General features: G+C 43.5%; 8 protein-coding genes and 1 long non-coding RNA gene across 15 annotated transcripts; 5 read left to right on the forward strand and 4 right to left on the reverse strand.

The window, feature by feature from the left end:
- Positions 1–6,297: 6,297 nt before the first annotated feature.
- On the reverse strand, positions 6,298–9,901 carry phf23b (PHD finger protein 23b). The gene is made up of 5 exons (XM_056300449.1): positions 9,354–9,901; positions 7,670–7,701; positions 7,432–7,524; positions 6,687–7,311; positions 6,298–6,491 (listed from the first exon to the last, which is right to left on the reverse strand). The coding sequence occupies exons 1-5, from the start codon at positions 9,379–9,381 to the stop codon at positions 6,298–6,300; spliced, it is 972 nt and encodes a 323-aa protein (XP_056156424.1). The 5' UTR covers positions 9,382–9,901.
- A 194-nt stretch (positions 9,902–10,095) lies between these two features.
- Positions 10,096–13,260, forward strand: elp5 (elongator acetyltransferase complex subunit 5). Its single transcript, XM_056300632.1, has 8 exons — positions 10,096–10,386; positions 10,494–10,554; positions 11,073–11,153; positions 11,258–11,469; positions 11,680–11,855; positions 11,947–12,042; positions 12,156–12,256; positions 12,804–13,260. Exons 1-8 carry the CDS (start codon positions 10,332–10,334, stop codon positions 12,910–12,912), a joined length of 891 nt encoding a protein of 296 aa, XP_056156607.1. The 5' UTR covers positions 10,096–10,331; the 3' UTR covers positions 12,913–13,260.
- A 698-nt stretch (positions 13,261–13,958) lies between these two features.
- LOC130130753 (CTD nuclear envelope phosphatase 1A) lies at positions 13,959–27,254 on the forward strand. The gene is made up of 8 exons (XM_056300564.1): positions 13,959–14,642; positions 17,459–17,525; positions 21,609–21,727; positions 21,823–21,894; positions 22,186–22,302; positions 22,554–22,665; positions 23,893–23,977; positions 26,012–27,254. Exons 1-8 carry the CDS (start codon positions 14,538–14,540, stop codon positions 26,070–26,072), a joined length of 738 nt encoding a protein of 245 aa, XP_056156539.1. The 5' UTR covers positions 13,959–14,537; the 3' UTR covers positions 26,073–27,254.
- A 10,648-nt stretch (positions 27,255–37,902) lies between these two features.
- gabarapa (GABA(A) receptor-associated protein a) lies at positions 37,903–42,178 on the forward strand. The gene is made up of 4 exons (XM_056300017.1): positions 37,903–38,126; positions 40,628–40,706; positions 40,812–40,930; positions 41,134–42,178. The coding sequence occupies exons 1-4, from the start codon at positions 38,037–38,039 to the stop codon at positions 41,212–41,214; spliced, it is 369 nt and encodes a 122-aa protein (XP_056155992.1). The 5' UTR covers positions 37,903–38,036; the 3' UTR covers positions 41,215–42,178.
- A 685-nt stretch (positions 42,179–42,863) lies between these two features.
- gps2 (G protein pathway suppressor 2) lies at positions 42,864–54,456 on the forward strand. 3 transcript variants are annotated; one of them, XM_056299959.1, is made up of 12 exons: positions 42,864–43,014; positions 44,525–44,642; positions 44,729–44,838; positions 45,233–45,345; positions 45,470–45,549; positions 46,110–46,189; positions 48,003–48,177; positions 49,238–49,321; positions 49,549–49,625; positions 51,295–51,390; positions 51,566–51,650; positions 53,415–54,456. In XM_056299959.1, exons 2-12 carry the CDS (start codon positions 44,549–44,551, stop codon positions 53,438–53,440), a joined length of 1,020 nt encoding a protein of 339 aa, XP_056155934.1. In that variant the 5' UTR covers positions 42,864–43,014; positions 44,525–44,548; the 3' UTR covers positions 53,441–54,456. The 3 variants fall into 3 exon arrangements, with proteins under 3 accessions (XP_056155934.1, XP_056155935.1, XP_056155936.1); XM_056299961.1 differs by lacking the exon at positions 42,864–43,014 and adding an exon at positions 43,301–43,456; XM_056299960.1 differs by lacking the exon at positions 53,415–54,456 and having other exon boundaries at positions 42,867–43,014; positions 51,566–52,320.
- On the reverse strand, positions 53,001–64,389 carry LOC130130301 (eukaryotic translation initiation factor 5A-1). 2 transcript variants are annotated; one of them, XM_056299963.1, is made up of 6 exons: positions 63,982–64,389; positions 61,825–61,997; positions 61,230–61,334; positions 56,077–56,208; positions 54,464–54,536; positions 53,001–53,436 (listed from the first exon to the last, which is right to left on the reverse strand). In XM_056299963.1, the coding sequence occupies exons 2-5, from the start codon at positions 61,990–61,992 to the stop codon at positions 54,474–54,476; spliced, it is 468 nt and encodes a 155-aa protein (XP_056155938.1). In that variant the 5' UTR covers positions 61,993–61,997; positions 63,982–64,389; the 3' UTR covers positions 53,001–53,436; positions 54,464–54,473. The 2 variants fall into 2 exon arrangements, with proteins under 2 accessions (XP_056155938.1, XP_056155937.1); XM_056299962.1 differs by lacking the exon at positions 63,982–64,389 and adding an exon at positions 62,833–63,743.
- An 11,348-nt stretch (positions 64,390–75,737) lies between these two features.
- Positions 75,738–76,663, reverse strand: LOC130130304 (uncharacterized). Its single transcript, XR_008812148.1, has 2 exons — positions 76,531–76,663; positions 75,738–76,184 (listed from the first exon to the last, which is right to left on the reverse strand). It is a non-coding gene; the product is annotated as an uncharacterized LOC130130304 (long non-coding RNA).
- A 4-nt stretch (positions 76,664–76,667) lies between these two features.
- Positions 76,668–83,005, forward strand: LOC130130302 (Y-box-binding protein 2-B-like). Of its 4 annotated transcripts, none has more exons than XM_056299965.1 (10): positions 76,674–76,842; positions 77,903–77,966; positions 78,126–78,159; positions 78,238–78,327; positions 78,427–78,660; positions 79,943–80,025; positions 80,558–80,888; positions 81,453–81,584; positions 81,770–81,843; positions 82,591–83,005. In XM_056299965.1, the coding sequence occupies exons 1-9, from the start codon at positions 76,764–76,766 to the stop codon at positions 81,806–81,808; spliced, it is 1,086 nt and encodes a 361-aa protein (XP_056155940.1). In that variant the 5' UTR covers positions 76,674–76,763; the 3' UTR covers positions 81,809–81,843; positions 82,591–83,005. The 4 variants fall into 4 exon arrangements, with proteins under 4 accessions (XP_056155941.1, XP_056155940.1, XP_056155939.1 ...); XM_056299964.1 differs by having other exon boundaries at positions 76,675–76,842; positions 81,767–81,843; XM_056299967.1 differs by having other exon boundaries at positions 76,769–76,842; positions 78,279–78,327; positions 81,767–81,843.
- Positions 83,006–83,226: 221 nt separating this feature from the next.
- Positions 83,227–117,934, reverse strand: LOC130130485 (solute carrier family 2, facilitated glucose transporter member 1-like). The gene is made up of 12 exons (XM_056300194.1): positions 117,891–117,934; positions 114,362–114,599; positions 110,282–110,377; positions 97,326–97,486; positions 95,551–95,675; positions 93,569–93,684; positions 89,703–89,865; positions 88,844–89,031; positions 88,597–88,701; positions 86,448–86,549; positions 85,559–85,762; positions 83,227–84,457 (listed from the first exon to the last, which is right to left on the reverse strand). The coding sequence occupies exons 1-12, from the start codon at positions 117,932–117,934 to the stop codon at positions 84,233–84,235; spliced, it is 1,767 nt and encodes a 588-aa protein (XP_056156169.1). The 3' UTR covers positions 83,227–84,232.
- Positions 117,935–121,139: the final 3,205 nt, after the last annotated feature.

Below are 121,139 nucleotides of genomic sequence, written 5' to 3' on the forward strand. Positions count from 1 at the left end.
TGAGTGCTGATGGGCAGTGGTTGGTACAAACTCGGGGCCCAATGTGTTTGTATAAAAAGATAAAATGTCGGAAAAGAAATGTCATAGCGAGGATCAACCATAATAGATAATGTCAAATAAAAGAGAAAGAGAAGAAAAACTTTTGATGAAAATATCACCGAATGTTGCTTCAGTTCAATACACAATTTTACTGCAGTTTAGCCTCAGATGAATGGCATTAAGTGTTCAAAGTGAAAGTGTGCAGAGCACCTTACGTCCAAATGCAGATGAAACCAAACAGGCTCTAGCCAGCGGGAGAATCAACATGCAACAACAGACACAAGCGTATTAACGACTGACCTCACCATCCACCCTGATGATTTTATCATGTTGTCATCTCTCATACGTACTGATAAAGCCACACAGGAGGAGAGGGCGCGTGTGCGCACATAACGTGCACTGGTATGAAGAGAAAATGTGAGCTTGATCTTAGATCTTCATCACTGACCATGCCAGGGAACAGTTATAATTGGCTTGGCTGAAGACACACAGTCTCCAACTATGTGTCTTCAGGGTGTGTGTGTGTGTGTGTGTGTGTGTGTGTGTGTGTGTGTGACACACACACACACACACACACACACACACACACACACACACACACACACACTCTTAGCCTAAACAGCCCCTGATCGCATAATATAAACCCACCCTAAAGCCCATGACTACAAATAGCCTCTACAGCGTCCACGGACACAGGGCAAGACGCAAGAACCCAAGTCGTCAACTTCCAGGATCCATCAACTCAACAGACTTCACTGAAAAGCGAAGCAGATTTGAAGGTGAGAGATTGGCTCGCGGGCAGCTTTTAAACCAGCTTTTAAACCCCCCGCTCAGGCTGGGATTTCCTTAATTACGGTGTGATTTTTGCTGGAATGTTTGTTTGGTTTAAACTCTGACCCGTCTGACCTTCGACCCTGCCCCGTCTGTTCTTCCAGATGTTTTTCTCCAGGTGTGTGCTGCCAGTGTTGGCTCTTCATCTGCTGCGGGAGGAGATGTCCGCCTTCGTCCTCCCCAACAGGCCCAGAGAGAAAAGGGTAGGGAGTTTGTGAGCAATCATTTTCAACTGCCAATTTAAGTGAATTAGGTTTCCCCACTTTGCATACCTTCAAAGCGTGGTGGGCATCTCAGGATATCCATCTCAGAATCAACACGTCTGATTAACGCAGTCAGTTATTTATTGATTTATGGTTTCATTATGTTAATTTCTTGGGGAAAATACAAGTAGGCGTTGTTACAGGTTATAAAAATGAACCATGGTCCGCGGTGGTGTAGCGGTCTAAGCATCGGCTTTGTGTCAGTGCAGTTGTCCACTGGGGACCGGGGTTCGCGCCCCGGTCTCGTCAGATCCGACTATGGCCGGACTCGATGAAGCAGCAATAATTGGCAGTGCTGTCTTCGGGAGGGGGCAGAGTCGGCTTGTGTTTGTCACATGAATGCGTCTCTGTGTGTGTGGGGAAAAAGCAGTGGTTCGGCCTGGATTCGCCTTGTCACGAAAGTGGCGAGGCGTCTCCTTCGAGACTGCCGGCCGGAGAAATGCAGTTGGCGAACGCATGCAGTACAAGGGTGGGTGTTTGAACTAAAATAGGGATCGATTGGCCACTAAATTGGGAGAAATTAAAAATCAAAAATTAAAGAAAAAAAATGAACCATGCATTGGTTATGTATTGCTTCTAGAGCTAATTTGCATCCCTGGTTTGGCTTTTTGACTTCCAAAAAACAAACATTACAAAGCAAATAAATACACTCAAGAGTAAAAGAGCAAAGAAAAAATATACAGTAATTTAGATAGATTTACATTATAAACATGTATGACAGTATTTCTAGCATTTGTGATCTGTGATACAGATGTCATTCTGTTTAACTTGCATCGTATCGGGATGAAATTCAGATATTGTAATATCGTGACACACAATTTTGTGGTGTAAATTAATAATAACAAGAATCTGCTACATAACATTTCTCCCAAAATGAGGTCTGAAATATCTGAGGGAGTGTTGTTTGGAAATTAGTTTTGGTTTGATGTCATACTTATCATTAGCAAACAGTTCACCATGATGAGCCTCAGGTGGTTTCTTAAACATGGTGTTTTTGCATGTGTAAGCCGATATACTAGCCGATATATAGCCGATATGATATTATATCTAAATATCAATATCGTGTAAAATCCCCAGTGATTATCATGATAGTAATTGTTTTACATAGACTGTCATTCAAAACCTTGGGCTCTGTTTGCATTGGCAGAGATGTGGCCAGCCCACTGCCTCTCTGTTTAATCACTACCTGACTGATTGTTGTTTCTTTTTTTAACATCTAAAAAACAATTTTGAGGAGAAATCAATGTAACCATCTGACCTGTGGTTTTGTTTGTTTGTTTGTTTATGTAATCTTAGGATGTGAGCTGGCTGGACCAAGAATTCTTCCCCCATCTGCCGGACCGCTCGGATCAAGGAGATCTCTCTCTGGGGGATGCGGGGGAGATACGCCGGGATCTGGAGGGCTCCCAGCGTTCCCAGTCTGCTTCTTTCCTCACCCCACTGGAGCACCTGTCTGCCTCCCGCCACCACCACCACAGAGACAATGAGAAGAGGTGAGGAAAACGAGAAAACGGCCTGAATAATGAACTAATGTAATGAACTCATCAGAGCGTATAAATCTTTCGCCTTTTACTAACGAACGGCCTGAATGACCTCAAGCCACTGTAAGATACTCTAGTATTTAGTACTTTATTGCCATTCTCCAACATGGGCACACACTGAAACAGATAGATTCCCTCATTATAGAGTCCCCCCCCCGTAATTTCTCCCCAATTGTACCCGCCCCATTACCCGACTCAACTCTTCCGAGCCGTCTTGGTCGCTGCCCCACCCCCTCTGCCGATCCGGGGAGGGCTGCAGACTACCGCATGCCTCCTCCGAAACATGTGGAGTCGCCAACCGTTTCCTTTCACCTGACAGTGACGAGTTTCGCCAAGGGGTTGTAGCGCGTGGGAGGATTACGCTATTTTCCCCAGTTCCCCCTCCCCCCCGAACAGGCACCCCAACCGACCAGAGGAGGCGCTAGTGCAGCGACAAGGACACATACCCACATCCGGCTTCCCACCCGCAGACACGGCCAATTCACCCTTTTCTAAGGCCCGCCCCCTTTAGTTACTGTTGCTAAGTCCGTCAAGCTTTAACATTATGTTACGGTTAATAAAAGTAATTTCTTACCTTGGAGCAGACAAAGCTGTGCTTGCTGATCTTTGGGGGTTCAGCTGGATTTGAGGACGTCCACAGCTTTATCCACAGCCTACACTTTTCAGGGTTTGAGTTTGGTTTTGGAAAGGGGGAAAAACGTACATCTCCTTCAAACCTCTCCGGGTAACGAGTGTCACTGTTACAAGTACCCCGAGCACAACGTTTAACCATAACTAGCTAAAAGTCCACAAAACCCGCTCGAAAACGAAGAAAATCTGAAACTTTTGCATCGGAGTCAACGGTGCGCCGCCATGAAAGTGTCGGACCTCTGTCGGCGCCTGTCCTATGAGGCGCTGTGACTGGCCAGTCTGCGTTTCCGGGGCGTGGCTTAGTGAAGGGTCGGTTGTGTTCTGTAGGGAAGCCCGACCAAGCCTGAGGTTACGCGGGGATTCGAACCGGCGATCCCCGTGTTGGTAGGCAGCGGACTAGACCGCCACGCTACCCGGACGCCCGTTAAAGAGATTTAAACGCCTGTACGCCATAATGAGTGGGGTAGATAGAGAGTTTAGCATGGATTACTGATCGCTGAGTCACAAAACGGCAAGTTACGGCAACTTAGTTTAGCATTAAATCCTATTTATTCTGAGAGGAAAGAGGGTCCTGGCCTGGGTTCACCCTTAGCGTCTCTTTTCGAGGAGTTTGCATGCTTTCGTGTCTTTCCTCTGGATGCACTGGTCCTGGTCCCCCCACACCCACACCCACACCCCCCCACACACACACACACACACAGAGCCCAAAGACAAATGTGTCAGCTGAACTGGAGATTATCCATAAATCCTTGTGAGCATGAATCGACCCTTTTCTTTTCCTTTATCTCTCTGTAGGAGGAAGATGGCTCCTTTGGACCGCATTGGCAGCTCTCTTATGTCCAGCCACCGTATGAGGAAGGTGGGGAGCTATCACAACATGACATGAAATATTTTGATTTGTCATGTCTTTCAAACTACACACTGTACGTGCTGACAAGCTTGATGTTTGATATCTAATTAGAGAAAATTCCGTTAAAAAAAACAAAACTTCCAAAACCTTTGGAGAGTGTAAGATCCGTTTCTAGTTACAATAATCTTTTCCTATTCTACACAAACATACAGGAATATTGACGTCTCAACAATGTCACTTTGTCGCTGTAATGTTGCCATAGATTTTAATGTCCCACGTGACGCTTCTTGCGCCTTTGTGTTGCAGGACGAGCCCGATGATGACTAGGAAGACTACAGTAAATAAGAAGTGTCCTCAACCACGAGTCAACTTTGCAGATTACATAGCTTCAAATCCTACACGAGTTAGGTTTTGTTCAATTTTATGTGCACCTGATATGAGAACAGTATTTATTCCTATTTAATTAACTGCCCAACCAACCGATAGTTGTACACCACCGCCCTCTAGTGGCAGTAAACCTGAAATGACAAACACTCAACTGTGTGCCTACATCAAATAAAACTTTATTTCAAATGGTGGTCGAGTTCAGCTCATCTTGCTTTGTTTAGAAGAGAATGAAATTGAAAACACAACACATGTTCCCCAAAGACTTTATTTTCAAGCTACAATTAAAGAAAACAGACTGCAGAAAATATAGTATTTGCTTGACTATTTTCTCTCTTCACTTACACATATGTACAGTTGTCAAATAACAGAGTTATGTACATAGGACTGAAGGAGTGGTGGAGAGCGTGCAAATGCTATTGGGGACTAACCAAGACTCCCCCACCAACAGAAGAAAAGAAAGTGTAAAACCAACCAACATAAAGACAGCCACAACTCACGTGGTGTCGATGCCTTTTTCTGTACACTACAGTTATCTTCTTTCTTGCTGTGAGACAATCGTATGTTCATTCTCTGGTTTGGGACTCTCTCTCATCCCACTTTCCAGGAAAAAAAAAAAAACTTTTTACAACCATTCTCGCAACAGTTTCAGAGCCACTTCTACACAGTAAAGCATTGGCCCACCTGACAAAGCACCTCCAAAGTAAGATGACTCAATGTTTCAAACGAAAATAAAATTAAAGGTGAACTTAAAAAAAAAAGGGTTTTAATATTCCAATTTAAAATTATGTTCATGGTAAATATGTTTTATGGTAAACCTTGATAAGCCAGACAAGGAGAGAAACATTAAGCACTAGATCGCAAATGTACAAAAACAGCTAGTTGCAGATTACATCAGTTGCATTTAATCATATTTCCAGTAACTCCTAAATATGCAGAGGAACTGACATTTAGGGACCATGTTTAAAAAGTGCACTGTTGAAACACAATATTCTGTAATTTTGAAATTCAAAAGCAGTTGGGAAAAAAAATAAAGCAGATTCAATCTGGCATTTGTTTGAATCCAAAAATCACTTCTAGAAGTGTTGGATCTCCAGGACCTCATACTCAGTGATAATCACCGAGTTGTTAAATAACAAATTTCAAATAAGGAAAACAAGTTTTAAAAGTACAATCAAAAATGAAACCAAGCTGCCCATCTAGCACTAATAGCAATACTTTAACAAATACAATAGGAGTGACTTTTCCTTGTCTGTAGCTACGTTTTGTGAAGGTAAGAAAAATTCATTTTCATGATTACAAGCTGAGAATACTTCTAAATTTTACAATATACTCAATTTTCTTTGGAGCATCAAAAGATAAAAATCGTCTCAATATCTTGAGGAGACAATTCTCAGACAAATTGAGACGCACCTTCTGCGGTGAAAATTCATGAAAATTAAGGTGAAGGCCATTCATTTCTGTGCACATATCTGGCATAGAACATTAACCTAAACCCAATCAACACAGAAAATAACCTTAAATAAATGATTATCCATGGCAATGCCATTTTCTGTCCAGTTTTCTCAGGGGCATAAAAAATAAACAATGAATTTAAAAAATAAAGTAGAATGGTTGCGATTGTCAAAAGAAAACCAACAAACTGACAATACAGTTGCCACCCAGGTGAGAGTTTAGGCTCTTTTGGCTGTAGGCAAAAAAAGAGGTGTCGGAGAACAGCAAAAGAGGAGGAGGGGGTTATGACATTCCAACCCCTCGTCTAAGTGTCTTTCTTATGCCCTGACCGCCGCAAGTCTCTGCACTTGTGACAGTAAAAGATGTCAGGAACGTTGGACTTCTTAATCTTGGCACATGACAAGTGCACCCATATGCTGCACTGGTTACACTCAATCATTGGCCGCCCTGCAAATGGCTTCCCACAGTAACAGGTGATCAAGTCCCATGAATCATCACCTGTAATTTAAAATATGGGGGGGGGGGAGAAAGTTATACACTATTACATATAAATTCTCATTGGGTACATATCACTCAAGGAAAAGGCAAATCAGCATGATGGAGACCAGAGATTGAGCATTGAGTGTATTCAGAGGTGGTGACAATTCATAAAGACATACATTATTTACAAAGATTAACGACAACAGGACATACCTGACTCCACCATAATGTCTTCATCTGCAATCCAGGTCTCACCCTCACTTGAGCTCATCTCTGCCTCCCGTGTGGACTCCTCTGTCTGTGTCTTCCCCAGCCCCTGCACGCTTGGGCTGGAGGCCCCATGCACCGTCAGCTCCTCCTTTACAGGTTGTACCTCCAGGTGTGTGTTGCGTACGTGACCTGCCTCTGAGTCTGTCTCACTTTGAGTGGCCGAGCTCTTGAGCTTCTTGGGTGCTTTTGGCTGTTTGGGGTTTTTGCTGCGTTTGATGCGCGCTCTCTTTTCACCTTCACTGCTACCACTATCTCCCACTGTCATGGCTGAACCAACTGACAGTTTCTTAAATTTTTTATCCTTCTTTCGCTCTACCTTAGTGCTGACCTGGCTCTCGTACAGGGAGTCCTTAAGTCGCATCTTGTCCAGCAGTGTACTATCTGAGTGCATGCGTCGAATGTTTTTGCCCTTATTAGCACGAGCCTTGCGTACAAATGTGTGGATAGTGTGAATGTCAGAGCTCCCATCTCCCCAAGTAGTACCCATGGAGCTGCTGCCTCCACCACCGTCTGCAGACAGCCCCGCACTGTGTGCAGAACTGGAAGATGTGGGGGACCATGAATTCTCCTAAACAAGAAAGAAAGAATGGTTACTGGTAGTTTCTCTCAGCTTGAGCACAGAAGAAAACTTGGTCTTTAAGTAACTGCTGATAAATATGGCACTTCATAGCAAGAACAAAAACCTTACCTCTTTTGGGCTGGGGATATAACCAGCATATGCCAGGACAAAGTTGCAGAACTTATTAAAATCCTCAACAGTCCTCTTCTTTCTCTCTGGAGGCTATAGGGTGAAAATGCCTTTGTATCAATGACAAGTCCACATACACCCACAAACACATCTCATCCAAACAAGCACAGTTCACCAATCTGGTGAGGAAGAGCTATTTACTTCAATTAATCATTGATGGGAGTCGAAACATACTTACCAAAGGCTCCGTTTTGCACGCCAATAATGAATCTGGTGGGAAGAGAAAACAAATAGCCGTGAGTCAGAAAAAAAACCTCGATGTTGGATTTGTGCACGACGGCAAGACGTTTACCACCACACAAGTATCCCCGATCAGTTAAACTTTATATAGCACAATTCGTATATTAAAACCCATTGTGTTTTACATGAGGTGAAAATGCACAGATGAAGAGGGGGGTAATGAGAATTCAAGAAAATAACCTCGTGCACGTTTGCTTTGCGGTATGCCTAGAAAGAAATGTAAACCCAAGCTAACGCAGCTTAGCTTGCTAGGAAATGTGGCTAAATAAGCAATGGGGGGGGGGGCTACGAGTGAAGTGCACGCCAACTTTGGCGGAATACTTCCAAAATCAGTTGGTTGAAGTACAGCTGCTTTTAAATCGTAACAAAAGGTAGTCGTATCGACTGCGTTAACTTAATGTGGCCAACACATCGCATCTGGCCCACTATTTAGCAAGCTAACGTGAACCCTACGGATGGCCCGATCCGTCCATCGCCTTCAACCAACAGCCAATTCACATCACACATTTACATTTCCAAGTTTACACTTCCGACGTATACAGTTGCGTTAGCAGGGGGAGGTTTCATTTTAGGGAAATTACTCGCAAACGGTAATGTATAGCGACTTAGCTTGCTAACGTTAGCCGTCCAACAGGCGAGACTGCCCCACTTCATCTAACATAACGAGCATGTTTATTTTACGAAAGGTGTTATCCAACTTAAGCGTAATTATGTTATAACGTGGATTAGTGAATTTAAGTTAATGGAGCCTTGAATGTTGATTTAGCGCGGTGCAAGACAGACGTTAGCCCAACTGCAGTCGACGCGCTTCATCTCCCAAGTAACGAGTAGCTAAACTTGGGAGTTGACATTGACGACTTTTGACATTAACGACTTTTAACAAAACGTGCGCCAACTGGAGTTAAGTCCAAATGTCTTCCGCTAATGTCAAAACTCTGACCACTAGTAGACTGCAAACGGCTAATGTGGGTTGCACGTTAACCAAGCCTTAACCGTTGATTCAGCGCTCTGTTGGGCGGATACATTAGCTTAGCCGCGGGCGGGTGAAGCGCTTCATCTGTCACAGTAACGAGTAACGAGAGTAAACTTGGGAGCGTTGGATAAACCGCTCATGTCACCACCGCCGCCTCTTAAATCTCGCTAAAAAAACGGTATAAACCACCGACTGGGGTTTGAACGACAACCAGCTGGCTTTGACTGTTTTACTTGGTCCGTGGCCAAATAATTCCCGTCACCTAGCGATAGCGAACGTTAGCCGGTCGGCGAGCCATTGTAAGTTAAATGCCATGGTGTGGCGCCTTGGCTAACAAGCTAATCTAACTAAGCTTTATTCCCTAACGTTCGCCGTGAGCATCAGTTCGCACGACTGATGATTCAAAATCGGATCCACCATGATGTGATTTGAACGCGGTTACATAAAACGGTGCAGCGCTGGGGCTCCCAGATCTGTTTAAACACAAGACAACGTTTTAAGTTACAACAACGCTAGCATACAGAGCCTTTCGCGGTGCACACAAAACACAAGGGGGAAGCCAGGTAAACCGTCAAACGACAACAACCAATGCTTCCCTTGACGCGAAGTGTAGCCTTGGGGCTTGTTGTTGAGACTCGGCGGGACATACCTTGGTGGTCGGACATTATTTCGAGCATTGTCGCCCGTCGACAGCGAGGCCTCGGTCCTAGCCGTCGGTGGCAGCGGGCGGGCTGGCCACAGAGGAGCGACCCTCCGCGCCGCGCTTCAATCCCGGCGTGGCTGTCCTGCAACCGTCCGGGGAACTTTGCCAAAGACGAAGGGGCGCGGAATCCACGAATCAACTCTCCTCAAAGCCCCTCCGAAACCACCTCAGGGCTCAAGTCGGAGTGTCCCCTTCGTCGTGGACCCGTAACGAATAGTCCGATGCGAGTATCTTCAGAAGAGACGCCACACTATCTGTCCAACTACGTCTGGTTAATTCGCTCGTCGGTGGTTGTACTTATCTCGCTTTTCTCCGTCACGGCTAACGTTATTTCACACATAATCCTCGTAAATTAAACCAGGAGCTCTGTGGAGTACGGGAAGCACGTCAGATTCGACGACAACTGCTGTAATAAGAGTACATACACGCAAAGTGCATCCTGATGAAGACAGTTTTTCACACAGATTCGCTGTCTCTTGAGTTTCACCGAAAATAATGATTCCGCGCACCTAAGGGCAGCAGCCTCTCGCCTTTCTGTCGTTGGCACCTCGGTGCATGATGGGTATCGTAGTTTACCATGCCGGCGTCGTTTAAGGTAACGCCAGCTAACGAGAAATACATTACACTACATTTCCCATATGTAATCCGGAATCGACCGATCTGTGGGATATGAAGTTCATACTCGAGAGCAGACATGTTGCCTACCTCGAGAGTTTGATCCGAAACAGAAGAGGAAACCGCCTTTGGAATTAAAAACTGCCCCCCCTAGATTTTCGTCGTCCCCACTTTAACAAGCCTTCGATATGAGTTAGAATCAAAATGCGGCGTTCATCGTAACGTTTACGGATGTTACCTAAGTGGTGACTATGGAGCGCGCGAGCTAATTCCAGTATTTCGGTCTTTTTGATTCATTCAGCTTCTGTGATGTTGTTAGAGCTAGTACAAGGAGCTGAGGCGGGGGGGTTTATTGTAATTCAAGGTATAATGCTGTTAATACCGTGTCGTATTACCTGGCCGCCGCATTCTTGCTAAAAGCACTAGGATCAAGCAAAGTGGTAGTTACGTATTTTATACTTGAATTCGCAGATTGCACAAGTTATTCTGGGCGACACCTCCTGAAGAGCTTTATCAGTGCTGCACTGAACAGGTTGGCAACAGTAATACTTTTGGGGTCCATTGTGTTTTGGTTGTATGACTCAATAACTTGAATTGCCGGATTTCAGTGACGAAAACTACCCTATACGTTGATTTGGTTGGTAAAACTGCTTTCTCCTTTTAATGCACCTTGGGCATGGAATGAGCTACAAACTAGCGTTACCTTAGAAGCGCTCCCATCTTTGGTTAATACTTTTAAAGGTCTTTTGCAAACTGCCCTGAAGGAAACACGTTGCTGTTTTACGTAATCCTTGACTTGAGGTGGACTCTGTGTTTTGGATATCGCTGATATGGCCTTTATGCCTCTCTTCTTTTACAGTTTCTCATGTGTGGTTTGTTTATTCATTTATTTTTAATGTATTGCATGTGTTCTATCTTGTGAAAAAAAATGTATGTATAACCGCTTGTGCTTTCACTCCCTGGAAGACAAGCTCTTGTAACTCAATGGGTCCTTCCTGGCAAAATAAAGGATAAATCAAATGAAAATAAAATAAATACATTTGTGTCTAGGGAAGAAGATGTCCATGTGCTGGGCTTTGAGGTTAGTGAAGAGGAGCTCAAGGATGGTCTGATTGGATCTTGCCTTCAAAGGTAAATAAGGTCACATGCTCTCTGGACTTGGGGAGACTTCATTTAACCCATAGCCAACCCCCCCTCCTCCCCTTATTTATTTACTTCTTCCGGTATGATTTTAGGCTACACTTTCATGATGCTTATGTTGACCCCCTTGGTTGGATGGGACACTCGCCTTTCACGGTTCACCAGTTCAATGCGGAGGAGCTCACCAATCTACTCAAGAAATTACCGCAACCCAAACCAGTGACTCTAGTGATTGACTCCCTCTCATGGATACTACGACATGTCAGTCCTCCTGCCGTCTGCAAGAGTCTGCAGCAGCTAAAAAAAGGTATGCTATTACTGTGTTAATGTAAGCATATCATTGTCATATTTACAACTAAATCATTGGTTGGTTTTTCATCTGTGTATTGCCTGTGCTATTTTCACAGTTTCACTGCATATTGGCAGTTGGGCTCTTTCCTTAATTAAGTGAAATTGCAGGATCAAACTATGCATTTCCCAATTTAGGATCTCTCCCCCCCCTCCCTGTTCTTATTAGGGGTAGCTGTGAGGACCATGATTGGTCTGCTGCACTCAGACTTGCATCAGCATGGCATAGTGGGAAGTATATGCCACTTAGCATCTTCAGTTATTACCTTGACACCAGGGGACCGCGGACTTGAAGCAGTGGCAAAGATGACAAGGCGCTCAAAATCAGGGAAGATTGTGCAAGATGTAAGAAGTTGTTCCTGTGGCATGACCATTTTCTGCTCCCGCATTGATATCATAGATGACTGAGAATAGTTATGTCTTTTTATGTCCATAGGAAGAGATTTTCAGTTTGAAAGAGGACCTGACAATCACAATACAGGGCAAGCCCAGTCATCCTAGAACCACACAGCCTGACCCTGATGAACTAGAGGTCTAGTAGCATACTTACTCATTTTCTATGCATCATAATTAGTCAATTAAACTATAAAATGGGAAGAGACACAGAAGGACTAACCAATTGTACACTGTCCTTTGTTGCTTTAGGTGGACCCAGCAGCCAACCTGACCTTCAACCTTCGTTTATCCAACACAGAGCGAGAAGCCAAGGAAAAACTGGCACTTCCCTTTGTTTTTAGTCAAGAAAAGTAAGTAACATTCTTACCATTGCTACAGGTCTTTTTGATCACAGATCATTGACCGTACATATATGTCTATGATTATTGTCACAAACTAACACCAGAAAGTTGAATCAGTTCATCTGGACATGACATTTATTAAAAGAAATGTTTCATCACTCATCCAAGTGACCTCTTCAGTCTCATATGTGATTGCAGATATCCCCACCTTTATAAACTGTACAGTTAGATAACGACCACAACCAACAATTGGTTTCATATACAAATTGCTGTGACCATTAAATAGCTCTAGTTAATTGGGGAGGAATGCTGGTTTGAATGGGGAGTCGAAGAGGCCATCTGTCAGTTGAGACTGAAGAGGTCACTTAGATGAGTGCTGAAATGTTTCTCTCAATGAATGTGTCCAGATGAACTGATTCAACTTTCTGTGATTTCCTTGGCTGGATTATTGAGCATGCGTAAAGAGACGTTCTGGTATTTCCTTACCTGGATTATTGAGCATGCATCAAGACATCACAAACTAACCAAAATAACTACCATCTTCACACTCTAACAGGAAATCAGCTCTCCTTCAATCAGGCCCAGGTTCAGGAAGGATTATGTATGAGCCTGATGCCAATGACGACTACGACCAAGAGGATCCAGATGATGATCTTGATGTCTAGGTTAAAGGGCATGAAAAGTCACTGTGGCCATAAAAAGTGTCCTACTCTCTGCGGTCCTTACCATTCCAAAATCTAATGAAAGTTTAAGAAGTGCAGAATCATCATTCAGATTACATCCTGACGAAGTTCTAAATCCTTAGCAAATGCTCTCATAATTCCTCTGGTAACTTTTGATTCTGTTAAAACATAAGTGCTTGAGTTTTGTGACCCATTTAGCATAGAAAATGTTTACTTTGTAGAAAATGAGTTGAAAAATGCCCAACTTGTCCAACACTCCAGTGGATAAATGTACAGTCGCTGTTGCTAACCACTGTGCTGAAATTGATCCTGTGTATTAAAATTCCTAATCTTAAAGTGAAGTGTGGTTCTCTTCGTTAAATCACAGTCAATCCACAACTGACTTAAGAAAGGGGACGTAAAGATGGTCATCTTTTCCCCTTCTTAGTGTATACAAATCTTGTAAATCAAATCTAACTCCGTCTGTAGGGTTAGTGGTTGTGTCCGGAAGGGTAAATACTGCCAAATCAGTATGCAGATTGACAAGACCATACCGGATCGGACGAGGCCCGCATTAACGACGGCCAGCATTGGTGCTGTGCCCTCACTGGGTCCTGATGGAAACTGTAAACTCTGCTGTGGCGACCCCTGAAAAATAGGGGGAAAGCTGAAAGTGTATTCAGATCTTTATTCACCACAACTGTGAGTATGTGGTCGTCGTTCATGAACTCACAACACTGATTATACATCACACTGGCATAAAATATGGGACATTTTTTGATACCACAAAGGAGCATATCGGGAACCTTCTTTTTAACGGCCCGTGTCAATTGTCTGTTTGTTCCACCGTTTGATAACCAGATCTCACCCAAAATCCAGCCTGTTATATACGAGAAATTATAGTTGAAAGTTTGAAGTGGAAGAATCTGCACAATAAGGGCCCGGCAACATTTCACCTGCGCGTCCACGTATGTTTATTTTCTTTCCACGTGGACGTGCTGCGCGCGACCACTCGGGTTCCTCGCGGAAGTGACGGCGAGGCGATGGCGGCTCGCAGTTTCATACCGGATTCGCAGTGAACTACAAAAATGATTTTATGCTGAGCGGTTCGGCTTGGAGGACTTTTCCGACGTTTCCCACTCGTTGAACGTCGCAGAGAGCAAAGACGCACTCGGCGGATACTTGACGACGAGCGGCGCTGGAGTTTTAGGTTATTTTCTTTCTCCGAGGTTCAAGGTGGTTACCCGAACGAGCTAGCGTTAGCTTGCTGGCTATCGGCTAACTGAACTAGCCTGTCAACGAGCTGCGTGGTAAGACGGCGGCAGCAGCAGCAGCCGTCGTGCGGCATACTTGTGACCACGTCTACGATTTTTTACAAAGTTTATTCCATCGCCGTTACAATGCAGCCGTATTCTATTCAATGAAAGTTGCACTGCAAGTGTGCAGAGCGAGATACTCACACGTTTGCTTGGCCTCTTGTTGAATTTTAACGCGCTAGATTGCTTGCAGCGGCTCAGGGGACTGAATTAAAATAGTTCATTGAAATCGCCGTGACAGCTTTGCACAACTGTAACGTCGACAACGCGCCTAGGTTTTTGTTCCTGTGGGGTCTTTGCGTGCCTATCAACATGCTGAAGACCCGACAATGTTTACTTGGCATCCGCACTTTTCTCGGTGTAACGTCCAGAATATGGGGCTTCATCTTGTATATTCTCAGGAAGCACCTACGAACGGTGAGCATGGCTTTAAGAACCTATCCAGTACGTCTTGTTGGTGTTACTATGAATAAAAGCAGTTCTATTGCCGCGGCTCATATGCATATAGATGCAACCCAGAACCGCCAACAGGTTTTCTGAATTTCCTTTTACATTGCTTGAGGGATTGTGTTCCTTAACGACTGAGGTTGGAGAAACAGAAAGAGAAATTGCTACGGTGGTTTGATGAGTTACATCATGATCTGCATTAGTATTAACAAGCTCTACTATCTTAAAATTAGTACACCTCCAATTCGAGTCATTAACTTTAATAGCCCCCTCGGCCACATAAACTTACTGTAAATGAAATGCCTATATTAAATCAAATATTTCGACAGCCTGTGCTGTAAAGAAGTGCAGCCGACTGAACCATCTTCACACTCAAAATCGACAACACAGGCTGCCCAAATATTGGATTTAAAAATTTGTTCCATCCCAGCTAAACCTTTTACCTCACCAGTGAGGCTGCGGTGATGTTGGGGATCATGATTATGCCTTCAAAGATGCTATAGCTGATTGAAAACAGGTAAACAAAAATTGCCTTTGGTTTAATAGCTATGGTAAGTTAAGTTTATGTGACGAAATCTTAGAGTAATGGAAGGTTACAAAGACTTTAAGTCACATATGGGGCTATAACTTTTTAAGTGATTTGAGGGGGTTATTGAATGGCTCAAGCAGCTACAGTGCAGAATAAACTTCCTTTAACTTTCATCTTGACGGATGAAATGGCTGGACCGAACATGACTGCAGTCACTCAAGCGTCTATAATATACGTGGCATTTAAGGTGACAGAGGCCCTCTGTGTTTAACCGAGCTATACATACACACAGGCATTAAAGTTGTTATAGATACGCATATGTGTTGTATATGAGTGGACTTCGACTGTAACTTTGTATCAAGGCAACAGAGTTGGGAGTGCCCTGTATGTTGGTCTGCAGTTTGTTGTGCTGGCTTACACTCACGTGCTGTCAACAGGCCCTGAGAATGAACAGTTCAGTCTAGGTTATGGGTAAAGCAAGAGGGATTATATTAGCACAGAGACCGTACTGTTCTCTGCCTGGCTCTCTCTCTCTCTCTCTCTCTCTCTCTCTCTCTCTCTCTCTCTCTCTCTCTCTCTCTCTCTCTCTCTCTCTCTCTCTCTCTATCTGTCTCACTGACTTATTCTCTCTCACACACATACTAGTTTAACTCCATTGTTTTCAATGTGTGATACACTGGAGTGCTTATACAGTGAGGTATATCCTGTCATTCATTCTAATACAGTCTAGCCAATAAGTCTTTATGCTATATGCATAATCCCTCTTTTTTCAGATTTTTGGAATAGCCTAGACTGTCAGTACTGTCAAACTGTTAACCAAAGTCATGTTTCTAAGCTTATTCTCGATGTAAGCGAGTGCCTCGCCATAAACCTTCTCCAATTCTTCTCTGACAATGCAAGAGATTGAATGAGATTATCCTGTGTTTGATTTTTGTTGGCGTTTTTTAAGGAGAAATCAAATGCAATTAAATTATGATGGCCTTCAACAACTGCTTAAAAAAATTAAATAAAATTGGAACAAGCAGTTGGAAAACCTTAGGGCAAACCACACATTTCAGAGTAGACTGACTTCCACAAAATGTATTATCAAGAGCTCAGTTTTATTCTGAATAACAGGGTCACATGCTGACAATTTACGATCCTTTGCTTGCAGTCGAATGGAAACATAAGCTTTTTATTGATCTTCTATACTACAATGCCACATCATGCATGTAATCGCCAACATGATATATAATGGGCACCTCCAGAGTGTAACTCAGTCTTCAGGAAGAAGGCCATGTCTAGGTTTGCAGGGCTGGGGGCCAGATGGACACTCTTAGAGCTGAAGAGGGCTAGGTCCCCCCATGGTGCCCAGCAGCTGCTGCCACCACCAATAGGCTTCCCCAGAGCTCTGCCAGGACTAGGCAGTAGTGGGAGGGGGGCCTGGAGGGAGGCCCTCTCCAGGGTTTTGGTACCAAGCAGCCCAGGCTCAGTCAAAGTCACCCTGCAAGTCTCGCTCTCCGCCTGTGTCCCCTGCTCCACTGACACCCATGGACAGCTGGAGGGGATAAAAATAGTCCTCACAGAGAAAAGTGCAGAGCCCCGGTGGTTGGCACGACTCTGGAGTAGATTCTCACTGTAGTCCTCCACGAGTGGAGAGTTGGCGAGAAGGAGCCATGGGGAGGACACAACTGAGTGCATGCCAGTACCTCAATATGTCATCTTTTTGTTCTTTTAATGGGTTGTGTTAACGAAAAGAACAGAGTATGCCTATATTGTCAAAAAGGTGCCAATGCATTAGAAATTTAGCCAAGCCTAAGCTTCAGTCAAGATAATGTCTTAGGATATTGCTATCGCATTCAGTGTGCACCACACAGCATCGCTCAGCCCTTGGGTCAAGTGAATTTCAATTTCAACCATGGTCGTTTAATTTTTCACATAGATTAAGAGTTTAAGGGATTTAGCTATTGAAAGAGAGCCACTTTGGAAAATATCCCCAGGATTTCTCCAACAGTAATCTAAATCTGTCTAAATCTATTAGGAAATGTCAGGATTTGGGGCTTCATTGCATTCTGGATCAGCACTGTAGGTTAATTCAGTATCCATAAAATGTGTGGGGTTTCAGAATATATTGTCTACCTCTTGTTGGTCTGTGTTGTCACTCACTTTGCTTTATCCAGAAAATACATTTTTGTTAAGAAAAATGTTAGTAATATGACCTTGTCATCTGAACGTTAATACTTTAAATAACTGTTTCTTCAACCTGATTTATTTGCAGATAATCCAGTACCAGACAGTGCGGTATGACACTTTGTCTCTGTCACATATCTCCAGAAACAGACTAAGTGAGTATACCTTACCCTTTTTGTACAGTGTTTTTACAGTATGTGCTTTATGTTCAGTCAGGGTTTGTACACTGGTCTGGAAACCTGACAGTGGGTGGAACATGCATTTGATAATTTCCATGTTATTAAGGTTTAATGTACAGAAAGTAATGCATATAAATACACATTTATGTATTCATCATTGACTTATATATTCGGTATTTCTTATTGTGATGTGAGGGGCTGCACCGAAAGACTATTCCGATCAGTTATTTCAATTATTTCTTCAATTGATATAATTGAAATTTTTTTTAAAAATGCAATGCCATTTTGAGTTTTGAATAATTGTTTTGTTGTTAAAATGCATATTGCTCAGCCTGTACAATGCGCTTTCTGACAACTTGAAAGATCGTACAGTCAATATGTGTACAAACTAGAATCTAAAAATATTTTGCCTCAAATAGAAATATTTCCAATCAGCACTCATAGAGGCTCCCCTGAAAAACTGTTGTGTTGATACAAAAGGTGGCTCGGTATCAAGGAGCCGAGAGGGAGAGGAAAGAGTCGGTGAGAGTCGCCGGCCGACAGTCGGAGCTGCTGGCCTTTCCCTCCCCTTCTCTCCGTGTATGTGTGCCGGCCCATTATCACTGTACGATGAGTATTAAGTGTCAAAAAACAACTTTTTATAGCTTGTTCATTTAATCCCTAGTTTTGACTGAATAATTTGTGTTTTGTACGGTAGCTGAAAAATAGCTTATTTTTGGAAGTGTAAGAAATAAAGCTTATTACTACGACTTCTAAATCAACAACAAACCTCTATGTACACACCCAATTTGTATGTAAACATTCCTCTGTCACCAAAACTACATGCCACTGTTGGGTAAAGGTGCAAGGGGGATTCCTGTTGAAGCTTTTGTTGGGCTCCTGCATGCATCCTAGACACATTTCAAACACTTCAGAGTGCTTGTTCGTGATGTGACTTATATTCGGATGCATCGGCACCTTTTGCTGAAGCATATGTGGGTATTACAAGTTCAGAGCACAGCAGATCAGGTTCACTGGCAAGCAAGGTGACATGTATGCTGCAGAGATGCTAAAATACTAAGACAGTAACGACAGCGTGATGAAAATAAAGTTTCAGTATTCAAACTTAAGTCAGAATACTAGGGTGTCTGGGTAGCGTGGCGGTCTATTCCGTTGCCTACCAACACGGGGATCGCCGGTTACCTCCGGCTTGGTCGGCGTCCCTACAGACACAATTGGCAGTGTCTGCGGGTTGGAAGCCAGATGTGGGTATGTGTCCTGGTGTTCTGGTCGCTGCATTAGCGCCTCCTGTGGTCGGTCGGGGCACCTGTTCGGAACTGGGGGGGAATAGCGTGATCGTCCCACACGCTACGTCCCCCTGGCGAGACTCCTCATTTTCAGGTGAAAAGAAGCGGCTGGCGACTCCACGTGTATCGGAGGAGGCATGTGGTAGTCTACAGCCCTCCCCGGATCAGCAGAGGAGGTGGAGCAGTGACCGGGACGGCTGGGAAGAGTGGGGTAATCGACTCTGTGCATAACTGTGATCCACTAACTTTGGGTTTCAACTGCAGTGGTCATGCCAGTTTCCCGTTTGTTGGCATGCGCTATCGACAATGGCATATTTTTCGTGATGTCTGCAAGATTTACCACGGATAAATGTCAACGACATGCACGGAATTGTCGACAGATTTTCACCTGCACCTACCAGCAAACGGGTGAAAAGTTTCAAGTTGTACATATCAAGTTACGTCCACAAGTCCGTCCGTCCGCTCACCCTCATAATTGTGGACGTAAGTATGTACAACTTGAAACTTCTCACCCGTTTGCTGGTAGGTGCAGGTGAAAGTTTGTCGACAATTCTGTGCATGTCGTTGACATTTATCCATGGTAAATCTTGCAGGCATCACGAAAAATATGCCATTGTCAATAGCACACGCCAACAAACAGGAAACGGGTACGACCACTGCAGTAGAAACCTGAAGTCAGTGGATCACAGTTATGCACAGATCCGATTGGCCGGATGAAATGGGGGAGAAAAAGGGGCACAAAAAAAAAACTAAACTAAAAAAATACTACACCACCCACCCACCATCTGCTCTTAATGCCAGAAAGTGTAGACTATAGACTGGGAAATTAAAGTTATGTTTATTTAAACACATGTCGATATTTAAACAAGCATTCTTCAGGGGAGCTGTTTTACTTTACAATTCATATTTTGGCAAGTAGACTACAGAGGGTGCCCAAAAACATATCTAAGCCCATCTGCCCCCGTTAGCAGGAGACAAAAATTTTTTCCTGTCTTGCTGTAAAATGTGGGCAAAACTCTTGTCTGTGGTCTAGAAGTGAGGGGGGAAAAAACATGCATCTACTCGAGATGAGCTGGCCTCTGGTCAGTGTCGCGCCAATTCACAACCATGCTCTTGAATCAGATAAAGGATTGTATTTCCACCAATGGAGGGACTGTAATAGATCTCCTTGGCGCATTTCCACTCACCCTTCCAAATTCACTCACCACATCAGAGCACAGACCCCCGTCAGCAAGCTAGGCTCGCTATATAATCAGGATTAGTCTTACCAGTAGCAGTGAAGTTACACACCGTTTTTACTACACAATTTGAGCTCTGTCCCGGCCTCAAGCCCGAGACTGATGTGCTTGTTAGTGTGATGGGCTGCAGTGTCATCAGTGGAAACGGATCCTAAAGCACAGCATTGTAAATCAGATGAATAAGTACAGGGTTTTTGTTTTCCTTTCAGAAGCAGTTTTTTTTTCTCCAGGTTTTGAAAAGTTATGGGAGTAGTCTGGATTTTTTTAATTTGGGTCCAGTTTAACCATTTCCTATACGCATGTTCTCTGTAAAAATGTCAGTTAAAGCTACCGCGCCAAAACCAGCTTTTCTCACAAAATATATTCCAGCTGCTGTGAAGACGAGCTCAGATTTTAAGATTCCCTGCCCAGAGACAATGTCTGTTTACCGATTGTTTATTGTTGACAGGGTTGAATAGTGAGTCACGTGTCTCAAAGTGACAAAAATGAATGCTGAATGTGGACAATGTGGTATTAAAGTTGTTTTCTTGCAAAGGCTAGAAAGGAAGGACTGGTCCCATTTTTTTATTTTATCTCGGTAACCTAATCCGTTTCTGTTCTTCATAGACACATTTTAAACATACTAGGCTACAAGTGGCCTCGTGATGAATAGTATTGACAGTCGTCCAAAGTTTAGTACTTATTTGTGCAGTCGATTATGTAGTTTGGTCTTGAGGAAGATTGTGTAAATTTTTGTAAGGCCTCGTGCAAAGGTCAAGGAAAGAAAGTAGGAACCATGAGAATAATAAGATCCCCTAAATGTTTTATTTTGTCCTCTCAGTTCCGTTTTTATAAGACAACAGCGGGTAGGGCTGGGCGATATATTGATATTATATCAATATTGTGATATGAAACTGGATATAATTTGGGATGGGATGGGCTCCAGCGTCCCCGCGACCCTGAGAGCAGGATAAGCGGTTCGGGTAATGGATGGATATCATAATACTGTGATGTGGCATAAGTATTGTCCGTTCCTGGTTTTAAAGGTTGGATTACAGTAAAGTGATGTGCTTTTCTGAACTTACGAGACTGTTCTAGCTGTTGTGTTATTTGCCTTACCCACGTAGTTAGTATATAGGCATTACAGATGGTTATTTATCACAAATCTGATTGATTAAATTGTTTTATGAAAGCATTCCTACAATATTGTCACAATATCGATATGGAGGTATTTGGTCCAAAAATGTCGTGATATTTGATTTTGTCCATATCACCCAGCCGTAGCGGCAGGGTGGCTAGTTGGTTTAAGAGAGCAGCCTCCTACTGGGTGAGGAAGATAGTAAATCACTAACAGCTTCAAGGGTGCTATTCTGTAGCCTAGCAGGTTTGGGGTATCTGTATCATATCGCTATGCTAGATTGGCACCCAACCGTGATGTGTTGTTCCAACTGTGTGTGTGTGTGTGTGTGTGTGTGTGTGTGTGTGTCTGTGTGTGTGTGTGTGTGTGTGTGTGTGTGTGTGTGTGTGTGTGTGTGTGTGTGTGTGCGCGCGCACAGATGCAGTGAAGAGGAAGATTCTGGTTCTGGACCTGGATGAGACTCTCATCCATTCTCACCATGATGGGGTCCTCAGACCCACAGTCAGACCCGGCACGCCACCAGACTTCATCTTAAAGGTTTATTTGTGCACTGCGCCGCATATGCGCGTATACACAAGCCCTCTTAGCTGACTACATAAAATCAATTGGTCCCTCTTTCTGTTCCAATGCAGGTCGTCATTGATAAGCACCCAGTCAGATTTTTCGTACACAAAAGGCCACATGTGGACTTCTTTTTAGAAGTGGTGAGTCGGTTTCTACATTTCCCTATGATCAAGCTGGCTTTCTCCATGTGCTTTCTGTTATCCTAGCTCGATCGCACTCAGCAATATGCACCTGAAACGTAATCAGCTTGGTCTTGCTTTTGGCTTTTCATTGTGTTCCTCACCCTCTCGTCCTTTTAACTCTGCACTGTTCTGCGTTTTCTCAGTGTCAGATGACACAGAAATTACATTGAAAATGTGTTTATGTTTACAGCTCAGAAACATAAGCTAATGCTAATATGTGTGTATATGTTTGTGACTGTATGTTCACAGGTGAGCCAGTGGTATGAGCTGGTAGTGTTTACAGCCAGTATGGAGATCTATGGCTCGGCAGTGGCAGACAAGTTGGACAACAACAGGAACATCTTGAAACGTAGATACTACAGACAGGTACTACTCATAACTGCTGCACAACCTACCGATTGGTGTATACAATTGTTGACCTCATAGTCATTCAGCAGTTGTGCTGCTGTGATGGGGAGTAACTGCTATTGATTTAACTCTTTGTTCCTATAGCGTATCTAAAGTTTGTTGCCTTATTTTGGTGCCTTTTATAATTGTTGTTATTGTTTGGAAACTTTTCCATGTGCAAAGCCCTTTGTGACACCATCAACGCTCTTGTGTGTTTTGTCTTTTGGCAGCATTGTACATTGGATTTAGGAAGTTATATTAAAGACCTTTCCGTAGTACATGATGACCTGTCCAGTATTGTTATCCTGGACAATTCGCCTGGTGCTTATCGCAGCCATCCAGGTAAGGCTTCCGTTGTGCGTGTGTGTACACAGACACGCACACGCACGCACGCACGCTCACACAAACCACTTAAAAGGAAGGGCAGCGTTGGTATAAAATCACTCATACGTTTACGTTGACTCACTGTTTCACTATCCACTGTCTGATGCTTTGTCATGATCAAGGATATAGCAGTTAGGTGTTTTTACTTCTCACCATAGAACTATGGTATTTAATGGTATATCGTATGATGTAAATCCCGGTCAATTTCTCATTTATATCTTGAATTAAGGATGATGATGTGCACTTCATCATGGTTAAATATCTTAGACCTTTATTGAAATCTAATTTTGTTGAGGTCTGTCTCCACCTGATCCTTTCTCTGCTTTACTCTTGCGCTCCCCCACTGTTTGCCCGGTGTTTGTTTCTCTCTCACGCTTTCTCTCTCACTCGCTCTCTCTCTGGCTCTCTCTCTCTCTCATTCACAGACTCACCCCATAACCCAATACTTACACAGTTATGGTTGTGTTTGAGCTGTTTGATGCCTTTATACTGTGATTTCTCTTTTCCTACCCTCCTGGATGAGCTCACACAGTTGTTAATGATGTTTTACAGCAAACGGTTACAAAGCATCATCCCAACACTGACTTTCACAGTTCAGATAATGTGTCCCACCGTTACATATGGCGACTCCTACAGGTGATGGGGTGCCTGTACAGCTCCAGGGGGGATCTGGAGGAAATGGCATGAGCCTCCACTAGAGTTACATTCCCCTGGAGAAATCTACTGGCAGGTGAAAAGAAATGGTCAGCCACCTGTGTATCGGAGGATGCACATGGTAGTCTGCACCCTCCCCGCCCGCTGTAGGGGGTCATAAAAAGGTGGGACCTTTGCAGAACAGGGGTTTGGACATGGCAAATCGTGAGGAAAAAAACGTTTTAAGGCCAAGTCACTCTCATCTACTTTAATTGGTTGGATTCGGGTGTCAATTCCCACGTCTGCATCTAGCTTGATACCAACACAGTGAAATCAGGCTGTGGTCTTTCAGGCAGCATGATTGGCCTTGCGATAGGCCAGTAGTAGGGCAAACAACCAAGCTGCTTCTTCAAAATACAAGACACATATTGTATTTGTTGTAGCAGCACATTATATCTATGACCCTCTTCACACTCGGTGTCTTTAATGAACACTAAATGCAAATTATCACATCCATGTCCCTCTCTCTCTCTATGTGCTTTTGCCTTCCAGACAATGCAATACCCATCAAGTCTTGGTTCAGTGATCCTAGTGACACAGCACTTCTTAACCTGCTGCCTATGCTGGATGCACTAAGGTAAAAAGCATGCGGGGCGTCCGGGTAGCGTAGCAGTCTATTCCGTTGCCTACCAACACGAGGCTCACCAGTTCGAATCCCCGTGTTACCTTCGGCTTGGTCAGGCGTCCCTACAGACACAATTGGCCGTGTCTGCGGGTGGGAAGCTGGATGTCGGTATGTGTCCTGGTCGCTGCACTAGCACCTCCTCTGGTCAGTCGGGGCGCCTTTTCGGGAAGGGGGGGAATAGCGTGATCCTCCCAAACGCTACGTCCCCCTGGCGAAACTCCTCACTGTCAGGTGAAAAGAAGCGGCTGGCGACTCCACATGTATCGGAGGAGGCATGTGGTAGACTGCAGCCCTCCCCAGATCGGCAGAGGGGGTGGCGCAGCGACAGGGACGGCTCGGAAGAGTGGGGTAATTGGACAGGTACAACTGGGGAGAAAAAGGGGGGAAAGCCAAAAAACAAAAACCCAAACATGATGACCGCGGCATTAAAATTAGACAGCAGGGGCACCAACATCTACCATGGTTTATACTGTCCATGCGCTTCTCTAACTATTACAGTATGTGCTGCATTTCATGATTTTGATAATTGGTTAATTATTGCTTAATTGGGTTTAAAATAGGGAACTACTTTTAGCATTAAATCCATATTTTCTAACAATAAAATTGATTTTAGGGAAAAAAAGCACACATTCATGAATTAATTACTTAATTGGCTTTAATAATCATTGCAATAGAATTCAATCAAATGATGCAATCAGTGATGCACTTAAAATAAAAGGGAAAAGTATTTCTTACAAAATTGTAGCATATGTGTTTATCAAATGTTCCATTGCAGAGAAAAAGGATTTCATAACTTTGTCTGTAAAGATGTGATATGTTAGCAGACAGGGTCCAAAATTAACTTTATGGCTTACCTGCCATTGTGGCTGGTAGAGGAAAAAAATTTACTAGCCAAATAGATTTTTTTTTTACCAGCCAAAAAAATAAATTGCCTTATGCTATTATTACTATTTACTGTGTCATCTTGGTCTCAAATGTGATTCTCAATCAATATTGTAGTAGTGTGTAGTAGTAATGGTAACACTAACTGGTATGCAGAAATATTCAACTGTTTCAACACTGAAGTGTAACACATTTTAATTAATACAGCAGTATTTGTCTTTAAGTGCAAAAATTATCATTTATTAAGAAGTTTGAGAATATAACAATTATAGAGGAATTAACAATAACAAGTAAAAAAGTGACAGTAATAATTTCAGTCATAGTTCGTATTAATGTTTTTTATTCTGTAGTAGCATGTTCAGTCTTCTTCAGACAGTTCGCTCTCAAAGCGATTTTTCCTTCTTGTCTCCTGCTAATCTCCACATAGCTGGGTTTGTTTCAACTGCCCGTATGACAACAAATACCTCAAATACTATAACAAGAAATCATGCAGTTTGATGACTGATGCAATTACGTACTTCGCTCAACACGCGTAGCACCGCAGATCTAGCAAATTGAAGTGACAGCAAACCAGCAGCTTTCTCCAGCGCATGTAAGAAATTCATTTTTTTCCTACCAGCCGGAGTGGCGGGTGGTCTCCATAATTTACTAGCCAAAGACTAAATTTACCTGTATTTGGTGACTTGGCAAGTGTTAATTTTGGACCCTGTTAGTAGGGTTTGCATAATTTGCGCCAAATGTCTTTCCCGCTGTCTTTTCCAGTAGATGCTTTCCAAGCTGATTTGTTGAAAATGGAACAACAGCCAATAATTGTTTATGCAAAATGATGCTTTTAGTGGGCGTGTTCCAGGCCATTGTTGCAAGCACCTCAATATCCTAACGTACAAGCTGATGCTACAGTTTCATGTAACAAATTGATAATAAAATGTTATCAGTTTTTTGGGAGCCATTTTTAGTTTTAATAACAGTTAGTTGTAGCAGGCCTCATTGAATTCCAGCTGGCATTCATGGTTCAAACTGCTGCAGCTGTCTTCACACCGATCACTTCTTGTCAACATAGCAGATGAGTGGTCGTGGATTAAGTTTCCTCTGTTTCAATCCTAGGTTTACTGCTGACGTGCGCTCCGTCCTTAGTCGAAACCTCCACCAGCATCGGCTCTGGTGATTGGCTGAATCGAGAGGGGTGGAGCTTGTCAAACCAGCTGCTTCCTCTCTGTCGGCTTCCGTCCTGCCCTCTATTCCCACACAGCTGATCCACCCACCCTCGAAGAGCCTCACTCTTGAAGAGTCCTGAGGAGCAGAGGGTTAGGGTGACCGCCTAGCATGGGATGAACAGTATGGGATCACGAGAGCCCGGAAACCACAAGGGAGGGGGGGCAGCTATTTGTTTTTCTTCTTGAGTTTTAATTTGTACTTTTTTTTTTGTTTTGTTTTTTCAAAACAAAATGGAGCCTCTCTGCCTTACAGCTCCAGATACTGACTGTGTGCGTATGGAGGTATGTTTGTGTGTACATGAGTCAAAGTATGCTTGCTGCGTCCATTAGTCTTTTTAAACATTTTTGATGATTGGGGGGGGAGGATCAGCAAGGCAACAAAGACAATTCTCATTATTTTCTTCCTCATCTTCACCTCCGACTTTGCACTTCATTAGATGATAGCCCATCGTTTTACTCTCTTTGACATCCCAAGGCAACTGGAAAGTGGAAAATAGGAAAACTTCACCTTTTAGATGCCCCAAAAGTGATCGCTGGGTCTGAATGAATACTTGAGGCTTTTTTTTTTCTCACAGGAACAGGTAAATGTATGCAATGATGTTATACTTCACCATCCACAGAATTCTTTCTGGATAAATATTGGAGCAACCTGATTTCTTTTCTTCTTTTTTTTTCTTCTTTTTGCCACGATCGTCTCTTTCCCCCAAGCTCTTTATGGGACTTGATGACAAAGAATGGACTGTAAAGAAGTGAGGACAAAAAAAAAAAAAGAATGACTCGTAAAGATATGGACTTCTTTGCTTGCATTTAATATCTGGTGGTCTAATACCATAATGTAAAATACTTCTGGATCCCATGACATTTCACTCCCCCCCAATTCCATTTGATGCCATCCTAATATCAAACGATAGGACTTGCACTTAATTTGTCTCCCCTCTGTTTCTGTTGCAGTTCGTTTTGTATTTAATTCAGAAGTTGCAACCTGCCCTTTTCTTACCTGCTCCCTTTACAGTATGGGTTAAATTGTCTGACCCTCCGTCTTGAAATGCCTTCTGAACAACGTCAGTCTCGTCAAGGCTCACAACAGCTACATATTGGCTCTGTCTCCAGATCTGTGTTATTAATAAAACACTTGTCAGTATCAACCAATTTCTATCATGTTATTTAATGCATTTAATACTACCTCAGTTTGTTGTCATGGTTTGTGGTGTATACTTTACGCAGCTGCAAAAAAAAATTTTTTTAATCTGGAAATTGTGCAAGATGAACCGGCATGGCGGCACAGTGGTTAGTGCGGTCGCCTCACAGCAAGAAGGTCCTGGGTTCGAGCCCTGGGGTAGTCCAGCCTTGTGGGTCGTCCTCTGTGTGTGGAGTTTGCGTGTTCTCCCCGTGTCTGCGTGGGTTTCCTCCAGGTGCTCCGGTTTCCTCCCACAGTCCAAAGACATGTAGGTCAGGTGAATCGGCCGTACTAAATTGTCCCTAGGTGTGAATATGTGTGTGTCGGCCCTGTGATGGCCTGGCGGCCTGTCCAGGGTGTCTCCTCACCTGCCACCTAATGACTGCTGGGATAGGCTCCAGCATCCCCGCGACCCTGAGAGCAGGATAAGCGGTTCGAATAGTGGATGGATGTGCAAGATGGAATGATGCTTTCCAGTGTCAGGTTAATATGTCTCCTCCCTTATCTGCTGCCATCAAGTGGTAGAACACAACATCTCACTCCCATTTGGTACTTGCCAGATTTAAGAGATGAGATAGCGGCTTGAACTTCTGACCAGATCAATCTCAAAGTCCACTTCAACAAACAAGACCAGGGATGACGTAAGACTAAGGATGATGTATATCACCCTATCTCGTCACCCCATGCTTTCAACATTGTATGCAGCATTCTGTTGAAAAAGTCAATATCAGGTGTACAAACGGTTGCACAAGATTCCTCTTGCAGCAAATAAGTGTAGTGAGAACCATGCAAACCATGTGTCACATATACTCATGTGCTACCATCGGGGGGGCTTTTGGGTGCATCCCACTACATATTCAGGAGTTTCTGAACTTTGGTTTTGACTTCACTTGGTCGACTTCTGTATAGTTTTTGCTATTTACTTCCCAGTAGTGCAAATTTGTACGCTGCTGGATGCTGTGCAACGCTTAAGGTAACTGGACATGTAACTGAGGTACGCAAATGACATAAGTGCACCTTTTTAATGATTCGTCATCACGGGTTTTTATGAGGGGTGTAGTGATCATTGCCCAGAGATGCGGTGCTGAAGCGAGAAAAAAATTTGGACTGTCCAGTTCATCCCTCTTTGCAGTGGCTCTTACGTACTCATGTCTCCTGGTCCTGGAGGCTTCCACCCATCCAGGTGCTTGTACTTTGCATTGCTTGTGTAACGATGCACCTTATTTAGACATACAGTATTTTCCCTCCTCATTGGTTTTTAAGAATCCTCGTGAGTTATAGGTCGTTATGTAACAGCTCCTATATATAGAGTTATATAGGAGTCGTTACATAACAACCATCAATAATTCTGACTGCTGCAAATCATATTTTAATCCAAGTGCAACTTTTTTGATTAAATTATTGGAAAGAGCAAGACTGATATATTTTAACAAATAATTCAATACACTAGAACTTAGCTCCAGTAACAGTGAATATTCCCAAATTACGGGTTTCATTCTCACAAATCTCATCTATCTACGCATGTAGGAAAGCTGGACATACATGTCAACACCAAATCAACAACAAATCTTCCGTTTGGGGTCCTTGGGACAAGGATCCTCTCATATAACGGTCCATGGTATAATGGACATTACTCTTCAACTCCCGGGTCTGTATTTGGGGTGTCTGGGGTTTTTGCTACATGTGGAAAGGGGATTTTCTCACCTCTAGGGAAGTGAAACTGGGTATTGTGTCCTCCGTACATCTAGGGTTGGACAGGCGAAAGCACCCTGTGGAGAAAGTGAAACTCCCATTATATAAAGACATAATGGGTGTTATAAGAACTTTAGCTTACTTTTTTGTGGATCCCCCCCCCCCAATTGTATCCGGCCAATTACCCCACTCTTCGAGCCGTCCCGGGCACTGCTCCACCCCCCCTCTGCCGATCCAGGGAGGGCTGCAGACTACCACATGTCTCCTCTGATACATGTGGAGTCGCCAGCCGCTTCTTTTCACCTGACAGTGAGGAGTTTCACCAGGGGGACGTAGCGCGTGGACGTCACACTATTTCCCCCAGCCCCCCCGAGCAGTCGCCCTGACCGACCAGAGGAGGCGCTAACGCAGCGACCGGGACACACCACAACCGGCTTCACACCCGCAGACATGGCCAGTTGTGTCTGTAGGGACGCCTGACCAAGCCATAACACGGGGATTCGAACCGGTGATCCCCGTGTTGGTAGGCAACGGAATAGACCGCAACACTACCCGGACTCCCAATATTACTTATACAATAGTGTGTACGCTCACTGTAAAGCATCTTTACTAATATCAAGAGGGGACTCTCAGGTTTCATCCCTGTGGTCTGGCTGCCTGAAATGAAACTAAACACTAAGTCCCTACCGAAAGGAAAAATAAGCACCCGGTGTGTGCAAGTCTGTTAGACAGAGACACCAAATGAATACAGTTTATATTGGGGCGGGGGGGGGGGTACTTCGTATTTATCACTATCCAAAATCAATACGTGACACCCTATCTGCAGCATATGTACTGAGGCGCACCTATTAAACCCAGGACCGTCTGGCCGCCTGACTGCCTTGGGTTAAAGGCAGAACAGACGTCATGAGGGTGTGGTGAGGTAGAGGTCACAGCTACACGGTGTGGGAGTCGTGCTGCTATGAGCCCTCGTGTAAACTTGTGTAAGAGGCAAATGGAAAATCAGAAGAAGAAGAAAAAAAAATGCAAATGGATCCGTCACATGCACAAATCCAATCACCGACATTTTCCCATGTATCCGATCCCATCTGCAGAATCTCTGCCAGCAGGCGGTGAATAACACACACACATATGTTTTTTTTTCGTAGGATGTCTTGGAAAAACTGTTTCAACGTTGATTCACAAATTAGATAAAAATCCATAGAAGAATTTATGCAATTCTTGTGGGCGTCCAGGTAGCGTGGAGGTCTATTCCGTTGCCTACCAACACGGGGATCGCTTGTTCGAATCCCCGTGTTACCTCCGGCTTAGTCGGGCGTCCCTACTGACACAATTGGCCCTGTCTGCGGGTGGGAAGCCGGATGTGGGTATGTGTCCTGGTCGCTGCACTAGCGCCGCCTCTGGTCGGTCGAGGCGCTTGTTCGGGGGGGGAGGGGGAATAGCGTGATCCTCCCACGCGCTACGTCCCCCTGGTGGAACTCCTCACTGTCAGGTAAAAAGAAGCGGCTGGCGACTCCGCATGTATCGGAGGAGGCGTGTCACGTGGTAGTCTGCAGCCCTCCCCGGATCGGCAGAGGGGGTGGAGCAGCGACCGGGACGGCTTGGAAGAGCGGGGTGACTGACCAAGTACAGTTGGGCAAAAAAAAAAAGGGGGGGGGGATCCAAAAAAAAGAAAAGAAAAAAATTTATGCAATTCTTGATATCCACTAGGGGATGTTGTAAGTGCTTATTTTAGAGTAGATTCTTTTTGTTTTTCTGTTTGAATTACTACATAATAAATCCTAGAACATAACAAAACAAATTGGTTACACTTTATTTGAGGGGGTCGGAAATTACCTATTAATTTCCTAGTATTAAGGTGGTATTTATCATGTAATTTCTTAGAAATAAGGTTGAAATTACCTTGTAATTTAGGTTAGGGTTAGCTGTAAAATTACATGTAAAAGTTACCGCCTTATTACTGGGAAATTATTAGGTAATTTCCGACCCCCTAAAATAAAGTGTTACCAACAAATCAGCCTTCTAGTAAATGGTTACACACATGTCTTTGAAAGACTACAACCATAGTCATTTCTAATAGTGGCTAATAATAATTCATTAACAAATCCAGCTCTCATTAGTTCTAACCAACAACAACAACAACAAAAAAAAGGAAATGTTTGTTTTGATTTTTAACAGGCCAGTGTTTCATGTCTAGACCTGTCACTTATCATAAAACTGCCCTGGTCTACTGTTTTTCTAATGTGGCTGGAACTTCATTATAGTATATGAGACATTTGGGCCTACAGATGTGGATAAGGTGTATTTATGGAAGTGGTGCCAGTAGAGGATTTTAGATGTGATAGCAAGAGAATTTTGGGGGGGTGACCATCTTTATTTTTTATTTTTATTTTTTTTAATTTGAAGTATATTCTTTACAATCACATCTTACATGGTTGTGCAATCAGAATCAGAATCAACTTTATTGGTCAAATGTGCTTCTGCATACAAGGAATTTGATTCCGGTATACAGCAGCTTCTAGTACTTAAATATACCACTCACAAAACAAAAAAGAAATAGAATGATAAATAGAATATTGGAGGTAAGTATGTATGTATAGAGTTTTGTTATGACTGAATAATTCATAACTTGTTGTGCTTATATACTATTATGTTATCTACTAAAAATATATACTGTATATTACATAATTATATACTCTATTATATACTTATGGCAGGTGGCACAGTGGCGCAGTGGTTAGCGCGGTCGCCTCACAGCAAGAAGGTCCTGGGTTCAAACGGATTGTCCAACCATGGGGGTCATCCCAGGTTGTCCTCTGTGTTGAGTCCCCGTGTCTGCGTGGGTTTCCTCCGAGTGCTCCGGTTTCCTTCTACAGTCCAAAGACATGTAGGTCAGGTGAATCAGCTGTACTATATTGTCCCTAGGTGTGTCTGTGTCGGCTCTGTGACGGACTGGCAGCTTGTCCAGGGTGTCTCCCTGCCTGCCTGCCTCCCAATGACTGCTGGGATAGGCTCCGGCATCTCCGCGACCCTACTTAGGTGAAGCGGCTTGGATAATGGATGGATGGATATAGCGCATCTGGTTTAAAAAGAGGTGATGCACATCATAGATATATGCAAGATCTTGACAAGAGGGGGTTATTTGCCCACCCATTTCCAGTCTAGAGGTCTACAAGTCCTGCAAGGTGGGCAGGGGAGCGCCGATGATTTTTTTTCTGCTGTCCTTACTGTTCTCTGCAGTCTGTTCCTATCCTGTTTAGTTGCTGCTTCAAACCCGACCGTGATGGATGTGCACAGGACAGATTCAATGACTCCAGTGTAGAACTGGCTCAACAGCTCCAGTAGAAGACCAAATTTCCTCAATTGCCGCAGAAAGAACATCCTCTGCTGGGCCTTTTTGACGATTGAATTGATGTTGGTCTCCCACTTCAGGTCTTTGGAAATGGTAATTCCCAGAAATTTGAAGGTCTCCATGGTTGACATGGGGCTTTTGGATATTGTGAGGGGAAGCAGTGCTGAGGGCTATCTCCTAGAGTCCATTGTCATCTCCATAGTCTTGAGCATATTCAGCTCCAAGTTGTTAACTGCACCAGAGCACCAGCCGCTCAACCTCCTGCCCATATGCAGACTCATTGCCATGGGGAGCACCAGTGCTGACTGTCCGTATACCAGAAGTGACTTCCCCCAGCCTCACCTGCTGTTTCCTGCCTGTCAGGAAAATGCTGAGCCACTGACAGATGAAGAGGGATACAGTGAGCTGGGAGAGTTTGGATGAGAGCATTTCTGGAATGATGGTGTTGAACACTGAGCTGAAGTCCACAAACAAGATCCTTGCATATGTCGCTGGGCAGTCAAGGTGTTGCAGGATGCAGTGCAGTCCCATGTTGACTGCATCATCCACTGACCTGTTTGCCCTGTAGGCAAAGTGCAGGGAATCTAGCAGGTGTCCTGTGGTGTTCTTCAAGTGGGCCAACACCAGTCGTTCAAAGGTCTTCCTGACCACAGACGTCAGAGCAGCAGGCCTGTAGTCATTCAGTCCTGTGATGGAGGGTTTCTTGGGGACCAGGATGATGGTGGGGCATTTGAAGCAGTAGGGGACTCCACACAGCTCCAGGGATCTGTTGAAGATCTGCGTGAAGACTGGAGCCAGTTAGTCAGCACAGGCTTCACGATGGGAGGGGGAGACACCATCTGGACCCGGCACTTTCCTGGTCTTCTGTCTCTGGAAAGGCCGGCTCACATCCTCTACACTGGTGCAGCCTGAATATCAGGGGAAGAGTAGGGGGGTTGGCAGAGGTGTGATGGGGGCTGTTGTCATTGGGATGGAGTGGGTGAGGGGTGAGAACTTGCGCCTCTCAAACCTGCAGTAGAACATCAAAGAAAGTTGAATCAGTTCATCTGGACACAACGTTTATTGACAGAAATATTTCATCACTCACCTGAGTGACCTCTTCAGTCTAAATGGACTGCAGGTATCCCCACCCTTACCAACAATACAGTGGCATAACAACTGAAACCAACGAAAGAGGATTTCGGAATGTTTGCAATCACAGCATCGTAAGATGGTGACAGATATACTCTTAGCTTGGTTCAGGGATGGTCATTCCCTCTTCACATGACAAATATTCCCAAATTCTCTGTGACTAGTATGCATGGCCATTGAAACTCTAGTTAATGGTCATGCCTACTTGCATATGAAACTGATCGTTGGTTTCGGTCATTATGCAACTGTAATCTTTATAAGGGTGGGGATATAGTCAGTTTAGACTGAAGAGGTCACTTAGATGAGTGATGAAAGGTTTCTGTCAGTAAACGTTTTGTCCAGATGAACGAATTCAATTTTCTTTGATTTTCTTACCTGGGTTATTGAGCATGCATAAAGACTGCAGTAGAATACATTCAGGTCGTGAGCCAGGTCTTTGTTTGCCTCAGCATAGGGGGATGGTCTTCTGTAGTTTGTGATGTCTTGCAAGCCTCTCCACACTGATGCAGGGTCGTTGGCTGAAAACCTGTTTTTCAGCTTTTCAGCGTAGCTTCTTTTAGCCACTCTGATCTCCTTTGTCAGCAAGTTTCTCGCCTGCTTGTACAGGGCTCTATCCACACTACTGTAGGCATCCTGCTCTGCCTGCCAAAGTTGTTTGTTAGTTAGTTTGGTTGTGAACCATGGCTTGTTATTGTTGTATGTGCAGAAGGTCTTGGTAGGCACACACATGCCTTAACAAAAACTGATGTAATATGTCATAGTGTCAGTTGGTTCATCCAGATTGCCAGTTGCAGCTTCAAAAACACTCCAATCGTTGCAGTCAAAACAGTTTTGAAGTCCCTGCTTTGCCCTGCTGGGCCACCCCCCCACTATTTTAACCACAGGCTGTGCAGATTTCTGCCTGTAGTTGGAACAAGATGAACTAAGCAGTGATCAGATTGCCCCACAGTAGCCCGGTGGACAGGGCGATATGCATCTTTAAGAATTGTGTAGCAGTGGTCCAGTGGGTTATTATCTCTGGTGGGTCAGTTAATATGCTGTATTTTGGTAGTTTGGGGTTTAATTTTGCGGTTAAAGTCCCCCAAGCATTATGAAAAGTGAGTCCGTATGTTTTTGTTCCACGGCGGTAATTGGTCGGCCAGGGTTTGCAGTGTGCCATTCACGCTGGCCTGGGGTGGGATGTAAACACCCACCAGGATGAAGGATGAAAACTCCCACGGCGAATAAAATGGCTTGCAGTTTATGAACAATGTCTCCAAGTTCAGGCTGCAGTATTTACCTACCACTGTTACATTGTACACCAACCCTTCTTTATATGGAAGCAACACCCCCCCCCCCAGGGGTGATTCTAGGATCAGACCTTTAGGGGAGGCTCAGCCCCTTGTGAGAATGGCATGCATACAGTGCCTTGCAAAAGTGTTAAGTCACCCACGTGCCCCAATCCCAAAAGTGAAGAATAGATTTATACACTGTCACTTCAATCTTCGAGTGGCAGTAATACAGTTCAAGCCATGTTTAGAATGTTATGAAGAGTCTGTGCTGAAACTTGAAAAACGCTATCTATACAAGTGAACTACTAGAGCTCAAACTGACCTGCCAATGTGCCGACAACTGCTTGTGTGTTACTGTAATTAAGAGTTGTCAATTTGTTCAGCGACTCTCTGCTGACCATTTTAGACCTGTTAATAAAAGCATTTCCTCTTATACATCAATTATTCAATTATGTTACTGGAAGGACAACAACAAATCTGAGAAAACGTATTTAATGTTGAGCCACAAAACCATCACTTGGTTTATCTTACTCTTACCTGAACCGGCTGTTTACATTTTAAAAAAAAGTGTATATACATCTGTAACCGGTTATGTTCTTGCCCACTGCGGGATTCGATACGGGGTGTACTGCACCACAAGGCGACGTCACTAACCGCTCGGCTAAAAGGTCGGACCCGTTAGCTCGAGACTAACGTGTCTTATTAGTAGTTTACACATCTATGAAAAAACAGTCATATCCAACGAATCAGGGTTTGTTCCAATGCTTTAATTCACTGTCCATAAAAGTACTGTAACATCAGTTAGCTCCTTAGCTGGAAACTGCAAGCAGACGAACTCAGAGAGCTAACATTAGCCGATAACATCTAGCAAACTATGTCAGCTAACGTTCTTTGACAAAAATTGAACTATAACCAGTCCAGGCGCTCTCTGTTATAATGCCAATTTGACCCAACCTTCTCAGAACATTCAGCAATTTTATTTGCTAACGTTTCAACGTACTTGTGTTTCTAATCTGCGCCATGAAACTCACTCGCAGACTACCTTAAATAAATCGCGGCCGCTTCGTCTTCTTCTTCGTGTTTTATTGGCGGTTTGTAAAGAATCGTGGGCTGTCCTTTCACTGACGTGGCGGACTAAGGTGCATGCCGCCGTGACTTTTATAAAGAATAGGCTACTGGACAAACGTGTTTAATCAAAGCCATTTGAACTTGTCGCTATCAGACAAGTTCGCAAAATCTAAAGTAAGAGGGCTGAAATTATTTCAGAAAAGTATAATAATGCTAAGTAATTATCTACTACTACTACTACTACTACTACTTTCGGCTGCTCCCCTTAGGGGGCGCCACAGCGGATCATCCGTTTCTATCTCTTCCTCCGTCACAACCAGCCACCTGCATGTCCTCCCTCACCACATCCATAAACCTCCTCTTTGGCCTTCCTCTTCCCTTCTGCTTATTTTTAAGGGTGCTGAGATGAAATTAGGGCCTAAAATCGCCAATGCTCTCTTCCTCCCTTTTCTTTTCCCGATAGCACAGTTACGCGTTCCAGTCGGTGTAGGCGGAAACCCGGCAGACGTAATCCGGATGGAATCGATGAGCCAGGTTTAAGTGAAACAAAGGGCCGCAGAACGCGCAAAGAAACCGCTCGTCCGTTTTATTTTGCTTTATTGGGGCATAGCACGGAGATCGACCAGGTGAATCCCTGGAGCGCTGAACGGAACACCCGCTGTCGGAGCCTCACCAGCGCGCTTCCCCAGTCTGCGTTGCCTCCATATCTCACAGAGAGCTGCTGTTCCTCCGACTAAGATCTCCAAAAGACTTTCCGGGTCTGTGAAAACTGGTGAAAAAACTATTTGAGGTGAACTGCCCAATGTTAAGCAGTTCTTCTCTAGTGAAAGTAATCTGGTTCGAGTCACCGAACACACAGAGAATAAACAAACAAAGGGGAAGAAAAGAAAGAATACTAGAGAGCGCTGTCGGTATCGAATCCAGGGGACGATGAGACAGCATTAAATCGATGCAAACGACTACTTGATATTGTAGCGAATTCGGGGGACAACGCAACCACAGGATCTGTCGCGGCCGGGACGCGAACCCGTATTGCCCGCACCGCAGGAGGGATCGCTAACCGCTAGACTGAAAGGTCAGACTCGCGAGATAGCGTTGTCTTGTTATCCATGCACGTTACACTACCCCCCTCCGGGAAGCGCGTCCCCGCGCTTAAGCATATCAGCTCCTTCACGCCTCAGAGCGTATACGCTTCCGATGGCCTTACGGTCGCTCCATCCCACTTCTGACACCAATGTAGCGAATTCGGGGGACAACGCAACCACAGGAACTGCCGCGGCCGGGAAGCGAACCCGTGTCGCCCGCACTGCAGGAGGGATCGCTAACCGCTCGACTAAAGGGTCAGACTCACGAGCCAGCGGCCAGCGTGTCTTCTTATCCATGCATGTTACAATATATTAGAATAACAGTTGTTTGAAGTCGACAAATTGAAAATATGGAGCTCAGACCAGCTTTTCCATCTCTCTCGTCGCCGAACGCCCGTTACAATGTGTGCATGGAATGATGCAATATCAAGATACACACTTGGTGCCCGTTACTGTAAGGTAACGAATCCTGATCTGAGCAATAAGTTAATCATGAAGTGCTTGGTACCTGACCACTAACACAAAATCGGCATTTTATTACATTAGACGTTTGGGTAAAAACAGTGATGGTGCGTTGTTTATTGAGGGTGCCACCTTCTAGATCCGCCCTTGAATAATGAATCAACGTGGCCTGCTTGTTTCCAGGCCCTTTCTCAGACCAGGGTTTAAAGCATGCAGCCAGAGTCGTGCTCGACGCTTCCCGTCTTCTCCAGGGCCGCAGTCATATGACAAGGACAGATGCCTCTTCACAACCCTTATTAAGTTTTCAGGCACAGTAGTTGATAAAAATAAAGTAGTTCCCAAAAAAATGCGCGCAGCACATTGTGATCGGTCGGGGGGAATATCTGATTTAAAGGACAAGTGCCATATCACCGAATAATTTTCTTGATCGCTGCATAATCAATACGATTTTGCCGGAGCAGCGCGGATTTTAATTTGCGATTTCGACATTTTTTTTTACGTCATGTTGTTGTTGTATCCCTCCGCCGCGGTCGTACTACGAAAACAGCTGTAGCGAGCTAGCGCCAGTTAGCAGCGTTGGTGTTTTGTCGTCTGTTGCCGAACTGAGCCGCTCCCGGAACAATCTCAAAACAAACACCCCGGAGTGACTGACTGACCCGTCTGTCATTTCTCTAACAATGAAGTTTCAGTACAAAGAGGAGCACCCTTTTGAGAAAAGGCGGTCTGAGGGCGAGAAAATAAGGAAGAAGTATCCGGACAGGGTTCCAGTGAGTAGCGAACGTTAGCTTGGCAGCCTCCTAGCTTGTCCGGCGTTGATAGCCGTTCGAGCTAGCCTCGCTAACGCTAGCATGTTTACTAATGTCATGTTAGCCTCCATATAACCGCAGCTAGCTAGCGAGTTGTTGGTGACAATGCAGTGCCTCTGTCCACCTGCACTTATATTTTAGAACTCAAACAGAAAATCATTGAGAATTTTGAAATTATAAAAGAAAAGCATTGTAAAATCCGCTGGGTGCCAGCCTACGGCCCCTACTCCAACAGAAGTCCATGAAAGAATTAGAGAAAAATAACTCCTTGGCAAAAGTAAACGTATCAGTCGCATAGGAGAATAGTTGGTTGTTAGGGATGTTATGGCTCTACGTGTTTATTAATACTTGTTCAAGGGAAGAGTCCATTTTGTTAATCCCTTTTTCCCCAGACTGTTTTCTGACCTTAATGTTGGCTACCTGGACACATGTTTGAATTTAATTTTTTTTTTTAACTTGGTAGTACAGTTTTTTTTTTAGAGAGAACGTTTGATCAGAAATGAACAGAAGAGCTTTCTTTTATATATGATATCTGCTGTTTTAGTGTCTTATATTTTCAGTGCCATGTGATGTTAAATGATGGGACTTAATCTAGTTATCAATTAAAAGGTTTCCTTTTCTAAAACCATATTGTTAATTATTCTTCTACCAGTAATAAGTAAAACCAGTCAAATATTGTTTGATTTTGAGCAGTCCATAGACTTCAGTAGAGCAGGAATCACTAACAGGAACCCAGCAGAATTCAGAATGTCCTTACATCAGCTGCACGGCATGGCTATTCACGTAATAATAGACACTGCCAGGCTTCTATCTTGCACCCAACAACATTTTGTTTATCATTGGCATCAGTAAACTGGTTATCTGCCACCCAAGAAGACTCCACAGTATATTCAGTAAACAACAATTTGCTATGGCCTGCTGAAGTGTCTAGCAGGCCAGCAAATGCTGAAGTGTCTAACAGGCTAGTAACATGAACCAGTCTGCATATCTGCTTTAATGTGCAGTGCTGCAGTATAACTGCTAAAACAACAGCCTGCATTGTTATAGCAGTGATACTAAGAGAGGGATGATTTTACTAAGACAGGTGATGGACTTAAATGCAAAAGAGCTGTCAGTTTTCAGAAGAGGACAAGTTGTATAACACTTTACTAGTCATAGTGAATAATCTTACTCCTAATTCTAATAGTATTCACTAGTCATTCACTAGTAACCATAGCCGGTATACACTAAAAAATAAAACGTTAATGACAGCCGACTAACTACAACTTAACGCTACACATGAGGAAGTCATGTCATGATATCTCTGGCAAGGCCTTGTTATGGTTTTGGCTATATGTTGAAATGGCATCTAACTGCAGTGCACCCTAAAATAGGTGGTGTCAACAAATAGGACACTTGTTTACCACACACCGTCTCTTGAAGATTGATTATTTACACCCTGTCCATAGCACCCATAATAACTCCAAAAGGTTTTCTGGTTCAAAAATGACATTTGGTTAGATTATTTTGGCATTTCCAATGTTCGCTTCATGTGTGGTACCATGACACTAACTACAGCCAGCATTTCTTTTAATTTAGTAATGACTGCTTATTCAACTATAACCAGCCCTACCTGGCTAGTAAAAGCCTTGTGTTAGTGAAAAGAAGAAAAAAAAACAGATTGCATGTTGTAAAATCCCCAACTTAATCATACATAGTCTTAATTGTAGAGCATATTGCATTGGTGAAAGTATGTTGCTTCCATAGATATTTGGTTTCACCTTGGCCCTTCCCCCAGTACATCGTTCTGTTTGCTCTTCTGGTTTGTCTGTTTCTGTAGTGCAACAGTACAGAAAATAAAAGTATTTACAAAGCACTCAATATGTGGAAAAAAGATTCAAAGACGGGTATTTGTAAAAAAATTAACATTTTTGGAAATTATTTTTGTCATCATTTAACTGAAGATATGTTTTCATATCTCTTTTCCAAGAAAGGTGAAATGGAGAAAGAAGAATTTGGGTGACTTGTCAGCTGAGATCATTACTTATTCACTTACTCATGATCATTGTTCGAATGAAAAAGTTACCAGATTAGTTTGTTTAAGGAATAACAAATTACTGGTAGACAATATGGAATATGTCTATCACAATAATCATAATATTTTACAAAACATTGATTTACATATGAAAAAAACCATGATTAAGGATCAACCGAGATTCATCATATTAAAGTGTTTGGTAATGTTAAGTATATCAAACCAAAACTAGTTTTCAAGTAATACTTCCCCCAAGATATTTCAGACCTCATATTGTGAGAAAGTTTAGGTAATAGATTCCTGTTATCATTAAGATAACAAAATTGTGTATCACGATATGACAATATCCCAAATTTCATCCCAATACAATCCCATTGAAAGACGATAAATGATAATGTTGAATTATTTCCCAGCCCTAATTTTAAGTGCTCTTTTTCGTCCTTTTCAGGTAATTGTGGAAAAAGCCCCAAAAGCCAGAATAGGAGATTTGGACAAGAAAAAATATCTTGTCCCTTCCGACCTGACAGGTAAATGAAACAAACAAGATTAAAAATAAAAAAATAATTACCACAGAGATGCTAGCATACCATAGTTGTATAACCCCCCCCCCCCCTTACTTCTCCCACTCATAGTGGGCCAGTTTTATTTCCTCATCCGGAAACGAATCCACTTGCGAGCCGAGGATGCTCTCTTCTTCTTTGTAAACAACGTCATTCCACCCACTTCAGCTACAATGGGACTCTTGTACCAGGTAGGAAACTTATCTTGCTCTGTACTCATCACCTCATCGTGTGATTGTTTATTGCTGTTTATATTAAAGGGAGACTTCTCCCAGGATTTTCATATTATATCAACACCTTTTTAGCCATCCATCTCTCTCTCTCTCTCTCTCTCTCTCTCTCTCTCTCTCTCTCTCTTTCTGTGTTTACCTGTATCTTTTGGACTCTCCCTCAGGAGCATCATGAGGAGGACTTTTTCCTCTACATCGCCTACAGTGATGAGAGCGTGTACGGGGACAGCCAAAGGGAAATGTGATCCCATTACCCCCTACCCTAAACCATTCACCCCCCTTCACCCCCAAAGACCTCCGTTCTTCATTGAAATATTAAATCCAGCTCAGCAGCCTAGAGTTCCCAGAGTAAATCTGTCAAATGCACTTTCACCACCCATTCTCTGCCCCTCCTCCCATCATTTACTTTTTATTCTTCTGCAGTCTGAATTTTATTTGCTTCCAGTTTTCCTCTCTAGAAGGATTTCAGTACAGTGGCCAGTTTTATTCGTAGTGTCGATTATGCTTTACCGACAAAATCAAGAGAGAATGGATGGCACTTTGAATCTGATGTGAGTATTAGGCCATAATTGTTGGTATATTAAAGGTAAAGACATAGAATGTGAATGTAAGTTAAGATCAGCTCATATTGACGAGGAAAACAGTTGCTGGCTGTCAAATCATGACAGGTCTCAGAAGTATGTATTGCATCTGACCGGGGTTGGAAATGGACATTAGTCACTAGCCAAAGGTGAGGGAATATATGGGTTGTGGTGGTAAACTTTGACTGTTCTGTCAGCTTCCTTAGTAGATAACCAACTCTTGTATAGCATTAGTTTACCACATGAAAAGAACAAAATGGCTAGTGTTTTTTTCTTTAATTTAATTAATCCATCAGCCCTTCAACTGATAATTTGTTAATGTCCTGCCCGCCAACAGACTTCTTAACGGGAGTATAATAGAATTCAGACTAAATTACACACCATCCCTCTGTCTCTGCTTCCAGTGGTAAGACTTACTTTGATCGCTATTATGATGATCGTTGTTATTATTGTTCTTAATTTTTAGATGGCTTGATTTATAAAGGTATTGTAAAGCTCAGTGCAATTTTCTCTTTTTTAAGTTTTGTTTCCTTTTTTTTTTTTAAAGATTTTTGAACTCGGTATACTGCTGCATTACTGGTTCTTTCTCTCCTCATGACCGTACATGATAAAATGTGATAAAAGCCAATTTTGCCTCTTGTCTTTATTGAATATCTCAAATACATGACAAGGGAAGCCTAATGTGTTTTGAACATTGTTAATTAATCACAAGGATATCAGTACAACAGCTGCAACTACATAAGTGGATATAAATCAGTGGTGTTCAGTCCTGTGCCATTAGTCATGCAAATGCATATATATGTTTTCATTATAACCAAAGATTATTCCTCTTTGTTAAGTTGATGTTTTAAGTTTTATAGCTGATTGAATTACATGCCGTACCAACTCAAGAAGGCGTTATTTTGTTAATTGTGCTTGGTTTGATACCGCAGGCGTAGTCAAACGAGTATGTGATATGGGTGGAGAGGACAATTAAGGATTTTGCCAATTGACCCATCAAGATGGCAATGCAGTGACATGGAAGCCAACTGCAAGTGTAACTTCTCGTGCAAGTAAGAAGAGACTAAATATTGTGGAATTCAACCAGATGGACTAGTCTCAAGGCCAAGTCCAAGGCAGTTATTTGTGTAATGGGAGAATCCACCAGACATAACCATGACTTTTTTTTGTGTGGTGTAAATTAAATATTTTAAACCTTTCAAGCAAAAATAGGATAGCAAACCCGAGTGTTTTAAAAATTATTTTTAATCTTTTTTATCGTGTATGGCTCACCACTCATGGACAACGTCCCCTCAGTCTTCAACATTGCTGATCGGCCTGAACAGTACTGCCCTCCTCCAGTGAGACGAGTCAATTCACAGATTTGCCTCAGTGCCTCGTCGGAGTTCCAGCCGTTGCTGCGTGTGTGGCGGCCCGAGTGACCCAAGGCAAGCCCACGGTTCTTCTAATTTTGAGTCAGAAAAGGTAAGTGTGCCGAGAACTACACGTCAAATGTTATGTATTGAAAACGTAACATACGGTATCAATACTCAAGTACTTCGGTCAACAGCGACGTCGCGGTTTTCGTGCTTATTTTATGTTTTCTCGTTTGCCCGGGACGCTAAAGGGGTAGCAGGCCCGTGGACGTACTGGAACTATTCTACCAACACGTCCACGGGTTCAGCTATCATACATGCGCGAGGAGGCCCGAACGCGCATGAACTACAAAGCTCGGGTCCTTGGCGCAAAATATTACGTCAGCTTTGAAACGAGGACGTGCGACGTTGGACCCGTTTGCCGGAGCAGAAATACTTCATTATGTTTCGGGGAGAAGTTTGGGCATTGTTCTCTTAACCACCCGTGGGAAATTAAAGCCAAGTCGAGAGACGGGCAGGTTCTCGCTTGTACGACTCGCAAAGACACGAAAGTAAGGTTTCCGTTTTCTGTTGGAACAGCGGGCTTGCCGCTAACGTTAGCGTCGACTGTGTGGCTAACCAGCTAGCCGCGGGATTCGCCATTCGGACGTTTCAGATAGTTATGACATCCGGTGTGAGCGCGTCTATGCGACCAACACACGTTTTCCAATATGAGCAACACCGATTATTTCGATAGCGGCAGCTTTTCCCGCCTCTTAGCATGCTGTCGGCGGTCACTGTCAAGCCAAGCGACGGTTAACCGACGTCAGGCAGGCCTCAGACCCCAATCAGCGCATCCGGCCTGAATACTACTGCACTACTCTTACCTGGTCATTTATATTTATTTTGTTGCTGTTTTTACATCAATCTCTTTGTTGTAATATTTTAATTTTTATTATCTTGGCCTCGATTTCCCTTTGTCATTCACTATTGGAGACCAATTTCAAATCATTCTCAAAATGCCTTTTTATGTTATCTGCTTGTGATTGTTTTAATTTGTCCGTTTATCAAGTAAAGCACTTCACGTATGAAAAGCTCCATATAAATCAAAATCATTATTATTATTGTAACCTATTTGCTGGACTTGCCTGTTGGTGATTTTAAGTTCCTGTGATAAGCTGTTGCCACAGTATATGCCTTGAGCTCTTATTTTGAAGGCTGGAGAGAGCGGAAGGGCTGTACGCCGTGTTGTTGCTGTGGAGTTCTGTTGGGGAAGAATCCAAATAAAGTGGTCCTCGTGTGAAAGTGGAACCTCCGCATTTGTTATTTTATAGTTTCATACGAGGACCACTTTATTTGGATTCTTCCCCAACAGAACTCCACAGCAACAACACGGCGTACAGCACTCCCGCTCTCTCTTCAGCCTTCAAAATAAGAGCTCAAGGCATATACTGTGGCAACAGCTTATCACAGGAACTTAAAATCACCAACAGGCAAGTCCAGAAAAATAGGTTACATTATTATTATTATTACTGCTCCTACTGTAGCCAACTCACTTAACACACTAGTTTGTTAAATTAAGATAATGTAATTTGGAAAGCAGTGTGTATGCATCAACATATGAAGTGTTTTCTCCCAAGCTGGCACCTCCACTTCCTGTCACCATGCCCGCTCTTCTGGAGAGACCTAAGCTGTCCAACGCGATGGCAAGGGCCCTCCATAAGCATATCATGAGAGAGAGGGAGCGCAAGAGGCAAGGTGTGTGATCACTTGGACTTTATGTTTAGAGAAATTATAATTTGTTTTGCCATCAGTGTAACATTAAATGACCTGTCAATTGTCAGAGGAGGAAGAGGTGGACAAAATGATGGAGCAGAAGATGAAGGAGGAGGAAGAGAGGAAGCGGACAAAAGAAATAGAGGAGAGGATGTCTTTGGAGGAAACCAAAGAACAGGTTTGAGAAAAATAAAACTATATTAATATACACTCACTACAGCTGCAACATCACATTTAAGAAAGAGGCTCTTTGGGAAACCTGATCTTGAATTAACTCATGGTTGTGTGATGGGAAGGTAGGTGGCATTTTATCTCTGTAGCCAGTATTTTCCTAGTTTGCTTAAACTACATGTTAAAGTTTCGCTAACTGATTGTCTATAACCTATAGCTTATGATAGTTCTGCATGATCTCAGAACAACACGTTGAAAAAACCTGAAGTCTTCTTAGTGTATAATATCTGGATGAGCAAAGTGTTTGCTAGCCTTTGGCTAATGACTAATGTCCTTCAGGTGCTATTTTTAATCATTATAAAAACTAACATCTGATTGTGGTTCTGTTTTCCCTCCTTAAGGTGATGAAGATGGGGGAGAAATTGCAGGGCCTACAGGAGGAAAAACACCAGCTCTTCTTGCAACTCAAGAAAGTCCTGCACGAAGAGGAAAAGAGGCGAAGGAAGGAACAGAGGTTGCTCCAACTTGGCTACTTAATAAAACCTTTCTGTGAAAGTGGCAGTTATGCTTGATTTGATACTAGAATTTAGCTAACATGAGTTTGCTTTGTTTCTCCCTCTAAATCACCTGTTATTTAGTGATATCACAACACTTACGTCAGCTAGCTATCAACAGAGTCTACCCATGCATGCAGGACAACACCTCCTCAACATCCAAGGTACGAGACCGTTCACTGAGTATGTATATGTGTTCACCAACATAAAACACCAACATTAGTTTGAAACAATCCATTTAAAACAATATTTAAGTTAAAGTACATATTTATCATCCTGTTTATCACCTATTTATCATCCTGTCCAAGAGTTAGTTGTGCTTCTGTTGTAAACATCCTGTTTTACTGCATCGTTACATGCACCAATAGATCAAAAAGAATAGGTAAATGTGTCCTAATTGTGTTAACATTACTTTGATTCTGACTTTTCACAATAAAGAAAATCAGATATGAGTTGTTTACATTACTACTTCTAAAGCTGTAGTAATTCCTTTACCTGTTAATGATGGTGTTATCAGTCGACATGTTTAGTAATCGTTTACACATCACTTACTCTAACTACAAATTGTTTTATCAACAGTTCATATTTGTTTGCTTTACCAAGATGCTCTTAACAGTTGCCTCTTTAGTTCTTAAATGCATATTCAGTCATTATACAGCCCGGATGATTTTTTTTTCTTAATCTAATCTTCCACTCTTCTCACTGCTCCTCTCTCTTCTCTTAGGCAGTCCGGTCAGCCACAGCAGACCTGGTGCTTTGCTCGGGGAACGCAGTAAACAGCTTTTTCAAACCCCTGTCATCCCGGTGAGTGAAGCAGTGCAGTTCTTAAACCCAGGGTCCCCGCGGATCCTTAAAATGTCTTAAAACAGCTTTAATTTCTTTTTCTTTTATTAATTCAAAGTCTAAATTTTTTTTAAAATGTCTGGAATTTTAGGAAGTGGAGGCATTGGATTTATTCTTGGGCAGAATGACAGTATATTTTTTTTATTCAGTTTTTGTTTTATTTTATGTTTTATTTTATATCTCTCAACAGCCCGACTGTTGTTGCAAGCAACGTACAATGCATTTGCGCTAAATAGCACACACTAGACCGCCATGGGCAGTGGAACCGGGACTTTAGCGATCGTCCCACTTTAGCTGTATTCACCATACAGTTTACATCATGAATTAAGTCTCAGCAGCAGCTGACAGCTACACAGCTGAGTCAAGTACTTGTCTCTGGACCACTTAACGTTAGAAAATGAGGAACACAATGCAACAACAGTGCTTCAGTCAGACATACGACCAACTGTTGTACAATACAGATAAATATGCTTGTTTTTGTGTACACGTTTCACCAAATATACTTGTTATTGTGTACACATTTCACTTGTGATTTGAAGTCTAGCCAGATGATATTTGACCCGATCGGTCGACACATATCATCCTCTGAGCAGTTTTCCTGCTGTCTTTGCTGGTGGCGGAGAGGAACGTTCCAACTATCTACTACAACACAGTGCATGCAAACCGCCGCGGTAGTCGTACACAGGCACTCAAATGGCACAACCTGTCATATCTAGCTCATTGATAAAGTCGAATGTTTTCATATATGGCAGCAGATGCAGTCAGATTCTTTACTACAGAAAATTAGGTTTTCATCAGGGCGCCCCGGTGGCTCACCTGGTAGAGCACGTACCACATAAGGCTGAGTCCTTACCGCAGCAGCTTGGGTTTGAATCCGGCCCCGGCCCTTTGCTGCATGCCATCCCCTCTCTCTCCCCTGCCTTTCCTGTCTCTTTCTCGACTATTGCTATCAAAGGTGGAAAATGCCAAAAAAAAAAAACCTTTTCATTACTGGTTACTCAAGTCTTCTAAATTAAATAAACACCATATTATCTGTGAAAAAGCATTGCCAGGAAATACTTGTTTTAGAAGTCGTATTTCCATGGCAGTACTGGCTATACTGATGGCGGCGGCCGTGATAAAATCCAACGCATCGAGGAGACGAGCAAAGGAAATGAGAGAGCAGTTGCTAGTGCTAGATGGTGAAATCGATAAGACGGCGGATGAGCTGCAACACGTCATGAGAGACTTGGCGTCCATTGACCGACAGGGTCAAAGAAATTTCAAATTGTTTGTGCCAGAGAGGGTCTGAAAAGGAAATACATTTGTTTGGTTTATATTGTCAACGATGACCTTGTCTCTATGCTGCCCTCTTATGTGTATTTGATACTACTGTTTTCCATTTGACTGGGTCTACCTCCATTTTTTCTCCCATGGTATATTTTTTTTCCATTTAGAGGTATCAAAAAGGTCTTAAAAAGTCATGAAATTTGTACTTTAAAAGTGTGCTGATACCCTGCTTAAACTACAATCTTTCCATCAACAGTTTTGCTCTCTCTGTTCTGCTGACCTTTCTATGTGGGCAAGGAATGTGAGCATTTGTTCAGTTATGATGTGATTTACTTTTTTTGTTTTTAACAATGAACCCACTCTAGTTCTCCAATCTTTCCTTATTTGAATTTCTACATCAGTGTCATTGGATTTTGAAGCTGGAGGCTGCAGCTCCAGTCTTACAGCTCCTACTCACATATATCTCACACTAACAATTTCTGCTCCCACATCCGATATTTTCCAGGGGAGACACTACCAGACGCAGCCTGGGTTCAGCACAGGCTCGGCCGAGCATGGTCAGTTCAGTGGTGGCCAGGGGGTTCATGAGCCTTACGGGGTGGCCCAGGCCCAACATCCCTCCACCTACGCCCCTGGACCCTCCGTACCTGTCAGCTTTGCAAGCAGTTCTCAGATCAGAGGTACAGGTTATGAGTTATATGGATGACACAAGTTGCAGTTGACCTGTAATGCAGTAAGGACCCACAGCAGTACTATTTTTGTCTTGGTGGATTTGCATTCAGTAGACTTAAGCTGCGTGTTCACCACAGACCTGTAAAGGAAGGGGGAGAAAAGCGCTTTCTGCATTTTTGTATTGTTTTCTATTGGAAAGGTCATGATTTCAGCGCTCTCAACTCTGTGAAAACACTGCTCTACTTCTCTCCAAAGTTCAAGCAATTTCAACTTTTGCTGTCGTGCACAGCAGAGGAGAAATGACGGCTAACACCAAAATGAATCAATAAATTGTGATAATATGCCTCTGCTTATTGGACGTAGGCATATTATCACAACAATGAAAAGGAGGAATAGTTCTTTTGTCTTGAAACTTATCCCACTGCAAGGAATAACTACCAAACATCTGCACCCAGTACCCAGCACCTGCTTTTCACACAGCTCTATCCAGTCACTCATCTCCAGCGCGTGTACTAGCTATGTTTCTTTGAAAGAGGTCTCTGGTGAACTCTTGGCTCTATTCTGCGTTATGCAAGCATGAAACATGTAGGGGCATATTTCACTAATGAGTTGAAAGCAGTAGGAGGGGGAAAGTGGTATGATATGAGGGGGTCTCACAGGAAGCTAAACACGGTTGTTAGTTAATTTTGTCTTGCACTTTGAATTGTTCAGTGTTTTTCATAATTTTCATTTTCAAGCCTCTCATGCCTCACTGAACACCATTTTAACTTGAAACCCCTGCTATCGATTTTGTTAATGAGTTCCTTTCGAGTTCCATGAGTTGCCTTGCATTTAGTTATGTTCACGATTTTATACCAGGGGACATATTGAGACAAGACCCATTAAGACGAAGAGTTTTGCTGCTAGAAAACGGGGGGATTAAGCTGAGAATGTGAATCATTGTCAGTACATCAGCATCCTTTCATGTAATGTCTTATTGCTCTGTGATTTGCACTTTTCGTGACTTTTGCACAGAGGATTGACTGTTTTAGACTGATTTTAGTATGGACCCCATGGTCTCTTCCCCAGGTGCTTCTGCCTTTCAAGCCATGCAGTATCTTCCCCACCAGCAGCCCGGCTACCCAGTGCACAGCCACTTCACCTCCCAATCTGGTCAGTTCCACAGCCTGCTTTCTTACTCCACATGTTCTCTGTGAGGTGTCATTTCCTCAGCTTATTGAATTGAACTCTGATAACCAATAATGATGAAAAAATTAATTCTTACAATAGAGACATCCCATAGCCAATGAATATAACAAGAAATGGCCGAGTAACTGTGTAAGATAACTTGGAATTTACCTTTATAGGTACTTGATCTAACTGACTCCTGACTTACACAGGATTCATCCCCGGGGCAGGAATACCCCTTCAGAAGCAGCTGGAACATGCCAACCAACAGTCAGGCTTTACTGATGCGGTAAGTCCACAGGCAATTTGAAATTTAGAGCTTTAACTGTAGTCAAGCTACAACTCAAATAACACTGAAATGCAAAACAATCTCATCAAATTAACCAAAGAAAAAACAAAACTTCGTGTTTGGAAGACTATTTTAAGGCCACTCCTTCTCTACAGTCACTGTTTACCTCACTCGACCAACACTGCTCTCTGTTGCTGCCCAATTTGAGTCAACCATAGATGTGAGTCGCGCATGCACATAGCTGACTGAGATCAGACAGTGACAGTGTCAAAAAATGTAATTCAGGTATGAGTCTTGAAAGTAAACGAGAAGTCAATCGTATTTCGCAAGTCAGAAAATCATTCACTGTTGATCTCAGCACAGGAGAACTGAAGGAAAACTGGATGAACCAAAACTGATAACCTGTCTTTATTTTCATTATATAACAAAGCTGAGTAAACTGTTTACAATCGCACATGCGCAACTCACATCTACGGTTGACTCAGATCGTGCAGTGACATGATCAAAAGTTAATTAAAGAATTTATGTAATCCAAAAAATGCAAAATTTATAAAGGAACAACTTCCTCTAGATTGCAGTCAAAACAGGAAGTGTTGCATAGTCTTATCACTGCCCAATCTGAGTCAACCGTAGATGTGAGTTGTGCGAGCGTTAACAGTTTACCCCAGCTTTATTATATTATGAAAATAAAGACGAGGTTAGGGTTAAACCAAAATGGTCACATAGAAAACCTTTTCTTTTTGTAAAGTACAATTCATATTAGACTTGGTTGCATTCGTGCGAGGGTCCACCTAAGAGGCTGCACATCCACAGACTGACAGGCTTAACACTTTTATTAGGTAATTATTTTTTTTTTAGCATGAGGGCTCCATTATAGCTTTTTTTTTTTCCTTTGGATTTTTCTCCCGAACTGTACCTGGCCAATTGCCCCTACAAGACACAATTGGCCATGTCTGTGGGTGGGAAGCCGGATGTGGGTATGTGTCCTGGTCGCGTGATTTTTTTTCGTACCCGTTTTCCGGGAACTCTGCCTCTGATTGGCTAGTACTCGTTGAGAGAGCGTTCACCTGGATTCCGGGATGACCCGCCCCTACTCTATCTCTGATTGGCTAACTCTATCCCTAACCCCACCCTAACCTAACCTTAACCAACCTAATCAACAGAGGCAAATGGGTACGAAAAAAAATCACGCGTCCTGGTCGCTGCACTAGCGCCTCCTCTGGTCAATTGGGTTGCCTGATCCGGGGGAGGTGGAACTTGGGGGAATAGCGTGGTCTTCTCACATGCTATGCCCACCCAGTGAAACTCCTCACTGTCAGGTGAAAAGAAGCGACTGGCAACTCCACATGTATTGGAGGAGGAATATGGTAGTCTGCAGCCCTCCCCGGATCGGCAGAGGGGGTGGAGCAGCTACCAGCACAGCTCGGAAGAGTGGGGTAATTGACCGGATACAACTGGGGAGAAAAAGGGGGGAACATTTTAAAAAACGAACAACCTTTGGAAAAACCTGTTTTATATTGCAATTGAGTGCTAACTCCCTAGCTAGTTTTTCGTTCAAGTCTGAGCACTGGAGAAGGGGCGATATGCCCGGCAGGGATCTGCACTCTTCTAGTTACTGCCGTTTGTTGTTTGCTTTTTGCTAATAATATCCTTGTCTTGTTTGTTACAGGGTGCTTTGAGACCAATGCATCCTCAAGCCCTCCATGCCTCCGCTGCAGGCCTGCTCCCTTCACCATCAATGGCAGTCCAGATCCCCACCGCCAAGGTTAGGCTTAAACAACACACAGAAGCCGCTTTTCATTATTCTTATATTGTTTGCCTTCTCTCACCTCATCCACTGGTCAAACCTGTAAAGATATTGGTTTTGTAATAACTCAGGTTTCTCATGACTGCTATCATGTTGCACCGAGTCAACAATTGTTCATTGATTCCTCTGCCAGGCCTCATTCCAGAACTCCCCACAAGCCGCTCCTCGCCACACCTTCCTCCCACATGCCCAAAGTGGACAGAGATTCTATCATCATGGCAAGTAAACGGTTACACCCTGTCAAAACGACCTTTCTTTGCTGAGGTGATTGTTCACGTCTTCTTTCAAAAGCCCTGAAGAATCCCAACGACCACGTGACGGGAAAGACTTCTTATTGTAAAGGTTCCTAAATTACTAGTCTTGATTAGATTGTATGTATTGCCTTTGAATTCTTGTTAGTATAAAGTTTTACTTTTTTGCTTTGTTTTGCTCCTTTTGGACCTGCATCAGGGGTGAACAATCCTCGCACTTAGTCTTTTCTGTTAAGTCATTTGTGCTTCTGCCAACATTCAGTTTCAACTTAAATAACTCGTTAATATTGTTTTTACTTGGAATAGTTTATATTGTAAACTACACAATATATGGGTTGTGTTAGGGCTATTTTCATCAACAAGACATTGCATAAACCTGAGATTGCATTAAGAACCTGTTCTTTGAGTGGCAGCATTCACATCATGTCAAGCGATAGCTTGAAAACCAACACCAAGTTGTACCGAGTTCCGCAAAACTGTGGTGACTGTTGATCTCGTGCTGATAAGTTCTACAAAACACGTATACTGGGTTTTTTTCCCTCCCTCTTGTTCTCCTGAAAGAGTCAAGTTCACATGGATGCAATTTAATGCTTTATGCTGTTCAAATTAAAGAAAAGGCACACACCATTTCTAACAACTTGCGTCGTCTTTAATATTGGCTGGGGAGACATTCTGCACAGTTTGGACTTTATTCTAGGAACACACAAAAGTAAAGATACCAAAATGCCACAACTTTTCCAGCCTACTGAATCCAAGTACAAAGTCAGTGTATGTCAGACTATATACTCCGCTCCTCACTCCGAATGTGATCCAGTCATTGCACCAACCCGCTCTGCCCCCGCATTAAGGGTCTTGGCCCAGGGATTCAAGGGGTGAATGAACTTAAGAAAAGTTTGGCTGAAGGACCCAAGTCCTCAAGAGAAGGACCCACCTAGTGTGCCCTTAATTTTGTTTCTTCAGGTGTCCCAAGAAAAACTGGGGGCTTCAAAACTCAACCTTTCCACAGAGGAGGAAAAAAAAAAAAACTCAGGTGTATCATCCTGACAGCTTTTAGTTTAATAGAAACGTTTCAGGCGATATACACTCCATAAAATATGAAATGAGGATGGGTTGGGGCTTGTTCAGAAGGGGCTAGCTGTGACTGAAAATCACAAATAGAAAAATGCCTTACAGCACAGACACCAAGTCCCGTTACTCGGTAGGTCACTGTCAGTTCTGCAATGTACAGATCTATGGAAATGTTTTAAACGCTGCAAGCCCACTGAACAAGCCCAGTGGATTAAACAATGCAGACACAGAGGTGAAGCCCTTCATAACTCAGGGGAATCGCTTTATTAAAAAGTGAGAAGGAAAAAATGTTGACACTTGCACCACCTTTTCAGATTGTAGGTTAACTGCTGAATGTACATAGACCTATTAGGTCATTGGCAACCATTTCTTAAAGAAGACCCCCCCCCCCCCGTCTACCCCGTTCTTGTTTTTGTTATTGTTAAATCTGTACAACTTGGATGAGTCTTGGATTTGGTATTATATGTGCATGTACATAGAAAGGTTTTTTTTTTTGTAACAGTTTTTCCATTTCCTGTACTTTTAATTTCCTCTCTAATTGAAACCCAAGGAAGGGTCAGAAAGTACAGAGTGGGAGAGAGAATACGAAAACAAAAGACAAAAATAAAGAAAAAAAGAGGGAGAATAGCATTGACGAGGCAATATTCCCTTCCTTTTCCCCAGGTCCAGTGCATCTTGTTTTCCCCTGAAACAGAATTGGACGGAGAGGGAAAGAAAAGGGAAAGAAGTCAGTAGAAACCAGAGAGGAAGAGACATCTGTAGAGGAGAAAAGGGGAAGAAAGGAGCCTTTTTTTGTATGTTTTAAGCATGTCAGCACACAATCATTCATGTTAAAAAAAAAAATCAATCGATATTAAAACTTTTCTGGGATAAACACTTCACACCCAACAACTCAATACTTTTGTGAACACTTTATTCTACAGCCAGCAGTACGCATGACAAAATAAGGTAAAGCTTGACTTGACGCTTCAGTAACTATTTTAACACTGCAGTTTCTTGGCAAGTTGCCAGATAAGAAATAAGCAATCTTAACGTTAGTATGCATTATTGTAATGTAGGTCAGGCTGTAAAATGAAGTGCTGCCCACATTTCAACAGCGCAGGAAAAAAAACAGTGCAAAAATGCAACATATAGACTCATAAACACTTACGACTGTAAATATAAAAACTCTAATATGATGTCCATAACCGTAATGTTAACATCGAAACACAACTGCATAAAGAGGTAGGCACATCCATTTCTACAGTTTCGGTACACATCAAGCTGCTGGAGTTCAAAGACATAGACACTGCTAAAATTGAATGCTTACAATAATTTTTGTTGCAATGCAATAATGCAAATGCAAAAAAAAAAAATCATGGATGTAACAAATGTGCAATACTGTAAATTCAAAAAACAAAAATAAGGCCTATTTAACATTTTACGGTACATTAATAAAAACTAACCTAGATGGGTTTAAGACCAAACCCTTTGTGATGGTCTTGACTCTTGAAATGGATTTGCCTTCCCCTTAAAGTGCTGATAAAACAACTTGCACATACATGAACACACACACACACTGCACTGGCGTAGCACATTTTGGTATCTAGTAGTGTAACACACACGAACACAAGAACAATTAAACACACAACCATTCCTCTTCAGGCGGGCTTGAGTCAGGCGGCTGGTGGCGATAGAACTGGGTTGGGAAACAGCTGTGGTTCTGTATTTACCTGCAGTGCCTTATTTCCCTATGGCTTTGATGGCAATTGCAGCCTCTTCCGCCATTGCATGTAGAACAGTGATCTGAGCAAATGCAAGGGAAACAAAACGCAGTTGATTAATTTTGTGTTTCCTGATTAACCAAGCCCCCCCCTTCTTTTTTTTTTCAATTAACCCACTCTTCTGAGCCGTCCCGGTCACTGCTCGACCCCCCTCTGCCAATCCGAGGAGAGCTGCAGACTACCACGCCTCCTCCGAAACATGTGGAGTTGCCAGCCGCTTCTTTTCACCTGACAGTGAGGAGTTTCGCCAGGGGGACGTAGCGCGTGGGAGGATCACGCTATTCCCTCCAGTCCCCCCCCCCCCAACTGACCAGAGGAGGCACTAGTGCAGCGACCAGGACACATACCCACATCCAGCTACCCAACCACAGACACGGCCAATTGTGTCTGATGGGACGCCCGACCAAGCCGGAGGTAACATGGGGATTCGAACTGGCGATCCCCGATGTTGGTAGGCAACGGAATAGACCGCCACGCTACCCAGACGCCCTTAACCAGGTTTTCTTTTCAGACTGACATGGCGATTAACCTGACAACACCCCCCCACAATTTAGCATACCGCCAAAACTTAACGTACTAACGTGCATTCTCAGCAGCTAAAAATGCCATAAAAGCTAAAATTTACACTAAAATTATACCATCTCAATGAGTAAAAATACAATTTTATAACTTAAGTTTATATTTTTCCATGTCCTCAATAATATTTCCAGGACATTTGATCCCTCCATTATCATTTTCCAGGCGTTTTCCATGACTGGAAAACTAGTCAACAAATTCCAGGTTTTCCAAGACATGGAAGCGCTGACGGATGGTCCTTTGCATGCCACGTATGTTCCAATACTCATTCAAATACTCTGTATAATATGGAAACACATAGTCAACGATCTAGGGGAGGAGTAAATTCCTGTTCTGCTTCTCTGAGTAACAAGTTGTCTCTAGAAAGAAAAGCATAAATCCCATAACTATGAACTTCAGTGATGTGTAGTTATGTGGTTCAGAAGTGCATGTGGGTATGTGTATGCACACATATACACATATGCACACACACAAACATCCTGGGCCCCACTTTTGGGGAAAGTGAAACATGCTTTGTTTGCCTTTATATTCTAACAAAAAGTACACTGCAATCTAGTCGGAGTTACGTTTTCAATTGGATCTCTCTTATTTTTTTACCCATTTACAATTATTGGTTAAGATAGTATTTTAATTTTATCATCTGTGTAAGTTCCCCCCAACCGAATTTCAGTATAACACACCATTCTAAAGTGTTTGAAAAAAACAATGATAAAATATTGATTAACATTATAATAATGTGTTCTTTTACATAAGTAGAGTTCCCAAATTAATGATAATGTCAGGTATCTGCGATCTCAGAGTGATGATCGGGTAATGTGAAGATGGACCACATCACCCAAGCCCAATATGAGCGGCTCAAATCATTCCTGTTTTAACAACACTTGGAACCAACAAGGAAATTAATAATGCACTACCAACACTTTTCAAACCTCATCCATGAGAAAACCACATTTGGATGCGAAACACATGGAGTCCATAGTACTTACCATCATCTCGTCTCCGGCTTCAAACTTGCTCTCGATCTCTTTGCCCAGTTCTCCTTCAGGAAGTTTGAGGTCCTCTCTCACATCGCCAGAGTCCTGAAGCAGGGACAGGTAGCCATCTGTAATTTCAATCAGCTGTGGCCGCAGGCGAAGGGATGACAGAGCAGGAAGAGAGGAGGCCCACAAAGAGGAAGGAGAGAGTAAGAGGAGGGAGGTGAGGAGAGGGCGTGAGTAGAAAGAGAAGATCCATGATGGAAAAGAGAGACAAATGAAGAAAATGACGTAATTAAAGAGAAGCCATATAACATTTTAACATGAAAAAAACAAGTCGCTGTAGTAAATGTGTACTTTTTGGAAAAACAAACGACAAGCCTCTGTGTGTTGTTTTCAACACGCTGCCAGCAGATCTCCCTGCACTCAGTCACAAAGGAACGGCATCAACCAAAACAGGAAGAACATCCCCACAATATGGCTGCAGCGTATAAAAAAAAGGGAGCTTACGCTAGTTCACTTCAACAAAGCGGAGTGCTTTTATACCACTTAAGAACGGCAGATGGTGGGAGTAACATTTAAGAAAGGCATGTACAGCAATTACTTTAAACAAAAGTATAATCTTCATCTCAAAGAAACAGTAAGAAGACGAAGTCTCATACCGAAGAAGAAAAAGAGCACCGGGGGGCTAAATAACACATTTTGCCAGTACACAGGTTTATTCCGTTAACTGAAATTTTTAAATACATTTTCAGTTCGCATATTTGATGTTTGCAGTCTTGCTCCTTTTTTCAGCTCTTGCGAATATTAATGGCTTTTGTTAAACACTACCGCTCGTCTCCAACAGGGGTCGCCAAAAATACATACGTGAACCTGACAGGCTGCATAAACATGATGAGGAGGATGAGGATGACTTTACTGATTAAGAATTCAAACATTTCAGCTTCCTGGCAAATATAAATGTATAATGCATTCTATGACTTGACAAAAACCGATTGCTTCTCCCTCTGGATGTATGAGACAGTAACAATATCTGCACCGAGGAGGGTCGTACTTTGACCAAGTCACCCAAATGCTATTTCGCTGTAGTGAATATCTTCGGTTCCAGTTTATTAACGCTACTGTGCCTCTGAGTTAACGCTGTTATATTTCTATCGGTATAGCTGATGTTTGTGTTGTTACAGTTTGCCAATTATTCCACATTACCTGAAACTGGAACCAAAGACAGAAATTGCTAAATTACGTCACATTAATTGTAAATTACAAAAACATCCTTTGACAAATTTATCAAAATAAACTGTGAAGCAGATGGAAAAACGTGTATTTATCTATCAGTATATGATATCTTCGGTGATACAGTGATTTATTTATTTCCACCCCCCCTCTTTTTTTTCTCCCCAATTGTACCTCGACAATCACCCCACTCTCTGAGCTGTCCCAGTTACTGCTGCACCCCACTGCCGATCCGGGGAGGGCCGCAGACTACCACATGCCTCCTCCGATACGTGTGGAGTCGCCAGCCGCTTCTTTCCACCTGACAGTGAGGAGTTTCGCCAGGAGGACGTAGTGTGTGGGAGGATCACGCTATTCCCCCCAGTTCCCCCTCCACCCTGAACAGGCACCCCAACCGACCAGAGGAGGCACTAGTGCAGCGACCAGGACACATACCCCACATCCGGCTTCCTGCCCGCAGACACGGCCAACTGTCTGTAGGGACAGCCAACCAAGCCAGAGGTAACACGGGGGGTTGAACCAGCGATCCCCATGTTGAATGGACCACTACGCTACCCGGGCGCCCCACAAGTTGAATTTTGATTAGACGGTCAGGATTTCGATCAGAATTAGGAATGAGTATATCAGAGGGACAGCTCAGGTTGGACGGTTTGGAGACAAAGCAAGAGAGGCAAGATTGAGATGGTTTGGACATGTGTGGAGGAGAGATGCTAGGTATACTGGGAGTAGGATGCTGAATATGGAGCTGCCAGGGGACAGGAAAAGAGTAAGGCCAAAGAAGAGGTTTATGGATGTGGTGAGGGAGGACATGCAGGTGGCTGGTGTGAAGATGCAGAGGACAAGAAGAAATGGAAACGGATGATCCGCTGTGGCGACCCCTAACGGGAGCAGCCGAAAGTAGTAGTAGTAGGTTTTCGATCAGACGGTCTGGTTTTTGAACGCTTTCTCCGAGTCCAGTGGGAGAACTCAACTAGGTGTCGTTGTAATGCCCGGTACTTTTCATCCAAAACTAACGCTGGCTGTGCTTCTCAATCAAAGCAAAGAATCGTTGAAAGTCGTGTTTGTTTTCACACAAACAAGGAGCGATTGATTGATTATTGATTAGCGCACGTTTCTGATTTCTCTGCCCACAGATGGCAATCTGTTAAAAACCCAATCATGTTGTGATTAGCCTTCATGTGTCCATTCAAGGCATTTTGGACTGGTTCCTGGACAAAGATTAAGCCTAGTCCTGGATTAAACTGAACTTTGAACAGGGATTCTCTATACAAAAATCGGTTTAGTTCAGGACTAAGCTTAATCCGTCCAGGAAATCGGCCAGTGTTGGTGTTGTTGAAGCGTATTATGGCATTAATTACATCCACCCTTTCCTCTGTAGCTATTCTGTTTTATCTTCTAAAACTGGGGGTTGTTGGTGAGATTTGGATTTTGTTCTAGTTTTTAGAAGTCTTTAGGAGTCCTTAGTAAATTAAATGTCTTATTGTGAACGTGAAAATTTTAACACATGAATAAAGTGCACAAACATGCACAAACTCGCATGTCGTCTCCTTCTTAAAATAATGGCCTAAGTCATATTTTCAAGTTTTTCAAAAAACAGAATAAACTCACAAATTTCGTTTCAGTTTATTCTGGTTTTTGAAATACTTGAAAATGTGACTTGGGCCATTATTTTAAGAAGTTGACGATGTGCACCCCCCCCCCACACACACACACACCTTCGAAGTGAAAGTACACATCCCCCAGGGCATCCTTGTCTGACTGACAAGGAGCAACTGTGCTCAATTACATTCCAGGACCAATAAGTCAAAAACAAAGTAAACGTGCATTTTTGGATTAAAACCGTTACATAAGGTAACTGTCGACCTATGAAAACATGTTTTATTGCGTTGGAGCAGTAGCCATTATTTTTCTGATGCTCTTCTGTGTGATTTGCGCAGGGTGGGCAGGTAGGGGCTTCATGTCTTGACCAAGGACACATAGCTGTTGCAGGAATCATACCTGTGACCTTTCATTTACGGGACAGTCTCTCTGTAAACACTAGCTGAGACCCTGTTTCTATGGACAAAGTGTTGAAAGGTAAATATTGAGCATCTCTAAGAGAGGGTTAGGCTTCAAATGTCATCCGATGCAGTTGAGAGACCCTCGCGGGAGCTGCACCATCAACAATAAAACAGAGGGCTGATTTTTAATGGCTTGTCAGAAGGTCTACTTTAACAAAAATCAGCAGCTCCACGCCATAATGTAAAACCCTAAACACAACACAGGCCGATGGAGTCTGAGCAAAGTCAGCAAGCCACGAGCTGAAGGAGTCTAAAATATACCATAACCAGTTCTGCATACGATTTTAAGTGGAAATGCCAATTTGTTTTGAAAGAAGGATGTTTCAATTCTAACTTGTAATAGAGCTGTCAACATTTCATTCATTGTCCAATATGTTCCCTATGTATTATCAACCAAGTAGCTCAGGTCTTCACTAATGGCATCATAGAGTACGATACAGGGCTTTTTTTTTCTTTTCTTTTTTTTGATTTTCCCCCCCAATTGTATTCAGTCAATTACTCCACTCTTTTGAGCCATCCCGGTGCTGCTCCACCCCCTCTGTCGATCCAGGGAGGGCTGCAGATTACCACATGCCTCCTCAGATATGTGGAGTCACCAGCTGCTTCTTTTCACCTGACAGTGAGCAGCTTCACCAGGGGGACGTAGTGCGTGGGAGGATCATGCCGCTCCCCCCAGTTCCCCCTCCTCCCTGAACAGGCGCCCTGACTGACCAGAGGAGGCGCTAGTGCAGCGACCAGGACACATACCCACATCCGGCTTCCCACCCGCAGACACGGCCCCACTGTGTCTAGGGATGCCCGACCAAGCCAGAGGTAACACGAACCGGCGATCCCCGTGTTGGTAGGCAACCTAATAGACCACCACACAACCTGGACATCCTGGGCGTTTTTTTTTGTTGTTGTTGTTGTTTTTGTTAATAATCTTTGAGAATATGGGCGTCCGGGTAGCGTACCAGTGTATTTTGATTTTGATATACTCTATTGATCCCCATAGGGAAATTGTGCTTTGCATTTAACCCATCCTAGCTGTGTAGCTAGGAGCAGCGGGCAGCTACCGTGCAGCAACCGGGGACCAACTCCAGTTCGTCTTGCCCTGCCTCAGTCAAGGGCACAGGCAGGAATATTAACCCTAACATACGTGTTTTTTGATGGTGGGGGAAATCGGAGCAACCAGAGAAAACCCACCGCAGACACAGGGATAACATGCAAACTCCACACAGAGAATGACCTGAGATTATCCCCAAGGTTGGAAAACCCCGGGGTTCAAACCCAGGACTTTTTCGCTGTAAAGCAACAGTGCTAACCACTGGGCCACCATACTGCTCAAATTCCGTTGCCCAACAACATGGGGATCACCGGTTCGATTCCCCATGTTACCTCCGGCTTGGTCGGGTGTCCCTACAGACACAATTGGCCGTGTCAGCGGGTGGGAAGCCAGATGTGGGTACGTGTCCTGGTCACTGCACTAATGCCTCCTCTGGTCAGCCTGTTTGGGGGGGAGGGGGAACTGGGGGGAATAACGTGATCCTCCCATGCGCTACGTCCCCCTGGTGAAACTGCTCACTGTCAGGTGAGAAGAAGCGACTGGCGACTCCACATCTGCAGCCCTGCCCTGCCCGGCTCGGCAGAGGGGGTGGAGCAGCAACCGGGATAGCTCGGAAAATAGGGTAATAGGCCAAGTACAATTGGGAAGAACAAGGGGAAAAAAGCCACAAAAAAAAAATCTAAGAATATTTTTATATAAAATCTACAGTAAACAGGATGGGGGGGCTGAGTTCCATTTTCACATAGGGCAAAAATTAATTTTCGGGAAATGTATTTACTGTTTCCTTCATTGTGGTCCCTCTGCTCCACTCCTCTCTCCTGCCTCACCTGGTAATCCATTCGCTTGATGTTTGGGACATCCATGTTGTGGGTGGAGGGGCAGATATCTTCATACTTCTTGCCAGAGAAGATGTCGATACCAACCAGATGCACCTAGACAAGCCCCCATACAGAAAGGACAAACAATTGCGTATTAAGTGTTGATCAATAATTTGGTTGACTGACCATCCTTAATAAAGTGTCATAATTATTGTCATTTTGCACTATTAATCATTTTGCAAGAGAATATGTCCCCGTTTCAGATGAACGTCCATATTGAACTATTTTATAATAAAATTTTCTACTTTTGTAAATGAGTAGTCTCCTTTGAGAGTGAAGCCAGAGTTAGGGTCCAGTGAACCTAGAATAGCAATAGCCTTCAAATAGCAAATGCCATGATCCTAGAATAGCTGTAAGGGGATAAATACTGAAGAAAAACAATTGCAAGTGCCTTTTTACAAGATTGATTGTTTTTATTGTGAAGTACAACAAAAAAATGAGGATGCTACAAAATACTTCATTTTTGTAATGATTGTTTTCCAATGCTACTTTATGTTCCCTATTTTAATCATCCAGCCCCGTAATTCTGGGGCTGTGTACTAACCTTAGCGTGACCGTGCTTGCCAGTCTTGGAGGTTGACATCTCAACAATCTTGCAGGGTCGGCCTTTAAGCACCACATAGCCATTTTTGCGCAGGGCGGAGCACTGCATGGGGTAGGTGGCGGATGCCCCAGCATCGCCTGTCTGGAAATCCAAATCTGGATCCGCCATATCTTCTGCGGAGGTCAACAGAAAGTGTTAGAGATCAATCAGAATGCGTAATGTGATGACACCAGTGGGGCTCCCTGACAAGACGTTCTGCTGGGTCCGCCACACTGAGTCATCCCATTCAGTACAGTATTGCCTCACCTATCTCTTCTTCAGTGGCCCCTTAACATTAGCTGACCCCCCCCCTCACACACACACACACACAAACTTAACTAGCAGCACACTTTCTTTAAATTGCAACTATTATGCTTTTACGAAGCATCTTCCAACCATGTGTTTGAAAGGTGCTGTATAAATAAAAGTTTTAAACACTCACACTTGATAGCTCAAATGGTTAGACCAACTTGTGTGATGATGGCCGAAACATACTTTTACTATGATTTATAACGGCCTTCCGTATTTGGTACACGGCAACACTCGACACCTGCTATATATGGCTGAAGAAGATGCGTAGTAATGTAATGCACATCTCTCATCAACCGAGAAGGGATCAAGAAATTAGTACTTAAGGGTTATAAATGGCGCGCGCGTGGGAGGGGACTGAACTTCCGATTTGATCAACAAACCATTGAGGATGAGAGGAAATGGACCATTTGCTCGTTGATTGAACGCAGTCGGAAAAGCTCAGTTGTAACATCAGATGGGGAAGAGCAGGGTGTGCTAAATAAAGCAACAGAACTGAGGCAAGTGGTAGCGACGGCGGCTAACCCCAGAACAGACCCCACCACACAAGTTTAACACAGCGGTCGGCACCGTCTTCACCGAAAACTGGGACTAATTATGATTATGGCATCTTTTAATGTTGCATGTAAAAAACAACCCCAGGTTAGGGACAGACTGTACCTTGAGTTTTGCTGCCGTCCGCCAGCCGTGCAACTTTCAAATAGCCGTCACGTTCCGCGACACCGCGCAACTACATGCCGCGCGTACTGACCGTATTCGGCGTTGAACACAAAGTAGTCCACGTAAAAGTCCAGAAGACGTTATCACACATGTGGGGAAGAGGATCTTAAGAGCCGCCTCACACTCTTCACTGTTCCGCCGGGTCGGCTCGGCCGCCGGTAGCTGAGCCGTACGACAGCGTCCATAGCCGAGGCAGGTCCACGCTGAATGACACCGATATCGAATGACGGCGATTGGCTGCGTGGGCACATTCGCTTAACGCAAGCTGCAAAATAGGGGGGAAAACCGGAACGTCGATTTCCAACAACTCTGTGGCAACGACGAGGTGTCGCCGCCAAATCGGGCAGGTTTTGACAGGCGTGGGTTATGTCCGCAATGCTGGGAAGGCTGACTGAGGCCTAGTACGTATAAACACACACACACACACACACACACTGGCCGTCAACAGTCAGCACGTCCTCGCATCCATATGCGTCTCACACCCGGGCCAGAGGCCCTCCGGTCCCCAAGTTCAAGGGGCAAAATAGCAAGTTGATGCCAATTTCTACGTACGTGAAAGCCTTGAGACACACTTGCCCCCAAGCAAATCAGCAATCAAAGGGCCCAAATGGAATGCTGGCCCGCGACTGTACAGTAATGACTAAGCTAATACGCGTGATGGGTGACGGGGTGCACGCCAGACGCTACGCGGAGAGACGGGGGTCAAGTCTTCACGCTTCCCGTTGCGCCATAACCGTGCCGAGTAAAACCGGGCGCTGTTCGAAACCCGCAGAGCCACAGCGCCGGTGAATCCGACGCGAAAACTTCCGCGCAGCGTCGAGAAAGGAAGTCCTCTGACACTTAGCTATCTGCAGATTTCCAATCACTAGCCAATCCCAGCCGCGACGCTCCTCCCTTTAATAAATATCGGATTCTTCCGGTGGTCTTCAAAAGCAGAAGAAAGGGAGGCAAATATGGCTCGTTTTCATTCAGGTGCCCGGTGTTGAATAACAACATAGGCAGCTACAGGCGCGGGGCATAGCCTCTTCTCACGCTCAAAACACGCCCAGTCCAGGACGGGGTGTTTGGATATGAAAACTTTAAACTTACCCTTACGCTTGTCTTTGGTTCACTCTAAGCGCTTTTCTTCTTGACAAGCCCCCCTCCTCTTGAATATCCCCCCCCCTTTAAATTTTCGCTCCCCTACGACGGTGCTGCCGTTCCGTCTGCGGCTCGCGTCTCGCTGCCGCGGTGCCTCGGCGCTGTCGTGGCTGGTCTCGCTCCTTTATGCGCCGTTCCTCCTTATTCCCCGTTCATTCCCGGCCGCTTTCAGACTCTCCGCTTCCCGACCGCGATACGGGAGTGGCTGCTGAAGTGTTGGTTGCACGCACAACACACGCCTGGGTCGGTCGGTGGGTCGGCCGTCAAACCCAAAAAAGAATCAAAACCTTACACCCCACACCGTACCGGAGCCTGCTGCACTCCTCCCTGGTCCAACCTTTCCAGATACCCATGAAATAAACCCCTCGACGACTCACTGCGCATGCGTGCCCCATCCACCGCGCCACCCCTCCATCCATAGGGTTTTACCACGAACCGGCGGCGTGGGGAGAGGCGCTCTGCTTACAGTACCGTCATCTCGGCTCCCACATCACTTGTTGTGGTCAACGCGACGTAATTAAATCAGCGCAGGAAGACGGGTCGCCGCTTCTTCTGGGCCATAAGCGTTAAACGCCCCATTTAACGCATAATTCACGCAGCCGTGCCGTTCTTTGCGTCTATTTCAATGGGATTTTTTTTGGGGCATTTTCCGCCGTTATTTATAGCAATGGTAGAGAGAGACACGGGATGACACGCAGCAAGGGGCTCGGGCCGGATTCGAACCCAGGCCACTGCGGCAAGGACTCAGCCTTACGTACGCGCTCTAGCAGGTGAGCCACCGGGATGCCCCCGGGATTATTTTTTTTAAACGGGACTTCAGCCGTGATTGCAGGTTTATTCCCACCGACGTACTTCAAAGTGTGTTCTCACACAGGGCGTTGCACTACAATAAATGTTCCTGTTTACTTGTGTTCTCCGAGATCCGTGACGTCATCTTCCGCGGCCCAGGTTGTAGCTGCGATGGCAAAAAAAAACAAAACCCCTACCTATGGCAGGCGTAACGAGCCGCTTCAGATGCCCGGATGTCCCTGATCCGCCCACTATACATCGAGGATGCGCCTCGGATGGTGACTTGACAGACTTGAGATAAACAAAAATAATGACGATGAATAAACTTCCATCCGTCGGAAGATTGTGGATGAGATTTTTAAAGAGCAAGTTAAAAAAAAAGTCAAAATTTCATTTCAGTATTATTTATTCCGCTCATGGTAACGCACAGCTTCAGAAAGAAACAAGCAATTCATGATCAAACACAACTCGGTTTACACATTCCATGACTGAAAAGGAGCAGGGAGAAGAAAACCTTACTTTGCCTGCCCCTTACTCAAACATAAATACACAACAGAATAGATGGTCTGTCAGTCAGTTACTCAACAACTAATACTTACAGCAACATGAGAAATGAAAAAGAACCAAAAAGCCATACACAATAATTCACCATTAACTGAAAACCCATTACCTGACAGCTCCATATTGTGTAATTAGTCTTGCCTTATACATTTTCTTGAACTGAAAGATGTTTATACAACCCTTTAGCTTGTTCTCTAAAGAATTCCACACGCCACATACTGAAATACACATCTGCTTTAAAGTAGTACGTGCATACTGATGGTTAAAATTAAATTTCCTTCTGGCCCTCGTCCTCTGAACTAAAAACAAATCATTTTTGTAAATTTTCTGGTAATGCTCTGCTTTTTGCCCTGTACATAACTAACAATGTCTGTAACTCAACTAAATCTTTTAGTTTCATTAATCCTGACTTAATAAACAGTCCGTTGGTATGTTCTTTTGGATCCCAATTTATGAATAATTCTTTCTGCTCTTTTCTGTAATATAACCAGTGGCTTTATGTTGCTCATGTTGCCCCACACTTCCACACAGTAACTAAATTATGGCAAAATAAGTCAACAGTACAGAATTCGCATTACCTGTAATCTAACACATACTTTGCTTTGTTCAAAACAGGAATATTCTTAGACACCTTTGTTTTTACATATGCTATATGAGCTTTCCATGTCTGTTTGTCATCCATTATTACACCCAAAAATCTAAACTCAGATACTTTCAATATCAACTCCATCTATAGACAGTAAAACATTTTCATCCTTTTTCTGTTTAGCAAAAACCATAAACTTAGTTTTTTTTTCAAATGTAATGATAACTTCTTTTCATCAAACCATCTTTTCACTTTGACCATTTCATTTACAATGCTTTCTGCTAAACTTTTAAAATCATCTCTTGAATTAAAAAAAAATAGTGTCATCTGCAAACAAAACAAACTGCAGTGTCTTTGACACTTCACATATGTCATTGATATATGAAATGAAAAGTTTCAGCCCCAACACTGAGCCTTGTGGGACTCCACATTCAGTCTTCATGCACTCAGATGTATTGCCAGCAAACTGTACAAATTGTTTTCTGTTATCTAAATAACTGCTTAACCAATTTAGTACTACTCCTCTCACACCATATGTATGTAATTTAGAAATTAATATGCTATGATATATTGTGTGGAATGCTTTTTTAAATCAATAAATACACGTATTGTGTATTTCTTACATTCTATTGCTGTTGTTATCTCTTCCATTATTTTCATTAATGCTAAAGATGTAGATCGATTTGTCCGAAAACCATACTGACTCTCACTCAGCAATTTGTTCTTTTCAAGAAAAGCATCTAATTTTTGTACAAACAATTTTTCGAGCACCTTGGAGAACTGTGAAAGCAAAGACACTGGTCTATAGTTAGTAAAACTGTTTTTAGCTCCCTTTTTAAAAAGTGGAATAACCTTTGCCGTTTTCATTCTATCTGGAAAACTACCTGTACGAAAAGAAAGATTGAAAATATAGCTTAGAGGTACAGTCATCAATAGTCTTTTTCACTATAATCACGTCGATCCCATCTCTGTCAGTTGATGTCTTGTTTTTGGATTTTGCTACAATGCATCTAATTTAATTTTCACTCACCTCTCCTATAAACATAGACTGTACCACTTTACTTCCCCCATTCTGGCCACCTTCTACTTGCCCATCATTACGTTTTTTAATTGAATTTGCAAGATTAGGCCCAACGTTAACAAAAAAGGAATTAAATTCATTTACCACTTCATTCATGTTTTTTTTAACCTTATTATTGTCATTGATGAAATGATCGGACAGAACTGTAGACAGAGAGTTATTTCCGATTACATTGTTTAATATTTTCCAAGTACCTTTAATGTTATTTTGATTTTCTTTTCACATTTTATTATAATATTCTTTCTTGGCTTGTCTCAATATCATTGTCAAGTTATTTTTTGTAAACCTGGTATTGCTTTTCAGCTGTCTTTGTTCTAACTTTTATGAAGGCTCTGTAAAGTTCAATTTTATTTTTGCATGCATTTTGTAAGCCCTTTATTACAAGTTTTTTTTTATTATAGCTACGTTTATGTTTGCATGGCATTATTGGACAATGTGAATCATACAATGATAAGTAGCTCTTTAGAAATGTCTCATATGAAGCATCTACCTCTTCTACATACACCCCTTTCCACTCTTCTTTTAAGAGGTCATTCCTGAATTTGTTTATTGCTTCATCGGTTCTTACCCTTACATATCTATAGTAATGTTCCTCCTTATTTCTCTTTATTTGACAATCATGTGTTAGAAATTCAGGTAAATGGTCGCTTATGTAATTTATTATTAGGCCACTTTTAACGTTGTTCTCCATAATATTTATAAAAATATTGTCAGTTAATGTTGCACAACTCGAGGTTACTCTACTGGGCTTGGTAATCAATGGGTATAACCCTCTGCTATATAATGCATCCAAAAATCTGATGTTGTTTTATGTTTAGATACATTTAGGTCAATATTGAAATCCCCACAGATTATAAATGTTTTACTTTACTTTTTAGCCTGTTCATTAATTCTTCCATACTATCTTTAAAACGTTTCTACATTTGACCCTGGTGTTGTTTATACACAAGTGACAACGATATTTCTCATTCTTTCCATTTCAATTTCCACAGTTATGCATTCCATTAAATCATCGATTGCAGTTGTCATGTATTCAACTGGTCTGCATTTCAAGTCACTGTCCACATACAGGGCCACACCCCCTCCCTTCTATACAGCCCCCCCTCTATACAGGGCCACACCCCCTCCCTTCTATACAGGGCCACACCCCCCCCCCCTCTTGGTGACTCTATTGGTAAGATGTAACTCATAACCCTCAATAAGAAAATCAATACCTTTCGCTTGGTTTAACCACGTCTCAGATAAGGCTATCAACTTAAATTTACTTTTAAAGGTTTTCAAATAATCATTGATCTTAGTGACGTTTGCATACATAAAGAATTGGACAGTGGAACTGTATTAACGAAAATGTATTTTTCAGTTCAGCATCATCATTAAATTGATCCTCAGACTAGTATTTACAAGTGTCATTGACAAAATTAAACACATGGCTCTCCGGATCGACATCATATTCAAAATCATACATTTTATGCTCAGAGTAGTCAGCTCTTTTAAAAAGTGGCTCAGTCATTAGTTTGTTTCAAAAAATTGTATTGTAACGATCACGGATGGATAGGCTCGGTAGCCCTTTAAACAAAAATTCTTTGATTTTGTTGGGTAATACATATTTGTAGGGGAGAGTAAATACGGTGTTCCATGTTCTACCATCAAAAGTTTGGTCTGTCCATTTATATTTAACTGGTATTATTGTTGTTCTTGGAGTAAATGAGACTCTGATGAAGGTGTTACTGATTTTTTTTTTGTCAAAGATGGAAATTCCGTCAACAGTAATGTTATAATTGGTTAAAGTAACAGTGTCGTGTGTTAGAATTGTAACGTGTTAAGGTTATAATGCCAGCTGACAGTGCATTAATAACAGTACCATACTCCTTTTGGTAGACAGGAACACTATATTTCTCTATAAAATCCTCATGAATACAGAAGCCCTTCACAGTTAACTAGCTGTTTTACAAGTAGAATGTTATTGTTAAACCAATTTAAAAAAAATAGCGATTTGTTTCTGTACGTGACATTGACATTGTTCCATAAAAACAAAAAAACAAAACACACATTTGTGAGGAGAATAGTTGAGTTTATATAGAAGGGACCAACACAGAAGAGCTTGCTTGTGAAAGTGGGAGAGTTTGATAGCAAGTTTATCAACAGCGTATCGGCCCATTAATAAAAACTTAAGACCACCTACTTTTTTAAACAGAAAGTTTGGGATGATGTTCCACATGCTCTCAGGGGCTTTTAGAAATCTTTTGATCCCGTTAATTTTGACAATATGGTTAAATGATGAAAAGTCCAACACGTTAAGACCACCCTCTGTTAGAGACATAGAGATAACCTCCTTTTTAACCCTGTGTGGCATATTTTTCCAAACAAAGTTAAAAAGAATTCTGTCAAAACAAGAGGTTTTATGTTTGGTGACCTCAAGGGAGGAAAAGACATAAGAGGCTCTTGAAAGGCCTTCTGCCTGCCTTAGTAGTACTCTACCATAGAGAGATAAATCTCTGGCTAATCAAGAATTGAATTTCACTTTAATAGAATGAATTACTGGGTCCAAATTGTTGTTCATCAAATTTTTATCATCCTTAGTGATTATAATTCCATAATATTTTACTGTATGTTTTACTGGGATACAGCATATCCCTGTGTCTGCAATGTCTTTTAAAGCAAGTACTTCACACTTGTTTAAATTAAGATTTAAACCAGATATATCAGAAAAGTTTTTGATGACAGATAAGGCTTAGGAGACTTCAGTTTTACTTTCTAAAAATAAAGTAGTATCATCAGCTAGTTGTAATATTTGTATTTCCCGACCATAAAAATTAATACCTTTAAAGGGATGCTGAGTTATTAATAAATTAAGAATTTGGCATACCAGTAAAAAAAAGGTAAGGAGAGATGGGACAGCCCTGACGAATTCCTGTCTTTATGTCAAATCTAGGTGATGTACCATAAAGGAGTTTGACTGGGCTGTTTTTACTACTGTATAATGTTTTGATTGCCTTAATAAAACAGTCACCAAATTTTAAAGAAAAAAATCAGGGTATCAAAAATAAATTTGTGGGAACACTGTATCAAATGCTTTTTGAAAATCCAAAAATAAAATTAACGGACTGACATCAAGTAAATCTTTATAATTCACTAAGTCAATAACTAGACGGACATTATTTGAGATATGACGGCCACTTATGAATCCACATTGGGATTCATGAATTATTTCATTTAGGTCAGTCTCTAGAAGCTTCGCTAATATAGAGGCAATGATTTTATTATCATTGTTAAGAAACGTAATTGATCTCCAGTTATCAATGAGTAAGGGATCTTTCTTTGTTTTGGGAATCAAGAGTGGAGGAACTCCCTGATCTCTTTCAGTTCTTCAGTGAGTCTCAAGACACCTTCTGCACCCCCACCAGACGCAGTTTCCCCGGGTGGATTGTTTGCGCCGACCCGTTTGCATCCGTTTATCTCTCTGCTTCGACATTTCTGTCAATGTTTGTGTAACCGGTTATTTTCTTGCCCGGTGCGGGATTCGACACGAGGTGTACTGCACCACAAGGCGACATCACTATCCGCTCGGCTAAAGGGTCAGACCCGTTAGTTAGGGGCTAACGTGTCTTATTAGTAGTTTACATTTGCGCTAAAAAAGAAGAAGAAGAAAAAGAGCGCTGTTGAAAAAGCCTTGAAATAGCTGATAAGCTTTTTTGATGAAAATGTTCTAAGATTTGGAAATTGTTTGTAGCGCTTGGTTACCTCTCAGGAGCTGCTGGCAGCCATCTTGAATGGCAATAAAGCGTCGTCGTCGTCGTCATCATCATCACCGCCATTACATAGCGGTTTTGTTACAAACAAGTTAACTGCGTTGGAAGGTTGACATTTTGCAATGCATTTTTTTTAGTATGGTCTCTGTATGAAGCAAATTTATCGTATAATCCCTGAAATTCTGACACACAGACTATTCATTTCGCCTCCATTTTTACACTGCAACACAAAGTAGGCCTACTGTGGTTGCACTCTCGAAGGTCTGAAAGGCCAGGGACAGGTCAAAGTTCAACAAACCTGAAGTTTATGCGCAGGTGCGGAATGATCGACAGTAAAAAAAAAAAAAAAGAAAAAAAGGCTCCATTTAAAATAATTGTGCGCAATAATGTGAACATCCCTGTTGAGTGAATGTCCCATAAGTCGCTCTTATTTCAAATTGTAAACTGGGCGTCCTGTGTGCTTGCGAGTTTGTACTCCTAAATTCAGTCTGCCAAGCACGTAGGCTAGCCTTACTCCTTCATATGTTGGAGTAGGCCTACTTGACACTGGAGAAAAAAATCCACTGTCTCTCCATGCCCAGCAGATGTCATCGTCGGAGCATTCTGGGTGCTGTTGGGTCCCAGTTTGTGGTTCCTGCTACATTGTAATCTACGGTAGACTGCTCAAATCTATTTCTAGAAGAAAAGAAAAAAATCTCAATACCCACAATATACTTTCTGATTGTGGAAGTCAAGTCTATGTGACAGCACTTGAGTTATTCAGCTTTGTTTTGATAAGATTTTGGGTAGACAAATGATTAGAAATAGGGATTAGGTAAAGGAAACTATTTTCAACCACTAACTAGAAACACTGTTCATTTAGGAGCAGCGTTTCCATCATTTCAGGCCATATAAAGTTGAAAAAATTGAGAAAAAATCTTAATTTTTTTACAAATAGTCAATAAATAACATGGTGGCACGATGGCTCAGTAGGTAGCACGGTCGCCCCACAGCAAGAAGGTCCTGGGTTCAAGCCCCGGGGTAGTCCAACCTTGGTGGGTCATCCCGGGTCGTCCTCTGTGTGGAGTTTGTATGTTCTCCCCATGTCTGCGTGGGTTTCCTCCGGGGGCTCCGGTTTCCTCCCACAGTCCAAAGACATGTAGGTCAGGTGAATTGGCTGTACTAAATTGTCCTTAGGTATGAATGTGTGTGCGTTTGTGTGTGCGTGTGTGCGTGCGTGCGTGTGTGTGTGTGTGTGTGTGTGTGTGTGTGTATGTGTGTGTGTGTGGGGCTGTGATGGCCTGGCGGCCTGTCCGGGGCGTCTCCCCGCCTGCCGCCCAATGACTGCTGGAATAGGCTCCAGCATCCCCGCGACCCTGTGAGCAAGATAAGCGGTTGAGATAATGAATGGATGGATATGAATAACATTAAAATGAATGCTCGCCTGTTCATCGCTGATCAAATTTTCTCCCTAAAAATGCCCCTTGCACCATAACAAACAGAAAACCTGTCAGAATTCAACACCTGTTGTTGCGTTATCCAGCAAGGGAGCCAGTATGGGTTCATTGAACAATAACTCATGACATCATTGAAAACCAACCTTGTCCTTTTTCTTTCGGCAAAAATTGATTTTATTTCCCAATTCTTTCATGGCCTTCAGTGGAGCGGAGTCCATGGACTGGGACCCTTCAGATTTTAGATTTTGCTTTTCTGTTTGAATTTTAGAATTTCAAATGCTTTTCTGACTGCAACTTCAAGCTACTTGCCCATGGTGTTAAACACGTCCCATACAGTTCACAGTTTTATTCAGCACACAATGGGCTTCATTTGTCAAAAGTTGATGTACTAATCTGTCCTTACACACCCATGGAATTTTTTAGCCCTCAATTTTGTCTGACAGTTATTTGTAATTCCTTCCCCCTGGCTACTATTGCCTACCTCTGGCAATGAGCAGTCACCCAGGCTTGCAAAAGACATCAGTGTTAGCGAACTGGTGTCTAAATTCAGGGGTTACCCAGGTTCTACACTGGTCTCTGAGACAAACTTCAGAGCTAAAAAATCCCATGTAAGAACAAATGTGTACATACAAACAATTGATGAATGAAGCCCAATGTTGTTTGCAGGCTGTTGTCAAGGGCTATTTTCCAACACAGTGTGTTCACACAACTTTGCAGCCATGAAAGTTTATTTCAAGGCATACATAATTCTGTGTATTTCTTTCTCCAATTCAAAGCAATGTAAACTAGGGAAAACTATTGACCCCACTGAATGTGTGTTCCTCCTGAATTCAAGGTGCATCCTTGTTGTTGTCATCGTCGTCGTCATCGTCGTCGTCGTCGTCATCGTCGTCGTTGTTGTTTTGGGGGGGGGGGGTTGTCTAGAGACCCATGACTTCTACACACGGAGTCTGGCTTCATTGAAGTTGGCAGTTCTCGGAGGCGCTTGGTGTTAAAATTAACCTGGTGAAACTGGAGTCCTGTGACCCATGTGCAGAAGTCCACAGTGGGCGCGTAAAATGGGGTGTAAGCCGGAGCAGAGGAGTCAATGTGGGGGGGAGCAGGAGAGTCGGAGCATGACAAGGAACAGGGTCCTGATTAACATGGCTGTTTGTGATGGCTGATCTGGTCAGGAACCAACCAGGCCTCTGTGTCTACAGTGCACCACCACTTAATGGCTGCACAAGTTGTAATATTTGCCACAACATAGACAGGTACTCTCAATTACTCATGAGGCACGACTATGGCTAGGGATTTCAAGTTCAATTGTTAATAAAAGTCAAGTCAGACTTACACATGCTAGTAATTTGTCTTGGTGGTATGCTTAACATAAAGCCACATAGAAGATATCTATAGAAGAGTTTATGTACTCAAGAAATCACAACAGGCCATCTGAATTTGACAAGCAAGTAAGGAACTGGATAACAATTTGTGTGTTCTGTTCCGGGTGCAAAAAGCAATGAGGTAAAATCTACGTTAAGCGAGAGAGGGTGTTCACTATTCTTCCACAGCTGGACCTTTCCATATTTCCCCTTCATAAAGATTGCACTTTTTAATTTAATTTCAGAATTTAAGTGCCATTAGCGAAGACTGTAGTGACTACTGGCCTACATTTTTGTGTATCTCAGTGCAGTACTCTGGCATTTAATGTACACACACACACACACACACACACACACACACACACACACACACACACACACGACCATTACATCTATATATATACCGTTGAGTGTTTCTTTTAACAAAGATATAGCGGGTTTTTTTCCCCCGGAAACCATCAAGGGTGTTGATAAAAGTGCTCAACAAATGAGTGGAATATCAATATAGATGTTGGAAAAAATATGATTTATGAATTAATATAATATAATTTATTAGTTAATTATGAGACAGTACAGCTGATGATTGCTTATGGCATTAAATAGGCTTGTACTGTCTCATAGAGAATCACTGGATTATATATATATATATATATATATATATATATAGCAGTTTTTTCCGGAAACCATCAATGGTGTTGACAAAAGTGCTCAACAAATGAGCGGAATATTAAGATAGATTATCTATCTTTATATATATATATATATATATATATACACTACCGTTCAAAAGTTTGGGATCACCCAAACAATTTCGTGTTTTCCATGAAAAGTCACACTTATTCACCACCATATGTTGTGAAATGAATAGAAAATAGAGTCAAGACATTGACAAGGTTAGAAATAATGATTTGTATTTGAAATAAGATTTTTTTTACATCAAACTTTGCTTTCGTCAAAGAATCCTCCATTTGCAGCAATTACAGCATTGCAGACCTTTGGCATTCTAGCTGTTAATTTGTTGAGGTAATCTGGAGAAATTGCACCCCACACTTCCAGAAGCAGCTCCCACAAGTTGGATTGGTTGGATGGGCACTTCTTTGAGCAGATTGAGTTTCTGGAGCATCACATTTGTGGGGTCAATTAAACGCTCGAAATGGCCAGAAAAAGAGAACTTTCATCTGAAACTCGACAGTCTATTCTTGTTCTTAGAAATGAAGGCTATTCCATGCGAGAAATTGCTAAGAAATTGAAGATTTCCTACACCGGTGTGTACTACTCCCTTCAGAGGACAGCATAAAACAGGCTCTAACAGGTACTATTTAATGAAGATGCCAGTTGGGGACCTGTGAGGCGTCTGTTTCTCAAACTAGAGACTCTAATGTACTTATCTTCTTGCTCAGTTGTGCAACGCGGCCTCCCACTTCTTTTTCTACTCTGGTTAGAGCCTGTTTGTGCTGTCCTCTGAAGGGAGTAGTACACACCGGTGTAGGAAATCTTCAATTTCTTAGCAATTTCTCGCATGGAATAGCCTTCATTTCTAAGAACAAGAATAGACTGTCGAGTTTCAGATGAAAGTTCTCTTTTTCTGGCCATTTTGAGCGTTTAATTGACCCCACAAATGTGATGCTCCAGAAACTCAATCTGCTCAAAGAAGTGCCCATCCAACCAATCCAACTTGTGGGAGCTGCTTCTGGAAGCATGGGGTGCAATTTCTCCAGATTACCTCAACAAATTAACAGCTAGAATGCCAAAGGTCTGCAATGCTGTAATTGCTGCAAATGGAGGATTCTTTGACGAAAGCAAAGTTTGATGTAAAAAAAATCTTATTTCAAATACAAATCATTATTTCTAACCTTGTCAATGTCTTGACTCTATTTTCTATTCATTTCACAACATATGGTGGTGAATAAGTGTGACTTTTCATGGAAAACACAAAATTGTTTGGGTGATCCCAAACTTTTGAACGGTAGTGTGTATATATATATATATATATATATATATATAGGATGATTTTAGCAGTTTGGTAGATGTGTATTTTATTTTATTATACATTGTGTGTTGAGCTTTAGGCCAAAGAATTTCATATCCCTCAACACGTGCTTCCATGCTGTCTTGTTGTGCTCATGGCAAAAAAAGCAAACAAACAAGCAAAATTTTATTTATATAACACTTTTAAAAACATACTCTTGTAAAGAAATAAAGACCTTGGGCGTCCGGGTGGCGTGGCGGTCTATTCCCTTGTCTACCAACACGGGGACCGCCGGTTCGTAATCCCCGTGTTACCTCCGGCTTGGTCGGGCGTCCTACAGACACAATTGGCCGTGTCTGCGGGTGGGAAGCCGGATGTGGGTATGTGTCCTGGTCGCTGCACTAGCGCCTCCTCTGGTCGGTCGGTCGGTCGGGGCGCTTGTTCGGGAGGGGGAACTGGGGGGAATCGCGTGATCCTCCCACGCCCTACGTCCCCCTGGCGAAACTCCTCACTGTCAGGTGAAAAAAAAGTTGCTAGAGACTCCACGTCCGCAGCCCTCCCAGGATTGGCAGAGGAGGTGGAGCAGCGACCGGAAGAGTAGGGTAATTAGCCGGATACAACTGGGGAGAAAAGGGGGGGAATTAAATAAAAACCTCGGAAGATTTTTATCCAAAGGAATCGAATCGAGTGCAACTGGACTTAGTATATATAGTCAGTTGCACTCGATTCGATTCCTTTGGATAACCATGACCTGGATGAATGAGAACATTCACAGACGTGAAGATTTTCCCCAACCAAATGGCTAATGCGATCCCACAAAGGCAAAGACTTCTCTTTTAAATCCCCAATATGAATAGGCTATTCATATAAAGCGATCCATTCGAGCATACAAACATACATACAAAGCATACAAAACACGAAACATTCCAACGCCTACCTGACGTCTACCTGACCAGCGTGTCTCACCGTGAGGGCAAAGCCCACGTTTCGCCCTCCCAGTCGCCAGCTGAGTCACGTCGAGCCAATCAGGTTCCTGGGGAGCCTATTGTTAAGCAATAAACGCTAACAATAAGAGCCAATAAGAGCTGATGTACGGCGGCCCGTCAGGATAAAATGTTTAGGCGGCAGCGGTGGACGAGGTCGTAGAGCAAGAAGGACGGACGAGAGGAGCCGAGTGGAAGCGTCTTTTGAGAGAGACGATGACCGACGACGTATCGCAGGGCGCTCCTCCATCGGCGCTGGTGGAGGACAAGCCGGCCCCGCAGAGGAAGATTCTGGGTAAGCGCGCGCGCTTGCGCGTGTCTTAAACTTTAAACTTAACCCGCAAAGAAGCGCGCAGGTGTTGTCGTTTGGGAGCTCGAAGGACGTTAGTGACGCCGAACCGACGCGGATATTCCAGGAACAAGAGTTATTTCGGTTCTTGAGTCACTTTGAGTCGAGTTTATTCAGATATAAAGGTGTGTCATCTCACGGGCCTCACACGCGTTGTTAGGTTTGGGGAACTGTTGTTGTGCTGGGGGGGGGGGGGACAACCCCGCAACGCCACACAAATACTTCGGCGTTGCGGAGTTTTGTCACCCCCCCTCCTCCCCCGCACGTAACGCACTTTTAAACCGAGTTGTTTTGCGGCCCTCCAAACCCGAATAGGTTGAAATCCGGAATTGGTTGTCAACACACGGGGCTTTACGAGGCATGGCGTGCGCCTGTTTGCCGTAACGGTGAAATGAAGCCGGACGGGACCGCGGAGCCCAGACATGTGCGTTGTAAAGCAGCTGGGTTACCGGCGGGACCTAAATTGCCGCTCTATCGGCGGCCCGGTAGCGATGCACAGGTGTGGGCCATTTCGCGAACGGGACCGCGCGGGGGAAATGATCAGTGACGCTTGTGACCTCAAAGTCGATGTTCGGGCAGACTTGAAACTGGGGGGCTGGGGGGGGGGGGTTGAGTTGGTCTCGGTGAGGCCTGTAGATGAAACGCGGCGTTTTTCGGTGTGGCGCTCGTTTCCGCCGAGCAACGGTAATTTCCCGTCGCCTCGGTACGCCCGACCCCGCTAAGGGGAATGAGATGAGCGGTAAATGCCGTCTTGTTTGCGGGACCCTCCCTCTTGACCCGGTGGAGTGTTAGGGTTAATGATTGACGTGCACGCCTCCCATTTCTCTTCGAGTAAGCAAAACGGCTCGGGTCGGCAATTCTCTGCAGCCAGGATATAATGGTGATGTTTCTATTATGCTAATATTTAATTACTATATGTTGTGTGTGTGTGTGTGTGTGAGAGAGAGAGAGAGAACTGTTATTGTGCTCTTTTTTTTTTCCTGCTACTTTCTTTTATTTCCCCTAGCTAGCTTGGTCCGAGGCACAGTGAAATGGTTCAATGTGCGTAATGGATATGGCTTCATAAACAGGTAGTCTCTCCCATGCTATTTTATAGTAATAAAACGTTCTGATTGATGGCCACAGTAAAGCTTGATAGGTTTGCTTAAGTTCTTTAGGGTGGCTATGATGACAATGAGTGCCACACCTTCCTGTGGTATTTGCGAATTAACGGGCTTTATCTCTTCCAGGGATGACACCAAAGAGGATGTCTTTGTTCACCAGGTAAGAGGACAAATTCAAGATGTCAATATAAACGGGAAGTAATGTCTTCTCTTTGACACCCAATCTTTCTTCTCTCAGACTGCCATCAAAAATAACAACCCTAGGAAATTCCTCCGCAGTGTGGGAGATGGAGAGGTCGTGGAGTTCGACATAATTGAAGCGTCCAAAGTAAGAATCCGTTTTGAAGATGGTGACGCTTTTGGGCTTTTTTTTTTCTTGCACTGATCTCTGTTTTGGACTTGATCCCATTTCTCGTTACCTTCGCAGGGCTCCGAAGCAGCAAATGTGACTGGACCTGGCGGGGTCCCTGTCCAAGGCAGTCGCTATGCGCCCAACAAACGCCGCTTTCGTCGTCGCTTCTTATCCCGTGTCTCCCAGCCTGGTGACCAGCTCAAACCATCAGACAACCAAGACCCCACTTTGGAAGGCAAGGGTGCCATGGAGAACGGGGGCCCACCGCCTGTTCAACGGCGCCGCAGGCCCCGTAGGCCACCGCAGGAGGTGAGGAGTCAGTAGAGAAAGCAACTTTTGATGTTATTCCAGTAAATGCTGCTAAAAGTAGTTTGGGCCCTTTTTTCATGTCATATTGAACATGTGTTGAAAGTTCAATTTCATCCTTGCCACTCTGTCAGTTTTGCTGTGTAGCTTCTAAAAAAATTTGGGTTTTCTGCAAAAGTGGCTCATAACTACTGCGTAGTTCACCCCTATAGAATAAATGTCCCCCATAATACAAGTTAGGGGGGGCAGATGGCACCAGCATTGGTGCCTCCTTGATTTTGTCTCTAAAGAAGAAAACACCTGGAAGAAGGAATTGTTTATAGCATTAACATATGTCTGAGAGCTCAGTTTTAACACTAGAACCAAGACGGTCATTTTGACTGTTTCAGATTTTCAAAATTTAATAACTGGGGGGGGGGGTACAGACCTGCTGTTCCTTGAATGCTCCTAAAATTGTCTATTTGCATTAAAAGAGTTTTACATCAATTGCACAAAAAAAGTTATAAGATCTACCTAAAACGACCATGACTGGTCAAAATGACTACACGTCATAGTGCGTGTCATGTCACTGTTTATGACGTGTGTTGGTCACATAATTTCCTTCGACATTCATTGCTCTGTCTTAGAAACACATTAGCGTTATCCAGTGCAGAGTAATGGTCTAAACTTGATTTTTTTTATTATTGCCAACATGACTGGTTTCAGACGCATCATGACTGCCACTGAGGTGTTGCAGTATTTACAGGCATTGGACAGCAGCCATTTTAAATTGTTTGAAAAATAGTATTAAAGTTGTGAAAATTTTAATTTTGGTATCAGTCATTTCTTAACAGACATACTAACATATACAATGCATTAATATCTCAATTGGGTATTTATCTCGACAGAATAGAGTCTAAAAACCAGTGGTCATTTTGACTACCCATGGTCGTTTGGTAGGAATGAAATCCCGGTCGTTCTAGTATTAAGTGTGCATATACTTACTCAGTGCTGCCAAAATTGCAGTTTGTTTTTAAAGTTGCATACATTAAAACCTCTAGCCAATACACGCATTAATACCAATGTTGCTATTCTGCTTACTTCCCCTTCTGAGAATGCTGGTCTCTTTTTAGTTGGACTGCCAACTGCATAAATTCGGCCAACATGATTATAAACCTTGAGGATCATATTGAAAGTTATCATGTAGAGTGTGGTTTTTCAAGCTGAGTTGCATTGTCTTGTGTTTATCAGTCTGGTGTTTGCTCTTTTTTTTTTTTTTTTTTAATATTTATAATTTCTCGTGCAGGAGGTTGAAGGGCAGAAGAGTGATTTGGCCGAGAGTGATCAGCAGAGGCCGCCAAGGCGTCGATTCCGTGCACCATACCGCAGGTAGTGCTCAGTAATATCCCATGGATTTATGTGTTTGCAGGACTTCATTCCAGGCCGACACTGCACCAGCAGTTAACTCAGCCGCTATAGTGCTGGGTGAGAATGAAGACCTGCATACACAGCCTTCCATGGGACATCAGAATAAATCTTGATTCTGATGGTATATGTATTCATGATTGAATACCTATGCTATTTGCACTGTCAAGTTGCACTTCCCTGATTCTTCATGTTGTATAGATAAATCACTACTTGAGGTCAATTCCAATTAATAATTTCTCTGGTTCAAGGCTGAAATTCAGTGCTTCCTAGTCCTCAGACCCCACCCACCCCAGTACTGCTGGTTTTCAGGTAGTTCATTACATTTACATGTTGTGCCAGGTTTACAAGCTCTCTGCTTTAGATGGTTGCAATGCCTGCCATAATGGGGAAAACCAGCAGTACATGCTGTGGGAGGGCAGAAGACAGGGAATGGGAACCATTTATTAACCAAGTGATGAATACACCTCACACCTATTTCTTCTGTTCTCCACAGGCCTTTCCGTCCTCGCCCACCTCCACAGCAACACCCAGAGGCCCAGCCGGCATCTGCCCCATTGGAGGCCCAGCCGGCATCTGCCCCATTGGAGGCCCAGCCGGCATCTGCCCCATTGGAGGCCCAGCCGGCATCCGCCCCATTGGAGGCCCAGCCGGCATCCGCCCCATTGGAGGCCCAGCCGGCATCCGCCCCATTGGAGGCCCAGCCAGAGGTGGAATCCAAGCAGCCTGAGGTCCAGGAGACCAATGGAGTAGAAGCCAAAGGCCAGAAACCACGGCGACAATTTAGCCACCGTAGACAAAGAAATTCTGAGTCGTGTGCTTCTAAAGTAAGGACCTGGGCCATAGCGTCATCTTAATTCAGCACTTAGTTTAGTGTTAGTTTCTCAATGGTTCAATAAACTGTGTATGCATGTCCAGATTAAACATTCTCAAATTAAGGATAAAAGCTTGTCAGTCCCACAAGACAAATGTGCTTATGCTGATTCTCGACTTCTGGTGACTTTTCAGACCATGCTTATTATTTTATTTTTTTTATTGTTGAATCAGCAAATGATGTGCATATCTGGACTAGTCCCAGCTGCTGGGATTTTTGTCTTGTTGAACACTTTTTATTTGAATTTTAAATATTTAAGCGAAATGTGGAAGAACCTCACTTAAAACAGTAATGTCATATTTTTGTTTTTAAATCTGATGGTCTGAAATGTCTTGATGTAAACCACCTGGCCCACAAAACTGATATCCAATGTACACTTCAGATTTTCAGTTGAAAGTATCTGATGGCATGCAATGAGTTTTTAATGGTGTCATTTGTACATTGTCTGGTTATAGTTGTTTTGGGATTCTTTCCTTTTTGGAGAAAAACTTTTTGCTTGTTTTATGTCCCATTGCAGAGTGATACAGAGAAGTCTGCGTCAGAACCTGGCACTCCCCCTCAAACCCCACAGCCAGCTGGAGTCAAATCGAAATCAAAGTCACCAAGAGCCTCTCCCAAATCCTCTCCAACTCCGCCAAAGTCACCTGAGGTTAAGAGGCTCAAATGTCTCCATTTTGCTAGGCTTGTTTTCACATGTCTGAAGACGGTTTGTCAAACTGCTGCTAGAATTGCCATAGCTTGCCCTGCTTTGAGGTTTGGTGTTTGTGTTGGTCAGCTCTTTGACTTGCTTCTAACATTTGACTTTCTTTTTTGTTTTCTTCATCCCTACAGCAGACGCCGACCACAACAGTCCCCTCGCCTACAGAACATTAGCCCTGAGAGGAGTGTCATGTGATGCTCGGCAAGAGGTGGGACCTCATACAGTGATGCAGGAAGGAGAAAGGGTTTCACCTCATGCCACCAGTGCCAGCCCAAAGGCAGACAATGGTGTCTTACTAGCAAATTAGATGAAATGGCTAAATTGGAGTCGAGTACTAAGTGGGTTTCCTTCAATCAGTTTTCATAAACCTTTTGAATTCGCGCATTAAGAGAATCTGAGTTGAAATTCCAGAAATCTGAAACTATGACATGTTTTTATGTAGGCTGAGGTGGGGAAAGTTGGCATCTGGCTAAAGAGAGAATGCCGTGAAGGGTGATGAAACAGTTTTTTTTTTTTTTTTTTAAAGACATGATGACGTAAAGCTACACGATTCCCAAAGCTGGTCAGTGAAACATCTCGGAACTGCTCAGCGTCTGTTCCCAGATATATTGAGAACTTTGTTGTGGCATAATAGTTATTTCAGCCCTCGTTAAATAAGCCATTGCATGTCCTCTTTGTAACAGCAAGTCGTCCCACATGCTATGTTTCCATTTTGTTTGGCCAGCACTCTGAATGTCATCTTGTTGCACCAAAAGTAGTTAATGGAAATGCGCTTAAAATTTGAATAACCTTTGTTTGGAAACAACTAGTAAGGAATTTGCGAGCACAGGACATTGTTTTGGTTCAGGTTGAAGCCCATATTCGGTGGGATTCTGTATTTGTGAACCTTAAATTGCTCTTTGATGCTGGTGTCTGTTCTGATACTCGTTTCTGTGTTCCTGTTCTTTTTTTACAGGTTATAGGGTTGGTAAACTGGGGAGCTGGGCCGATACACCCACCCCCTCCCCAAAGAAATGAATGGAGGGGGGGAAATCTGCTTGGTAGCCCAATAATTCTATAACCCCACCCCTCCGCCAATCCATCCACGCCCCAGCATTTTTTTTTCTTCCCTTTTTAAATCAAATGAAATGAGGTGTGAGCAGTGTTGGCTGAAACAACCAGCTTTGATTTTTTTTTTTTTTAATTAGGGGGGGGGGACTAAGCAGATTAATCAAAGTGGTGGGTGCAACTCCATTCTGAAACATGCCACCCTCCAATTTCATCAGTTTTAGGATAGAGTTCTAAGAAGATGCTTGGTTTTGTTTTTACTTGAGAAGTTTTGTACGTGTTTTTCTTTGGAGGGAATGTGCAATATCAAATAAACCATGTTTGCAAATACTGGTGTTTTGTCACTTTCTTTGGTAGTGATGTCTGTGTGTGAGAGACAGACGGCTCCGGTAAAAGCAGATGGGTATTTTGGGACAAAATGATGCTCTTCTATTATGCTTGGTGTGGATTTTAAATCAGTTTTGAGTTTACCAACAACCAACTGTGCAATTGGTTAAAAAAAAAAAACGCCAGTTGGAGGGTCCTTGTCAAGTTTTTTTTTTTTTTTTTTGCTGCTGTATGCCGGTATAAAGTTAACATGACCACTGCAGCAGTGTGCACTATAAATTACAGGTCCTCTGTCAGCAGTATACATACAAATCTGCAAAAGGGAGACATACAAACTAGTCAAAGGACAGCAAACAGCTCATGCTACTGACACCAGGAAGTCACACCAACTGTCTCCTGCCACACAAAGCTGATCACCAAGAAGCTAGATGGGCTTACTGATCTTGCTCTAGTACACCTCATCTTCAGACAGCTGATAAAACAATGTGCAGACCCTCACTTTTTTTTTTTTTTTGTCAAACCAACACTATATACATTAAGTATTAAAATACATAATTTGCTCTCGCAACGGTTGCATCTCTGCAGACGGACTATCCACCGAGTTTCTTATGAACCTCAGAAAGCGGTGTCGCCATGGTCATCCACAGCTGTCTCTAACGTGAACCCCCCATTTCTGAATATTGGGGACAATTTTTTTTTCTTTTTTACGGTTTCTTAAAATATAAAGTGCAGGAATTCCAAAGTCTCTCCATCTACCTGTCAATACCCCATCTGTGTACAAACACCTTTTTTGGAATAAATTCTCCGCCATCTATTCAACGTTGTACACCTTGGCGGGTGATGCCTTTCAAAGTCCAGACACTTCTTCATTTATGTTTGTTGGGGCGAAGCTAGTGACCGTGTACTGCTGACTCCCTCTCACATGGCAACCCTGACTCTGTGTGGGTTTTCTCTGGTACTGTACAAAAAAAAGCCTGATTCCAAAACTTTTTCCTCAAACCAAACTTGTGAACCCCCAAAAACCCGCTTTGCCTTCGCTGCTATGTGACTATAACGGCTGATATCGGGATACCCCTCTCGGTAAATAAAGACGAGGGGGTTTTCAGTTTGGAGTCAGGTTCAGATATACAGTTCACCCCAAGGTGTACCCAGCTCCGTTTCTTTCTCCTCCATCTCAGCTTTCCTTTTGTTTTTGTTTTTTTTTCTTTTCTTTTTTTTTGTGCTCAGTTGAGGTTTTCCTCGCCCAGGTAGTCCAACTCGGTGCTGGTCTTGCCCAGGTCCATGTCCATGTCCATGTCCATCCTGCCCCCCGGCAAGCGCTGGTGGAAGTTGGTGGCGATCTGGTCGAAGGTCTTGCCCCGCGTCTCCGGCACCCGGAAGAATGTGAAGATGAGGAAGAAGAGGAGCAACACTGCAAAGATCAGGAAGACGTACGGCCCGCAGAGGTCCTGCAGAGGGACGAGGGAGGAGAACGTATGGAAGTTCAAAGGTCAAACATGAGCTGCTGTTTTTTTTTTCATGGGGGTCATTAGAGATCGCTATAGCTAAAGTATACTGTCAGACACTAAACGTTCTTTCATTCCTATGAAGTTTTGTCCGATAACACATGCCCTTGCATAGATACTGAAATATATATAAACAGGTCTATGGCATCTGACTGAAATAGAGGAATTATTTTGTGTACCTGCTCCTGTTCTTGAGAAATCTAAAAGCCTTTGCACATCAAGAACTTTTCCTCTGCACTTTTTTCAAATCCATCAAAATCTCTGAGAACTTATTGACGGATGCGGAAAAAAAAAAACCACAAAAAGAGCCAAATAGTTCTGAAAACATCAAAAACAGACAACCTTTTCGAAGTCAGTGTGCAAACTCAGACAATAGACAAGATGTGAGGTTGTATTTATTCAATGTGTGCAAATTTCGGGCAAATCCGTCAGACTTGGCGTGCAAAGGCCTTGAGCGCACGAGATTTCCACATCACATCCACTGTGGTACAATTTCCAGAGGCGTGGACTCGAGTCACATGACTTGGACTCGAGTCAGACTCAAGTCCCCACACATTCGAGGACTTTAGACTTGACTTGACACAGCTGAGACAGACTTGCGGCTTGACTTTGACTTTAACACCAACGACTCGTGAATTCACTTGGACTTCAGCCTTTTGACTCGAAAGACTCGATATCGTCTCCAAACCCAGAGACAAAAGTGCTTTTAAAAAAGTGTGCGGCCAATAAACTCTTTATTTCCATAACTACGGACCCACTTTGAATCAATCTGTAATAAATAACAAGTATTCATGATTTGCATAAATGTTGTATATTAAATTACTTTGTTGTTGAAATTTTGAAATGGCATTAAATTCAATGAAGCGGATATAATGACTTGTTTAAGACTTGAAATTCAAAGTTTAGGACTTGGAACTTGACTTGAGGCTTGTAAAGCTTGACTTGGCACTTGCCTGTTTTGACTAGGGACTTGAGTGCCAAGACTTAAGACTAACTTGTGACTTGGAAAACAATGACTCGGTTCCACCTCTGCAAATTACTCACCGCAATATACTGGAAGCCCATGCCAATTATGAAGTTGGCGGTCCAGTTGGAGCAGCCAGCCACAGCCATGGCCGCCGGCCTGGGGCCCTGAGAGAAGAGCTCGGCAACAAAGAACCAGGGGATGGGGCCCGGACCCACCTCGAAGAAGGCCACAAAGCCAAAGATGGCCAGCATGCAGATGTAGCTCATCCAGGGAACTTTTTCCTGCCAACGGAAGAGAACAAGAGGGAGGAAGAGGGTGATCTGTGTCTGTGTCAAAACTGTGAAGTTGTGATAAAACACTTACACAGCAAGACATTTCAGTTGAGATGTACTCATGTATGTCTGTATGTATATGTACTGATGTATGTATCATGTGTTTGGGTGCAAGGAGCCATTTGTTTGCACGTTCAAGTGAAAAAGGTGTTTGTTTGTTTTACTACTATATTAATCCCCGTAGGGAAAGTCTTTCTCTGCATTTAACACATCCTAGCTGTGTAGCTAGGAGCAGTGGGCAGCTGCCGTGCACCACCAGGGTACCAACTCCGGTTCTCCTTTCCATTGCCTTGCTCAGGGGCACAGACAGGAGTATAAACCCTAACATGCATGTCTGTTTGATGGTGGGGGAAACCAGAGCACCTGGAGAAAACCCACCGCAGACACGGGAGAACATGCAAACTCCACACAGAAAGAACCTGGGATGACCCCCCAAGGTCAGACAACCCTGGGTTTCTAACCGAGGACCTTGTTGCTGTGAGGCAACGGCGCAAACCACTGGGCCGCCATTTTGTTGTTGTTGTTTGTTTGTTTGTTGTGTTGTGAGATGAAGTACAGATGGATTGACAGGTAATTTTTTTTTTATAGAAAAACTTGATAGTCAAGAAAAGTTTGACAGGCTCGTGGAACTGACCAATAAGGCGAGAGCTATTGTCATGATGATGGCACTGATGCACATCCCGCCCAATCCCAGCATGTGGAGTGTCCGCCGACCCATCCTCTCCACCAGGAAGAGCTGTGGATTGAGACACAACAGGGTGAACAGATATGTCAGCTATGAAATCAGATTTATGACCCCCCCCCCCCCCATTTCATCCCCTGACTGTGGATGAGATGACTCCGGGAAAAAAAAGAAAGAAAAAAAAAGCCGTGGGCGTCCGGGTAGCGTGGCGGTCTATTCTGTTGCCTCCCAACACAGGGATCACCAAGGTTCAAATCCCCGTGTTACCTCCGACTTGGTCGGGCGGCCCTAGTCACAATTGGCCATGTCTGTGGGTGGGAAGCTGGATGTGGGTATGTGTCCTGATCATTACAGTAGCGACTTCTCTGGTCGCTCGGGGCGCCTGCTCGGGGGGAGGGTGAACTGGGGGGGAATAGCGTGATCCGCCCGCGTGCTACGTCTCCCTGGCGAAACTCCTCACTGTCAGGTGAAAAGAAGCGGCAGGCGACACGTGGTAATCTGCAGCGGAGAGTGGGGTAATTGGCCAAGTGCAATCGGGGAGAAAATGGGAAACAAAACAAAAACAAAACAGCCATAGCGGTGCGTTCACACTCACTTTGACAAAACCCATTCTCACAGGCGCAGGCGTTGAGGCGATGCTGAGACACGCTCCGCCATGTCGGGTCGTGACGTCTTCAGTTTCAGTACGTTTCTTTTATCAGCAGTCCGAGAGCCAAACAGCAATCTCCACACTGCTGATAAATCTCAAGGGTAAGGACGTGTACCTCCCTAACCACGGTAGTGACATCGAAACATGTTTGCTTGGTAAAGCAAACGACCTACTTGGACGCGGGAGAGTTTGAGGGGCGGGCGGGGAGGCAGAAATGGAGATCAGCCTCGCCTGTTATCTTGTTTGCACTTTGATAACTATGCTAAAGATTAACAGAGGCGCGGGTATTCATGGTTATATAGCGGTACAGAGGACATCGGCCTATGATATTCAAAGGGCTTAACACGGACACTGTGGGACACACACACACACACACACACCGCCACAATATTTCCCTGATCTGGCTTCAGTTTCAGTTTATTCATGTCTTAAATATGTCTCTTACTAGTGTAACATTCTCAAGTGTGAGTAAGTTAAAGTAAGGACCCACAGTTTCCGTCATTTCCTGTAAGTTAACCTGCCTCTTACATACATAGACATACATACACTGACTTACCCCCCCCCCCTGCTTTTTTTTCCTCCCCAATTGTACTAGGCCATTTAGCTGTCCTGGTTGCTGCTCCACCCCCCTCTGCTGATCCGGGGGAGGGCTGCAGACTACTACTACATGCGTCCTCCGATACATGTGGAGTCGCCAGCCGCTTCTTTTCACCTGACAGTGAGGAGTTTCACCAGGGGGACGTGGCGCGTGGAAGGATCACGCTATTCCCCCCCCCAGTCCCCTCCCCCCCAAAACAGGCGACCCAACCGACCAGAGGAGGCGCTAGTACAGCGACCAGGACACATACCCACATCCGGCTTCCCACCCGCAGACACGGCCAATTCTGTCTGTAGGGACGCCCGACCAAGCCGGAGGTAACATGGGGATTCGAACCGGTGATCCCCCATGTTGGTAGGCAACGGAATAAACCGCTACACTACCCGAACGCCCACTGACTACTTCTCTGCTATTTGTGACTCTGTGCAGAAGAGTACCATTAATCCCTAAGTACTTTTTCACCTGCCTGCCCTACTTACACTAAGACACACAACTTTTACAACGTATTCCTCATATGTAACGTGTAATTTTTTTTTTTATTAAACTTTTAATTTCTGGGTATTCTCTTCATTACAGGAACAAGAAGAAAAAAAAACAACAAACAGAAAAAAAGGACGGAAAAAAACCAGGAGGTCATGGGACGAACAAGGAACCTCTAAAGTAGAATGTCTCATTTACAGTATATTTACAAGAACTATGAGCTATCCTTCTCATTGGCCAAATGAATACACAATTTTCCCACCGTCCCGCCGAAAAAAACCCGTGTAATTTTTAGTCTCACATTTGACACACATCAGAACAAAATGCTTGAGGGCGTGTTTTCAGATATGGCGGCGTTTGAGTCGATTACTGACCGAGACCACGGTGAAGGCACAGTTTACGACGCCGGCTCCTATGGTGGCGTAGACTGGACTCTGCACGCCCGCCTTCATAAAGATACTGGTGGAGTAGTAGAAGATCTGAACAGGGGAGAGGATGGAGATTAGTTTTATGTACATGCATCTTTAGGAAGAAAATATGCACACTTGAGCGCACAGACACACACACACACACACACACACACACACACAGACACACACAGACACACATTACGGGACTCACAGCGTTGATGCCGGACAGCTGCTGGGAGAGCTGCAGCAGGATGGCGATGAAGATGGGCTGACGGTAGAGCGGCGAGCGGAAGAGCTCCAAGATGGACACCTTCTTCTCCATGTCCATCCTCCTCTTCTCCTCCTTCATCTCTGCCAGCATGTCCCCCACTTCCTGCTTACCTGTCAGCCTCCGCAGGCCTGGTTGAAGAGAGGGGTCAAGATGAGCGTGTGTGTGTGTGTGTGTGTGTGCATGTGCGTGTGTATGTCTGTGCTCTTGTTCAGCTACGTCTGTGAGAATCAATTTGAGTACCCCCAGTTCCCCCTCCCCCCCAAACAGGCACCCCGACCAACCAGAGGAGGCACTAGTGCAGCGACCAGGACACATACCCACATCCGGCTTCCCACTCGCAGACACGGCCAACTGTGTCTGTAGGGACACCAGACCAAGTCGGAGGTAACACGGGGATTCAAACCGATGATCCCTGTGTTGGTAGGCAATGGAATAGACCGCCACGCCAACCAGACGACCCCAATTTGAGTTTTTTACTGCACTAAGGAGGACATTTTTGCAAAGTGAGGACATTTTGGCCGATCCTCACTTCATCAAGGCTTTATTTTAGACAGTGTGTGTGTGCATGCTTACACATGCACACAGGGTCGTGTTTGTCCCTCTACCCATCTGTCTGTCTTTCTTCATGAACTAAGGCGTTAACGGTGCAGCCTTTCAGCTATATGGTGTTTTACGAACCCGAGTGTGGACTGGAATAAAAAGCTGGATATCTGAAGAAGGGTTTAGGACCAGTCAAAGTGCCCAGTATGCCCAGTATGTATGACTCTATCATGAGAGTGACGTGGAGTCTCCTGCTCACCGCTCTTGGCGTGGTGCTCCTGGCAGCGGATAATGTAGAGGAAGCGGGGGCTCTCAGGGCAGAAGGGCAACAGTGACATCTGAAGCACGGTGGGCAGGACCGTCACGCCCAGCAGCACCGGCCATAACTCCTCACTGCCCAGCAAAGACTCCAAACCAAGAATCTACACAGCAGATAGTTGAGTTGTGGCAAGTGAAGCTGACTCATGTAGTTTTTCTCAATCGCTTTGGCTCAATTCTAAATAAGGACTTTTTTTTTTTTGCAAAGCAATATGTTGAAATCTCTGAACAATTAGTCTCTTGTTCACACCAGATTTGAATTTCTTATTCATTTAAGCAAATTGCACGTGCTTTGGCAGCACGTGTGTGCAAAAGAGCAAGTCAACAATTGTCTACAACTTAACTACATGCACATGGCTCGCTGATCACAACCGACGAGTTGGTTCTCGGTGAAAGCGTCATACTCTTCACAGCTTCTACACATTCTTTCATCATGTGAGCCATCACATGCAAAATGATCCATTTGATTATCAAAATCTGTCAAGACATACATGTACATATACTCCATAAATATCTATGAAATGGAATTTTTGTAATGTCTGCTAAGTTGGCACATTACCTGCCAGGTGACATAGCATGAAATAGGAACCACAGTCTTACCAATCAACCAACTTTGGAAGATAGATATATATATATATATATATATATATATACATATATACATATATACACATATATACACATATATACACATACATACATACACATACATACATATATATATATATATATATATATATATATATATATATATATATATATATATATACATACATACATACATACATACGTGTGTGTGTGTGTGTGTGTGACGGTTTGGAGACAAAGCAATTGAGATGTTTGGACATGTGTGGAGGAGAGATGCTGGGTATATTGGGAGAAGGATGCTGACTATGGAGCTGCCAGGGAAGAGGAAAAGAGGAAGGCCAAAGAGGAGGTTTATGGATGTGGTGAGGGAGGACATGCAGGTGGTTGGTATGACAGAGGAAGATGCAGAGGACAGGAAGAGATGGAATTGGATGATCCGCTGTGGTGACCCCTAACGGGAGCAGCCAAAAGTAGTAGTAGTAGTAATGGTAGTAGATATATATATCTATCCATCCATTATCCAAACCGCTTATTCTGCTCTCAGGGTCGCGGGGATGCTGGAGCCTATCCCAGCAGTCATTGGACGGCAGGTGGACAGGCCACCAGGCCATGTCTGTGTGTGTGTGTGTGTGTGTGTGTGTGTGTGTGTGTGTGTGTGTGTGTGTGTATATATATATATGTATGTATGTGTATGTATGTATGTGTGTGTGTGTGTGTGTGTGTGTGTGTGTGTGTGTGTGTATGTATGTATGTATATGTGTGTGTGTATGTGTGTGTATGTATGTGTATGTATATATGTATATATGTATATGTATTTATGTGTGTGTGTGTGTGTGTATATATGTATGTGTGTGTGTATATATATATGTATATGTGAACAGAAGCTATATGCTCGTGGAAGAGGAAAAATAAGAATGCGTGGTGGTGTTAGGGGAAGATATAATAGAGGAAGAGGTAAAAGGCAAAGAGTAGGAGTCCTTGGTGAAATCAGATCCACAACTGTGGGCCATGTCATAAACCGTGGGCTTACAACGGAACAGGCTGGTCGGAGAGTACAGCCTAATGTAAACAGGTCCACAGTGTCATCAATTGTGTAAACATCCCGTAGGGAAAACAGGAAAATATGTACTCATCCTTTACTTTCGTCACAGCATCTCATTCATAATAATACAGCAACTATTGTAAAGGTAAGTGCAAGTCCAAAAATCACAATGTGCCATAAGATATGGAGGAATATACAGTAATACAGCATAATTTGTAGATACCCATAAGAACAGAAAACATCTCTACTTTACTAAACTGTCTGATTCTAGAATAGGCCATGTAAAACTAACTTTTTTTTCTGTGTTATTATGTAGAGAATAATGGAGATGGAAGGACATGAAATTACCCACATCCTTGTTTTTGTGGATGAGGCTGCATTCAATCTGGTCAAGGGCAGGAGACGAGGCCGCGATCTCATTGGACACCGAGCCACAACTGGCACACCGGTCCGGCATAGGGGCAATATTAATATTACAACGTGTGTTGCCATTTCTGAGAATGGTGTGAGCACATATTCCACACATTGGGCTCTATAACTTCTTCCGGCCTCCCTGAATACACTTCACAGAGACCTAATACCAGAACACAAAAGAGTTTAGTTGGACCAGATTTGCAAATTATGTAGTTGTGTGGGATAATGTCAGCTTCCACCGACCCAACATTATTGGGGAATGGTTTGCTGTGCATGAAGGATAACGGCGGAGTTCCTTCCACCATCCTCCTCATTCCTGAATCTGACAGAAGGGTTATTTTCAGCATGGAGGTGGAAAGTACATGGCTATCAGACACAAGATCGGATGTCTCTGTTGGATGCCATGAATGCTGCTTGTGAGGACATCTTAGGCGATCATTGCAGGGGATGGCTGCACCACGCAAGGAGATTTTTTTCCCCCCGGTGCATCGCAAGGGAAAACATCACACGTGATGTGGACGGAATTCTGTGGCCAGACCAACAAGTAAGACAGGATGTCCACCAAGAAGATGGGAACTGTAGTGTTACGTACTGTGGGGAGGTACAACTTATTGTATTTTACAGAACTACCACAGATTTTTTTCATTGTTGCTGGGTTTGTTTTTTTTTGTTTGTTTTTTTTTTTTGCATGGATGCCATTTTGTGGAAAACATTCTGTTCACTATACATGGCTCCACATGTAAGAAATCTGTAAAAATTGACATGCAAATATGAATTTTCTGTTTACACATAGCACACTGCTACAAAAATAAATTTACTGCATATATAAAAATGTGCATTTCCTTTTTCTGTGTACTACAGTATTGTACAGACTTTTCCAGTACACTTATTCCTACAGTTGAAATCAGTATCTAAGAAGCTCACTGTGATACACAACAGCATTCAGCTAGACAAAACTGACATTCCTGTATAGTACAGTAAGCAGTCAGTGTCAACAAAAAAGTAGAACAAAACTGAAAATATGTATATAAGAAACATTTCCAGGGTTGACTGCCATGGTGAAAAAAACCCCCAAAACAAACATTAACATTAACAAACATAAACATTTTGACCAGTACGGCTCACACGATGACAGAAAACATTTTTCATTTTGGTGGGATGGGCCAATTTACTGACACAATAACTAGAGTTTGAAGCATGAAGTAAACGTTTTGGGTGAGTTACTACATTTTGCAGACATGCAAAATGTTGTGATGTGACCATAACACAGTTGTGACAACTGCACTTACAGTTGTTAAGACTGTTCGAGAAAATGAGCCGAAGCGATCGACAGAAACTGTAAGAGCAGTTTTAAAGGAAGATTCCAGTATTTTTCAACTTAAGTTCTAATTGCCTATCATTAGGATGGCTGGACGGACGGACGGACGGACAGATAGATAAATAGATAGATAGATATCTGATAGACCTTGAGAATCTATAAACATAAAAAAAGAGTTGTATTGTTACATGGGTATGTTAGACAAACAGATAACGGATGTAGATTAGATTTCAGACTAGATATAATCTTTTACATAGAATGACATGGTTTTTAAAAAAATATTCACTAATAAGTTTCAGGTGGATTTTTTTTTTGTTTCAAACTGAATACACCATGCTTTACATCAAAAGAGTTGATGTTTTACTTTAAAACCTTGCCCAGATAAAACTACCCTGAAAAGCTGTTGTGACCTCTTTGCCATCCACTTCATAGTGTGCAGGCCTACCTGTGCTATGAGAATACCAGTGACTATGGCCAGCTGATGGAGGGTACCCAGCGCCCCTCGCAGACTGGTGGGGGCAATTTCACCCACGTACATGGGTGTCAAGCCGGACGCCAACCCTGGAAAGACAACAAGAAAGGTGAGGTAGACGAGAAACTAGGCTCTTCTTCAGGCTATAGGGAGGTGACTGTTTGAGCATCAAACTCCAATAGCTATTTTTTATTTTGTGAAATCTTCGACAAACAGCGGTGGCAAACAATTCTTTTTTTTTTCTGCCCCCCCCCCAATTGTATCTGGCCAATTACACCACTCTTCCGAGCCATCTCGGTCGCTGCTCCATCCCCTCTGCCGATCCGGGGAGGGCTGCAGACTACCACATGCCTCCTCCGATACATATGGAGTCGCCAGCCGCTTCTTTCACCTGACAGTGAGGACTTTTGCCAGGGGGACGTAGCGTGTGGGAGGATCACGCTATTCCCCCCCAGTTCCCCCGAACCAACCAGAGTTGGTGCTAGTGCAGTGGCCAGGACACATACCCACATCTGGCTTCCCACCTGCAGACACCACCAATTGTGTCTGTAGGGATGCATGACCAAGCTGTAAGTAACACGGGGATTCGAACTGGCGATCCCTGTGTTGGTAGGCAACGGAATAGATCACCACGCCAAGTGGCAAACAATTATGAGAAGGTCATTTAAACCTGCCCGGAGAACGAGAGGATTTTACACATCAGGATATTTCATATGGTGACAGGTTAAGTTGTCAGTCATTATAGAAGTATGCTAAACTGACGCTGTTCCTCTATACCCAGTATATGAGCGGCATAGAGAGTGTATCATGTAATATTTAATAGTTTGTTATATAGTTATCAATATATTGTGTCATGTACAGTATAGGGAAGGTTACTTTTGATATGTAATCGCTTACAGATTATTAGTTACCCAGTTAAAAATGTAATTAGTAAATGTAATTATTTTAATTACTTCATCAAAGTAATGTAACTTATTACATTTGATTACATTTTGATTATTTTTCTAAAAAATGTTTTTTTTAAACTGGGCAATAAATCTGAAAAGTCCTAAAATAAATCCTGCATAAATTTAAACCAGGCAGTTTACAGTCACAACAGTACTCAACACCGATTACAGTCAAACTTTTATTAAAAGTTCTTCAAGTTCTGACCTGCGTTGTTCAGAAATATGCCAAAAGAAGGCATTCCTACACAGCGAAAAGATGCAAAGCAACAGAATGAATATTATCACAAACATTTTGATTAGTAACTGTTATTTAATTGCATATTTTGTCTCAGTAACTGTAACGGATTACAATTTAATTGTAATTTAATTACATAACGTCATTACATGTAACTAGTTACTCCCCACCATATGTACTAACTAGTTACTCCCCACCACTGGTCGTGTAATGTTTAATAGAGTATGTCATGTAAAATCTAACGGAGTGTGTCATGTAGTGTAACTTTTTATGCATATCATTTTATTATTTTGTAATGAAATGGACTGCATCAGGATAATGAATGGATAATGGGTGGATGGACTGCATCAGATCCCATCATGATATGGTAAATAATCATTTGCTGGGTGATAAACAGTCCACTAAAAAAGCCCAGCATGCAATAAGTTGAACATAGGTTAAGACTGCGTGAAACTTTTGCAACAGTTTTTTCGATTTACGGAAACTACTATGTTATTACATGGGTCTTTAAAGCCACCTAATTATATTCTAAATCAGGCTTTCTGGAAGAATGTACTGTATGAGCATAAACTTTATTTAACTTCATTGGAGTCCTCCAGTGGATGCCCATTCTCACCTTGCTGGGATACTAACAAAGAACACTACAGTGGAAACGTTTGTTTTGTTCTTGACATTTTACCTTTATTTTAAAGGATAACTTTCAAATAAAGAAACAAACAAACAAAAGCAGAGAAAGAAAGGAAAAAAGTCATTAATAACCGTAAATTGCTTACCACAATAGGCACCGATGATGAAGCGACCCAGGATCATCATCTCGAAGGAGCGGCTGATCTTGGACATGCCCATCAGACCTCCACCGATAAAGGCTAACAGGTTGTTTATGAGCATGGCTTTCCTCCTGGCAGAACACAAAAATATCGTCAGTTTGGATGAAATAAATAAAAATCTAAAACACCTATCACAATCGGATTACACCTGCTGCTCTTACAAAATGCTTGGTATCAACGTATTTGATCTAAGAAGATGGTACTGTTTTGATGATGACTTGAGTATTTGGCTGCCTAAATGATAATTTCTTTACAGTTTGAATCTGAGTTCTGCCGTTGTAGATTTTATTTCTGTATCACCACCAATTGTAACCGAGAATCCATCAACTGTTTTTCTCCTTTCAGCCTCTAGATGGCAGTGTGACATAAAACACAGGTGACTAGTTGGTGGCCACGTTCTCTGATGCAGTTTGGGTCTGCTTTCTTGATGAAAACTGAGAATGACATGGAACATATATCTCTCAGCAACCCAGATAAACTGGCACACAAGGAACAGGCATACAAAACTGTCTTGCTGGCTGCACCCGAGATGAAGGCAAACGCCCGGTCACCCTGACCCAGTGCACCCAATTCCAGTGGGATCCCCTTTCACTCACTGGGAGTTGTGGGCTGTGGACCAGTTTGCATATATGCTCAAGTTACAGTTGGAGACTGGGTCGACTGTCTGTCTGAATGACTGACTGTAAATAGGGGTCCATTCTGGAGCCATGGCAGACCCTGATTCATCATGACCCCCATAATATTTGACACTTTCGGTTTTTTTGTTTTGTTTTTTTAATAATGTCAAACATTAAGATCATGTGGACTTAAATTGTGGATGTAAATTGTAGTTTCGAATGAGGAGAAAGGACCAAATATATACTATATTATTAACGTTAGATAAACTCTTTTGAATACAAGATACATTGTTTTAGGCTGGGTGTATGTCTGTGTAAGGGTACTAATCTAGGGTATGGATGCAGCTACAGCTGATACATACATGTATTATCAGTCTACCCCTCGTACATACTAGCCAGTGCTGTGGTTGTGCATACATACCCTAAAATATTCTTACTGGCATCCAACATGTGTATTATCACTTAGCTTCAGCTCTTCCATCACAAATCTATCTTCACTTTGATTTGCAGGTTTTCACTTCATGGTGCACATGACTCAAAGCTCACATGAATTCTGTAAGGTCTATGGCATCTACGGGCATTAAGAGGTTCATTATATATCAGACAACACACACAAAGATGGTTCAAACAGTTTGTCATTGATGGGGGCGGGAGTGTTGCGCTGCAACCACTGTTGTCACTGAGGTCTTTAGGGGGCCGGTACATATGATAACGATGATATTGAAATTTTCTATACATCTGCCATTGCTGCGCCCCTGCTGGGCTGAACTCTGCCATGTCAACAGTCCTAAATGCTTACCGGGCAAGGACTTTTGTCCGCAGACGTGTCAAATGTGCAAAAGTACAGTGTGAATGTAACCATCCCAAGTGATCAGAGAGACAATCTGATCCCAGTCAACACCAACCACTTCCACCTCTTTCTTGTCTATACTAAATATCCTATATCACAGCGGATAGTGGGAGGTGATGATGTCACCCTATAAGGTTCTGACAAGACACACATTCCCCAGTGTGACACGGTGATGCGTGCTATTACAGTAATACGTGGTGTTATGGTAATACCAGTAATACATAGTAATGCACAGATACTGTACTCCTCCCTACCTGCCCAGCAGCTCAGAGATGAAGCCCACGCAGGAGGACGACAGCATGCCTCCTATGGAGAAGATGGCCACAGACAGGGACCACAGGGAGGTGAGGGTCCCCAGCGGGATGGGGTCTCCGTACCGGTGCACCCATGTAGCATTGTACTCCGCCTCGATGATCTGCACCATGCCAAGAGAGAGAGCGCGCGACAGAGAGAGAGAGAGAGAGAGAGAGAGAGAGAGAGAGAGAGAGAGAGAGAGAGAGAGAGAGAGAGAGAGAGAAGAGAGAGAGAGAGAGAGAGAGAGAGAGAGAGAGAGAGAGAGAGAGAGAGAGAGAGAGAGAGAGAGAGAAAGTAATTCAGCGGTGAAATTGAGATTGCAATGTACTGACGATAAAATCTAACAAATGCCCTGAGACATTTGAAAGGCTCTCACGGGCCTACAAGATGACAAAACACAGAAAGATATTTGAAATGGGCCTGTTCAACAACCAAGGAAACAAATTTCCAAACGGTGTACTGTTCATTACAGGTGGGGTGGGGAAATTGATTGGGTGCAAAAATCGCAATGCTAAGTCATGACGATTTTAATATCGTGGCATTTCCCCCTGAAACTCAATGTTGAAGTGCAATGAACAGACGTGATGATTTCTACATCTGTGAATGTCTGAATTTACATTATTTGAATGTTTTACTCAGGAAAGCAGGTTCATGTTTTATGCTTTTGCAACACATGAGACTAAAAATAAATGCAAAATAATCCAAAGAAAACTAATTTTCTTTGGATTTGATATGATTTGATAGTATTTGATATATACAAAAAGAATTTAATATGATAAGATATGATATGATATATGATGATTATCATAATTTTCACATTTTACCATGGATAAGAGGGGATGGAGTCTTAAAAAAAGTCGTTATATTGAATCGCAATATTTACTGTATCGTTATATTTGAAAAATCTCAATGTGTATTGAGTTGACATTAAAATATTGTTGTAATATTAAATACTATTATTATCATTATTATCCCCAACCCTAATATGCATAAATCCAGGTAAGGTCGCTTGTTGAGCCTGCTGAATACTCCTACAGTATACAGTACTACTACTTAATAACGCTATGAGAGCTAACCGCTCCTTTACAGGCTCTCTCATGGCAGGCTATCAAAAAGCCTTAGCAACACAAATAAGATAGTTAAAAAGAAACAGTAAATCGACCTTTAGATCACACACGGTGTATTGATGCACAGCAGACAAGCTTATCGGGGTATCTTATCACGTTTTAAGTCTCAAAGTGCTTATTTCAAGTAATTGGTGATCAAATGTTCTTACCTCATTGACCGACATTATGGCTCGTTTCACGAAAGTGCACTTGTTTCATGATAAAGGAACTTATTTCATGACTTTTACTGAAAAAAGATCTTAAATCATGTTTGTTGTTTCAAGATTTTTTAGATCCCTCATAACAAGTCTTGTAAATATATCTGTCAACGGGGTGAGAACATTTTGCTAGCAATATCTTGACCTATAGCTGGATAACATGTTCAGGTTCACCAAGGGGGTACTGGCCAGGGGAGGTACTGGCCAATCCTAGCGCTTGAATGCTACGCGGGGCGTGTCTTGCCTAGAATTTCCGTGGGATTCAAATAACGCGGAAAGCGGTACACTGTTGCCGGGTCAAAGGTTAGTGGGTCGGGACTATGGAGGACAATGGCGGGTGTGGTATGGGCGTGGCTGTGGCCGACAACAGCCGTGAAGGGCCGTTTACGCGTCAACGTTTTCAACATAAAACGGTAAAGTATTGTTGCGTTTTGGCCGTTCGTTCACACGACAACGGCGTTTTGGGGGCCTGAAAATGCAAACTTCTGAAACCGGATTCCAGAGAGAAATCTCTTGAAAACGCAACTTCAGCGTCGCCGTGTAAACTAGCAAAACCGGTTCCTGTGGAAAACGGCGACGTCATGGCCCCACTTCGCACATGCGTATTACGTTTTCAGTCAAATAGCTATGCGCGAGTAAGAAGACAGCGTTAACAATGGCGGAGTACCGAGCTGTGTTTGTGCTGTTATCTCTGCTAAGTTTATTAACGCTCCTCCAGCAAAGTGTAGATTTGCTGCACCATTACTGTGATCAGCGGAGACGCATTATTTACATGCGCTAAATTCTCAATCCGCCTATACGTCGACAGAGGGCAACCAAAAGACGCTTTTGGGCAAGACCTGGGAGAACAGGTCGGTGGTGGGAAAACTTTGTTAACGATGTCTGTGAATGTTCTCATTCATCCAGGTCATGGTTATCCAAAGGAATTGCATCTAGTGCAGCTGGACTTGGTATATATCCGTGAAGACGTTTCGCCTCTCATCCAAGAGGCTTCATCAGTTCGTGCCTTTCTGACTGGCTGGTGATGAAACTCAGATATTTATCCTCTTTGGAGTCATTATCAGAGCTAATGATGTCCATGGCTCTTTGTGTTCCGATGTTTACCAACGCCCGTCGTTATCAGAGCTATTGATGTGCAGGAAGTTGTTGTGGTGGGAAGGACTTCTATGTCAGACTTTTGCCACATTCCTATCTGCATTGAGGGTGTTTAATGTACTGCCTTAGTTGACACGGGGTCGACAGTCACGGTGGTTTGGCAAGAGGTGGTGCCAGTGGGGACGCGACTGGAGGATGCAGCTGTTCAGCTCTGTACAGTAACCGGTGAGCTAGCACCAATGAAGGGGACAGGACAGCTGATGTTGACGGTTGGGGGGGAGAAGCATGAGACATCTAGTTTGGGTAGCAGAGGTGCAGGACACGTGCATTCTGGGCCTGAACTTTTTGAGGGATCATGGCTGTCAGCTGGACCTGTGGAAGGCCACATTGCGTTTTGGCGGGGGTCATCTTGTGAATATGAGGCCACAGGCCCCTTATTTTATGGGAGAGCTGACAGCAGGACCCCACAGATGCTGTGTGGGGGGACGTGAGCACGCAGGCCATATGTGGATGGCCAGTACAGCCCAGCCTGAGTCCAAGTTAATTTCTGTGCAGACCCTTCATCCTAGGGAGCTAGAGCAGCTGGGAGTGTCCAAGAAAAGACATGGGGGGGGCTCAATGTCCACTGCTGCTGTTACTCCAGTATGCACCACAAGCCTGGGGGGGGTAGCCGTGCAGAAGGGCTGTGGAGGCTCACCGGGCAGTGAGAGGAGGAGGATGGCAGTTTTGGGAGATCTGGCAAAGGAGTGCCAGTGACCCGGAGGCACAAAAGCAGGAGAAAGTGTGGCAGCTGCTGATTGAATTGAATTGACTGAATTTTAATGCTCTGGTTGAAGGTATGTTTAGCAGATTGGGAGTCCTGGAGTCCACCCATAGCAACCAGGGGAGAAATTTTGAATCCAGGGTTTTCTCTACCATGTGTGAGCGGCTGAGAATCACTAAGACTCTCGCAACAACCAACCCCAAGGTGACGGGTTAATGGAGCTGTTAGACCACACCCGAACTGAACAGTTATCTATCCTAACATCTACCCATTAGCTCGACTGGGATATGCACTTATCCCTTGTCCTTGTGGCGTGCCACTCTGCGGTCCAGGACTCCACTTCATGTACATGAGCCCCCCTCATGTTGGGTAGGGAAATGACCCCTGTGGCGCTGGCCTTTGGATGGGCCCTGGACGTACCATCTGTCCCTGCGGGTCCGAGCTACGCTAGGCAGTTTCAGGACTGTTTGGACACCGCACATGCATACACCTGGAGGCAAATGCAGACTGCGGGGTTGGGGCAGAAACGGAATTATGACCTCCGTGCCAGGGAGCAACACTTTGTAGCCGGGGAGCTAGTTTGGGTCTACACCCCAAACCAGGAGAAGGGCAGGTGCCTTAAACTGGACAGCCACTGGGTGGGGCCTTGCTTGGTCTTGGAGCGGCCAGGAGATGTTGTCTAGCGGGTACAGTTGCCTCTACGGGGCTGCAAAGTGGCACTACACCATGACTGGCTGGCGCCATACAGGCGGGTAATACTTATACCAGGGATTATAAATATTCGTTGTATATAGTTAGGGGAGATGTTTTGCAGTTCCGGGGGGTTGGTACACTGTTGCTGGGTCAAGGGTTAGTGGGTCGGGACTAGAGAGAGAGAGAGATGACCCGTGAGTCAGGTTTAATGGTGGGTGCCAAGTGTGACCAGACATCGCCAACCTATCTGCATGGGTTGCTGTGGTAGTAACATAGGCATGAGTAACTACATACATAACGCTGATGATGCAGTTTACCAGTGCAGAAGTATGAGAAATGGATATCCATCATCTCGCTCTCCAAACAATCGCACTGTCAAATCATGGTGCAGAACTTTTCCATCGCACCAGACAAACTCAGCAATGGAGGAGGCTGGTATACATTACGATATTCTGCACTGCAGTCATGGCGGGCTCTCTGATTCGATGTCGTCGTTGTGTGTCGCATTGAGTGACGCAAAAGACAGTTTGAAATCAGATTTGGGCATCCAAGCATCCAGACTGAGATGCACCTGTAGAAATACGATCAGAATTGCATTTCAAACCACCTCCAAATGTGGTTTAGATCCATTCATTCATTCATCTTCAGCCGCTTGTCCAAGGTCGGGTCGCAGTGGCAGCAAGCTAAGTAGGGCACTCCAGAGGTCCCTCTCCCCAGCAACGCCCTCCAGCTCCTTCTGGGGGATCCCAAGGCGTTCCCAGGCCAGATTGGACATGTAGTCCCTCCAGCGAGTTCTGGGTCTACCCCGGGGGTCTCCTCCTAGTTGGCCGTGCCCATTAGACCTCCAAAGGAAGGCACCCAGGAGGCATCCTAATCAGATGCCCAAACCACCTCAACTGGCTCCTTTCGATGCGAAGGAGCAGCGGCTCTACTCCAAGCTCCCTCTGGATGTCCGAGCTCCTCACCCTATCTCTAAGGCTGAGGCCAGACACCCTACGGAGGAAACTCATTTCAGCCGCTTTTGTATCTGCGATCTCACCCTTTCGGTCACTACTCAAAGCTCATGAACATAGGTGGTTTAGATCCATCCATCCATCCATTATCCAAACTGCTTATCCTGCTGTTAGGGTTGCAGGGATGCTGGAGCCTATCCGATTTGCAAAAATCACATTTCTTTCTTTTCTTTTTTTTGCTGTCCAGTCTTTCTAAAATCAATCTGGATATGCCAAAAACTGGATTTGGGCTGGCAGTCTGAACAAGGCCTTACTTCTGGCCGATGTTCAAAGGCCTCTGAAATATGTCACAGGGGGTTGTCTTGCATAGCAGCTAGTCTGTGACTCTGTGTCCCCTTGGGTCTATTTTGGTTTTAGGACCTGTCTGAAAATCCAACAGCAGCGTCATGCTTTTGGCACCAAATGCCAGTACACCTCAACAAAAAAAAAAGAAAGAAAAAAAGACAAGTTCATCAAGGTATTCAAGGTCTTTTAATGCTTATTTCAAGATATAGAAAGTAAGTAACATTTTCTTCCTCCACTAACAGATATTGCTCATTTCAAAAGCGTGCTTGTTTCATTGGTTTTTAAGACTTGTTGTGAGGAATTTTTTTTACTGAAAAGGAAAATAAATTCTAAAATGAGAAACTTGATTTAAGATAAGGGAATGTGTCGAAACAAGTCCGGTTATCATGAAACTAGTGCACTTCCTTTAAAAGCGATCATATCTGTGAGATATGGGGTAAGAAATCTTTACTTACTTTCAATATATTGAAATAAGCATTAAAAGACCTAGGACAAAATAAAATACATTGATAAGCTTGTCTTTTTTTGTGGTGTTGCGATGACGTAGCTCAAATACGGTGTGAACAAGTTTGACAGTTTTAAAATCCCACAGAAATATTGGTAACCCTATAATAACTACACACTATGAAGCATTAGTTAAGTATTAGTAACTACTGAATTCGTCATTTGTAAAGCAGGATGAATTCAGTAGTTACTAATACTTAGCTAATGCTTCATAGTGTATAGTTATTATAAAGTGTTACCATATATCTTATATACCATACATATATTGGACTCTGGCATGCTAGCCAGAGTCCAAGACAACGGAGTTGCATCTGAGCCATTCCCTGTCTCTAACGGAGTAAACCAAGGCTGTGTCCTTGCCCCAACCCTGTTCAGTCTTACGTTCTCAGCCATGCTTTCAGATGCCTTCAGAGAGGGGGATGCTGGCATTGCTGTCAATTGCCATTTAGATGGCTCTCTCTTCAACCTTCAGCGGCTTAAAGCAAAAACCTTAGTTAAAACAGCAACCATCAACGATCTTCTGTTTGCCGATGACTGCGCCCTCAACGCTACATCCGAAGCCAACATGCAACAAAGTATCAGTAAGTTCTCAGAGGCTTGCAACAACTTCGGCCTCACCATCAACATAAAAAAGACGGAAGTACTTCATCAGCCAGCTCCAGGCAAGCCATACAATGTACCCAACATCACCATAAATGGGCATCGATTAAATGCCGCTGACAAATTCACTTACCTGGGCAGTTCTCTCTCCAGATATGTCACCACTGATGAAGAGATGACCGCAAGACTTGCTAAAGCAAGTACTGCTTTTGGCAGACACCACAAGAATGTGTGGAACAGGAGAGGCATCACCCAGGAGACAAAAATTAAAGTGTATCGGGCCATAGTTCTCACCACACTGCATTATGGCTGCGAAACATGGACAGCTTATAAACGCCATGCAAAAACATTAAACTACTTTCACACCACATGCCTCAGAAAACTTCTTTGCATAAAGTGGTATGACAAGATCCCTGACACAGAGGACCTCACTCGCTCAAGACTGCCGAGTATACACACCATCCTCATGCAATCACAGCTTCGTTGGGTGGATCATGTAGTTCACATGCCACCAGACCACGGGCTCCCAAAGAAACTGTTATATGGTGAACTCAAGGCAAACGCTCTCATGGTGGTCAAAACAAGCGTTTCAAAGACACCTTGAAGGTTTCATTAAAGGCCTTCAACATCAACTACGATACATGGGAACAGAAAGCTTTGAACAGAGGAGAGTGGCGTGCAGCTGTCCGAAATGGTGCAAACGCATATGAGGCTGCCAGGATTGCTGCAGTAGAGAGCTGCAGGCAGGCCAGGAAAGACCGTGCCAGCAACCGTCCAGCTACTCCCACTATCCCATGCCCACACTGCCAAAGAACATTCAGGGCGCAGATTGGACTAACCAGCCATCTTCGCACCCACAGAATTCGGCCCCTACAGGATGACTAGATGGTCCTCGTTGCTGTGACGGACAAAAAAAAAAATACCGTATACCTTATGCCACATACCAAATATCTTAACATCCTTTTTCCAGAATCCTTTACACATCAGTAAATATATTACTTATTAGATTATTTATCACGATTTAAGAAAGTTTGTTATTTCAGCTCATAAAGATCAATTTTAGATGTCAGAAATCAGAATTAGAAACACTTTGTCATTTCATTTCATGTATATCCAAAGGAGTTGAATCAGGTGCAACTGGACTTGGTATATATCCGTGAAGATGTTTCGCCTCTCATCCAAGAGGCTTCCTCAATTCGTGCCTTTCTGACTAGACCAAGCTAGTAATTTCATGTACTTGCGCACATAAAATGAAATGAAACATAGTTTCCTGCAGCCCACAGCAGTGCAGCACAAAGACAAAAACACATATCCAAAAACTACAAGAACACATATGTCCAAACTAACACATATATCTAAACTAAACTAAACAAAACAAAAAAATGACTGTCGAAACTGCCAGTCTGCATGGGCTAGCAGTTAGCTTAGCCTGCCCCGTTTCCGCGTCCTGTCAGACCGCCCTTGGTGTTTCCTCTTCAGATGCAGCTCCGGTCAGGGTTGTGGTCCTTGGGCCCACAGGATGCAGCAGACCAAGCTCCCTGAATCGATCCAGCGCCAGCTCTCCCAGCCAGACACCTTTGATACACCTCCCCGCACTCCACACGACGACACTAAAAACACAGTCAAGGCTAGGCGAGGCCGCCACCAGACTGCCCTCAGTGTTATCGGAACTGCCGGTCTGCATGGGCTAGCAGTTAGCTTAGCTGCCCCACTTCTGCATCCTGTCAGACCACCCTCGGTGTTACCTCTTCAAGCACAGCTTCAGGCAGGGCCGTGGTCCCTGGGCCCATAGGATGTAGCAGAACAAGCTCTCCCAGCTGATCCAGCGCCAGCTCTCCCAGCCATCAAACAAAGACAAAAATAGATGCAGACGTAGACAAAGACACTGCATGCACAGTACTGGGTCAGGCTGCTGCAAACGTGAATTCACGCAGCCATCTTCCCACACCGATACTGGGCGAGGCCGCTGCGAACGTGAATTCACGCCGCCATCTTCCCACACCGGAAGTGATGTGGAAGCACCCTTTCACATAATTAGAAAGCATTATGTGGAGAGCTGCTTTAGGTGGTTTTGTGTCATGATTGAATTGTTAAACTTAACAAGTTAAGCTTCAAAGTAGTCACAAGATCCTAAAATCGGTGCAGTTTAACTTGTTTTAAGGCGTCCCTCTAGTAAACAAGTGATTTCATCTTGTTGTAAAGAAAATCTTGCCTAGTTGAAATATTTAGGGTATTTTTTTTCACTGAGTATGCTGAATTATGGAAATTATGCAGTGTAAATTACACTCCTTAGGTTCATTCACTTTCCTGTCTAAATCTTGATGCCCACCTACATAGTACGCTGAATTTGCTGAAGCGTTTGGTGTGAAGCACAACAGTTGTTAAATAAATTAAGCTGCAAGTTCTTCACTCATTAGTTGGCTTTTCTAGTCTTGTGCATATTCAGCTATACAAATATGCTATGTGCGCTCATAAATCATAAGTGATTCATATATGTAAGACATGTTGCCATAACGGAACAAGGCGGCGTTCGTCATACGTATATTTTGCCTCGTCCAACTCCAAACGAAATCCAACTGTGTGTGTGTGTGTGTGTGTGTGTGTGTGTGTGTGTGTGTGTGTGTGTGTGAAGACTGAAACCTGCAGAGGACCAAACCGATCCCGCAATCCTTACTGGCCCATCCACCATGACGCCCCCTCACCCGCCTCCCATTTAAAAAAAAAAGACAAAAATAGCACCCCTCTCCTATCGTACAAGAGGAAGAACAGTCATAAACCCACTTGCCTCAGCTGTGGCGATACCTGAGATGGGGAGGAGGGAGAGGAGGTGGATTGAGAGGGTGTGTGTATGTCAACGATGGCTCACTGGTTGAATGGATAGAAGGAGGAGAGAGAAGGGGAACAAGAGCAGTGTGTGTGTGTTTGTGCGTGTGTGTATATGTATACGTGGGGGGGGAGGTATTTTAGGCAAGGCCAGGTCTCTGCAAAAGAGCATGTTGTGCACACACACCCTTATGTTGACATAGCTAAGATGTTCACCAAACACTCCCACCTTAACCCACTGTCTCTCTCTTTCTCTCTCTCTATTGCTCTTTCTTTCGCTCCTTCTCTCTCTCCCTCTCTCTGGCTCTCTATCTCTCTCCTCTGTCTCGCTCTATTGCTCTCTGTCTCTGTCTCTTTCCATCTCTCTCTCTCTGTCGCTCTGTTTGTCTCTCTCTCTCTATCTCTACCCTTCTTTCTCCCTCTCTCTCTCTCTCTCCCCATTCACTTCTAAACTTGATCCACCCCATTGCTCGCTTCAGCCCATTGCTTGACAACTCATACATCGTCAACTCAAGTCAGTTTTATTTGTGTGGCCCATTATCACAAATTACGAATTTGCCTCAGTGGGCTTTACAGCAACACATCCTGCCCTTAGACCCTCACATCCTCTGTCTTCTCTGTAACTCTAAAACTATCGTACACTTTCTGTCTATTCTTCAGAGCCGTCCCACCCGATGTAAAGTTTCATTGAACCCTTGGAGGGAATCGACCGTGATTTCCAACATCCCGAGATGCAATGGTGAAGAGAAAGCTGCATAGGCTGGGCTCTTCAGTCAGTGATCATCATTAGGCCACCAACTACCAGTATGACCACTATTTTCAAATAAGCCTTGATTTATGTATTTTCCCATTGAAATGCACTATTTTCCATGACTTAGAGATTTATGCCAGGCCTAAAACTGGTGGGTAAACTATATAATCCGCAATACAAATGCATTTAGCCTGCACAGCAACACGGTCAACATTACCTCTGTATAGATGGTGAAGGGATAATGTTCTGTTAGCAACCATAACACTGGTCAACACAATTTTTCTTGCATGGGGTTTTTCAATGGATTCTAGTTAACTTTTGGGTGCTGAATCCAAATCTGGCATTAGTTTTTGCCTATCACATCAGGTTTTTGAACTATGAAAAATCATTATTTTTGAGAAAACAGCAATTTTACACTCGAAGTTAAAAAAACACTGTTGCATTAGAAGATCGATAGATGCAAAAATGATTACAATGAATAAATAAACACTCAGCCTAGCATGAAATTACTTAGGAAATGAACAGGGGTCATTTTTATCCCCACCAAGATTGCTAGACTAGATGGTCAACTTTTGTAAAATCCTGAATAAGGAACATACAGATAGCACAAAAACTTGATGTGATAGAGCAAATCTGAGCTCAGATTTGGATTCAGCAGCCCAAAATTAGCCAAAAACAGTTTCCGGTAGTCCGCGGTGGTGTAGCGGTCTAAGCATCGGCTTTGTGTCGATGCAGTTGCCCACTGGGGACCGGGGTTCACGCCCCGGTCTCGTCAGATCCGACTATGGCCGGACTCGATGAAGCGGCAATATTGGCAAGGCTGTCTTCGGGAGGGGGGCGGAGTCGGCTTGTGTTCGTCACATGAATGCGTCTCTGGGTGTGTCGGAAAAAACAGCGGTTCGGCCTGGAGTCGCCTTGTCACGAAAGTGGCGAGGCGTCTCCTTCGAGACTGCCGGCCGGAGAGATGCAGTTGGCGAATGCATGCAATACGAGGGTGGGTGTTTGAATTAAAATAGGGATCGATTGGCCACTAAATTGGGAGAAAAAGGGAAAAATCAGAAATAAATTTATAGAAAAAAACAGTTTCCAAAGTACATGCAAGAAAAAAAAACTGTATTTTTGTAGACCAGTGAATTGGGCAGCACGGTGGCGCAGTGGTTAGCACGGTCGCCTCACAGCAAGAAGGTTCTGGGTTCGAGCCCCGGGGTAGTCCGACCTTGGGGGTCATCCCGGGTTGCCCTCTGTGTGGAGTTTACATGTTTTCCCCTTGTCTGCGTGGGTTTCCTCCCACAGTCCGAAGACATGTAGGTCAGGTGAATCGGCCGTACTAAATTGTCCCTAGGTATGAATGTGTGTGTGTGTGTGTGTGTGTGTGTGTATGTGTGTGTGTGTGTGTGTGTGTGTGTGGCGACCCTGTGATGGACTGGCGGCCTGTCCAGGGTGTCTCCTCACCTGCTGCCCAATGACTGCTGGGATAGGCTCCAGCATCCCCGTGACCCTGAGAGCAGGATAAGCGGTTTGGATAATGGATGGATAGCAGCCATAATACTGAGCAAACTTAACATGTGTTTCTAAAACGCTGCCAATTTTGTGTCATAACTGTCACTGACTGATTTTTGTCTGATCTAACACTTACAATACAGAGGTATTAATTTTTCCATCCAGGATGATGCGACATTTACCCGTCACATGAGGTGCCCCAGTTTAGGACAACATTGCATGTTGAGGACTGATTCGCCCATCCCAGATCCTATCCCAGACAACAGCGGTGTTGTGTTGTCAAACACACCAGTTTCAGGAAGGAGAGACAGAGCTTAGTTGACTGGAAACAAACCCACCTCGAATTAAATGGTAAAATGTCACCCAAGTCTCCCCCATACCAGCACCTCTCATGGCTCACACCTGCTCCCTTTGTTCTCAGAATTAGATTTGTGTATTCAATAATACTGAGGCTAAACTCAAAGCATGACTCAGAACTAGGGCTGTGTGAAAAAATCGATGCAGCTCAGTATTGCAATATTTTTTTCACGATGCTTTCTCGATTTTGCAGCCTCTCATATCGATACATTAAAAAATTCATGTTTTAATTGTATTTCATTTCAATGTGTTCAGTGACACAAGAAGAACTGAGTATGCACGTTATGCTGTGATGTTATGGCACCTACATTGCAGTTGAGTTCAGTGTGTTCCGTGACACAACAAGAATACTTAATATGTACACTATTTTCATATGATGGTATGGCATCTTCATTTCAGTCCAGGGTGTTCAGTCAGTGACACAGTGCACTGTGCAATGCAAATACTGTTCTAATAAATTGGAATGGGCATTTTGAATTAAGTAGTTTTGACTCAATTTGTCCAATGAGTAATCAAAATATAATGTGATGTAAATATTAGACTACCCAGGTGGTACACAGCAAGTTGTATTTCCAGCTTTATTTTTTATAACAGTATTAATGTATCACAATATGCATCGTATTGAAATGTATTATGATACGTATCGTATCATGACCATGTATCATGATACATATCTTATCGTGACCCCATGTATCATGATATGTATCGCATCATGACCCTATGTATCGTGATACATATTGTATCATATCGTGACCCCATGTATCTTGATACGTATCGTATTGCGACCCATGTATTGTGATATGTATCGTATCCTGAACCCATGTATTGTGATACGTATCGTATTGTGACCCCATGTATCATGATATGTATCACATCATGACCCTATGTATCGTGGTACGTATCATCATGGCCCATGTATCATGATACATATTGTATCATGAGCCCATGTATCGTGATACGTATCATCGTGGCCCATGCATCATGATACATATCGTATCGTGACCCCATGTATTGTGATACGTATCGTATCGTGAGGTCCTTTCTAATAACCAGCTCTACTCAGAACCACGCTGAATTGTGCTTGTCTGACGTTAAGTGGACAGTTCATCCCGGCCAGCTTTTCATTTCGGGTTTGCTTATTTGCAGCGTTTCCCCCTGCTTTATACGAGATTTCTTTACAACATTTTACACATTTTAGAGTGACTTACCTTTTGAGGTGCATTGATGACGCCAATGTTGTATCCAAACTGCAGAGACCCCAGAACCGCAGTGAAGACTGAGAGCGCAAGGGTTCCAGTCACTGTCTGGGATAGACACACATGCACAGAGAGAGGGAGACAGTGTATGTGCATGAGAGAGAGGGGCAGAATGGCACATTGATAAACCAAGTTATGAAAATGATGATCCGGTATGGTCTTTGTGGAGATAACAATGACCTAAAGTGACCTTTATGTGAGAAAAGTGAGTTTGTTTTTTCTTTTCAGCTCATGAATACAAGGTTTGCGGCAGTCATGCATGCCCACACACACATTTACACAATCAGCCATAAACGCAAACACACATGTGAGGGGGGGTATGCATGCCTGCACATGGCCCAACTGGTATTACATGTACTATATATATCTATTATCCATCTATCATACCAGTGTGAGGCAATCTGTTTGATGTTGTCTGGGATATTACAGTCTGTCTGAACTTTAGCTTCGATACCGTTTCCCATCAGGCTTTGTGCACCTGTCGTTACGCTGAATGACAGGAGAACCACAGGCAGGGAGGATGAGGTCTTCTCCACCCATTACTTTTTGTAATATTCTCCACAGAGCCCTTTCTAAAGCACTTTTTTTAAAGTACAACACAAATAAAGTTTATCATTATCTGTTCATTATTTCAGAGCCTGTAATAATGAAATAACCCTGGTTCCCAGTGGACCTCCTCCCAAATGAGGCAGCACATGATGGAGGGGGGATTTCCATTGGATTAATAGATAGATTTTGATGGATTAGTCGCTTGGGGGAGGATATAGTGTTGCCTCCGCATGTGCTTGTTGCCTCAATCCCAGAAAACCAGACAATATGTAGGAGTAGTAAAATCAGAATCAGAATACTTTATTCACCCTTGAGGGGAAATTGGGCAGAATTTGGACGTCTTCACAAATGGTTCAGTCTGAAAACTTAACGGGGTGGTAGAAGCGTGAGAATCCAGCTTTTCGTCACACCAAATTATTCATTAGTCAGTTTTCTTGTTGACTGCAAAGCAAAGGTTGGCCCACGCTCTGCACTTGGCAGATAAAAAAAAGAAGTCAATATGCCAAGTTTACATTATTTTACATGTTATTCTATCAGTATTATTTCTTGTTTCCCAACAGATCTACACTGTTTACTGATCTAAAAATGCTCATACTATGGAGATGGGGGATAGTCTGCTCTGTGCATGCTCGGGGTTTTAAAACCTGTGAAAATTTGGTTTTGCCTCGATTCTATTCTATTCCCAGATAGCATCTGGATGTGGGCCACTTCAGGCAATGATGCGGCACTGATGGCCTTCTTCTGGCCCTGACAAAATGGATGTGAGCCTGAAGTGGCCCACATGTATAATAGCAAATATGGCTCAAATATGCCAAATCAAATGTGGGCCTTTTTTGGCAAAGATGGGGTGCTCTCAGCAACATGTAATCTGGATGTGACCCTGAAGTGGCCTGTGTGATAAATGGTGAATATGGCCCAAATATCACAAAACAAATATGGGCCACCTTTGGCAAATATGTGGCACATGCGGCATTGTTATGGCTTGGTTCTGGCCCAGGTCTGGCAAACGGGAGCGGACCGCCCAAGTGCCATCATTCCGCGCAGTATGTGGGCCGGATGAAAGTGTTGGTGTGGGACGGGTCTGGGCCACAGCAATTTTGCTATCTGGGTTCTAATTCTATTCTTTTCTATGGAGCTTAAATAGCTCGTTCAGTCATTCATTCATCTTCTGCCACTTGTCTGGGGTCAGGTTGTGGTGGCAGCAAGCTAAGTAGGGCACTCCAGATATCCCTCTCCCCGGCAACTCCCTCCAGCTCCCCCTGGGGGATCCCAAGGCGTTCCCAGGCCAGATTGGGCACATAGTCCCTCCAGCGAGTTCTGGGTCTACCCCAGGGTCTCCACCCAGTCGCCCGTGCCCGGAAAACCTCCAAAGGAAGGCGCCCAGGAGGCATCTTAATCAGTTGCCCGAACCACCTCAACTGACTCCTTTCGACGTGAAGGAGCAGCAGCTCCGAACTCCCTCCAGATGTCCGAGCTCCTCACCCTATCTCTAAGGCTGAGGCCAGACACCCTACGGAGGAAACTTATTTCAGCCGCTTGTATCCGCAATCTCACCCTTTTGGTCACTACCCAAAGCTCATGACCATAGGTGAGGGTTTGAACGAAGATTGACTGGTAAATTGAGAGCTTTGCCTTCCGGCTCAGCTCCCTCTTCACCGTAACGGTCCGGTACAATGTCCGCATTACTGCTGATGCTGCACCAATCTGCCTGTCAATCTCCCACTCCATCCTCCCCTCACTCGTGAACCAGACCCTGCGATACTTCAACTCCTTCACGTGAGGCAACAACTCGTCCCCAACCTGGAGGGAGCAAGCCATCATTTTCTGGTAGAGAACCGTGGCCTCAGACTTGGAAGTGCTGACTCTCATCCCAGCCATTTCACACTCAGCTGAAAACTGCCCCAGTGCACGCTGGAGGTCACGTTCTGATGAAGCCAACAAAACCACATCATCTGTGAAGAGCAGAGATGTAATTGAGGTTCTTAAAATGGACACACTCCTCACCCTGGCTGCACCTTGAGATCCAGTCCATGAATATCACAAACAGAATCGAAGACAAGGGCAACCTTGGCTTAAATAACTTGGATGGCATATTGCACCACACTGCAAGGTTTGGGTAAGACTGGGAAATGTCCGTGAAACTGTGACTTGACCTTGTCATGTTGAGTCTGCAGATAAATGCTGTTTTGTATTCATATAACAAAACAAAAAGGGTACAGGTTGGCTAGCGCGGTTCATTAGCATGAATCCACCTGCAAGTGTGGATGTAAACTAATTTGTGCATTTGTGTGTGTGTGTGTGTGCACATACGTGTCTGTGCGTGCGCGTGTCCTTCCAGCAGAAAAGGTAGAATACCAGAGGTAGCCAGTCATGCTCTATAGTAGCATTTTAGAGAACAAGGCTCGTCTAGTGTTTCACCAGCCGAACTCATACAGGCACAAGGTAGACACGAAGAGAACGATGCTGAGAGGGATCCAACAACACAAAATAGTCTGTTAAATGACAATTTTCTACTTTTTTGTGTTCATCTGACTTTCATGACGCACTCCCTCGTTACACGGCGTTGACGTTGTTATGCATTCAGTATGACTGAAGAGTGACCCTGCAAAGCTTGAAAAGGAAAAACCCGTCCTAAAACAAAGTGCATGTTTCTCATTTCATTTTGCACCTTTCGCTCAGTGTGTAAACATAAACAATGTATGTGCCGAAGCCCCGTTACCGGTAACACGAGTCTTCAACCTCACACCCATCAAATCAACACAGAGGTTTTTCCTCATGCTTTGTTTGAGTTTCCAATGGCAAATATCCCCCCTGCAGGATCACAAAGCCAGTCTCTGTTAGCCAGTCAGTCTCGCTGTCAACCTTCAAGGCCGGGAAGGCGTGCACCTAGTTAATATAGGGTGGATTATAAATTACAGACGGAGGCTTGTGTTGATGTGAGCGGTGACATGAAACCGGTTGAACTGCCTGACCTGTAAGCACACATGTGGGCCTGACCAAGGTCAGTGTCCAGAACTAAATAAGGGCCAAGACCTCCTGAAACACGGCTCCGTGTTTGTTTCTCTCTCTGTCGTCTATGGCCGGTCACGCGTCTGTCTGTTTTGCGGCGTGAAGCCTGCGCAGCGATCCAGTTTCTAACTCCCCAGTTTGACATTTGGATAAACCCATGTTCGCTCTCTGCGCCAGTGGGACCGTAAGAGTGAGAAAACGAACCGATTCCCTGACTATAGGAGTCGTGTCTTACAGGTTCATCTTTAGATGATGGCCAAACAAACCGTCGACTCGTGTGGTATGTTCTAGCGGTTCCTTTGGGACAAGAGGGTCCGTGCGTAAACTCCCCCTTTTGGTAAAATACGCACGGCGCACAGACGCGTCTAACTTAAAACCTACAGCCTGCGCACTGCATGAAACACCACCGGCGTGGGTGGGAAAGCAAAGCCTGTTCAGTTTGTTGCGTTGCGATAACTTTTTTTTTTTAATTACCTCCCCTCCGAGTTGCTGAAAGCCGGCCGCATGGCGTTGGCAAGAGCCAAGTTGGTGACGGTTGCGTGTCGTGCGCAGCGCCGACTGTGGACACCACGTGAAACTTTCCCCGTCAGGAAAACAAGACGGAAAGCTGCAGTCAGTACAATCCACGCTGGAGGAAAAAGGTTCAAATGAGTTAATCGTGTGCGTCCTTTTGCAGCCAAGTCCTCCTTTATCTGAAGATTGCCTACGGTGACTGCTCAACCGGGATGAAGTGACATTTACGCTGGCGTTTTGCTCTCTCTCTCTCTCTCTCTCTCTCTCTCTCTCTCTCTCTCTCTCTCTCTCTCTCTCTCTCTCTCTCTCTCTCTCTCTCTCTCTCTCTCTCTCTCTCTCTCTCTCTCTCTCTCTCTCTCTCTCTCTCTCTTTCTCTCTCTCTCTCTCTCTCTCTCTCTCTCTCGGCTGCTAAGGGGGAGGAGATGAGGCGCAACACGAGGTCTGTTTTAGTCCCTGACTGATCTTGAGGACCTGCAACAGAGGTCGTTTTTGTGTGTGCGAGCGCATGTGTCTCTGTGCGTGTGCGTGTTTCTATGCGCAAGCAGGAAGCTGTCTTGACCTTAACCCGCATTGGCTGAGAGAGAGAAGGACAAAAAGTGTTCAGGAAAAAAAAAAATCAACATGCACCAAAACAGGACTGGGATGAGTTTATTAGAAGTGAGCCACTTTTGTGTTTGGTGAGAGAGCCATGAGTGTTTTGTTGTTTTTGTTTTTGTTTTGTTTTTTGGTCATTTTTGTCTTTTCTCATGTAATATCGTGGATATTACTTCGCAGTGTCTTAAGTGGAGAGGCCCATCTGGGTTTCTTTCTTCCCCCTGCACTGTTTACTGCTACTTTTTCTTCATGTTTTTGTTTGTTTGAACTGTAAAGAGAGAAAGAGAGAAAGAAAGAGTATAAAACCATGTGAAGAGTCAGAGAGCATTTTACCGAGGCCCCTCTGGCCAACCTTTGCAGCTGTTACCCTCCCATTGGTATTTACCCTAGTGATGTAGATGCACCGAAAAGGGGGGCAGATGTGCAGACCGAGGGGCACGTTAATGACTCAACCCACAAATGAGTAAGGTGCATGTTGCTCGTGTTCTACATAGAGCCGTTTATCGTTCGTGACACACAAGGTGTCACAAGACACCGGGCGCCGACGTAACCCACCATCGACCAGACGGTTTTATAAACGAGGACTTGGGATGGGTACTGAATACCAATACTTTTAAGGCAGCAGTACCAAAGTGGGAGGTACTGACCGTAACAGCGTCCACAGTTTGCATAAACATACATTAGTCATTTCCCACAGCGGGCATGACAGTCAGTCAAGAGAGGTGTCGCATTCAACCACAGAGGGCTGATGGGCTTTTTTTTTCCTATCTAAAAGGTGGTGAAAGTCTGTCCACCAATAATTTGCAATGCTTCAAAGCTGTTACTGTACGTGCTCCAGTATATTATGCTGTTTTGCATGCTATGTTATGTCGGGGTTGGAGTCTGGTTGTTACTGACTGGTATTTTTACACCATGACAAAAAAAAGTTACCGACAACAGGTGCCGGTATCAGTACCAGTATCAGTACCGATATCAATAAACTCCTAATGATACCGGACAGCGGCGTCGTAGTGGGGGGAGGACCTACCAGGGCCCAGAAGGGAGGGGGCCCTTAGGAAGCCTGGAATTAAGTTTGTTTTGGTTTGCAAATTTTTATTTCTAACTAACTAGTGTCATAACTTCAGTTAAAATTGGCTCAATACATCGGTTGAGGGACTTAAAGAAAATAGTGGAGGCTTTCTGAGGTCCCTCACCCCTTACAAAAGGTACAAAATGGTTTAGTCCGCCCCTCACGAGCATCTCTCAATGCAGCTCATCTAGTCCTGTTGCGAGTGACTGCTGATACAAGCACAAGCGCAGAGTCATGTCTTTCCCAAAGAAAGCAAAATCTGGGTTCCAGAAAAGAAAAGGAAAAAAGGAAAGGGAGAGAAGGCAAAATGAGTGAAAACAACTGTTGAGTAATTTCTTCCAAAAGAAAGGTGAGCTAGGAGCTTTTAAAAGAAAGGTGGCTAGCTAATTCATACTACCACAGCTAAGTAGCAGCTAGCTAGCTAGTTAGCTACCCGAACACAGTAGGAGATAGCTAGCCAGCTAGTACTGTAACACACGCAGTATCATACATTTATCAGCATCACAGCTACAATGTCATATGAAATTATATCTATGAAAATTACCTAGCTTAACATGAAACACATAATATAAAGTATGCTAGAACTCAAAAAAGTGATGCGTGAGAGACAAAAGAAGAAAGGGGCCCACAGAGACTGCTTATGTATAGGGCCCAGACTTTTGTGCTACTTTTGTGCCCCTGAATTACCTGACCCTGACGTGGACCCAGTTCACTTGGATCACTGTGCACCATGGTGCCTTGCTAGCAGGGATAGGCACATTGGATGCACTTCTGGCAAACTCAAGTCTCAGTGTGACGTTGTGACTCAACACTTCTGACCCACAGCCAGAGGCGGCTCGTTTTTGCCACCCTAGCTGTCATTGTCTTTCTCTGCAGCAGCCACCAGAAGTCCCCTTTCTATTTTAGCTCGCATGCCAAAGGGGTCACACACCCCAGCTGCACCACTAGCTTAGCCCCCCCCCTTCCCCACAAATCCCCCCCCCCACATTACATGCAAAAAATGTATTCCTTCGTAAGGCGACAGGTGTTTGCCTAAATTTGGGTCGTACCACTTGGGTTGAGGGTGTAGGGGTGGCCTGTGAGTTTGGGGACAGCGAGCTGGTAGGTCTGGGTTTGAGGATTTTCAGGCAGGGGGTGTGGTGTGGGAAGATGGCACAAAAGGCCAATGGAAAAATCTCTGCGTCACATTTCTCAATAAAACCCTTTGACCCCACCCCCCGGCAGACACACCCCCCTTGTCACGCCACTCTCCCTCTCTTTGGAGTTTCCCCTCCCGTCCTTTTCCATCCTTCTCTTCATACTGGAATCATGGGATGGGGGGGGAACCTGACACCACGGCCTGAGGCCCCCGAGCAAAACGTGTGACTCAAACCAAGAGGAGGGAAACATAACACCGCTAACGACAGCGGCTATAAGAACACCCCCCCCCCAACACCGACACAGACAGACGCACCGGGTTCGAGCTATTCTAGCTGATAATACATCTGCAGGTAAGGCTGGACTGAGCCGGTATGACATCAGCCCCTTCAGTCTGAGCCAGGATAGCAAAACAAACGTGTGCAAAGTACAAACTTGCAGGAAAGGGAAGCGTTGAAACCTTGCATTCACAACCATGGTCGGCCACAGCCTTCCACTGTGGGAAATAAACAACTGTTCGTTACGACTTGGCCAAAATGTCAAGTCGTAATGAGCAGGATAAAATGTCACTAGTGTTTTCAGACTGGAAATGCCAATCAGCTGGTGTTGAACTTGTTATCTGATACAAAAGTCACACCACCTCTAGAACGCACACACACACACAGCATGTGACTGCCTTGTGTTGCTCACACAAGTGACCTGGCGAGGCTGGCAATGTAGAAACTCTTCCTCATCGTAATTTGTGTGCGTGTGTGTGTGTGTATGTGTGGGTGTGTTGTGGTCCGGGGCAGTCAGCTGGTTCAAAATCATGTCACATTTCAAAGAGTCGCATGACAACAGGCAGGTTTTGAATTATGTGGTCTTTTTCAGTGGCTGATGCTCAGCAGCATTTTAATTAAGACAGTTACATCTGAGAGACTTTCCTGCAGCAGTCTGGTTGTTACGAGGGGAAACAGGAGACGCACAAGTCATACATCCAAACATGTGCACAGCTCTCAGTGGTGAGAGATGACCAAAGTGTTTCCTTGTGCACATTTTTAATGTTGTCGTGTATTTTTTTTTCTTTCTGTGTCGACTGCATCACAGCATCTGAGGACCGTCTTCTACGAGCACTTGAGACAACATGCACTGTGGTGGCTGGTGACACTGAGATGTGTCATTGTACATGTACTTTGTAACGTGACTTTCCCATCATTCCCTCTTGATCTAAGCTGCACTTAAACTGAACACACTTCACATGACATCCACTCTCCGCTGATATGATTACTATGCAGAACATGCAGTACTATTACTACTACTACTACTACCACATAGTACTACTAGGATAGGATTATTATGCAGCAAATGTAGTGCTACTACTACTCCTACTTCACATAGTACTACTATGATATGATTACCATGCAGCAAATGTCATACTACTACTACTATTTCACTTAGTACTACTATGTTATGATTACCATGCAGCAAATGTAGTACTACTACTACGTCACATAATACTACTATGATATGATTACTATGCAGCAAATGTAGTACTACTACTACTACTACTACTTCACATAGAACTACTATGATATGATTACTATGCAGCAAATGTAGTACTACTACTACTCCTACTTCACATAGTACTACTATGATATGATTACTATACAGCAAATGTACTACTACTACTACTATTACAGTACTACTATGATATGATTACCATGCAGCAAATGTCATACTACTACTACTATTTCACATAGTACTACTATGTTATGATTACCATGTGGCAAATGTAGTACTACTACTGCTACTACTACTACTTCACATAGAACTACTATGATATGATTACTATGCAGCAAATGTAGTACTACTACTACTCCTACTTCACATAGTACTACTATGATATGGCTACTATGCAGCAAATGTCCTACGTCACATAGTACTACTATGATATGATTATGATGCAACAAATGTAATACTACTACTCCTGCGACCTCTACTTCACATAGTACTGCTATGATATAATTACAAATGTATGGCTCTGATGCCTGTTGGTATCTGCAAATTGCTGACTCCCTATTAAGTCGCTTTGGAAAAAAAACATCTGCCAAATAAGAAAATGCGAAATGCAAACGTGAAATGAATTTAAATAGATACACTGGAGGTTAACTTGCAAAGTAGAGCCACATTCTGTATGAAGTGGCATGCCAGCAACGTGGATGCAGTCATCTTGGACTGAATCCTGCACCCTTGTGTAACAGCTAGATTGGGTTCAGAAAGCATATTTTAGCAGCCCCTCCCTCATTGCTTCTCCTCTCATCTTCCGTGCACGGATACGAGAGGAAAATGCATCGCGTTGGATCAGTGGATTCATGACACCGTGCTACGATAAATTTAAAATCACTCCTGCAAGTTCATAAAGGCCCTCCGTTATTTCCCAAGCTGCACTGGTATTATCTGACATTACTTACACCATTTAGTTTATCTTTATAGAGAACCAGCTGGATCAAGTTCGTGCAGACCAGATGGCACCACATTCATTCAAAGGTCAAACAGCTACCTTGCCCCCTAAAAGTGGCATGAACAACCGCCGTGCCACACTCAAAGAGATGGACGAAAAACCAAAATTTAATGCAGTCTCGTTGGATTTGACTCTGCCAGCTCAGGGCTAGACACCTAAAGTGCATCACAAGTGAACCAATGCATCTAAACCTGCTTTAGGTCCTTCACTGAGGCTCTCCACCACTATAATCCCCATTTGCCCAACATTTATTCATGGTTATTATCAAGGGTTAATTTCAAAAAGGAAAAAAAGCTGATGCCATCTCCCTTTTCAAAATTATGAATCACGTATCGGCAACAGTAGCAAAGCTGCTTTCCAATTATAAGGAAACTTTATCAAAACGTGTTTTGTCTTCTTCAGCTGTTGCTACTTCTTAAATAAGAAGTTGATAGTATAGATCAGGGGTGGGCAGTCTTATCCAGAAAGGGCCAGTGTGGGTGCAGGTCTTTGTTCCAACCAAGCAGTTACACACCTGTGTCTCCTAATCAAGTTCCTCAGCAAAGACTCTAATGGTTGATTAGTGGGATCAGGTGTGTGACTGCTTGGTTGGAACAAAAAACTTCACCCACACCGGCCCTTTCTGGATGAGATCGCCCACCCCTGGTATGCATAATTAGATCAAAAGTCATTATTACAATTTCCTAATACCCTCACTTTTTATTAATAAGCTGCCAGTCTCCACCAGAGCTACTGATTCCCTTATTACCATCACGATTGTTATCTGGGTTTCCTGTTTTATTTTAAGCCTCACCGGTCTTGCCATTTCTGTTCCTGCCCTGCTCACCTGTTCCCCATTCCCTGATTGGCTTCGTGCCTTGTCCCGTCCTTGCCGTTTGTACCTTGCCTGTTGTCTTGCACTTTTGACCCCCTGCCAATTGTTGTTGTAAGGTTGATTCCTTCAATATATCGTTGCTCTATCCCAGCCCATCTCTGCTGTTTGAGTCCTCAGTTCCTGCTCCCGGCATGACCGAAAGACCTTAAAGCTTTCTCCTTCCAGGCCTACCTTTATTATTAAATGGGCCCTACGCAAGGTATTGTAAACTGTCTAGTGGCTCTTTGCAGCTAACGGAAATCTAATACTATTGTTGATGTCGGCTGTTATTATATTGTGTTCTCATTCTACCTGCACCTGACGTTTTACACTTTACGATATGCATATTTCAACACTAGAACGACCAAGACGGTCATTATGACCGTTTTTGGATTTTCAAAGTTTAATAACTTTGTGTGGGGGGGGGATACAGACCTGCCGCACCCTGAATTCTACTAAAATTGCATATATTTGCCTTAAAATTAGTTTTGGATCAATCGCACACACCCACACAAAATAAAATTAGGATAAGATCTACCTAAAACGACCACGGACGGTCAACATGACCGTCTCATAATTTGTGCGT

Source organism: Lampris incognitus, chromosome 20 (genome assembly GCF_029633865.1).
Source record: "Lampris incognitus isolate fLamInc1 chromosome 20, fLamInc1.hap2, whole genome shotgun sequence".
NCBI classification, from domain to species: domain Eukaryota; kingdom Metazoa; phylum Chordata; class Actinopteri; order Lampriformes; family Lampridae; genus Lampris; species Lampris incognitus.

Bases quoted from the DNA above. Each gene is read 5' to 3' on its own strand.
- LOC130130485 (XM_056300194.1), bottom strand. From the start codon at position 117,934: ATGAGGAAGAGTTTCTACATTGCCAGCCTCGCCAGGTCACTTGT. The intron at 110,378-114,361 runs GTAATTAAAAAA...TGTCTATCCCAG, and splicing joins TTCAGCAACTCGGAGGGGAG to ACAGTGACTGGAACCCTTGC. The intron at 88,702-88,843 runs GTGAGTCCCGTA...TCCCCTGTTCAG, and splicing joins AGCTGTCCGGCATCAACGCT to ATCTTCTACTACTCCACCAG.
- elp5 (XM_056300632.1), top strand. From the start codon at position 10,332: ATGTTGTTAGAGCTAGTACAAGGAGCTGAGGCGGGGGGGTTTATTGTA. The intron at 11,154-11,257 runs GTAAATAAGGTC...GTATGATTTTAG, and splicing joins ATTGGATCTTGCCTTCAAAG to GCTACACTTTCATGATGCTT. The intron at 11,470-11,679 runs GTATGCTATTAC...TGTTCTTATTAG, and splicing joins TCTGCAGCAGCTAAAAAAAG to GGGTAGCTGTGAGGACCATG.
- gabarapa (XM_056300017.1), top strand. From the start codon at position 38,037: ATGAAGTTTCAGTACAAAGAGGAGCACCCTTTTGAGAAAAGGCGGTCT. The intron at 40,707-40,811 runs GTAAATGAAACA...TCCCACTCATAG, and splicing joins TGTCCCTTCCGACCTGACAG to TGGGCCAGTTTTATTTCCTC. The intron at 40,931-41,133 runs GTAGGAAACTTA...ACTCTCCCTCAG, and splicing joins CAATGGGACTCTTGTACCAG to GAGCATCATGAGGAGGACTT.
- gps2 (XM_056299959.1), top strand. From the start codon at position 44,549: ATGCCCGCTCTTCTGGAGAGACCTAAGCTGTCCAACGCGATGGCAAGG. The intron at 45,346-45,469 runs GTTGCTCCAACT...CCTGTTATTTAG, and splicing joins AGGCGAAGGAAGGAACAGAG to TGATATCACAACACTTACGT. The intron at 51,391-51,565 runs GTTAGGCTTAAA...TTCCTCTGCCAG, and splicing joins TCCAGATCCCCACCGCCAAG to GCCTCATTCCAGAACTCCCC.
- LOC130130302 (XM_056299964.1), top strand. From the start codon at position 76,764: ATGACCGACGACGTATCGCAGGGCGCTCCTCCATCGGCGCTGGTGGAG. The intron at 76,843-77,902 runs GTAAGCGCGCGC...TATTTCCCCTAG, and splicing joins CCCGCAGAGGAAGATTCTGG to CTAGCTTGGTCCGAGGCACA. The intron at 78,328-78,426 runs GTAAGAATCCGT...TTACCTTCGCAG, and splicing joins ACATAATTGAAGCGTCCAAA to GGCTCCGAAGCAGCAAATGT.
- phf23b (XM_056300449.1), bottom strand. From the start codon at position 9,381: ATGCTCGAAATAATGTCCGACCACCAAG. The intron at 7,525-7,669 runs GTAAGTATGTTT...TTCACCCTATAG, and splicing joins CGTGCAAAACGGAGCCTTTG to CCTCCAGAGAGAAAGAAGAG. The intron at 6,492-6,686 runs GTATGTCCTGTT...TTTAAATTACAG, and splicing joins AGACATTATGGTGGAGTCAG to GTGATGATTCATGGGACTTG.
- LOC130130753 (XM_056300564.1), top strand. From the start codon at position 14,538: ATGCTGAAGACCCGACAATGTTTACTTGGCATCCGCACTTTTCTCGGT. The intron at 21,895-22,185 runs GTGAGTCGGTTT...GTATGTTCACAG, and splicing joins TGGACTTCTTTTTAGAAGTG to GTGAGCCAGTGGTATGAGCT. The intron at 22,303-22,553 runs GTACTACTCATA...GTCTTTTGGCAG, and splicing joins AACGTAGATACTACAGACAG to CATTGTACATTGGATTTAGG.
- LOC130130301 (XM_056299963.1), bottom strand. From the start codon at position 61,992: ATGGCGGATCCAGATTTGGATTTCCAGACAGGCGATGCTGGGGCATCC. The intron at 61,335-61,824 runs GTTAGTACACAG...GGGCTTGTCTAG, and splicing joins GCAAGCACGGTCACGCTAAG to GTGCATCTGGTTGGTATCGA. The intron at 56,209-61,229 runs GTGAGGCAGGAG...CTGCGGCCACAG, and splicing joins TCAAGCGAATGGATTACCAG to CTGATTGAAATTACAGATGG.